The sequence below is a fragment of the Taudactylus pleione genome, unplaced genomic scaffold (genome assembly GCF_031769625.1).
Source record: "Taudactylus pleione unplaced genomic scaffold, aTauple2 ptg000949l, whole genome shotgun sequence".
In the NCBI taxonomy this organism is placed as follows: Eukaryota; Metazoa; Chordata; class Amphibia; order Anura; family Myobatrachidae; genus Taudactylus; species Taudactylus pleione.
Genome location: NW_028285350.1, coordinates 64,833 through 209,011, shown reverse-complemented (window position 1 = coordinate 209,011; position 144,179 = coordinate 64,833). Strand labels below are relative to the sequence as shown.

Genomic DNA, 144,179 nt, shown 5'->3' with positions numbered 1-144,179 from the left:
TAATGAGATAGAAGAGGTACAGTGCGGAATATATAATATGGAGATAGAAGAAGTACAGTGTGGAGTATATAATAAGGAGATAGAAGAGATACAGTGTGGAGTATATAATTAGGAGATAGAAGAGGTACAGTGTGGAGTATATAATAAGGAGATAGAAGAGGTACAGTGCGGTGTATATAATAAGGAGATAGAAGAGGTACAGTGTGGAGTATATAATAAGGAGATAGAAGAGATACAGTGCGGTGTATATAATAAGGTGATAGAAGAGGTACAGTGTGGAGTATATAATAAGGAGATAGAAGAGGTACAGTGTGGAGTATGTAATAGGGAGACAGAAGAGGTACAGTTTGGAGTATATAATAAGGAGATAGAAGAGGTACAGTGTGGAGTATATAATAAGGATATATAAGAGGTACAGTGCAGAGTATATAATGAGATATTAGAGGTACAGTGCGGAGTATATAATGAGATAGAAGAGGTACAGTGCGGAGTATATAATAAGGAGATAGAAGAGGTACAGTGCGGTGTATATAATAAGGAGATAGAAGAGGTACAGTGCGGAGTATATAATAAGGAGATAGAAGAGGTACAATGTGGAGTATATAATAAGGAGATAGAAGGGGTACAGTGTGGAGTATATAATAAGGAGATATTAGAGGTACAGTGTGGAGTATATAATAAGGAGATAGAAGAGGTAAAGTGCGGAGTATATAATAATGAGATAGAAGAGGTTCAGTGCAGAGTATATAATAATGAGATAGAAGAGGTACAGTGCGGAATATATAATAGGGAGATAGAAGAGGTACAGTGTGGAGTATATAATAAGGAGATAGAAGAGATACAGTGTGGAGTATATAATTAGGAGATAGAAGAGGTACAGTGTGGAGTATATAATAAGGAGATAGAAGAGGTACAGTGCGGTGTATATAATAAGGAGATAGAAGAGGTACAGTGTGGAGTATATAATAACTAAGGAGATAGAAGAGATACAGTGCGGTGTATATAATAAGGTGATAGAAGAGGTACAGTTTGGAGTATATAATAAGGAGATAGAAGAGGTACAGTGTGGAGTATATAATAAGGATATATAAGAGGTACAGTGCGGAGTATATATTGAGATATTAGAGGTACAGTGCGGAGTATATAATAAGGAGATAGAAGAGGTACAGTGCGGTGTATATAATAAGGAGATAGAAGAGGTACAGTGCGGAGTATATAATAAGGAGATAGAAGAGGTACAATGTGGAGTATATAATAAGGAGATAGAAGGGGTACAGTGTGGAGTATATAATAAGGAGATATTAGAGGTACAGTGTGGAGTATATAATAAGGAGATAGAAGAGGTAAAGTGCGGAGTACATAATAATGAGATAGAAGAGGTTCAGTGCAGAGTATATAATAATGAGATAGAAGAGGTACAGTGCGGAATATATAATAGGGAGATAGAAGAGGTACAGTGTGGAGTATATAATAAGGAGATAGAAGAGATACAGTGTGGAGTATATAATTAGGAGATAGAAGAGGTACAGTGTGGAGTATATAATAAGGAGATAGAAGAGGTACAGTGTGGTGTATATAATAAGGAGATAGAAGAGGTACAGTGTGGAGTATATAATAAGGAGATAGAAGAGATACAGTGCGGTGTATATAATAAGGTGATAGAAGAGGTACAGTGTGGAGTATATAAGGAGATAGAAGAGGTACAGTGCGGAGTATGTAATAGGGAGACAGAAGAGGTACAGTTTGGAGTATATAATAAGGAGATAGAAGAGGTACAGTGTGGAGTATATAATAAGGATATATAAGAGGTACAGTGCGGAGTATATATTGAGATATTAGAGGTACAGTGCGGAGTATATAATGAGATAGAAGAGGTACAGTGCGGTGTATACAATAAGGTGATAGAAGATGTACAGTGCAGAGTATAAAATAAGGTGATAGAAGATGTACACTGCAGAGTATATAATAAGGAGATATAAGAGGTATAGTGCAGAGTATATAATAATGAGATAGAAGAGGTACAGTGTGTAGTATATAATAAGGAGATAGAAGAGGTACAGTGCGGAGTATATAATAAGGAGATAGAAGAGGTACAGTGCGGAGGATATAAAAAGGAGATAGAAGAGGTACAGTGCGGAGTATATAATAAGGAGATAGAAGAGGTATAGTGCGGAGTATATAATAATGAGATAGAAGAGGTACAGTGCAGAGTATATAATAGGGAGATAGAAGAGGTACAGTGTGGAGTATATAATAATGAGATAGAAGAGGTACAGTGCGGAGTATATAATAAGGAGATAGAAGAGGTACAGTGCGGAGTCTATAATAATGAGATAGAAGAGGTACAGTGCGGAGTATATATTAATGAGATAGAAGAGGTACAGTGCGGAGTATATAATAAGGAGATAGAAGAGGTACAGTGCGGAGTATATAATAAGGAGATAGAAGAGGTACAGTGTGGAGTATATAATAAGGAAATAGAAGAGGTACAGTGTGGAGAATATAATGAGAAAGAAGAGGTACAGTGCAGAGTATATAATAAGGAGATAGAAGAGGTACAGTGCAGAGTATATAATAAGGAGATAGAAGAGGTACAGTGCAGAGTATATAATAAGGAGGTATAAGAGGTACAGTGCGGAGAATATAATAAGGAGATAGAAGAGGTACAGTGCGGTGTATATAATAAGGAGACAGAAGAGGTACAGTGCGGAGTATATAATAAGGAGATAGAAGAGGTACAGTGCGGAGTATATAATAAGGAGATAGAAGAGGTACAGTGCGGAGTATATAATAAGGAGATAGAAGAGGTACAGTGCGGAGTATATAATAAGGAGATAGAAGAGGTACAGTGCGGTGTATATAATAAGGAGATAGAAGAGGTACAGTGCGGAGTATATAATAAGGAGATAGAAGAGGTACAGTGTGGAGTATATAATAAGGAGATAGAAGAGGTACAGTGTGGAGTATATAATAATAAGATAGAAGAGGTACAGTGCGGAGTATATAATAAGGAGATAGAAGAGGTACAGTGCAGTGTATATAATAAGGAGATAGAAGAGGTACAGTGCGGAGTATATAATAAGGAGATAGAAGAGGTAAAGTGCAGAGTATATAATAGGGAGATATAAGAGGTACAGTGCAGAGTATATAATAGGGAGATAGAAGAGGTACAGTGCGGAGTATATAATGAGATAGAAGAGGTCAAGTGCAGAGTATATAATAAGGAGATAGAAGAGGTATAGTGCAGAGTATATAATAAGGAGGTATAAGAGGTACAGTGCGGAGTATATAATAAGGAGATAGAAGAGGTACAGTGCGGAGTTCATAATAAGGAGATAGAAGAGGTACAGTGTGGAGTATATAATAAGGATATAGAAGAGGTACAGTGCGGAGTATATAATAAGGAGATAGAAGAGGTATAGCGCAGAGTATATAATAATGAGATAGAAGAGGTACAGTGCAGAGTATATAATTGGGAGATAGAAGAGGTACAGTGTGGAGTATATAATAATGAGATAGAAGAGGTACAGAGCGGAGTATATAATAAGGAGATAGAAGAGGTACAGTGCGGAGTCTATAATAATGAGATAGAAGAGGTACAGTGCGGAGTATATAATAATGAGATAGAAGAGGTACAGTGCGGAGTATATAATAAGGAGATAGAAGAGGTACAGTGCGGAATATATAATAGGGAGATAGAAGAGGTACAGTGTGGAGTATATAATAAGGAGATAGAAGAGATACAGTGTGGAGTATATAATTAGGAGATAGAAGAGGTACAGTGTGGAGTATATAATAAGGAGATAGAAGAGGTACAGTGTGGTGTATATAATAAGGAGATAGAAGAGGTACAGTGTGGAGTATATAATAAGGAGATAGAAGAGATACAGTGCGGTGTATATAATAAGGTGATAGAAGAGGTACAGTGTGGAGTATATAATAAGGAGATAGAAGAGGTACAGTGCGGAGTATGTAATAGGGAGACAGAAGAGGTACAGTTTGGAGTATATAATAAGGAGATAGAAGAGGTACAGTGTGGAGTATATAATAAGGATATATAAGAGGTACAGTGCGGAGTATATATTGAGATATTAGAGGTACAGTGCGGAGTATATAATGAGATAGAAGAGGTACAGTGCGGTGTATACAATAAGGTGATAGAAGATGTACAGTGCAGAGTATAAAATAAGGTGATAGAAGATGTACACTGCAGAGTATATAATAAGGAGATATAAGAGGTATAGTGCAGAGTATATAATAATGAGATAGAAGAGGTACAGTGTGTAGTATATAATAAGGAGATAGAAGAGGTACAGTGCGGAGTATATAATAAGGAGATAGAAGAGGTACAGTGCGGAGGATATAAAAAGGAGATAGAAGAGGTACAGTGCGGAGTATATAATAAGGAGATAGAAGAGGTATAGTGCGGAGTATATAATAATGAGATAGAAGAGGTACAGTGCAGAGTATATAATAGGGAGATAGAAGAGGTACAGTGTGGAGTATATAATAATGAGATAGAAGAGGTACAGTGCGGAGTATATAATAAGGAGATAGAAGAGGTACAGTGCGGAGTCTATAATAATGAGATAGAAGAGGTACAGTGCGGAGTATATATTAATGAGATAGAAGAGGTACAGTGCGGAGTATATAATAAGGAGATAGAAGAGGTACAGTGCGGAGTATATAATAAGGAGATAGAAGAGGTACAGTGTGGAGTATATAATAAGGAAATAGAAGAGGTACAGTGTGGAGAATATAATGAGAAAGAAGAGGTACAGTGCAGAGTATATAATAAGGAGATAGAAGAGGTACAGTGCAGAGTATATAATAAGGAGATAGAAGAGGTACAGTGCAGAGTATATAATAAGGAGGTATAAGAGGTACAGTGCGGAGAATATAATAAGGAGATAGAAGAGGTACAGTGCGGTGTATATAATAAGGAGACAGAAGAGGTACAGTGCGGAGTATATAATAAGGAGATAGAAGAGGTACAGTGCGGAGTATATAATAAGGAGATAGAAGAGGTACAGTGCGGAGTATATAATAAGGAGATAGAAGAGGTACAGTGCGGAGTATATAATAAGGAGATAGAAGAGGTACAGTGCGGTGTATATAATAAGGAGATAGAAGAGGTACAGTGCGGAGTATATAATAAGGAGATAGAAGAGGTACAGTGTGGAGTATATAATAAGGAGATAGAAGAGGTACAGTGCGGAGTATATAATAATAAGATAGAAGAGGTACAGTGCGGAGTATATAATAAGGAGATAGAAGAGGTACAGTGCAGTGTATATAATAAGGAGATAGAAGAGGTACAGTGCGGAGTATATAATAAGGAGATAGAAGAGGTAAAGTGCAGAGTATATAATAGGGAGATATAAGAGGTACAGTGCAGAGTATATAATAGGGAGATAGAAGAGGTACAGTGCGGAGTATATAATGAGATAGAAGAGGTCAAGTGCAGAGTATATAATAAGGAGATAGAAGAGGTATAGTGCAGAGTATATAATAAGGAGGTATAAGAGGTACAGTGCGGAGTATATAATAAGGAGATAGAAGAGGTACAGTGCGGAGTTCATAATAAGGAGATAGAAGAGGTACAGTGTGGAGTATATAATAAGGATATAGAAGAGGTACAGTGCGGAGTATATAATAAGGAGATAGAAGAGGTATAGCGCAGAGTATATAATAATGAGATAGAAGAGGTACAGTGCAGAGTATATAATTGGGAGATAGAAGAGGTACAGTGTGGAGTATATAATAATGAGATAGAAGAGGTACAGAGCGGAGTATATAATAAGGAGATAGAAGAGGTACAGTGCGGAGTCTATAATAATGAGATAGAAGAGGTACAGTGCGGAGTATATAATAATGAGATAGAAGAGGTACAGTGCGGAGTATATAATAAGGAGATAGAAGAGGTACAGTGTGGAGAATATAATAAGGAGATAGAAGAGGTATAGTGCGGAGTATATAATAATGAGATAGAAGAGGTACAGTGCAGAGTATATAATAGGGAGATAGAAGAGGTACAGTGCAGAGTATATAATAAGGAGATAAAAGAGGTACAGTGTGGAGTATATAATAAGGTGATAGAAGAGGTACAGTGCGGAGTATATAATGAGATAGTAGAGGTACAGTGCAGAGTATATAATAAGGAGATAGAAGAGGTACAGTGCAGAGTATATAATAAGGAGATATAAGAGGTACAGTGCAGAGTATATAATAAGGAGGTATAAGAGGTACAGTGCGGAGTATATAATAAGGAGATAGAAGAGGTACAGTACGGTGTATATAATAAGGAGATAGAAGAGGTACAGTGCGGAGTATATAATAAGGAGATAGAAGAGGTACAGTGTGGAGTATATAATAAGGAGATAGAAGAGGTACAGTGCGGAGTATATAATAAGGAGATAGAAGAGGTACAGTGCGGAGTATATAATATGGAGATAGAAGAGGTACAGTGCGGAGTATATAATAAGGAGATAGAAGAGGTACAGTGTGGAGTATATAATAAGGAGGTAGAAGAGGTGCAGTGTGGAGTATATAATAAGGAGATATTAGAGGTACAGTGTGGAGTATATAATAAGGAGATAGAAGAGGTACAGTGTGGAGTATATAATAATGAGATAGAAGAGGTTCAGTGCAGAGTATATAATAATGAGATAGAAGAGGTACAGTGCGGAATATATAATAGGGAGATAGAAGAGGTACAGTGTGGAGTATATAATAAGGAGATAGAGGAGATACAGTGTGGAGTATATAATTAGGAGATAGAAGAGGTACAGTGTGGAGTATATAATAAGGAGATAGAAGAGGTACAGTGCGGTGTATATAATAAGGAGATAGAAGAGGTACAGTGTGGAGTATATAATAAGGAGATAGAAGAGATACAGTGCGGTGTATATAATAAGGTGATAGAAGAGGTACAGTGTGGAGTATATAATAAGGAGATAGAAGAGGTACAGTGCGGAGTATGTAATAGGGAGACAGAAGAGGTACAGTTTGGAGTATATAATAAGGAGATAGAAGAGGTACAGTGTGGAGTATATAATAAGGATATATAAGAGGTACAGTGCGGAGTATATAATGAGATATTAGAGGTACAGTGCAGAGTATATAATGAGATAGAAGAGGTACAGTGCGATGTATACAATAAGGTGATAGAAGATGTACAGTGCAGAGTATATAATAAGGAGATATAAGAGGTATAGTGCAGAGTATATAATAATGAGATAGAAGAGGTACAGTGTGTAGTATATAATAAGGAGATAGAAGAGGTACAGTGCGGAGTGTATAATAAGGAGATAGAAGAGGGAGGTACAGTGTGGAGTATATAATAAGGAGATAGAAGAGGTACAGTGCGGAGTATATAATAAGGAGATAGAAGAGGCATAGTGCAGAGTATATAATAATGAGATAGAAGAGGTACAGTGCAGAGTATATAATAGGGAGATAGAAGAGGTACAGTGTGGAGTATATAATAATGAGATAGAAGAGTTACAGTGCGGAGTATATAATAAGGCGATAGAAGAGGTACAGTGCGGAGTCTATAATAATGAGATAGAAGAGGTACAGTGCGGAGTATATAATAATGAGATAGAAGAGGTACAGTGCGGAGTATATAATAAGGAGATAGAAGAGGTACAGTGTGTAGTATATAATAAGGAGATAGAAGAGGTACAGTGCGGAGTATATAATAAGGAGATAGAAGAGGTACAGTGCGGAGTATATAATAAGGAGATAGAAGAGGTACAGTGCGGAGTATATAATAAGGAGATAGAAGAGGTATAGTGCAGAGTATATAATAATGAGATAGAAGAGGTACAGTGCAGAGTATATAATAGGGAGATAGAAGAGGTACAGTGTGGAGTATATAATAATGAGATAGAAGAGGTACAGTGCGGAGTATATAATAAGGAGATAGAAGAGGTACAGTGCGGAGTCTATAATAATGAGATAGAAGAGGTACAGTGCGGAGTATATAATAAGGAGATAGAAGAGGTACAGTGCGGAGTATATAATAAGGAGATAGAAGAGGTACAGTATGGAGTATATAATAAGGAGATAGAAGAGGTACAGTGTGGAGTATATATAATAAGGAGATAGAAGAGGTACAGTGTGGAGTATATAATAAGGAGATAGAATCGGTACAGTGCAGAGTATATAATAAGGAGATAGAAGAGGTACAGTGCAGAGTATATAATAAGGAGGTATAAGAGGTACAGTGCAGAGTATATAATAAGGAGGAGGTATAAGAGGTACAGTGCAGAGTATATAATAAGGAGGTATAAGAGGTACAGTGCAGAGTATATAATAAAGAGATAGAAGAGGTACAGTGCAGAGTATATAATAAGGAGGTATAAGAGGTACAGTGCAGTATATAATAAGGAGATAGAAGAGGTACAGTGCAGAGTATATAATAAGGAGGTATAAGAGGTACAGTGCAGAGTATATAATAAGGAGGAGGTATAAGAGGTACAGTGCAGAGTATATAATAAGGAGGTATAAGAGGTACAGTGCAGAGTATATAATAAAGAGATAGAAGAGGTACAGTGCAGAGTATATAATAAGGAGGTATAAGAGGTACAGTGCAGTATATAATAAGGAGATAGAAGAGGTACAGTGCAGAGTATATAATAAGGAGGTATAAGAGGTACAGTGCAGAGTATATAATAAGGAGGAGGTATAAGAGGTACAGTGCAGAGTATATAATAAGGAGATAGAAGAGGTACAGTGCGGAGTATATAATAATGAGATAGAAGAGGTACAGTGCAGAGTATATAATCAGGAGGTAGAAGATTTACAGTGCAGAGTACATAATAAGGAGATAGAAGAGGTACAGTGTGGAGAATATAATAAGGACATAGAAGAGATATAGTGTGGAGTATATAATAAGGAGATAGAAGAGGTACAGTGTGGAGTATATAATAAGGAGATAGAAGAGGTACAGTGCGGTGTATATAATAAGGAGATAGAAGAGGTTCAGTGTGGAGTATATAATAAGGAGATAGAAGAGATACAGTGCGGTGTATATAATAAGGTGATATAAGAGGTACAGTGTGGAGTATATAATAAGGAGATAGAAGAGGTACAGTGCGGAGTATGGAATAGGGAGACAGAAGAGGTACAGTTTCGAGTATATAATAAGGATATATAAGAGGTACAGTGTGGAGTATATAATAAGGATATATAAGAGGTACAGTGCGGAGTATATAATGAGATATTAGAGGTACAGTGCGGAGTATATAATGAGATAGAAGAGGTACAGTGCGGTGTATAGAATAAGGTGATAGAAGAGTTACAGTGCAGAGTATAAAATAAGTAGATAGAAGAGGTACAGTGCAGAGTATATAATATTGAGATAGAAAAGGTACAGTGCAGACTATATAATAATGAGATAGAAGAGGTACAGTGCGTAGTATATAATAAGGAGATAGAAGAGGTACAGTGCGGAGTATATAATAAGGAGATAGAAGAGGTACAGTGTGGAGTATATATTAAGGAGATAGAAGAGGTACAGTGCGGAGTATATAATAAGGAGATAGAAGAGGTATAGTGCAGAGTATATAATAATGAGATAGAAGAGGTACAGTGCAGAGTATATAATAGGGAGATAGAAGAGGTACAGTGTGGAGTATATAATAATGAGATAGAAGAGGTACAGAGCGGAGTCTATAATAAGGAGATAGAAGAGGTACAGTGCGGAGTCTATAATAATGAGATAGAAGAGGTACAGTGCGGAGTATATAATAATGAGATAGAAGAGGTACAGTGCGGAGTATATAATAAGGAGATAGAAGAGGTACAGTGTGGAGAATATAATAAGGAGATAGAAGAGGTATAGTGCGGAGTATATAATAATGAGATAGAAGAGGTACAGTGCAGAGTATATAATATTGAGATAGAAAAGGTACAGTGCAGACTATATAATAATGAGATAGAAGAGGTACAGTGCGTAGTATATAATAAGGAGATAGAAGAGGTACAGTGCGGAGTATATAATAAGGAGATAGAAGAGGTACAGTGTGGAGTATATATTAAGGAGATAGAAGAGGTACAGTGTGGAGTATATAATAAGGAGATATTAGAGGTACAGTGTGGAGTATATAATAAGGAGATAGAAGAGGTACAGTGTGGAGTATATAATAATGAGATAGAAGAGGTTCAGTGCTGAGTATATAATAATGAGATAGAAGAGGTACAGTGCGGAATATATAATAGGGAGATAGAAGAAGTACAGTGTGGAGTATATAATAAGGAGATAGAAGAGATACAGTGTGGAGTATATAATTAGGAGATAGAAGAGGTACAGTGTGGAGTATATAATAAGGAGATAGAAGAGGTACAGTGCGGTGTATATAATAAGGAGATAGAAGAGGTACAGTGTGGAGTATATAATAAGGAGATAGAAGAGATACAGTGCGGTGTATATAATAAGGTGATAGAAGAGGTACAGTGTGGAGTATATAATAAGGAGATAGAAGAGGTACAGTGTGGAGTATGTAATAGGGAGACAGAAGAGGTACAGTTTGGAGTATATAATAAGGAGATAGAAGAGGTACAGTGTGGAGTATATAATAAGGATATATAAGAGGTACAGTGCAGAGTATATAATGAGATATTAGAGGTACAGTGCGGAGTATATAATGAGATAGAAGAGGTACAGTGCGGAGTATATAATAAGGAGATAGAAGAGGTACAGTGCGGTGTATATAATAAGGAGATAGAAGAGGTACAGTGCGGAGTATATAATAAGGAGATAGAAGAGGTACAATGTGGAGTATATAATAAGGAGATAGAAGGGGTACAGTGTGGAGTATATAATAAGGAGATATTAGAGGTACAGTGTGGAGTATATAATAAGGAGATAGAAGAGGTAAAGTGCGGAGTATATAATAATGAGATAGAAGAGGTTCAGTGCAGAGTATATAATAATGAGATAGAAGAGGTACAGTGCGGAATATATAATAGGGAGATAGAAGAGGTACTGTGTGGAGTATATAATAAGGAGATAGAAGAGATACAGTGTGGAGTATATAATTAGGAGATAGAAGAGGTACAGTGTGGAGTATATAATAAGGAGATAGAAGAGGTACAGTGCGGTGTATATAATAAGGAGATAGAAGAGGTACAGTGTGGAGTATATAATAAGGAGATAGAAGAGATACAGTGCGGTGTATATAATAAGGTGATAGAAGAGGTACAGTGTGGAGTATATAATAAGGAGATAGAAGAGGTAAAGTGCGGAGTATGTAATAGGGAGACAGAAGAGGTACAGTTTGGAGTATATAATAAGGAGATAGAAGAGGTACAGTGTGGAGTATATAATAAGGATATATAAGAGGTACAGTGCGGAGTATATATTGAGATATTAGAGGTACAGTGCGGAGTATATAATAAGGAGATAGAAGAGGTACAGTGCGGTGTATATAATAAGGAGATAGAAGAGGTACAGTGCGGAGTATATAATAAGGAGATAGAAGAGGTACAATGTGGAGTATATAATAAGGAGATAGAAGGGGTACAGTGTGGAGTATATAATAAGGAGATATTAGAGGTACAGTGTGGAGTATATAATAAGGAGATAGAAGAGGTAAAGTGCGGAGTATATAATAATGAGATAGAAGAGGTTCAGTGCAGAGTATATAATAATGAGATAGAAGAGGTACAGTGCGGAATATATAATAGGGAGATAGAAGAGGTACAGTGTGGAGTATATAATAAGGAGATAGAAGAGATACAGTGTGGAGTATATAATTAGGAGATAGAAGAGGTACAGTGTGGAGTATATAATAAGGAGATAGAAGAGGTACAGTGCGGTGTATATAATAAGGAGAGAGAAGAGGTACAGTGTGGAGTATATAATAAGGAGATAGAAGAGATACAGTGCGGTGTATACAATAAGGTGATAGAAGAGGTACAGTGTGGAGTATATAATAAGGAGATAGAAGAGGTACAGTGCGGAGTATGTAATAGGGAGACAGAAGAGGTACAGTTTGGAGTATATAATAAGGAGATAGAAGAGGTACAGTGTGGAGTATATAATAAGGATATATAAGAGGTACAGTGCGGAGTATATATTGAGATATTAGAGGTACAGTGCGGAGTATATAATGAGATAGAAGAGGTACAGTGCGGTGTATACAATAAGGTGATAGAAGATGTACAGTGCAGAGTATAAAATAAGGTGATAGAAGATGTACAGTGCAGAGTATATAATAAGGAGATATAAGAGGTATAGTGCAGAGTATATAATAATGAGATAGAAGAGGTACAGTGTGTAGTATATAATAAGGAGATAGAAGAGGTACAGTGCGGAGTATATAATAAGGAGATAGAAGAGGTACAGTGCGGAGGATATAAAAAGGAGATAGAAGAGGTACAGTGCGGAGTATATAATAAGGAGATAGAAGAGGTATAGTGCGGAGTATATAATAATGAGATAGAAGAGGTACAGTGCAGAGTATATAATAGGGAGATAGAAGAGGTACATTGTGGAGTATATAATAATGAGATAGAAGAGGTACAGTGCGGAGTATATAATAAGGAGATAGAAGAGGTACAGTGCGGAGTCTATAATAATGAGATAGAAGAGGTACAGTGCGGAGTATATATTAATGAGATAGAAGAGGTACAGTGCGGAGTATATAATAAGGAGATAGAAGAGGTACAGTGCGGAGTATATAATAAGGAGATAGAAGAGGTACAGTGTGGAGTATTTAATAAGGAAATAGAAGAGGTACAGTGTGGAGAATATAATGAGAAAGAAGAGGTACAGTGCAGAGTATATAATAAGGAGATAGAAGAGGTACAGTGCAGAGTATATAATAAGGAGATAGAAGAGGTACAGTGCAGAGTATATAATAAGGAGGTATAAGAGGTACAGTGCGGAGAATATAATAAGGAGATAGAAGAGGTACAGTGCGGTGTATATAATAAGGAGACAGAAGAGGTACAGTGCGGAGTATATAATAAGGAGATAGAAGAGGTACAGTGCGGAGTATATAATAAGGAGATAGTAGAGGTACAGTGCGGAGTATATAATAAGGAGATAGAAGAGGTACAGTGCGGAGTATATAATAAGGAGATAGAAGAGGTACAGTGCGGTGTATATAATAAGGAGATAGAAGAGGTACAGTGCGGAGTATATAATAAGGAGATAGAAGAGGTACAGTGTGGAGTATATAATAAGGAGATAGAAGAGGTACAGTGTGGAGTATATAATAATAAGATAGAAGAGGTACAGTGCGGAGTATATAATAAGGAGATAGAAGAGGTACAGTGCAGTGTATATAATAAGGAGATAGAAGAGGTACAGTGCGGAGTATATAATAAGGAGATAGAAGAGGTAAAGTGCAGAGTATATAATAGGGAGATATAAGAGGTACAGTGCAGAGTATATAATAGGGAGATAGAAGAGGTACAGTGCGGAGTATATAATGAGATAGAAGAGGTCAAGTGCAGAGTATATAATAAGGAGATAGAAGAGGTATAGTGCAGAGTATATAATAAGGAGGTATAAGAGGTACAGTGCGGAGTATATAATAAGGAGATAGAAGAGGTACAGTGCGGAGTACATAATAAGGAGATAGAAGAGGTACAGTGTGGAGTATATAATAAGGATATAGAAGAGGTACAGTGCGGAGTATATAATAAGGAGATAGAAGAGGTATAGCGCAGAGTATATAATAATGAGATAGAAGAGGTACAGTGCAGAGTATATAATTGGGAGATAGAAGAGGTACAGTGTGGAGTATATACTAATGAGATAGAAGAGGTACAGAGCGGAGTATATAATAAGGAGATAGAAGAGGTACAGTGCGGAGTCTATAATAATGAGATAGAAGAGGTACAGTGCGGAGTATATAATAATGAGATAGAAGAGGTACAGTGCGGAGTATATAATAAGGAGATAGAAGAGGTACAGTGTGGAGAATATAATAAGGAGATAGAAGAGGTATAGTGCGGAGTATATAATAATGAGATAGAAGAGGTACAGTGCAGAGTATATAATAGGGAGATAGAAGAGGTACAGTGCAGAGTATATAATAAGGAGATAGAAGAGGTACAGTGTGGAGTATATAATAAGGTGATAGAAGAGGTACAGTGCGGAGTATATAATGAGATATAAGAGGTACAGTGCAGAGTATATAATAAGGAGATAGAAGAGGTACAGTGCAGAGTATATAATAAGGAGATATAAGAGGTACAGTGCAGAGTATATAATAAGGAGGTATAAGAGGTACAGTGCGGAGTATATAATAAGGAGATAGAAGAGGTACAGTACGGTGTATATAATAAGGAGATAGAAGAGGTACAGTGCGGAGTATATAATAAGGAGATAGAAGAGGTACAGTGTGGAATATATAATAAGGAGATAGAAGAGGTACAGTGCGGAGTATATAATAAGGAGATAGAAGAGGTACAGTGCGGAGTATATAATATGGAGATAGAAGAGGTACAGTGCGGAGTATATAATAAGGAGATAGAAGAGGTACAGTGTGGAGTATATAATAAGGAGGTAGAAGAGGTGCAGTGTGGAGTATATAATAAGGAGATATTAGAGGTACAGTGTGGAGTATATAATAAGGAGATAGAAGAGGTACAGTGTGGAGTATATAATAATGAGATAGAAGAGGTTCAGTGCAGAGTATATAATAATGAGATAGAAGAGGTACAGTGCGGAATATATAATAGGGAGATAGAAGAGGTACAGTGTGGAGTATATAATAAGGAGATAGAGGAGATACAGTGTGGAGTATATAATTAGGAGATAGAAGAGGTACAGTGTGGAGTATATAATAAGGAGATAGAAGAGGTACAGTGCGGTGTATATAATAAGGAGATAGAAGAGGTACAGTGTGGAGTATATAATAAGGAGATAGAAGAGATACAGTGCGGTGTATATAATAAGGTGATAGAAGAGGTACAGTGTGGAGTATATAATAAGGAGATAGAAGAGGTACAGTGCGGAGTATGTAATAGGGAGACAGAAGAGGTACAGTTTGGAGTATATAATAAGGAGATAGAAGAGGTACAGTGTGGAGTATATAATAAGGATATATAAGAGGTACAGTGCGGAGTATATAATGAGATATTAGAGGTACAGTGCAGAGTATATAATGAGATAGAAGAGGTACAGTGCGGTGTATACAATAAGGTGATAGAAGATGTACAGTGCAGAGTATATAATAAGGAGATATAAGAGGTATAGTGCAGAGTATATAATAATGAGATAGAAGAGGTACAGTGTGTAGTATATAATAAGGAGATAGAAGAGGTACAGTGCGGAGTGTATAATAAGGAGATAGAAGAGGGAGGTACAGTGTGGAGTATATAATAAGGAGATAGAAGAGGTACAGTGCGGAGTATATAATAAGGAGATAGAAGAGGTATAGTGCAGAGTATATAATAATGAGATAGAAGAGGTACAGTGCAGAGTATATAATAGGGAGATAGAAGAGGTACAGTGTGGAGTATATAATAATGAGATAGAAGAGTTACAGTGCGGAGTATATAATAAGGAGATAGAAGAGGTACAGTGCGGAGTCTATAATAATGAGATAGAAGAGGTACAGTGCGGAGTATATAATAATGAGATAGAAGAGGTACAGTGCGGAGTATATAATAAGGAGATAGAAGAGGTACAGTGTGTAGTATATAATAAGGAGATAGAAGAGGTACAGTGCGGAGTATATAATAAGGAGATAGAAGAGGTACAGTGCGGAGTATATAATAAGGAGATAGAAGAGGTACAGTGCGGAGTATATAATAAGGAGATAGAAGAGGTATAGTGCAGAGTATATAATAATGAGATAGAAGAGGTACAGTGCAGAGTATATAATAGGGAGATAGAAGAGGTACAGTGTGGAGTATATAATAATGAGATAGAAGAGGTACAGTGCGGAGTATATAATAAGGAGATAGAAGAGGTACAGTGCGGAGTCTATAATAATGAGATAGAAGAGGTACAGTGCGGAGTATATAATAAGGAGATAGAAGAGGTACAGTGCGGAGTATATAATAAGGAGATAGAAGAGGTACAGTGTGGAGTATATAATAAGGAGATAGAAGAGGTACAGTGTGGAGTATATATAATAAGGAGATAGAAGAGGTACAGTGTGGAGTATATAATAAGGAGATAGAATCGGTACAGTGCAGAGTATATAATAAGGAGATAGAAGAGGTACAGTGCAGAGTATATAATAAGGAGGTATAAGAGGTACAGTGCAGAGTATATAATAAGGAGGAGGTATAAGAGGTACAGTGCAGAGTATATAATAAGGAGGTATAAGAGGTACAGTGCAGAGTATATAATAAAGAGATAGAAGAGGTACAGTGCAGAGTATATAATAAGGAGGTATAAGAGGTACAGTGCAGTATATAATAAGGAGATAGAAGAGGTACAGTGCAGAGTATATAATAAGGAGGTATAAGAGGTACAGTGCAGAGTATATAATAAGGAGGAGGTATAAGAGGTACAGTGCAGAGTATATAATAAGGAGGTATAAGAGGTACAGTGCAGAGTATATAATAAGGAGATAGAAGAGGTACAGTGCGGAGTATATAATAATGAGATAAAAGAGGTACAGTGCAGAGTATATAATCAGGAGGTAGAAGATTTACAGTGCAGAGTACATAATAAGGAGATAGAAGAGGTACAGTGTGGAGAATATAATAAGGACATAGAAGAGATATAGTGTGGAGTATATAATAAGGAGATAGAAGAGGTACAGTGCGGTGAATATAATAAGGAGATAGAAGAGGTACAGTGTGGAGTATATAATAATGAGATAGAAGAGGTTCAGTGCGGAGTATATAATAATGAGATAGAAGAGGTACAGTGCGGAATATATAATAGGGAGATAGAAGAAGTACAGTGTGGAGTATATAATAAGGAGATAGAAGAGATACAGTGTGGAGTATATAATAAGGAGATAGAAGAGGTACAGTGCGGTGTATATAATAAGGAGATAGAAGAGGTACAGTGTGGAGTATATAATTAGGAGATAGAAGAGGTACAGTGTGGAGTATATAATAAGGAGATAGAAGAGGTACAGTGCGGTGTATATAATAAGGAGATAGAAGAGGTACAGTGTGGAGTATATAATAAGGAGATAGAAGAGATACAGTGCGGTGTATATAATAAGGTGATAGAAGAGGTACAGTGTGGAGTATATAATAAGGATATATAAGAGGTACAGTGCAGAGTATATAATGAGATATTAGAGGTACAGTGCGGAGTATATAATGAGATAGAAGAGGTACAGTGCGGAGTATATAATAAGGAGATAGAAGAGGTACAGTGCGGTGTATATAATAAGGAGATAGAAGAGGTACAGTGTGGAGTATATAATAAGGAGATAGAAGGGGTACAGTGTGGAGTATATAATAAGGAGATATTAGAGGTACAGTGTGGAGTATATAATAAGGAGATAGAAGAGGTAAAGTGCGGAGTATATAATAATGAGATAGAAGAGGTTCAGTGCAGAGTATATAATAATGAGATAGAAGAGGTACAGTGCGGAATATATAATAGGGAGATAGAAGAGGTACTGTGTGGAGTATATAATAAGGAGATAGAAGAGATACAGTGTGGAGTATATAATTAGGAGATAGAAGAGGTACAGTGTGGAGTATATAATAAGGAGATAGAAGAGGTACAGTGCGGTGTATATAATAAGGAGATAGAAGAGGTACAGTGTGGAGTATATAATAAGGAGATAGAAGAGATACAGTGCGGTGTATATAATAAGGTGATAGAAGAGGTACAGTGTGGAGTATATAATAAGGAGATAGAAGAGGTAAAGTGCGGAGTATGTAATAGGGAGACAGAAGAGGTACAGTTTGGAGTATATAATAAGGAGATAGAAGAGGTACAGTGTGGAGTATATAATAAGGATATATAAGAGGTACAGTGCGGAGTATATATTGAGATATTAGAGGTACAGTGCGGAGTATATAATAAGGAGATAGAAGAGGTACAGTGCGGTGTATATAATAAGGAGATAGAAGAGGTACAGTGCGGAGTATATAATAAGGAGATAGAAGAGGTACAATGTGGAGTATATAATAAGGAGATAGAAGGGGTACAGTGTGGAGTATATAATAAGGAGATATTAGAGGTACAGTGTGGAGTATATAATAAGGAGATAGAAGAGGTAAAGTGCGGAGTATATAATAATGAGATAGAAGAGGTTCAGTGCAGAGTATATAATAATGAGATAGAAGAGGTACAGTGCGGAATATATAATAGGGAGATAGAAGAGGTACAGTGTGGAGTATATAATAAGGAGATAGAAGAGATACAGTGTGGAGTATATAATTAGGAGATAGAAGAGGTACAGTGTGGAGTATATAATAAGGAGATAGAAGAGGTACAGTGCGGTGTATATAATAAGGAGAGAGAAGAGGTACAGTGTGGAGTATATAATAAGGAGATAGAAGAGATACAGTGCGGTGTATATAATAAGGTGATAGAAGAGGTACAGTGTGGAGTATATAATAAGGAGATAGAAGAGGTACAGTGCGGAGTATGTAATAGGGAGACAGAAGAGGTACAGTTTGGAGTATATAATAAGGAGATAGAAGAGGTACAGTGTGGAGTATATAATAAGGATATATAAGAGGTACAGTGCGGAGTATATATTGAGATATTAGAGGTACAGTGCGGAGTATATAATGAGATAGAAGAGGTACAGTGCGGTGTATACAATAAGGTGATAGAAGATGTACAGTGCAGAGTATAAAATAAGGTGATAGAAGATGTACAGTGCAGAGTATATAATAAGGAGATATAAGAGGTATAGTGCAGAGTATATAATAATGAGATAGAAGAGGTACAGTGTGTAGTATATAATAAGGAGATAGAAGAGGTACAGTGCGGAGTATATAATAAGGAGATAGAAGAGGTACAGTGCGGAGGATATAAAAAGGAGATAGAAGAGGTACAGTGCGGAGTATATAATAAGGAGATAGAAGAGGTACAGTGTGGAGTATATAATAAGGAGGTAGAAGAGGTGCAGTGTGGAGTATATAATAAGGAGATATTAGAGGTACAGTGTGGAGTATATAATAAGGAGATAGAAGAGGTACAGTGTGGAGTATATAATAATGAGATAGAAGAGGTTCAGTGCAGAGTATATAATAATGAGATAGAAGAGGTACAGTGCGGAATATATAATAGGGAGATAGAAGAGGTACAGTGTGGAGTATATAATAAGGAGATAGAGGAGATACAGTGTGGAGTATATAATTAGGAGATAGAAGAGGTACAGTGTGGAGTATATAATAAGGAGATAGAAGAGGTACAGTGCGGTGTATATAATAAGGAGATAGAAGAGGTACAGTGTGGAGTATATAATAAGGAGATAGAAGAGATACAGTGCGGTGTATATAATAAGGTGATAGAAGAGGTACAGTGTGGAGTATATAATAAGGAGATAGAAGAGGTACAGTGCGGAGTATGTAATAGGGAGACAGAAGAGGTACAGTTTGGAGTATATAATAAGGAGATAGAAGAGGTACAGTGTGGAGTATATAATAAGGATATATAAGAGGTACAGTGCGGAGTATATAATGAGATATTAGAGGTACAGTGCAGAGTATATAATGAGATAGAAGAGGTACAGTGCGGTGTATACAATAAGGTGATAGAAGATGTACAGTGCAGAGTATATAATAAGGAGATATAAGAGGTATAGTGCAGAGTATATAATAATGAGATAGAAGAGGTACAGTGTGTAGTATATAATAAGGAGATAGAAGAGGTACAGTGCGGAGTGTATAATAAGGAGATAGAAGAGGGAGGTACAGTGTGGAGTATATAATAAGGAGATAGAAGAGGTACAGTGCGGAGTATATAATAAGGAGATAGAAGAGGTATAGTGCAGAGTATATAATAATGAGATAGAAGAGGTACAGTGCAGAGTATATAATAGGGAGATAGAAGAGGTACAGTGTGGAGTATATAATAATGAGATAGAAGAGTTACAGTGCGGAGTATATAATAAGGAGATAGAAGAGGTACAGTGCGGAGTCTATAATAATGAGATAGAAGAGGTACAGTGCGGAGTATATAATAATGAGATAGAAGAGGTACAGTGCGGAGTATATAATAAGGAGATAGAAGAGGTACAGTGTGTAGTATATAATAAGGAGATAGAAGAGGTACAGTGCGGAGTATATAATAAGGAGATAGAAGAGGTACAGTGCGGAGTATATAATAAGGAGATAGAAGAGGTACAGTGCGGAGTATATAATAAGGAGATAGAAGAGGTATAGTGCAGAGTATATAATAATGAGATAGAAGAGGTACAGTGCAGAGTATATAATAGGGAGATAGAAGAGGTACAGTGTGGAGTATATAATAATGAGATAGAAGAGGTACAGTGCGGAGTATATAATAAGGAGATAGAAGAGGTACAGTGCGGAGTCTATAATAATGAGATAGAAGAGGTACAGTGCGGAGTATATAATAAGGAGATAGAAGAGGTACAGTGCGGAGTATATAATAAGGAGATAGAAGAGGTACAGTGTGGAGTATATAATAAGGAGATAGAAGAGGTACAGTGTGGAGTATATATAATAAGGAGATAGAAGAGGTACAGTGTGGAGTATATAATAAGGAGATAGAATCGGTACAGTGCAGAGTATATAATAAGGAGATAGAAGAGGTACAGTGCAGAGTATATAATAAGGAGGTATAAGAGGTACAGTGCAGAGTATATAATAAGGAGGAGGTATAAGAGGTACAGTGCAGAGTATATAATAAGGAGGTATAAGAGGTACAGTGCAGAGTATATAATAAAGAGATAGAAGAGGTACAGTGCAGAGTATATAATAAGGAGGTATAAGAGGTACAGTGCAGTATATAATAAGGAGATAGAAGAGGTACAGTGCAGAGTATATAATAAGGAGGTATAAGAGGTACAGTGCAGAGTATATAATAAGGAGGAGGTATAAGAGGTACAGTGCAGAGTATATAATAAGGAGGTATAAGAGGTACAGTGCAGAGTATATAATAAGGAGATAGAAGAGGTACAGTGCGGAGTATATAATAATGAGATAGAAGAGGTACAGTGCAGAGTATATAATCAGGAGGTAGAAGATTTACAGTGCAGAGTACATAATAAGGAGATAGAAGAGGTACAGTGTGGAGAATATAATAAGGACATAGAAGAGATATAGTGTGGAGTATATAATAAGGAGATAGAAGAGGTACAGTGCGGTGAATATAATAAGGAGATAGAAGAGGTACAGTGTGGAGTATATAATAATGAGATAGAAGAGGTTCAGTGCGGAGTATATAATAATGAGATAGAAGAGGTACAGTGCGGAATATATAATAGGGAGATAGAAGAAGTACAGTGTGGAGTATATAATAAGGAGATAGAAGAGATACAGTGTGGAGTATATAATAAGGAGATAGAAGAGGTACAGTGCGGTGTATATAATAAGGAGATAGAAGAGGTACAGTGTGGAGTATATAATTAGGAGATAGAAGAGGTACAGTGTGGAGTATATAATAAGGAGATAGAAGAGGTACAGTGCGGTGTATATAATAAGGAGATAGAAGAGGTACAGTGTGGAGTATATAATAAGGAGATAGAAGAGATACAGTGCGGTGTATATAATAAGGTGATAGAAGAGGTACAGTGTGGAGTATATAATAAGGATATATAAGAGGTACAGTGCAGAGTATATAATGAGATATTAGAGGTACAGTGCGGAGTATATAATGAGATAGAAGAGGTACAGTGCGGAGTATATAATAAGGAGATAGAAGAGGTACAGTGCGGTGTATATAATAAGGAGATAGAAGAGGTACAGTGCGGAGTATATAATAAGGAGATAGAAGAGGTACAATGTGGAGTATATAATAAGGAGATAGAAGGGGTACAGTGTGGAGTATATAATAAGGAGATATTAGAGGTACAGTGTGGAGTATATAATAAGGAGATAGAAGAGGTAAAGTGCGGAGTATATAATAATGAGATAGAAGAGGTTCAGTGCAGAGTATATAATAATGAGATAGAAGAGGTACAGTGCGGAATATATAATAGGGAGATAGAAGAGGTACTGTGTGGAGTATATAATAAGGAGATAGAAGAGATACAGTGTGGAGTATATAATTAGGAGATAGAAGAGGTACAGTGTGGAGTATATAATAAGGAGATAGAAGAGGTACAGTGCGGTGTATATAATAAGGAGATAGAAGAGGTACAGTGTGGAGTATATAATAAGGAGATAGAAGAGATACAGTGCGGTGTATATAATAAGGTGATAGAAGAGGTACAGTGTGGAGTATATAATAAGGAGATAGAAGAGGTAAAGTGCGGAGTATGTAATAGGGAGACAGAAGAGGTACAGTTTGGAGTATATAATAAGGAGATAGAAGAGGTACAGTGTGGAGTATATAATAAGGATATATAAGAGGTACAGTGCGGAGTATATATTGAGATATTAGAGGTACAGTGCGGAGTATATAATAAGGAGATAGAAGAGGTACAGTGCGGTGTATATAATAAGGAGATAGAAGAGGTACAGTGCGGAGTATATAATAAGGAGATAGAAGAGGTACAATGTGGAGTATATAATAAGGAGATAGAAGGGGTACAGTGTGGAGTATATAATAAGGAGATATTAGAGGTACAGTGTGGAGTATATAATAAGGAGATAGAAGAGGTAAAGTGCGGAGTATATAATAATGAGATAGAAGAGGTTCAGTGCAGAGTATATAATAATGAGATAGAAGAGGTACAGTGCGGAATATATAATAGGGAGATAGAAGAGGTACAGTGTGGAGTATATAATAAGGAGATAGAAGAGATACAGTGTGGAGTATATAATTAGGAGATAGAAGAGGTACAGTGTGGAGTATATAATAAGGAGATAGAAGAGGTACAGTGCGGTGTATATAATAAGGAGAGAGAAGAGGTACAGTGTGGAGTATATAATAAGGAGATAGAAGAGATACAGTGCGGTGTATATAATAAGGTGATAGAAGAGGTACAGTGTGGAGTATATAATAAGGAGATAGAAGAGGTACAGTGCGGAGTATGTAATAGGGAGACAGAAGAGGTACAGTTTGGAGTATATAATAAGGAGATAGAAGAGGTACAGTGTGGAGTATATAATAAGGATATATAAGAGGTACAGTGCGGAGTATATATTGAGATATTAGAGGTACAGTGCGGAGTATATAATGAGATAGAAGAGGTACAGTGCGGTGTATACAATAAGGTGATAGAAGATGTACAGTGCAGAGTATAAAATAAGGTGATAGAAGATGTACAGTGCAGAGTATATAATAAGGAGATATAAGAGGTATAGTGCAGAGTATATAATAATGAGATAGAAGAGGTACAGTGTGTAGTATATAATAAGGAGATAGAAGAGGTACAGTGCGGAGTATATAATAAGGAGATAGAAGAGGTACAGTGCGGAGGATATAAAAAGGAGATAGAAGAGGTACAGTGCGGAGTATATAATAAGGAGATAGAAGAGGTATAGTGCGGAGTATATAATAATGAGATAGAAGAGGTACAGTGCAGAGTATATAATAGGGAGATAGAAGAGGTACAGTGTGGAGTATATAATAATGAGATAGAAGAGGTACAGTGCGGAGTATATAATAAGGAGATAGAAGAGGTACAGTGCGGAGTCTATAATAATGAGATAGAAGAGGTACAGTGCGGAGTATATATTAATGAGATAGAAGAGGTACAGTGCGGAGTATATAATAAGGAGATAGAAGAGGTACAGTGCGGAGTATATAATAAGGAGATAGAAGAGGTACAGTGTGGAGTATATAATAAGGAAATAGAAGAGGTACAGTGTGGAGAATATAATGAGAAAGAAGAGGTACAGTGCAGAGTATATAATAAGGAGATAGAAGAGGTACAGTGCAGAGTATATAATAAGGAGATAGAAGAGGTACAGTGCAGAGTATATAATAAGGAGGTATAAGAGGTACAGTGCGGAGAATATAATAAGGAGATAGAAGAGGTACAGTGCGGTGTATATAATAAGGAGACAGAAGAGGTACAGTGCGGAGTATATAATAAGGAGATAGAAGAGGTACAGTGTGGAGTATATAATAAGGATATAGAAGAGGTACAGTGCGGAGTATATAATAAGGAGATAGAAGAGGTATAGCGCAGAGTATATAATAATGAGATAGAAGAGGTACAGTGCAGAGTATATAATTGGGAGATAGAAGAGGTACAGTGTGGAGTATATACTAATGAGATAGAAGAGGTACAGAGCGGAGTATATAATAAGGAGATAGAAGAGGTACAGTGCGGAGTCTATAATAATGAGATAGAAGAGGTACAGTGCGGAGTATATAATAATGAGATAGAAGAGGTACAGTGCGGAGTATATAATAAGGAGATAGAAGAGGTACAGTGTGGAGAATATAATAAGGAGATAGAAGAGGTATAGTGCGGAGTATATAATAATGAGATAGAAGAGGTACAGTGCAGAGTATATAATAGGGAGATAGAAGAGGTACAGTGCAGAGTATATAATAAGGAGATAGAAGAGGTACAGTGTGGAGTATATAATAAGGTGATAGAAGAGGTACAGTGCGGAGTATATAATGAGATAGAAGAGGTACAGTGCAGAGTATATAATAAGGAGATAGAAGAGGTACAGTGCAGAGTATATAATAAGGAGATATAAGAGGTACAGTGCAGAGTATATAATAAGGAGGTATAAGAGGTACAGTGCGGAGTATATAATAAGGAGATAGAAGAGGTACAGTACGGTGTATATAATAAGGAGATAGAAGAGGTACAGTGCGGAGTATATAATAAGGAGATAGAAGAGGTACAGTGTGGAGTATATAATAAGGAGATAGAAGAGGTACAGTGCGGAGTATATAATAAGGAGATAGAAGAGGTACAGTGCGGAGTATATAATATGGAGATAGAAGAGGTACAGTGCGGAGTATATAATAAGGAGATAGAAGAGGTACAGTGTGGAGTATATAATAAGGAGGTAGAAGAGGTGCAGTGTGGAGTATACAATAAGGAGATATTAGAGGTACAGTGTGGAGTATATAATAAGGAGATAGAAGAGGTACAGTGTGGAGTATATAATAATGAGATAGAAGAGGTTCAGTGCAGAGTATATAATAATGAGATAGAAGAGGTACAGTGCGGAATATATAATAGGGAGATAGAAGAGGTACAGTGTGGAGTATATAATAAGGAGATAGAGGAGATACAGTGTGGAGTATATAATTAGGAGATAGAAGAGGTACAGTGTGGAGTATATAATAAGGAGATAGAAGAGGTACAGTGCGGTGTATATAATAAGGAGATAGAAGAGGTACAGTGTGGAGTATATAATAAGGAGATAGAAGAGATACAGTGCGGTGTATATAATAAGGTGATAGAAGAGGTACAGTGTGGAGTATATAATAAGGAGATAGAAGAGGTACAGTGCGGAGTATGTAATAGGGAGACAGAAGAGGTACAGTTTGGAGTATATAATAAGGAGATAGAAGAGGTACAGTGTGGAGTATATAATAAGGATATATAAGAGGTACAGTGCGGAGTATATAATGAGATATTAGAGGTACAGTGCAGAGTATATAATGAGATAGAAGAGGTACAGTGCGGTGTATACAATAAGGTGATAGAAGATGTACAGTGCAGAGTATATAATAAGGAGATATAAGAGGTATAGTGCAGAGTATATAATAATGAGATAGAAGAGGTACAGTGTGTAGTATATAATAAGGAGATAGAAGAGGTACAGTGCGGAGTGTATAATAAGGAGATAGAAGAGGGAGGTACAGTGTGGAGTATATAATAAGGAGATAGAAGAGGTACAGTGCGGAGTATATAATAAGGAGATAGAAGAGGTATAGTGCAGAGTATATAATAATGAGATAGAAGAGGTACAGTGCAGAGTATATAATAGGGAGATAGAAGAGGTACAGTGTGGAGTATATAATAATGAGATAGAAGAGTTACAGTGCGGAGTATATAATAAGGAGATAGAAGAGGTACAGTGCGGAGTCTATAATAATGAGATAGAAGAGGTACAGTGCGGAGTATATAATAATGAGATAGAAGAGGTACAGTGCGGAGTATATAATAAGGAGATAGAAGAGGTACAGTGTGTAGTATATAATAAGGAGATAGAAGAGGTACAGTGCGGAGTATATAATAAGGAGATAGAAGAGGTACAGTGCGGAGTATATAATAAGGAGATAGAAGAGGTACAGTGCGGAGTATATAATAAGGAGATAGAAGAGGTATAGTGCAGAGTATATAATAATGAGATAGAAGAGGTACAGTGCAGAGTATATAATAGGGAGATAGAAGAGGTACAGTGTGGAGTATATAATAATGAGATAGAAGAGGTACAGTGCGGAGTATATAATAAGGAGATAGAAGAGGTACAGTGCGGAGTCTATAATAATGAGATAGAAGAGGTACAGTGCGGAGTATATAATAAGGAGATAGAAGAGGTACAGTGCGGAGTATATAATAAGGAGATAGAAGAGGTACAGTGTGGAGTATATAATAAGGAGATAGAAGAGGTACAGTGTGGAGTATATATAATAAGGAGATAGAAGAGGTACAGTGTGGAGTATATAATAAGGAGATAGAATCGGTACAGTGCAGAGTATATAATAAGGAGATAGAAGAGGTACAGTGCAGAGTATATAATAAGGAGGTATAAGAGGTACAGTGCAGAGTATATAATAAGGAGGAGGTATAAGAGGTACAGTGCAGAGTATATAATAAGGAGGTATAAGAGGTACAGTGCAGAGTATATAATAAAGAGATAGAAGAGGTACAGTGCAGAGTATATAATAAGGAGGTATAAGAGGTACAGTGCAGTATATAATAAGGAGATAGAAGAGGTACAGTGCAGAGTATATAATAAGGAGGTATAAGAGGTACAGTGCAGAGTATATAATAAGGAGGAGGTATAAGAGGTACAGTGCAGAGTATATAATAAGGAGGTATAAGAGGTACAGTGCAGAGTATATAATAAGGAGATAGAAGAGGTACAGTGCGGAGTATATAATAATGAGATAGAAGAGGTACAGTGCAGAGTATATAATCAGGAGGTAGAAGATTTACAGTGCAGAGTACATAATAAGGAGATAGAAGAGGTACAGTGTGGAGAATATAATAAGGACATAGAAGAGATATAGTGTGGAGTATATAATAAGGAGATAGAAGAGGTACAGTGCGGTGAATATAATAAGGAGATAGAAGAGGTACAGTGTGGAGTATATAATAAGGAGATAGAAGAGGTACAGTGCGGTGTATATAATAAGGAGATAGAAGAGGTTCAGTGTGGAGTATATAATAAGGAGATAGAAGAGATACAGTGCGGTGTATATAATAAGGTGATATAAGAGGTACAGTGTGGAGTATATAATAAGGAGATAGAAGAGGTACAGTGCGGAGTATGTAATAGGGAGACAGAAGAGGTACAGTTTCGAGTATATAATAAGGATATATAAGAGGTACAGTGTGGAGTATATAATAAGGATATATAAGAGGTACAGTGCGGAGTATATAATGAGATATTAGAGGTACAGTGCGGAGTATATAATGAGATAGAAGAGGTACAGTGCGGTGTATAGAATAAGGTGATAGAAGAGTTACAGTGCAGAGTATAAAATAAGTAGATAGAAGAGGTACAGTGCAGAGTATATAATATTGAGATAGAAAAGGTACAGTGCAGACTATATAATAATGAGATAGAAGAGGTACAGTGCGTAGTATATAATAAGGAGATAGAAGAGGTACAGTGCGGAGTATATAATAAGGAGATAGAAGAGGTACAGTGTGGAGTATATATTAAGGAGATAGAAGAGGTACAGTGCGGAGTATATAATAAGGAGATAGAAGAGGTATAGTGCAGAGTATATAATAATGAGATAGAAGAGGTACAGTGCAGAGTATATAATAGGGAGATAGAAGAGGTACAGTGTGGAGTATATAATAATGAGATAGAAGAGGTACAGAGCGGAGTCTATAATAAGGAGATAGAAGAGGTACAGTGCGGAGTCTATAATAATGAGATAGAAGAGGTACAGTGCGGAGTATATAATAATGAGATAGAAGAGGTACAGTGCGGAGTATATAATAAGGAGATAGAAGAGGTACAGTGCGGAGTATATAATAAGGAGATAGAAGAGGTATAGTGCGGAGTATATAATAATGAGATAGAAGAGGTACAGTGCAGAGTATATAATATTGAGATAGAAAAGGTACAGTGCAGACTATATAATAATGAGATAGAAGAGGTACAGTGCGTAGTATATAATAAGGAGATAGAAGAGGTACAGTGCGGAGTACATAATAAGGAGATAGAAGAGGTACAGTGTGGAGTATATAATAAGGATATAGAAGAGGTACAGTGCGGAGTATATAATAAGGAGATAGAAGAGGTATAGCGCAGAGTATATAATAATGAGATAGAAGAGGTACAGTGCAGAGTATATAATTGGGAGATAGAAGAGGTACAGTGTGGAGTATATAATAATGAGATAGAAGAGGTACAGAGCGGAGTATATAATAAGGAGATAGAAGAGGTACAGTGCGGAGTCTATAATAATGAGATAGAAGAGGTACAGTGCGGAGTATATAATAATGAGATAGAAGAGGTACAGTGCGGAGTATATAATAAGGAGATAGAAGAGGTACAGTGTGGAGAATATAATAAGGAGATAGAAGAGGTACAGTGCGGAGTATATAATAAGGAGATAGAAGAGGTACAGTGTGGAGTATATAATAAGGAAATAGAAGAGGTACAGTGTGGAGAATATAATGAGAAAGAAGAGGTACAGTGCAGAGTATATAATAAGGAGATAGAAGAGGTACAGTGCAGAGTATATAATAAGGAGATAGAAGAGGTACAGTGCAGAGTATATAATAAGGAGGTATAAGAGGTACAGTGCGGAGAATATAATAAGGAGATAGAAGAGGTACAGTGCGGTGTATATAATAAGGAGACAGAAGAGGTACAGTGCGGAGTATATAATAAGGAGATAGAAGAGGTACAGTGCGGAGTATATAATAAGGAGATAGAAGAGGTACAGTGCGGAGTATATAATAAGGAGATAGAAGAGGTACAGTGCGGAGTATATAATAAGGAGATAGAAGAGGTACAGTGCGGTGTATATAATAAGGAGATAGAAGAGGTACAGTGCGGAGTATATAATAAGGAGATAGAAGAGGTACAGTGTGGAGTATATAATAAGGAGATAGAAGAGGTACAGTGTGGAGTATATAATAATAAGATAGAAGAGGTACAGTGCGGAGTATATAATAAGGAGATAGAAGAGGTACAGTGCAGTGTATATAATAAGGAGATAGAAGAGGTACAGTGCGGAGTATATAATAAGGAGATAGAAGAGGTAAAGTGCAGAGTATATAATAGGGAGATATAAGAGGTACAGTGCAGAGTATATAATAGGGAGATAGAAGAGGTACAGTGCGGAGTATATAATGAGATAGAAGAGGTCAAGTGCAGAGTATATAATAAGGAGATAGAAGAGGTATAGTGCAGAGTATATAATAAGGAGGTATAAGAGGTACAGTGCGGAGTATATAATAAGGAGATAGAAGAGGTACAGTGCGGAGTACATAATAAGGAGATAGAAGAGGTACAGTGTGGAGTATATAATAAGGATATAGAAGAGGTACAGTGCGGAGTATATAATAAGGAGATAGAAGAGGTATAGCGCAGAGTATATAATAATGAGATAGAAGAGGTACAGTGCAGAGTATATAATTGGGAGATAGAAGAGGTACAGTGTGGAGTATATAATAATGAGATAGAAGAGGTACAGAGCGGAGTATATAATAAGGAGATAGAAGAGGTACAGTGCGGAGTATATAATAATGAGATAGAAGAGGTACAGTGCGGAGTATATAATAAGGAGATAGAAGAGGTACAGTGTGGAGAATATAATAAGGAGATAGAAGAGGTATAGTGCGGAGTATATAATAATGAGATAGAAGAGGTACAGTGCGGAGTATATAATAGGGAGATAGAAGAGGTACAGTGCAGAGTATATAATAAGGAGATAGAAGAGGTACAGTGCAGAGTATATAATAAGGTGATAGAAGAGGTACAGTGCGGAGTATATAATGAGATAGAAGAGGTACAGTGCAGAGTATATAATAAGGAGATAGAAGAGGTACAGTGCAGAGTATATAATAAGGAGATATAAGAGGTACAGTGCAGAGTATATAATAAGGAGGTATAATAGGTACAGTGCGGAGTATATAATAAGGAGATAGAAGAGGTACAGTACGGTGTATATAATAAGGAGATAGAAGAGGTACAGTGCGGAGTATATAATAAGGAGATAGAAGAGGTACAGTGCGGAGTATATAATAAGGAGATAGAAGAGGTACAGTGCGGAGTATATAATAAGGAGATAGAAGAGGTACAGTGCGGAGTATATAATATGGAGATAGAAGAGGTACAGTGCGGAGTATATAATAAGGAGATAGAAGAGGTACAGTGTGGAGTATATAATAAGGAGGTAGAAGAGGTGCAGTGTGGAATATATAATAGGGAGATAGAAGAGGTACAGTGCGGAATATATAATAGGGAGATAGAAGAGGTACAGTGTGGAGTATATAATAAGGAGATAGAGGAGAAACAGTGTGGAGTATATAATTAGGAGATAGAAGAGGTACAGTGTGGAGTATATAATAAGGAGATAGAAGAGGTACAGTGCGGTGTATATAATAAGGAGATAGAAGAGGTACAGTGTGGAGTATATAATAAGGAGATAGAAGAGATACAGTGCGGTGTATATAATAAGGTGATAGAAGAGGTACAGTGTGGAGTATATAATAAGGAGATAGAAGAGGTACAGTGCGGAGTATGTAATAGGGAGACAGAAGAGGTACAGTTTGGAGTATATAATAAGGAGATAGAAGAGGTACAGTGTGGAGTATATAATAAGGATATATAAGAGGTACAGTGCGGAGTATATAATGAGATATTAGAGGTACAGTGCAGAGTATATAATGAGATAGAAGAGGTACAGTGCGGTGTATACAATAAGGTGATAGAAGATGTACAGTGCAGAGTATATAATAAGGAGATATAAGAGGTATAGTGCAGAGTATATAATAATGAGATAGAAGAGGTACAGTGTGTAGTATATAATAAGGAGATAGAAGAGGTACAGTGCGGAGTGTATAATAAGGAGATAGAAGAGGGAGGTACAGTGTGGAGTATATAATAAGGAGATAGAAGAGGTACAGTGCGGAGTATATAATAAGGAGATAGAAGAGGTATAGTGCAGAGTATATAATAATGAGATAGAAGAGGTACAGTGCAGAGTATATAATAGGGAGATAGAAGAGGTACAGTGTGGAGTATATAATAATGAGATAGAAGAGTTACAGTGCGGAGTATATAATAAGGAGATAGAAGAGGTACAGTGCGGAGTCTATAATAATGAGATAGAAGAGGTACAGTGCGGAGTATATAATAATGAGATAGAAGAGGTACAGTGCGGAGTATATAATAATGAGATAGAAGAGGTACAGTGCGGAGTATATAATAAGGAGATAGAAGAGGTACAGTGCGGAGTATATAATAAGGAGATAGAAGAGGTACAGTGTGGAGTATATAATAAGGAAATAGAAGAGGTACAGTGCGGAGAATATAATGAGAAAGAAGAGGTACAGTGCAGAGTATATAATAAGGAGATAGAAGAGGTACAGTGCAGAGTATATAATAAGGAGATAGAAGAGGTACAGTGCAGAGTATATAATAAGGAGGTATAAGAGGTACAGTGCGGTGTATATAATAAGGAGACAGAAGAGGTACAGTGCGGAGTATATAATAAGGAGATAGAAGAGGTACAGTGCAGAGTATATAATAAGGAGATAGAAGAGGTACAGTGCGGAGTATATAATAAGGAGATAGAAGAGGTACAGTGCGGAGTATATAATAAGGAGATAGAAGAGGTACAGTGCGGAGTATATAATAAGGAGATAGAAGAGGTACAGTGCGGTGTATATAATAAGGAGATAGAAGAGGTACAGTGCGGAGTATATAATAAGGAGATAGAAGAGGTACAGTGTGGAGTATATAATAAGGAGATAGAAGAGGTACAGTGTGGAGTATATAATAAGGAGATAGAAGAGGTACAGTGTGGAGTATATAATAATAAGATAGAAGAGGTACAGTGCGGAGTATATAATAAGAAGATAGAAGAGGTACAGTGCAGTGTATATAATAAGGAGGTAGAAGAGGTACAGTGCGGAGTATATAATAAGGAGATAGAAGAGGTACAGTGCAGAATATATAATAGGGAGATATAAGAGGTACAGTGCAGAGTATATAATAGGGAGATAGAAGAGGTACAGTGCGGAGTATATAATGAGATAGAAGAGGTACAGTGCAGAGTATATAATAAGGAGATAGAAGAGGTATAGTGCAGAGTATATAATAAGGAGGTATGAGGTACAGTGCGGAGTATATAATAAGGAGATAGAAGAGGTACAGTGTGGAGTATATAATAAGGATATAGAAGAGGTACAGTGCAGAGTATATAATAAGGAGGTATAAGAGGTACAGTGCGGAGTATATAATAGGGAGATAGAAGAGGTACAGTGTGGAGTATATAATAAGGAGATATTAGAGATACAGTGTGGAGTATATAATGAGATAGAAGAGGTACAGTGCAGAGTATATAATAAGGAGATAGAAGAGGTACAGTGCGGATTATATAATAAGGAGATTGAAGAGGTACAGTGCAGAGTATATAATAAGGAGATATAAGAGGTACAGTGCAGAGTATATAATAAGGAGGTATAAGAGGTACAGTGCGGAGTATATAATAAGGAGATAGAAGAGGTACAGTGCGGAGTATATAATAAGGAGATAGAAGAGGTACAGTGCGGAGTATATAATAAGGAGATAGAAGAGGTACAGTGCGGAGTATATAATAAGGAGATAGAAGAGGTACAGTGCGGAGTATATAATAAGGAGATAGAAGAGGTACAGTGTGGAGTATATAATAAGGAGATAGAAGAGGTACAGTGCAGAGTATATTATAAGGAGATAGAAGAGGTACAGTGCAGAGTATATAATAAGGAGATATAATAGGTATAGTGCAGAGTATATAATAAGGAGATATAAGAGGTACAGTGCGGAGTATATAATAAGGAGATAGAAGAGGTACAGTGCGGAGTATATAATATGGAGATAGAAGAGGTACAGTGCGGAGTATATAATAATAAGATATAAGCGGAGTATATAATAAGGAGATAGAAGAGGTACAGTGCGGTGTATATAATAAGGAGATAGAAGAGGTACAGTGCGGAGTATATAATAAGGAGATAGAAGAGGTACAGTGCGGAGTATATAATAAGGAGATAGAAGAGGTACAGTGTGGAGTATATAATAAGGAGATAGAAGAGGTACAGTGCGGAGAATATAATAAGGAGATAGAAGTGGTACAGTGCAGAGTATATAATAAGGAGGTATAGGAGGTACAGTGCAGAGTATATAATAAGGAGGTATTAGAGGTACAGTGCAGAGTATATAATAATGAGATATAAGAGGTACAGTGTGGAGTATATAATAAGGAGATATAAGAAGTATAGTGCAGAGTATATAATAAGGAGATAGAAGAGGTACAGTGCAGAGTATATAATAAGGAGATAGAAAAGGTACAGTGTGGTGTATATAATAAGGAGATAGAAAAGGTACAGTGCGGAGTATATAATAAGGAGATAGAAAAGGTACAGTGTGGAGTATATAATAAGGAGGTAGAAGAGGTACAGTGCGGAGTATATAATAATGAGATAGAAGAGGTACAGTGCGGAGTATATAATAAGGACGTATAAGAGGTACAGTGCAGAGTATATAATAAGGAGGTATAAGAGGTACAGTGTGGAGTATATAATAAGGAGATATAAGAGGTACAGTGTGGAGTATATAATAAGGAGATAGAAGAGGTACAGTGCGGAGTATATAATAAGGAGATAGAAGAGGTACAGTGAAGAGTATATAATAAGGAGATAGAAGAAGTACAGTGTGGAGTATATAATAAGGAGATAGAAGAGGTACAGTGCAGAGTATATAATAAGGAGATAGAAGAGGTACAGTGTGGAGTATATAATAAGGAGGTATAAGAGGTACAGTGTGGAGTATATAATAAGGAGGTATAAGAAGTACAGTGCGGAGTATATAATAAGGAGGTATAAGAGGTACAGTGCAGAGTATATAATAAGGAGGTATAAGAGGTACAGTGCAGAGTATATAATAAGGAGGTATAAGAGGTACAGTGCAGAGTATATAATAAGGAGGTATAAGAGGTACAGTGCAGAGTATATTATAAGGAGGTATAAGAGGTACAGTGCAGAGTATATATTAAGGAGATAGAAGAGGTACAGTGCAGAGTATACAATAAGGTGATAGAAGAGGTACAGTGCAGAGTATATAATAAGGATATAGAAAAGGTACAGTGCAGAGTATATAATAAGGAGATAGAAGAGGTACAGTGCAGAGTATATAATAATGAGATAGAAGAGGTACAGTGCAGAGTATATAATAAGGAGGTATAAGAGGTACAGTGCAGAGTATATAATAAGGAGATATAAGAGGTACAGTGCAGAGTATATAATAAGGAGGTATAAGAGGTATAGTGCAGAGTATATAATAAGGTGATAGAAGAGGTACAGTGCAGAGTATATAATAAGGAGATAGAAGAGGTACAGTGCATAGTATATAATAAGTGATAGAAGAGGTACAGTGCAGAGTATATAATAAGGAGATAGAAGAGGTATAGTGCAGAGTATATAATAATGAGATAGAAGAGGTACAGTGCAGAGTATATAATAGGGAGATAGAAGAGGTACAGTGCAGAGTATATAATAAGGAGATAGAAGAGGTACAGTGTGGAGTATATAATAAGGTGATAGAAGAGGTACAGTGCGGAGTATATAATGAGATAGAAGAGGTACAGTGCAGAGTATATAATAAGGAGATAGAAGAGGTACAGTGCGGAGTATATAATAAGGAGATAGAAGAGGTACAGTGTGGAGTATATAATAAGGAGATAGAAGAGGTACAGTGTGGAGTATATAATAATAAGATAGAAGAGGTACAGTGCGGAGTATATAATAAGGAGATAGAAGAGGTACAGTGCAGTGTATATAATAAGGAGATAGAAGAGGTACAGTGCGGAGTATATAATAAGGAGATAGAAGAGGTAAAGTGCAGAGTATATAATAGGGAGATATAAGAGGTACAGTGCAGAGTATATAATAGGGAGATAGAAGAGGTACAGTGCGGAGTATATAATGAGATAGAAGAGGTCAAGTGCAGAGTATATAATAAGGAGATAGAAGAGGTATAGTGCAGAGTATATAATAAGGAGGTATAAGAGGTACAGTGCGGAGTATATAATAAGGAGATAGAAGAGGTACAGTGCGGAGTACATAATAAGGAGATAGAAGAGGTACAGTGTGGAGTATATAATAAGGATATAGAAGAGGTACAGTGCGGAGTATATAATAAGGAGATAGAAGAGGTATAGCGCAGAGTATATAATAATGAGATAGAAGAGGTACAGTGCAGAGTATATAATTGGGAGATAGAAGAGGTACAGTGTGGAGTATATAATAATGAGATAGAAGAGGTACAGAGCGGAGTATATAATAAGGAGATAGAAGAGGTACAGTGCGGAGTCTATAATAATGAGATAGAAGAGGTACAGTGCGGAGTATATAATAATGAGATAGAAGAGGTACAGTGCGGAGTATATAATAAGGAGATAGAAGAGGTACAGTGTGGAGAATATAATAAGGAGATAGAAGAGGTACAGTGCGGAGTATATAATAAGGAGATAGAAGAGGTACAGTGCAGAGTATATAATAAGGAAATAGAAGAGGTACAGTGTGGAGAATATAATGAGAAAGAAGAGGTACAGTGCAGAGTATATAATAAGGAGATAGAAGAGGTACAGTGCAGAGTATATAATAAGGAGATAGAAGAGGTACAGTGCAGAGTATATAATAAGGAGGTATAAGAGGTACAGTGCGGAGAATATAATAAGGAGATAGAAGAGGTACAGTGCGGTGTATATAATAAGGAGACAGAAGAGGTACAGTGCGGAGTATATAATAAGGAGATAGAAGAGGTACAGTGCGGAGTATATAATAAGGAGATAGAAGAGGTACAGTGCGGAGTATATAATAAGGAGATAGAAGAGGTACAGTGCGGAGTATATAATAAGGAGATAGAAGAGGTACAGTGCGGTGTATATAATAAGGAGATAGAAGAGGTACAGTGCGGAGTATATAATAAGGAGATAGAAGAGGTACAGTGTGGAGTATATAATAAGGAGATAGAAGAGGTACAGTGTGGAGTATATAATAATAAGATAGAAGAGGTACAGTGCGGAGTATATAATAAGGAGATAGAAGAGGTACAGTGCAGTGTATATAATAAGGAGATAGAAGAGGTACAGTGCGGAGTATATAATAAGGAGATAGAAGAGGTAAAGTGCAGAGTATATAATAGGGAGATATAAGAGGTACAGTGCAGAGTATATAATAGGGAGATAGAAGAGGTACAGTGCGGAGTATATAATGAGATAGAAGAGGTCAAGTGCAGAGTATATAATAAGGAGATAGAAGAGGTATAGTGCAGAGTATATAATAAGGAGGTATAAGAGGTACAGTGCGGAGTATATAATAAGGAGATAGAAGAGGTACAGTGCGGAGTACATAATAAGGAGATAGAAGAGGTACAGTGTGGAGTATATAATAAGGATATAGAAGAGGTACAGTGCGGAGTATACAATAAGGAGATAGAAGAGGTATAGCGCAGAGTATATAATAATGAGATAGAAGAGGTACAGTGCAGAGTATATAATTGGGAGATAGAAGAGGTACAGTGTGGAGTATATAATAATGAGATAGAAGAGGTACAGAGCGGAGTATATAATAAGGAGATAGAAGAGGTACAGTGCGGAGTCTATAATAATGAGATAGAAGAGGTACAGTGCGGAGTATATAATAATGAGATAGAAGAGGTACAGTGCGGAGTATATAATAAGGAGATAGAAGAGGTACAGTGTGGAGAATATAATAAGGAGATAGAAGAGGTATAGTGCGGAGTATATAATAATGAGATAGAAGAGGTACAGTGCAGAGTATATAATAGGGAGATAGAAGAGGTACAGTGCAGAGTATATAATAAGGAGATAGAAGAGGTACAGTGTGGAGTATATAATAAGGTGATAGAAGAGGTACAGTGCGGAGTATATAATGAGATAGAAGAGGTACAGTGCAGAGTATATAATAAGGAGATAGAAGAGGTACAGTGCAGAGTATATAATAAGGAGATATAAGAGGTACAGTGCAGAGTATATAATAAGGAGGTATAAGAGGTACAGTGCGGAGTATATAATAAGGAGATAGAAGAGGTACAGTACGGTGTATATAATAAGGAGATAGAAGAGGTACAGTGCGGAGTATATAATAAGGAGATAGAAGAGGTACAGTGTGGAGTATATAATAAGGAGATAGAAGAGGTACAGTGCGGAGTATATAATAAGGAGATAGAAGAGGTACAGTGCGGAGTATATAATATGGAGATAGAAGAGGTACAGTGCGGAGTATATAATAAGGAGATAGAAGAGGTACAGTGTGGAGTATATAATAAGGAGGTAGAAGAGGTGCAGTGTGGAGTATATAATAAGGAGATATTAGAGGTACAGTGTGGAGTATATAATAAGGAGATAGAAGAGGTACAGTGTGGAGTATATAATAATCAGATAGAAGAGGTTCAGTGCAGAGTATATAATAATGAGATAGAAGAGGTACAGTGCGGAATATATAATAGGGAGATAGAAGAGGTACAGTGTGGAGTATATAATAAGGAGATAGAGGAGATACAGTGTGGAGTATATAATTAGGAGATAGAAGAGGTACAGTGTGGAGTATATAATAAGGAGATAGAAGAGGTACAGTGCGGTGTATATAATAAGGAGATAGAAGAGGTACAGTGTGGAGTATATAATAAGGAGATAGAAGAGATACAGTGCGGTGTATATAATAAGGTGATAGAAGAGGTACAGTGTGGAGTATATAATAAGGAGATAGAAGAGGTACAGTGCGGAGTATGTAATAGGGAGACAGAAGAGGTACAGTTTGGAGTATATAATAAGGAGATAGAAGAGGTACAGTGTGGAGTATATAATAAGGATATATAAGAGGTACAGTGCGGAGTATATAATGAGATATTAGAGGTACAGTGCAGAGTATATAATGAGATAGAAGAGGTACAGTGCGGTGTATACAATAAGGTGATAGAAGATGTACAGTGCAGAGTATATAATAAGGAGATATAAGAGGTATAGTGCAGAGTATATAATAATGATATAGAAGAGGTACAGTGTGTAGTATATAATAAGGAGATAGAAGAGGTACAGTGCGGAGTGTATAATAAGGAGATAGAAGAGGGAGGTACAGTGTGGAGTATATAATAAGGAGATAGAAGAGGTACAGTGCGGAGTATATAATAAGGAGATAGAAGAGGTATAGTGCAGAGTATATAATAATGAGATAGAAGAGGTACAGTGCAGAGTATATAATAGGGAGATAGAAGAGGTACAGTGTGGAGTATATAATAATGAGATAGAAGAGTTACAGTGCGGAGTATATAATAAGGAGATAGAAGAGGTACAGTGCGGAGTCTATAATAATGAGATAGAAGAGGTACAGTGCGGAGTATATAATAATGAGATAGAAGAGGTACAGTGCGGAGTATATAATAATGAGATAGAAGAGGAACAGTGCGGAGTATATAATAAGGAGATAGAAGAGGTACAGTGCGGAGTATATAATAAGGAGATAGAAGAGGTACAGTGTGGAGTATATAATAAGGAAATAGAAGAGGTACAGTGCGGAGAATATAATGAGAAAGAAGAGGTACAGTGCAGAGTATATAATAAGGAGATAGAAGAGGTACAGTGCAGAGTATATAATAAGGAGATAGAAGAGGTACAGTGCAGAGTATATAATAAGGAGGTATAAGAGGTACAGTGCGGTGTATATAATAAGGAGACAGAAGAGGTACAGTGCGGAGTATATAATAAGGAGATAGAAGAGGTACAGTGTGGAGTATATAATAATAAGATAGAAGAGGTACAGTGCGGAGTATATAATAAGGAGATAGAAGAGGTACAGTGCAGTGTATATAATAAGGAGATAGAAGAGGTACAGTGCGGAGTATATAATAAGGAGATAGAAGAGGTAAAGTGCAGAGTATATAATAGGGAGATATAAGAGGTACAGTGCAGAGTATATAATAGGGAGATAGAAGAGGTACAGTGCGGAGTATATAATGAGATAGAAGAGGTCAAGTGCAGAGTATATAATAAGGAGATAGAAGAGGTATAGTGCAGAGTATATAATAAGGAGGTATAAGAGGTACAGTGCGGAGTATATAATAAGGAGATAGAAGAGGTACAGTGCGGAGTACATAATAAGGAGATAGAAGAGGTACAGTGTGGAGTATATAATAAGGATATAGAAGAGGTACAGTGCGGAGTATATAATAAGGAGATAGAAGAGGTATAGCGCAGAGTATATAATAATGAGATAGAAGAGGTACAGTGCAGAGTATATAATTGGGAGATAGAAGAGGTACAGTGTGGAGTATATAATAATGAGATAGAAGAGGTACAGAGCGGAGTATATAATAAGGAGATAGAAGAGGTACAGTGCGGAGTCTATAATAATGAGATAGAAGAGGTACAGTGCGGAGTATATAATAATGAGATAGAAGAGGTACAGTGCGGAGTATATAATAAGGAGATAGAAGAGGTACAGTGTGGAGAATATAATAAGGAGATAGAAGAGGTATAGTGCGGAGTATATAATAATGAGATAGAAGAGGTACAGTGCAGAGTATATAATAGGGAGATAGAAGAGGTACAGTGCAGAGTATATAATAAGGAGATAGAAGAGGTACAGTGTGGAGTATATAATAAGGTGATAGAAGAGGTACAGTGCGGAGTATATAATGAGATAGAAGAGGTACAGTGCAGAGTATATAATAAGGAGATAGAAGAGGTACAGTGCAGAGTATATAATAAGGAGATATAAGAGGTACAGTGCAGAGTATATAATAAGGAGGTATAAGAGGTACAGTGCGGAGTATATAATAAGGAGATAGAAGAGGTACAGTACGGTGTATATAATAAGGAGATAGAAGAGGTACAGTGCGGAGTATATAATAAGGAGATAGAAGAGGTACAGTGTGGAGTATATAATAAGGAGATAGAAGAGGTACAGTGCGTAGTATATAATAAGGAGATAGAAGAGGTACAGTGCGGAGTATATAATATGGAGATAGAAGAGGTACAGTGCGGAGTATATAATAAGGAGATAGAAGAGGTACAGTGTGGAGTATATAATAAGGAGGTAGAAGAGGTGCAGTGTGGAGTATATAATAAGGAGATATTAGAGGTACAGTGTGGAGTATATAATAAGGAGATAGAAGAGGTTCAGTGCAGAGTATATAATAATGAGATAGAAGAGGTACAGTGCGGAATATATAATAGGGAGATAGAAGAGGTACAGTGTGGAGTATATAATAAGGAGATAGAGGAGATACAGTGTGGAGTATATAATTAGGAGATAGAAGAGGTACAGTGTGGAGTATATAATAAGGAGATAGAAGAGGTACAGTGCGGTGTATATAATAAGGAGATAGAAGAGGTACAGTGTGGAGTATATAATAAGGAGATAGAAGAGATACAGTGCGGTGTATATAATAAGGTGATAGAAGAGGTACAGTGTGGAGTATATAATAAGGAGATAGAAGAGGTACAGTGCGGAGTATGTAATAGGGAGACAGAAGAGGTACAGTTTGGAGTATATAATAAGGAGATAGAAGAGGTACAGTGTGGAGTATATAATAAGGATATATAAGAGGTACAGTGCGGAGTATATAATGAGATATTAGAGGTACAGTGCAGAGTATATAATGAGATAGAAGAGGTACAGTGCGGTGTATACAATAAGGTGATAGAAGATGTACAGTGCAGAGTATATAATAAGGAGATATAAGAGGTATAGTGCAGAGTATATAATAATGAGATAGAAGAGGTACAGTGTGTAGTATATAATAAGGAGATAGAAGAGGTACAGTGCGGAGTGTATAATAAGGAGATAGAAGAGGGAGGTACAGTGTGGAGTATATAATAAGGAGATAGAAGAGGTACAGTGCGGAGTATATAATAAGGAGATAGAAGAGGTATAGTGCAGAGTATATAATAATGAGATAGAAGAGGTACAGTGCAGAGTATATAATAGGGAGATAGAAGAGGTACAGTGTGGAGTATATAATAATGAGATAGAAGAGTTACAGTGCGGAGTATATAATAAGGAGATAGAAGAGGTACAGTGCGGAGTCTATAATAATGAGATAGAAGAGGTACAGTGCGGAGTATATAATAATGAGATAGAAGAGGTACAGTGCGGAGTATATAATAATGAGATAGAAGAGGTACAGTGCGGAGTATATAATAAGGAGATAGAAGAGGTACAGTGCGGAGTATATAATAAGGAGATAGAAGAGGTACAGTGTGGAGTATATAATAAGGAAATAGAAGAGGTACAGTGCGGAGAATATAATGAGAAAGAAGAGGTACAGTGCAGAGTATATAATAAGGAGATAGAAGAGGTACAGTGCAGAGTATATAATAAGGAGATAGAAGAGGTACAGTGCAGAGTATATAATAAGGAGGTATAAGAGGTACAGTGCGGTGTATATAATAAGGAGACAGAAGAGGTACAGTGCGGAGTATATAATAAGGAGATAGAAGAGGTACAGTGCAGAGTATATAATAAGGAGATAGAAGAGGTACAGTGCGGAGTATATAATAAGGAGATAGAAGAGGTACAGTGCGGAGTATATAATAAGGAGATAGAAGAGTTACAGTGCGGAGTATATAATAAGGAGATAGAAGAGGTACAGTGCGGTGTATATAATAAGGAGATAGAAGAGGTACAGTGCGGAGTATATAATAAGGAGATAGAAGAGGTACAGTGTGGAGTATATAATAAGGAGATAGAAGAGGTACAGTGTGGAGTATATAATAAGGAGATAGAAGAGGTACAGTGTGGAGTATATAATAATAAGATAGAAGAGGTACAGTGCGGAGTATATAATAAGAAGATAGAAGAGGTACAGTGCAGTGTATATAATAAGGAGGTAGAAGAGGTACAGTGCGGAGTATATAATAAGGAGATAGAAGAGGTACAGTGCAGAATATATAATAGGGAGATATAAGAGGTACAGTGCAGAGTATATAATAGGGAGATAGAAGAGGTACAGTGCGGAGTATATAATGAGATAGAAGAGGTACAGTGCAGAGTATATAATAAGGAGATAGAAGAGGTATAGTGCAGAGTATATAATAAGGAGGTATGAGGTACAGTGCGGAGTATATAATAAGGAGATAGAAGAGGTACAGTGTGGAGTATATAATAAGGATATAGAAGAGGTACAGTGCAGAGTATATAATAAGGAGGTATAAGAGGTACAGTGCGGAGTATATAATAGGGAGATAGAAGAGGTACAGTGTGGAGTATATAATAAGGAGATATTAGAGATACAGTGTGGAGTATATAATGAGATAGAAGAGGTACAGTGCAGAGTATATAATAAGGAGATAGAAGAGGTACAGTGCGGATTATATAATAAGGAGATTGAAGAGGTACAGTGCAGAGTATATAATAAGGAGATATAAGAGGTACAGTGCAGAGTATATAATAAGGAGGTATAAGAGGTACAGTGCGGAGTATATAATAAGGAGATAGAAGAGGTACAGTGCGGTGTATATAATAAGGAGATAGAAGAGGTACAGTGCGGAGTATATAATAAGGAGATAGAAGAGGTACAGTGCGGAGTATATAATAAGGAGATAGAAGAGGTACAGTGCGGAGTATATAATAAGGAGATAGAAGAGGTACAGTGTGGAGTATATAATAAGGAGATAGAAGAGGTACAGTGCAGAGTATATAATAAGGAGATAGAAGAGGTACAGTGCAGAGTATATAATAAGGAGATATAATAGGTATAGTGCAGAGTATATAATAAGGAGATATAAGAGGTACAGTGCGGAGTATATAATAAGGAGATAGAAGAGGTACAGTGCGGAGTATATAATAATAAGATATAAGCGGAGTATATAATAAGGAGATAGAAGAGGTACAGTGCGGTGTATATAATAAGGAGATATAATAGGTATAGTGCAGAGTATATAATAAGGAGATATAAGAGGTACAGTGCGGAGTATATAATATGGAGATAGAAGAGGTACAGTGCGGAGTATATAATAATAAGATATAAGCGGAGTATATAATAAGGAGATAGAAGAGGTACAGTGCGGTGTATATAATAAGGAGATAGAAGAGGTACAGTGCGGAGTATATAATAAGGAGATAGAAGAGGTACAGTGCGGAGTATATAATAAGGAGATAGAAGAGGTACAGTGTGGAGTATATAATAAGGAGATATAAGAGGTACAGTGCGGAGTATATAATAAGGAGATAGAAGTGGTACAGTGCAGAGTATATAATAAGGAGGTATAGGAGGTACAGTGCAGAGTATATAATAAGGAGGTATTAGAGGTACAGTGCAGAGTATATAATAATGAGATATAAGAGGTACAGTGTGGAGTATATAATAAGGAGATATAAGAAGTATAGTGCAGAGTATATAATAAGGAGATAGAAGAGGTACAGTGCAGAGTATATAATAAGGAGATAGAAAAGGTACAGTGTGGTGTATATAATAAGGAGATAGAAAAGGTACAGTGCGGAGTATATAATAAGGAGATAGAAAAGGTACAGTGTGGAGTATATAATAAGGAGGTAGAAGAGGTACAGTGCGGAGTATATAATAAGGAGATAGAAGAGGTACAGTGAAGAGTATATAATAAGGAGATATAAGAAGTACAGTGTGGAGTATATAATAAGGAGATAGAAGAGGTACAGTGCAGAGTATATAATAAGGAGATAGAAGAGGTACAGTGTGGAGTATATAATAAGGAGGTATAAGAGGTACAGTGTGGAGTATATAATAAGGAGGTATAAGAAGTACAGTGCGGAGTATATAATAAGGAGGTATAAGAGGTACAGTGCAGAGTATATAATAAGGAGGTATAAGAGGTACAGTGCAGAGTATATAATAAGGAGGTATAAGAGGTACAGTGCAGAGTATATAATAAGGAGGTATAAGAGGTACAGTGCAGAGTATATTATAAGGAGGTATAAGAGGTACAGTGGAGAGTATATAATAATGAGATAGAAGAGGTACAGTGCAGAGTATATAATAATGAGATAGAAGAGGTACAGTGCAGAGTATATAATAAGGAGATAGAAGAGGTACAGTGCAGAGTATATAATAATGAGGTATAAGAGGTACAGTGCAGAGTATATAATAGGGAGATAGAAGAGGTACAGTGCAGAGTATATAATAGGGAGATAGAAGAGGTACAGTGCAGAGTATATAATAAGGAGATATAAGAGGTACAATGCGGAGTATATAATAAGGAGATAGAAGAGGTATAGTGCAGAGTATATAATAATGAAATAGAAGAGGTACAGTGTGGAGTATATAATAAGGAGATATTAGAGGTACAGTGTGGAGTATATAATAAGGAGATAGAAGAGGTACAGTGTGGAGTATATAATAATGAGATAGAAGAGGTACAGTGCAGAGTATATAATAAGGATATAGAAAAGGTACAGTGCAGAGTATATAATAAGGAGATAGAAGAGGTACAGTGCAGAGTATATAATAATGAGATAGAAGAGGTACAGTGCAGAGTATATAATAAGGAGGTATAAGAGGTACAGTGCAGAGTATATAATAAGGAGATATAAGAGGTACAGTGCAGAGTATATAATAAGGAGGTATAAGAGGTATAGTGCAGAGTATATAATAAGGTGATAGAAGAGGTACAGTGCAGAGTATATAATAAGGAGATAGAAGAGGTACAGTGCATAGTATATAATAAGGAGGTATAAGAGGTACAGTGCAGAGTATATAATAAGGAGGTATAAGAGGTACAGTGCAGAGTATATAATAAGGAGATATAAGAGGTACAGTGCAGAGTATATAATAAGGAGATAAGAGGTACAGTGCAGAGTATATAATAAGGAGATAGAAGAGGTACAGTGCAGAGTATATAATAAGGAGATAGAAGAGGTACAGTGCGGAGTATATAATAAGGAGGTATAAGAGGTACAGTGTGGAGTATATAATAATGAGATAGAAGAGGTGCAGTGGAGAGTATATAATAATGAGATAGAAGAGGTACAGTGCAGAGTATATAATAATGAGATAGAAGAGGTACAGTGCAGAGTATATAATAAGGAGATAGAAGAGGTACAGTGCAGAGTATATAATAATGAGGTATAAGAGGTACAGTGCAGAGTATATAATAGGGAGATAGAAGAGGTACAGTGCAGAGTATATAATAGGGAGATAGAAGAGGTACAGTGCAGAGTATATAATAAGGAGATATAAGAGGTACAATGCGGAGTATATAATAAGGAGATAGAAGAGGTATAGTGCAGAGTATATAATAATGAAATAGAAGAGGTACAGTGTGGAGTATATAATAAGGAGATATTAGAGGTACAGTGTGGAGTATATAATAAGGAGATAGAAGAGGTACAGTGTGGAGTATATAATAATGAGATAGAAGAGGTTCAGTGCAGAGTATATAATAATGAGATAGAAGAGGTACAGTGCGGAATATATAATAGGGAGATAGAAGAGGTACAGTGTGGAGTATATAATAAGGAGATAGAAGAGGTACAGTGTGGAGTATATAATTAGGAGATAGAAGAGGTACAGTGTGGAGTATATAATAAGGAGATAGAAGAGGTACAGTGCGGTGTATATAATAAGGAGATAGAAGAGGTACAGTGTGGAGTATATAATAAGGAGATAGAAGAGATACAGTGCGGTGTATATAATAAGGAGATAGAAGAGGTACAGTGTGGAGTATATAATAAGGAGATAGAAGAGATACAGTGTGGAGTATATAATAAGGAGATAGAAGAGGTACAGTGCGGAGTATGAAATAGGGAGACAGAAGAGGTACAGTTTGGAGTATATAATAAGGAGATAGAAGAGGTACAGTGTGGAGTATATAATAAGGATATATAAGAGGTACAGTGCGGAGTATATAATGAGATATTAGAGGTACAGTGCGGAGTATATAATGAGATAGAAGAGGTACAGTGCGGTGTATACAATAAGGTGATAGAAGATGTACAGTGCAGAGTATAAAATAAGGTGATAGAAGATGTACAGTGCAGAGTATATAATAAGGAGATATAAGAGGTATAGTGCAGAGTATATAATAATGAGATAGAAGAGGTACAGTGTGGAGTATATAATAAGGAGATAGAAGAGGTACAGTGCGGAGTCTATAATAAGGAGATAGAAGAGGTACAGTGCGGAGTCTATAATAATGAGGTATAAGAGGTACAGTGCAGAGTATATAATAATGAGGTATAAGAGGTACAGTGCAGAGTATATAATAGGGAGATAGAAGAGGTACAGTGCAGAGTATATAATAGGGAGATAGAAGAGGTACAGTGCAGAGTATATAATAAGGAGGTATAGGAGGTACAGTGCAGAGTATATAATAAGGAGATAGAAGAGGTACAGTGCAGAGTATATAATAAGGAGATATAAGAGGTACAGTGCAGAGTATATAATAATGAGATAGAAGAGGTACAGTGCAGAGTATATAATAAGGAGATATAAGAGGTACAGTGCAGAGTATATAATAATGAGATAGAAGAGGTACAGTGCAGAGTATATAATAAGGAGGTATATGAGGTACAGTGCAGAGTATATAATAAGGAGATAGAAGAGGTACAGTGCAGAGTATATAGTATATAGTGTTATGTGTAGGGAGAGCTGCTGCTGGGCTGTGTGAGAACAATAGACAGCCCCTCCCCCCGCACAGGCCCCGCCCTCCCCTGTGTGAGTGCTGCAGTCCCCGGCTCAGGCTGTCTCAGGATTACACCCAGCAGCAGCTTCCTGCCCGCACTGCACACAGGTAACATTGTATCATTCATCATAGGTGTGTGTCACTGTATATATGTATCATGTACATGTGTGTGTCTGTGTATCTCATGTACATGTGTGTGTGTAACTCTGTATGTGTCTGTGTATCATGTACATGTGTGTGTCACTGTGTCTCCCATTGTGTCTGTACATCACACCGTGTGCTGCTCTCTCTCTGTGCCCCGTTATATGTGTAGTCCATGTAGTACATACACTGCCTGCTGCCTGTAACATCTGCATTGTGTGTGTGTATATATCTGGTTATAGTACTGGGGGGGAGACATCCAGTATACCATGACATCACATGACAGGGACTGTGGGGGGCAGACATCCAGTATACCATGACATCACATGACAGGGGCTGGCCCCCTGTAATGACATCAGAGAGTGGAGTGTGACCCCTGTTACTGATGTCATCACCGTGATGTGGGGAAGGTCATTCACCCCTCAGCCTTACAGCACTGACCCCTCATACATGATGTGGACCACAGACCGGATTCAGGGATATTTGGGCTGCAGACACAGATCCACGAACCTGGAGCGAGATAGGGCGGCAAGAGTGGCGAGTTCAGTTACTGTGTTAACATGCCAGCGCAACGACAGCTCGCCCCCATATGTACTGTATCCACCCTGTATTATAGTGTCTGCTCTGAAGGCCACACAGCTCTCTATGCTGTATCTGTAGACGCCCTTCCCTCCATACACTATATCCTGCTGTCACTCTCTGTATATACTGTATCTGTATATTAGAGTGTCAGCTCTGCAGGTCACGCTCCTCTCTATGCTGTATCTGTAGACGCCCTTCCCTCCATACACTATATCCTGCTGTCACTCTCTGTATATACTGTATCTGTATATTAGAGTGTCTGCTTTGAAGGCCACACAGCTCTCTATGCTGTATCTGTAGACGCCCTCCCCTCCATACACTATATCCTGCTGTCACTCTCTGTATATACTGTATCTGTATATTAGAGTGTCAGCTCTGCAGGTCACGCTCCTCTCTATGCTGTATCTGTAGACGCCCTCCCCTCCATACACTATATCCTACTGTCACTCTCTGTATATACTGTATCTGTATATTAGAGTGTCAGCTCTGCAGGTCATACACCTCTCTGTCCTGTATCTGTAGACCCCCTCCCCTCCATACATTATATCATGCTGTCACTCTCTGTATATATTGTATCTGTATATTAGAGTGTCAGCTCTGCAGGTCACAAACCTGTATCTGTAGACGTTCTCCACTCCATACAATGTATCCTGCTGTCACTCCCTGTACATATCTCTATATATGTATCTTTATATTATAGTGTCAGCTCTGCAAGCTACACACCTCTCTATATACTGTATCTGTATATATATATGAGTGTCAGCTCTGCAGGCCACGCTCCTCTCTCTGCTGTATCTTAGACGTCCTCCCCTCCCTACACACTGATCCCACCATTGCTCCCTGTACGGATCTGCAGGCTGAGGTTGGGATAGTTTCCTGAACAATGTCAGGAGGAGGTGCAGCCTTTCCTGTCTCCGCTGCCGAGGGTCCATGGGGGTCATTCCCAGGGCAGCCTGTAAGTGCATATACGTGTTTCTGCTCACTGTAATGTAAGTGTACATACGTGGTTCTGCTCACTGTAATGTAAGTGTACATACGTGCTTCTGCTCACTGTAATGTAAGTGTACATACGTGCTTCTGCTCACTGTAATGTAAGTGTACATACTGCTCACTGTAATGTAAGTGTACATACGTGGTTCTGCTCACTGTAATATAAGTGTACATACGTGGTTCTGCTCACTGTAATGTAAGTGTACATACTGCTCACTGTAATGTAAGTGTACATACGTGGTTCTGCTCGCTGTAATGTAAGTGTACATACGTGGTTCTGCTCAGTGTAATGTAAGTGTACATACTGCTCACTGTAATGTAAGTGTACATACGTGGTTCTGCTCAGTGTAATGTAAGTGTACATACGTGTTTCTGCTCACTGTAATGTGTTCATGTAACATGTGAGGCCCCAGCTAATCTCTGCTCTGCCCCCCTCTCACTCATCCCAGGGGTTACTGAGCTGTCTCAGAGTGTATAATTGTAATTTGGGGTGTGTGGGGGAATTGGGGGGGGGACCTCTCCGTTAAACAAAGTTTTTATTGCACTAAGCCCCCTACCTCCACCTGTGCTGCCATCTCTTTTATAACGCGCTGCAATGTACCTCAAACGAATAAATGCCTGCAAACGTAGCACTGTACATGTACCTGATGGATATTTTATCGCCCTGAGATATTTTCCCATAAATAAAAGTTTTCGCTCCCAACACACTCCGACACTAGCGGCGCAGTGAGCCTATACTTCACAATGGGTCGCCATTTTGTATTACGTGAAAGATAAGTCTCGTTTCCTTTCTATCTTCTACCCCAGGGAAGTGGAGCGACAGTGTGAAATCGCCTCACCCCTGCGAATCGTATTAATCCAGATCCAACAGGGGTCGTGCCGGCCGCAAGGGCTGCAATCTGGTCTCTCGGCCCAAGTGCCGATCTGCATAACCAGAGAGAGGTTACATGGGTGACGATCTGGCAGTTTGGCGCTGAGGGCGAATTGCCCGTTCAGCATCACAGGGACCTGCCAGTGGGATTGGAAGAGGACCCTACGTACGGGTCGATTCTAAATTTGCAGACTTTTTGCATATTGATCCTGGTAGTAACTTTTGGAGCTTGTCTTCAGTGAAAATAGGCCAGTGTCCCTGCAGACCCTCTGCTCTGTGACACTGTGGGTTTCCGGGAAGCCACACACCCAGCTCCTAGCTGTGGGGGGGTTACACAACAATAGCAATTTACATATCAATAAGATGATGCCTCAGGGTGAGACTCACTGGCTCTGTCTGGCCAGGTTGTTACAGGAAGTGTCGGTGAGCTGACAGGTGACAAATCTTCCTTGCGCTCAGTAATTGACGGCTTTCCAGATTTCCCTGTGTGTTTCCATTTCCCCGTGTTATGTTCTTTTGGGTTAAGTAAGGATATCGGGGGATCTCAGCGCCACTCTGAGGGGAGGGGGGGGGGGGGGGGCAAAAAGGCATATACCCTTTACACCAGAGTTTGGCAACTAGTGTCTGCCCTGCTGGTGTGGAACTACAAGTTCCAGCATGCTCCACCAGACATACACCCTTTACAACAGAAGTTGTCAGCTAGTGGCTGCCCAGCTGCCGTAGAACTACAAGACCCAGCATGCTCCATTAGACATTTACTCTCACACAAGAGGTTGGCAACTAGCGGTTGCCCAGCTGGTTGAAACTACAGGTCCCAGCAACGGTGTTTGGCTGATAGGGCATGCTTGAACTTGTAGTTCCACACCAGCTGGAGAGTTACTGTTTGCATAAGCTGAGCATAGTACGCTAACTAAAACCATTTATCTCCACTGTAAAATAATGAGATCTGCTGTATAAATAATGATCCGTCCAGTAAGCGGCTGTCTGCAGGCTTCAGGCCGACGCTGGGGGTGCGGTGCTCTCTGCAGACCTCACTTTGGGGGCTCAGGGGCCGTGCTGTCCCCAGGCACTGTGTTTGCTGCTTCTTAGGAGTGAAGGACTTTATTTCTTACTGACTGACTGCTCCCATAATTATACCTAATTTATTATATTACTATAGCACTCAAACATCAAAAGAAAGCATCTTTCTCATAGCAAAGTCCGCTACAGAGGGGACCCTGGACATAAGCAGGTACTATCTATATTTGGGGCGAGCTGGTGAGGCTGTGTGTAGGGGAAACTGGACTGGTTTCACGGGTCATAATGTGCAGCGTCTGGAAGGGAAAAACTGGTTATTTGTGTAATAACCAAAATATTATCTGAGAGAGCCCAGGACAGATAAATATTACATCTGTTATTATCAGGAGGAAACTCACTTCCTGACACTGTAGGAAAGTAAATATTTGGTACATGGAGTAACAGGAACATCCTGAGAGTATTCCACAGCATCCTCCCTGCAGGTCTGTATCAGAGAAGGCAAGTGTCCTGCTACTTCATTCTGTGCCACCCTGCAGAGGGAGGGACAAGCTCATAGCACCCATCTGTCTGTGTCACCCTGCAGGGGGAGGGACAAGCTCATAGCTACTTTCATTCTGTGCCACCATGCAGAGGGAGGGACAAGCTCATAGCACCCATCTGTCTGTGTCACCCTGCAGGGGGAGGGACAAGCTCATAGCACCTGTCTGTGTCACCCTGCAGAGGGAGGGACAAGCTCATAGCACCCATCTGTCTGTGTCACCCTGCAGGGCGAGGGACAAGCTCATAGCACCCATCTGTCTGTGTCACCCTGCAGGGGGAGGGACAGACTCATAGCTCCCTTCTGTCTGTGTCACCCTGCAGGGGGAGGGACAGGCTCATAGCACCCATCTGTCTGTGTCACCCTGCAGGGGGAGGGACAGGCTCATAGCTCCCTTCTGTCTGTGTCACCCTGCAGGGGGAGGGACAGGCTCATAGCACCCATCTGTCTGTGTCACCCTGCAGGGGGAGGGACAGGCTCATAGCTCCCTTCTGTCTGTGTCACCCTGCAGGGGGAGGTACAGGCTCATAGCTCCCTTCTGTCTGTGTCACCCTGCAGGGGGAGGGACAGGCTCATAGCTCCCTTCTGTCTGTGTCACCCTGCAGGGGGAGGGACATGCTCATAGCTCCCTTCTGTCTGTGTCACCCTGCAGGGGGAGGGACTGACTCATAGCTCCCTTCTGTCTGTCTCACTGTGTCACCCTGCAGGGGGAGGGACAGACACACAGCTCCCTTCTGTCTGTGTCACAATGTGGAAGGATAGGCTCATCCCTTTCTATACATTGGTATTATCTGTATTGCAGTGTGTATGTTATTATTGTCCTGTGTGTGTAAGGGTCACAGTACATATTGGTAAACTGCTTGCCTTTAATTGTTTTAATGCTTCCTTTTTCAGCTTTCTCCGTGATGCCTTAATCTGTGTGACAACACCGGAGCCATGTCAGCCACTGATACACTGCCCCCTCCCATTCCCCTATCCCAGAAGCCTGTCCGTATTATTAAAGCTAAGCCGCCAAATCGCCCCCCACCTCACCTGCCTCCGAAGCCGCCGCAGAAGCCTCCTCCGTGTCTGCCGAGTATTTCTCTGACCCCCGTTGTCCACTCTGAGCACCAGGAGTCCGTCGCTGAGCAAACTACGTCTGGGGTGTCCGTGAAGAAGATAGCTGGCCTGTTTCAGAAGGATCCCGAAGGAGGAACTGGCGATGAAACTCAGCCCCGACTACCCCCAAAGCCGTCAGCTCTCCAGGCAAGGGAGGAAAAGGTACCATCAGGGAAAAAGGAAGAGCCACCAAGTGTGAAAGGGAAGTCAGAAGAGGAGAGGGAACATGGCAGGTCTTGTCCACCTCGTAAGTATCTCTTCTATGCTCTCTTCCAAGCTATAAAATGACATTTAATGTGTGTCTGACTACAATGTCCCAGTGTCCTCGATCACTTTTATGCTGTGACATCTGAACTCAGAAATGGATGTATTATACTGAGCGTGCCCTATGGAATTGTATCTTGTTCTCCTCCCTGGAGATTTGATCATTAGTGAACACATGGCTGTAGGTGAGATATCTGTGGTGGTACCAGAACCCATCCTTTCTTCTCTGGTGATTTGGTCTCATCATTATCAGACAGATATCTAGTTTTGGCGTTGGTGCCCCGCGATCTATTGCTGGAAGTGGAATTTTTTGCCTGTTATCTGTGTCAGTTCCCTGGTGTCACATTATGGCCAGATTCTGGCCTGTAGAGTTTTTTGTTCCATACTTGAGTATGAATGAAAAAAGGTATTTATAGCAGGTCTGACAGTGGTACTCCAGTAGGTTATTGGGACTCCAGTAAGTTATTGGGACAGTTCTGACATTGGGACTCCAGTAGGTTACTGGGACAGGTCTGACATTGGGACTCCAGTAGGTTACTGGGACAGGTCTGACATTGGGACTCCAGTAGGTTATGGGGACAGGTTTGACATTGGGACTCCAGTAGGTTACTGGGACAGGTCTGACATTGGGACTCCAGTAGGTTACTGGGACAGGTCTGACATTGGGACTCCAGTAGGTTACTGGGACAGGTCTGACATTGGGACTCCAGTAGGTTATTGGGACAGGTCTGACATTGGGACTCCAGTATGTTACTGGGACAGGTCTGACATTGGGACTCCAGTAGGTTACTGGGACAGGTCTGACATTGGGACTCCAGTAGGTTACTGGGATAGGTCTGACATTGGAACTCCAGTAGGTTATTGGGGCAGGTCTGACATTGGGATTCCAGTAGGTTATTGGGGCAGGTCTGACATTGGGACTCCAGTAGGTTACTGGGACAGGTCTGACATTGGGACTCCAGTATGTTACTGGGACAGGTCTGATTAAGACTCTTAAATATGTATTCTGTTCATGTCTCATGTATTGGGTGTAAATGGATGCGCCCATCCTCCGTGTCTTGCTCGCGGTGTACCACGTTTTATGCTGGCACCAGCCGCTGTTGTCTATTCTCTCTTCCATAAATGATTGGCTGCTGGAATGTAAATAATCGTCTTGTTCCCTATTATGACCCGTGGTATGTCACCAATACCGATGGCAAAGGTACAGCTCTCTTATATGCAGTTTGTTTTCACCCACTCCCTGAGGCTTAGATAATTAGTCCTTTCTTTCCTCCATTGTCCTTGTTACTTTGTAGCACTTTCCACTTATGTTAAATGCATGTAACAATTTCAGCTCATTGCTGGATGTGCCTGTAATGGGACGACTATTACTACACACATTGTGGGCAGAATTTCCGAAGCCGCTGCTTCCCGGCGAGTTGCAGGTACATATTTAAAACGGCGCCTGACGAGCTTTACACTGACTCCGAGTTCCCTTTAAAATATTCATCTGCAACCCACCCGGGAAGCAGCCGCTTACAGAGGCCGCTGCTACCTACATGCTGCCCTGAGCCTGTTTCCCTGTTTTTATGGTCATTATACTCCCGGTCAGGCACCACTGACACGTTACCTGCGGCCAGCGCTCTGTGAGAGATGGTTATAGACCCTTATTATGCACATCTGTTGTTATAATGTCCTGTGTCTTGTACTGAAATGTCAGTTCAGCATGGCGGACACTGCTCGCCTGTCACATGACCACATTACGTATAGTACACAAACATTACTGTGCATTCTTCTTACACGTTTCATCAGTGCCATGTGATGCTGTCATGTTACCTGTATACATGCTGAGTCATCGGTATACATAACTGCGCTGGAATGGAGTTCCTTGGCATGCTATGTGTTTATGGAAACAGGTCTGTGTATTAGATTAGATGTTTGGAAGCTCAATCTGACATTTATTGTTGTGTATATAATTTTGTAATCTTTCTTTACATTGTTCTTACCGGTGGTTGGTGACTGGCAGTGTATTAGGGACCCCAGTGTGGTCTGGCCTCCTGAAGCTTGAGCAAATGTAACGGGGGTCTGCTTTAAGTGTGCTTACCTCGTGGGATCACTACTGTTCGAGCATTGGTCCTCCTGGGGGTCTGCCCTGTGCAGGCCTGCCTGGTGGTGGGGGTGGTGGAAAATCTGCCCTGCATTGTGGTGGAGTGTCTTCCCTGTTCGGGCCTGTCTGAGGGGGGATACATAGGGGGAAGGGCCCTAGATTGCACACCCTAAGCACAATGTGAGGTGCTACTTGCTGAGACTTGTAGTGCTTTAGTATTATAAGTTGATCATGTAGATAGAGAGCCCATGTGAGATCTCTGACAGACAGGGGTCTATTTACGAAGCCTCGGATGGAGATAAAGTACCAACCAATCAGCTCCTAACTGTCTTTTTTTTTTTAATTTATTTTTTAAACCCAGCCTGTGACATGGCACTTAGGAGCTGATTTGTTGGTAAATGGATCCCAGAGCCGCTGTCAGTCTATAGCTGGGCCGAGGGCATTGGAGGGGAAGAATCTGTGAGAGAATGCTAATTCCTGTCCTGTATATACTGTATGAGTCAGGACGTACAGTCCTCCTCCCCGGGCTGCTCGATAATATTACACACTGCTAGGTGTGGTCTCTCCTCTCCCATGGATTGTAAACAGAGGCTTCACACTGGAGAATCACTGTATATAATACTGATTTTGTGGATTTGGAAGCTCATTCAGACCCGCTCGCAAGTTGCGGCAACTCGTTGGCAAAAATGGTCCGGATATCTAAATGAAGTGCTCGCACTGCTTCGCCCACTATGTTTTAGCGAGCTACGGCAAAGTGTTTATAGATGCCCCCTTGCCACTCGCAACACAAGTCATCTCCGGGAACTGTAGGATTAATTGGGACCATCGAGAGCCATCGGAGCTGCTCGAAGCCCTTGAGGTTGCCTTAACCCGCCGAAAGCACAGCGTTCAGTGCGGCCTGAACTACATGCAGGTGACGTGACCAATGACGCTACTTTGCTAATTATGCACGCCCTTTAAACTGCGTTTTGGCGGCCTGACACGCCTGCGTCCACAACAACACTCCCCCGTTTACAAGCACCTACCCCTGTTACCACCCACAAACGGCGCTATCTGTCACTCAAAGCAGCGACCTGATAGTGGCTTACGAGCAACCAAAATCAGATCGCAAAGACTGCCTTGCGCACGGGCACTGCGAATTATATGCTTGCACAGACGGGCGAAAATCGCTCAGAGCGAGCGAGCGAAACTTAGCGACCGGGTCTGAATCAGGTCCTTGGTCCATTACTGAAAATAAGAGCGTAAAATAAATAAACCATAGTGGCGTTCTTGGTAGGAACATTCATCTATTACTCTAGGTTCTGGATTTCTTCTGTATAAAAATTTCGGGAGTTGCCTTCTCTTTTGTGTGTCCTCACTTCCTGCGCAGTTCCAGGAACAGCTTATGGCTCAGGAAGTGGCGAGTGCAAGGTACATGGACATTCTCCCAAAGAGACTGGAAACACATTATACACGCTCCTATATATTAAAATAACAAGTCTGTGTAAGAGACGTTATGAGATGTCTGGCGGTGCAGTAACTTGTATACAGGTTTAATAGCAGAATTAGCGGCGTTTTATTGCGCTTCCCTTTGCGTCGCATCCACTCCCGGCGCACCATTGAGCTGTAATGGAAGCAGGGATTGAATCTCAGCAGAAATGTATAGAAACTCACATTAGGGACTGGAATAAAATCTCGATTTGACTGTCGGGCGGTACCTTTATATAGTGTGCAGCTGCCGGGGTGTGCCGGTCGTGCGTCCTGAGGGTTGGCGTGCCTAAATGAATGTGCACAGGCTGGCATTGGTACCGTGTGGCTACATGCCAATAAGGAAATGTTGGTTTAACTATTTACGGGTAAGTAAAATGAGACTGACTTCCCTGTCTGTGGTAGGTTTATACACGGCCAGTCTGACACACCTAGTAAGAAAGAAAAATCCCCCAAGGCCACAAGTACATATGTTATGTTCTAAATTTCTGGCATTTTTTTTATATATTCTTGTGAATGTGCTTAGCAGCTCTTTTCTAGCTCGTATTTCAGGTTTAGCAAATAATTTCAGCTCCTGGAACGGCTGTATCGCAGAGCTCCAGGTCTCTGTGTGTATTGCAGAGCTTTCAGGTTTGTCTGTGTATTGCAGAGATCCAGGAACGGCTGTATTGCAGAGCTCCTGGTCTCTGTGTGTATTGCAGAGCTCCTGGAACGGCTATATTGCAGAGCTCCAGGTCTCTGTGTGTATTGCAGAGCTCCTGGAACGGCTATATTGCAGAGCTCCTGCTCTCTCCCTGTATTGCAGAGCTCCAGGAACGGCTGTATTGCAGAGCTCCAGGAACGGCTATATTGCAGAGCTCCAGGAACGGCTGTATTGCAGAGCTCCTGCTCTCTCCCTGTATTGCAGAGCTCCAGGAACGGCTGTATTGCAGAGCTCCAGGAACGGCTGTATTGCAGAGCTCCAGGAACGGCTGTATTGCAGAGCTCCAGGAACGGCTGTATTGCAGTCGGCGCATAGCTTGGAATGATACTTACAACCCCCAGGGGGGGGGGGGGAAGATGTCTTGGTTATGACGTCGGATACAGTATGGAGGTTTTCGGGCTCTCTGTATACTGGTAAAGTACGGGGAGATGCACTGGGATCCAGCGTATGTCTGAGGACCCTACAGTACTGATTGGAGCACATCATCAGGGAGCCATGACCCTACTGTCTGCTCAGCACTGTACCTGGGCAGGTAACGCTGCTGGCATGAGGAAGTGATCTGACGGTGAATAGTTTGGAAGAGACGGAATCCTTGGAGGTGAATTTCTGCAGAAATAAGGGCCGGTTACAGGGTATTAAGGACATGACCGAGGATTTGGGTAAGTAAAGTTAATTGCTCATTGCATTCCCATTGTGTGCATGGAACTAAATATGGATATTCGCCAGTAATCATCCGTAGTCCCTGGATTAGTTTGTCGCCGCTATAAGCGTGCAAGAGATCCGCATGAAAACAGATGCGTCCACGTGTACTGTAAGCTAAAGATGGCTCTGTGATCCCTGCCCATCACACATGGCGATTCCAATTCGCCTACACATACCGACCAATGTCGCCTGTCCTTTCACTCCTTTCCAAGCCGCGTTCCCCACATAAATGACATAGCTCCCAGCACAGGATACATTTGCAGGGAAGGGACAAAATCACATGGCCTTTATTGCTGCAGTCACACCAAACATCCCTCCTGTGTGTGCCAGGTCCTGTACCATTCGGCCTGCGCCGAGCGTCTTTTTCTGAAAAAAAAAATGCGTTTTTGCAGTCGGATGTGAGAAATCGCTTCATGAGACTGCGCTGATTCATTTGATATGCGACACTTGTATATCTGAGTGCCACTGAGTCTGAGTGGTCTATTTACCAAGCCTTGGGTGGAGACAAAGTGTACGGAGGTAAGGTACCGGGCAACCAGCTCCTAACTGTCATTTTTCAAACACAGCCTGTGACATGGCAGTTAGGAGCTGATTGGCTGGTACTTTATCTCCGTCCACTTTATCTCCATCCAAGGTTTAGTAAATAGACCCCCGAATCTGTATACAAAGTGCTACGATGTGGTGGCTTCGGAATATTTCCACTCTCAAGTTCCGTTGCGCACACACACACACACACACACACACACACACACACACACACACACACACACACACACACACACACACACACACACACACTCAGAGGGGGCCATGTGGGGGTCACAGCTATATCTTAGATGATGTGGGGGATGTTTGAGGGAAGGGGCTGACTCTGGGATGAGGGCAGATAAGTTCTGTTGAGCTCTAGGTGGCTTTGGAACATCCATGAGGGGAGAGCAGGGAGATTACTGGTTACATGATAGGAGGAGAGGAGAGGTCAGGGGAGATTTCAGCGTCTCGGGCAATAGATGTGTTACCAGAGGTGGATCTAATAAGACGAATGAAGCTGAAGCTTCAGGGCCCCTGAAGCAGTTTTTTTTTTTTTTTTTTTTTGTAATGAGTGAATTTTTCAGCGAAATCAATGGATGTGTATGATATTAAAATAAGGTTATTTTAGTGATAGAATCATAAGCCAATGGGTTGAAGTAATTAATATTGACCTTAGAATACTCTACAGTAGTGCTTAAGGGGGGGGGGGGGTTCTGAGTACACAGACACGCCCCATCCTAATCAGTACTGGCCGGCAGACACTGTATCAATAGCTCTGACCAGAGGATGGCTCTCATGAGCCGGCCGGACGCAGAATAGAGAGCTGCTGTCAGTGTCACTGCTGAGTGCAGTACTGCCAGCTGCCACTAGATGCTCCCATCTCCATTTGTGCTGTCCCATCTGCCAGAAGTCGGCCCTGCAGTGCTGACCACAAACTGAAAGCTGAGCTGACTGAGGCATGGCATGCTGCTCAGAGGCGGGAGCTAGCAGCTTGGGGGAGGGACCTGACTCAGGGGATTCCAGAGATCCCACTCAGGAGGATCAATAGCTGGGGTCCTACAGAGGAAGTAAGTTTTGGTTTGGTATGTGATCTATTTACAGTCTCAGTCTCTCTCTCATAGAAACATAGAAATTGACGGCAGATAAGAACCACTTGGCCCATCTAGTCTGCCCCTTTTCATGTACCCTCTCGTCTCTGTCTTGTCTCTCTCGTCTCTCACTCTCTGGGGGTGTTTCCACATCTCTACCATTTGGGCCTCAATGTCCTTGCATGGCCAGCAGGGCCCTTTTGGACCTTGTTTGATGTTGCCTTATTGATGCTGGTTGCAAAGGGGCCCCCATATCCGTTAAAGCTTCAGGACCCCAAAAATGTAGATCCGCCACTGCGTGGTATTAGAGGCCACATGAGTGTGTTAGTTCGCCATAGTAAAAAAGTGTATAGTGGGCCCAGAACAGAGCCTTAGGGAAACCCAATGGAGAGTGAGAATGGAGACACAGAAGGAGAGGTAGGAGGTACAGGAGAGGTCAAAGGTCGATAGACTGAAGGGTGTGCAGGAGGACCGTTAACAGCTGTGTCGCAAGGCAGGGGGAAAGGCATCGAGACGTGAATCTTAAGCTGCATACACACACAAAGATTTTCTGTCCAACCATCCAACTAGCTGATTGGTTGGAATGAGAATCTGGTAACGTATGGGAGTAACTGATGATCAGCAATTTGCTCCTAAATGCCAGAAAACAGATGAAAATCGTCGGTCAGACAAGTTTGTTAAATGTTTGATCTAAACAATTTGTTCAAATAACAGTTTTTGTCCGTTTTCCTGCGTTTGGGAGCAAATTGCTGATTGTCATTTGCTTTCATCCCTTACCAGATTTTCATTCCAACCAATCAACTAGTTGGATGGTTGGACAGAAAATCTTTACGTGTGTGTGCACCTATAGACTTTGCTGTGATTACATCGCTGGTCACTTTCATGAGCGCAGTCTCTGTAGAACGTTCCCGTAAGATGTCGGATGATCATGTTAAGAGTAGAGTTGTGCAGGCTCCGATCGGTTTGCGGCTATACACAAGCCGGCCGTGGTATCCGGATGGTACATCTACAATATAAAACGTCGACGCCAGAAGATTGACAGGGATGTTAGGTAGCCGGTGACTTAAGTTGACAGTGTTGAAAGGTTGACATTCAAAAAAAAATAATGTCGACCTAATGTCCCTGTCGACATATTGACTGTCAACCCTTTTATTGTAGACCTAAAACAGACCTATCAATCCACCGCCGCTGGCCATGTACTTGTGGAGGCAAAGGGAGGAGAGCGAGCGCTCTCTAAAACGGGGTGGGAATGTGAAAGTGGAGAGAGCCGGGGTAATAAAGGAAAGGCAGAGTTGGGTATACAGTGTAGGAGAGAGAATAGGGTTCAGGGGACAAGTTGTGGGGTGAAAGGATAAAGAGGTGCAGAGACAGGAGCTGTACTAAGTCGTATTTTTCAAACACAGCCTGTAACATGACAGTTGGGAGCTGGTTGGTTGGTACTTTATTTCTCTCTACTTTTAACTATTTCCAAAGCTTGAGTACATCTCCCCCAATATCATCCTATTGTGGGCAAAGATGACCTGAGGGTGGCTGGGTCACCGCAGAGAAATTAGAAGTGGAGTGGGCTGGGTCCAGCATGGTGAGATCGGGGGATGGGGAGGAAGTCGGCGGCAATTGCGCTCGCATTATGTGCATTGAAATAATTGTGTATATGTGCCCGTGCGCTGAGGTGCCCTCATCTGCGTGACTGCGCCGTCCCTATCCGCACGCTGGGTTTCATAGCGTCATGTTTTTCTCGTTGCGCACTCGCGCCAACCCTTTCTTTGCTGCAAGCGGAAGTGTCTGAAAACAGGCGCAGTTACGTGTATGCGCAACTCTGCTAAGCCCACAGTTCCAGCAGCGTGGCCTCACTAAACACGGCCTACGTGCAAATACTCCCGCTGCTGCCCAGTTATGCTCCGGTGGGTATGATTCAGCATCGCCCGTAGACGCATACACTTGGCTAATGGAGGATGCGCAGTGCGAAGAGACGCAAGATCCCTCCGCAAACTGACTTGCGTCCAGTCCTGCGGTGGCAAAAGCTTCGATGTAGCAGGTTAGGCGACCTGAAGGCGGCAAAGCGAGATTGCCTCCGGCTACGCTGGGCAGAGCATTAGGGTTGAGGTTTGAGTCACCGGAGACTGCGTTTGGCGAACGGGACAGGACAGGACAGGGTGTAGGAGAAGGGAGCAGTTCTGGTGAAATGCATTGAGGGAATTTAGGTGTACCAACGTGTCTGTGTGTGCATTTGGAGGCGGGGGATGGTGCGGGACATTAGGCGAGGCTGAAGGAATGGAGGCTGTGGTTAGAGGATGGGACGGGAAGGCTGAGTTGGTGTAAATAGATAAGGGGCAGATGTGAGAGAAGATGAGGTCAAGGGAGTGTCCATCACACTGGGTGGGAAATGAGGCCCGCTGGCAGAGACCGCACGGGGAAGAAACCGAGCGTTGCGTCGGCGAATGTTGGCAGGAGAGCAGGCGGATGAAAGGGCAGGAGATGGGTCATCCAGGAAGAGAAGTCTTCAAGCAATTAATAACATGAGTGTTCCACATCTGTGGCACGTGCCTCACCCTACTACTGTTATGTCTAGGTCCGCGGTCCCAGGCTCGGCAGACGCTACTACACCTGCATGCCAGGCAGACCGTGCCACGAGCTGGTCTGACCAGATATGCAAAGCAGAGAACGTGTCGGCTATGAGGAAGGTATTATGTGTGAGCACAGCTGTGAGTAATAACCCGGCACAACTGTCCTCTCCTCGCCCCTGGCTATATATAGCCTTGTGTGCCGCAGCTGTTCCGGAGGACCCGGGTGTTGATATCAGCTGTGCGAAGAAGTAATCTATAGAAGCGTATATCTATACGTTTTATACATCATGCACATACTGTGTGTTCCACCAGGGCTGCAAGTGGTTAAGCCCCCGGCAGTATTTGGGAGTTGAAACCTTATCCCCGCCACCCCACCCTGGGTCCATCTGCGTCACTCAGCCCCCTCTCCTCCCTGCTCTCTGACCAGTACGCCCAATGTGACCGGGAGCCTCCGAGCAGGCCCCAGGCCAGGAAGAGGTACATGGGAGGGGGGGCTTATAAATGTTAGAGGTGGGGGGCTCTGTATTATTCTGCATTGCATGATTGTCCCTCATTGTGTGTTTCTGGCTTGTGTATAAGCAGGTACTTCTCACATCTTATTTTATATATATATATATATATATATATATATATATATATATAATATATTCCAGATACAGCGAATCGCTGTTTCACCGTGCTGCACTGATAGGTGCTAATCAGATCAGGCCAAACTGCTTCCTTCCTACACACACAGACTGTGCTGCCGATATCCCTAAATGACTCCCAGATGTTGCTGAGACGTACGAATTACTGGAACTGAGGGGAACTGAGGGCCTGATTCAGAGCCGCTCGTAAGCGGCCGCTCGTTCGCTCCGAGCGATGTTCGCACATATGCGTATGGGTCGTAATGCACATGCGCGAACCAGTCATTGCGGTCAGAAATCGTGTGCTCGCAAAATAGCGAATGTCTGCTAATTTGAGTGACAGAATGAGGCGTTTGTGGGTGGTAACAAGGGAAGGTGCTTGAAAACGGGGAGTGGAGATCCGAACGCAGGCGTGCCAAACGGTCAAAACGGGCGTTTTAAGGGTGTGCATAATTAACAAAGCAGCGCCATCGATCCACGTCACTTGGTTGTCTTTTAGCCTGAACTGCTCGCAGTGATAGCGGGAAGTAAATCCTACCACAAGCACTGCGAGCAATTCATATGCCTTTCGAGGTACTCGATTAATCTAATAAATAGCGGAGATGACGTATGATGCGAGCGGCCAGGGGGCGTCTTTACAAAATAGCGAGCGCATGTTTCGGACGCTCGCTCAGACATAGAGGCGTCAACAGATCGCAAAGAGCGAGCGCTCAATTTAAATATCCGGCCCCTTTTTCTGAACGAGCGTACGCAAATAGCGTCCGGCTCTGAATGAGGTCCTGAGTCATGCAGGACAGGGGACAGCGATTTCCCTGTTTGGTGAATAGCAGGTGGGGCTGCGTTTCAACGTGAACCATAACCTGCACTTTGACGTGAACCCTATAGAATAGGAACCTATGGTCCTAGTGCAGTGTTGATGGCAGATTCCCGATGGTTGGGAATCTGCCATCAACATGAACTTATTGCCGTCGTATAGGACGCCGTGATACTCTGTGGGGGCAGTAACCGCGTTCTGGTTTGCTTTGCGTTTTTTCAGTAGCGGCTTTGCTGTATTTTTCTTTTGTTTTTAGCTGCACCTGTTCTGAGGACGGCGACTTAGGATATAGGCAAGATGTGTAACAACAAGGGAAATGACTGGGTACAACCCCTGACACTGTATCCTGACCCGTCGATGACGAGACTATTCGCCATCCACTACTACAGGAGGCCATTGAGAGAGAAAAAAAAAACATTAGCCTGTTCCCCAATACCTGAATAGTACATACGAATACTTATGTAGTAGGGGTGAGGGAATACCTCCACCAGCCTGGCTTCCAATAATTAAGGGACACTCACACGTGAAAGGGGGGGCATACTCTCCCGCAATAGTTGGGAGGCTTCCGGACTGGCCGACGCCCCCCGCACCCTCTTCCGCACTTACCTGTTGAAAGTGGGAGGTCCGGAGGGGTAAATCTCTGCATTGAATAGCGGGAGGCGGGACCGCGGTAATGCAATTGCGCTGCCACGCCCCTGCACCGGCCACCATTGCCATCGCCACACTCCCTGCAGTGCCCGACCGAAAGTCGGCAAGCCTGAGGGGGGATCCCTATCTTCCTCATTCTATCCCGAGCACACGTGGGGACCCTTGTTTAAAAGGGGCGAGCCCCCACTTTCCAACGCTGTGCCTCTTTAGTCATTATTGTCTGGTGATCAGACGGTGCCTAAGGCCGGGATGGACTAAAGGAAAAATGTGGTAAAAACCCCGTTTTTGGAGTTTGTACCGCATCTCAATATGTACTAAGCCCCGGCCGCCCTTTTATTGGTGCAGAGGCGTTACCCTATAGAAGCTTATGGGCTTCTTACCGCATCCCGCACCCGACAATTCGCCGCCACCCCGCAGTCGCCCAGCACTGGCCTTCCCTCACCTGAGTGCCCTGGTCGCCGGCCCGTGCTGCTCCTGGTTCCTCCACCAGGAGGAGGAACCCGGGGATTCCTGCACAAGTCACCAGCAGGAAGTTCCGGGTGGGGTACCACGGAGACCCCTTCACCCGGCGTCGGCTGCTTCGCAAAGGGCAGCTCTTATCGTACATATGCGATTAGTAAGCTTGCGGTAAGTACACCGCAACCTTAGTACATCCCGCCCTCTAACATTATACACAGAAATAAAATTTTCAACAGATGAGGGGAACCTAAAGCCCAGATCTCGCCCATTTTGTACAAATTTTAAAAAAAAAGGGGGTCCCCTCATTTAACGCGATTGGTTTCCTACCTTAAAAATTTGTAAGCCGTGTCGGGCTGCACTAATATATCTACACACTCTGGGCCTGAGTCAGAGCCGCTCGTTCGCTCTGAGCGATGTTCACACAACTGCGCATGCGCAAACCAGTCATTGCAGTCGGAAATTGAGCGCTCGCAAAACAGCGAGGGGCTGCTAATTTGATTGACAGAATGAGGCGTATGTGGGTGGTAACGGGAAGGTGCTTGAAAACGGGGGAGTGGAGATCCGAACGCAGGCGTGCCCAACGGTCAAAAGGGCGTTTAATGGGTGTGCATAATTAGTAAAGGAGCGTCATCGACGACGTCACTTGGTTGTCTTTTAGCCTGAACTGCTCGCAGTGATAGCGGTAAGAAAATCCTACCACAAGCACTGCGAGCAGTTCAGATGCCTTTCGATGTACCCGATTAATCTAATAAATACCGGAGATGACGTATGATGCGAACGGCAAAGGGGGCGTCTTTACAAAACAGCGAGCGCATTTTTCGTTCGCTCGCTCGCTCGCTCAGACATAGAGGCATCAACAAACCGCAATGAGCGAGCGCTCAATTTAAATAGCCGGCCCCTTTTTTTGGAACGACCGTCCGCAAATAGCGTCCGGGTCTGAATCAGGCCCTCTAAGCATTGAAATCTAAGACTGCAAAAATCTGCAAAAACAAAAACAATTGACAGTCTGGTCATGAAAGCCTAGGGAGAGACAATCCTGTTTGGTTACTATTTTGAAAAGGTGGGTTTATGTCGAAGCAAGAACCAGAAGATATTTCCTTGTGTTATTTGTAAACAACAGAAAAACATTTGCTTTTAGTTTACTTTTCTTTTTTTTGCTCCTTTTTTTTTTTACAAAACATTTTGACCTGTTAGATTGAGTTTGATGGTATATTCTGAAAATACAACATCTAAAAAACAAAACAAAAAACACGGAGTGATTAGTACGAGTACGGCATAAAAGAAAAAGGTTTGAGGTATTGATGTTTGAATGTGACCAGCGCAAACCTCAAAAATAGGCTCAGAGCAGGAGTTTGCAAACCCCCAGCTGCGAACGGGTTAAAAGATGCAGCGAACTGTTTTTTTATTTTATTTTTGTTTTTGGATTGCCGAGGCTTTCAGGAGCGCAGATAACCATCTAGCCTTCATTTTCCGGACCGAAAGCGTAAAGCGTTTCGTTGTTTCCTTTAGAACCCCAATCGCTTAGCCGGAGACGCGGTTTAAGTTCGTACTGGGAGTGAGGGCCGAATGGCTTAGAATGCTTTTGAAAGAGACTGTCCGGATAGGTGCAGCCTGGGAATGTCAGGTTCATGTCGAGCGTCTTGTTTAGCTATTACCAAATAACCCAGCATATTGCTAACACCAGGGCATAATTATCATGTTATCCGTGTATATAAATCGTACCCTGACGCTCCCTGGGCTTACTGATTATATAATTAATGAATAATGAATTCCCTAAAGCTCCTTATTGGAAAAATTGGCCGGGTGACGGAGTATATTTAAGTGCAATAAAATAATAAATCTCTCTGCAGTCTGTCTGTTGCAGGAAACGATTGGCAATAGGGATGCAATAAGTAATCCGAGCCGAGGCAGTATTTTTGTAAATCATTCTTTAACCGCTCCCCATGCGTCCTCCCACAGTCTCTTCGGCCCTGATAATAACATTTGTTAACATTTAGAAACGCCAATCGCCATATAACGATTTAGTTTATATAGGGCGTGAAGTTGCTGGCATATCGCCAGGACCTAGCGCAGAGATTTTTCGCCCCAGGGCTTTCAGCCGCTCTCTCTCTCTCTCTCGTAACCACAGTTATGCAGAGTTTAATTTTCACCTTCGTTTTCGTCTCCATAAAACATAACCGAAAGTTGACCATAGGTCAGAGTGCTGGATTTTTCTGCGTCTGCTCAAGTTTTAAGGGGCGAGCTCGGCAGATGAGATAACATCTAGATACTCTGGTGGGATTGCGCCCCCTAGTGGCGCACAACATGGCGGCTACATCCGTATATTTACATTGTTCATCTTCTGTGGTTTCAATTCCGCTTTGCCATAATTTTTACTTATATTTCTGGTGAACACTGGGTCTGATTCAGAGCCGGACGCTATTTGTGCTCGCTCGTTCATAAAAAGGGGCTGGCTATTTAAATTGACCGTTCGCTCTTTGCGGTCTGTTGACGCCTCCATGTCTGAACGAGCGAACAAAACATGCGGTCGTTATTTCGAAAAAAACGCCCCCTGGCCGCTCGCATCATGCGTCATCTCCGCTATTTATTTGATTAATCGAGTACATCGAAAGGCGTATGAACTGCTCGCAGTGCTTGTGGTAGCATTTTCCTACCGCAATCATGCGAGCAGTTCTGGCTAAAAGACAACCAAGTGATGTGGTCGATGACGCTGCTTTCGGCACGCCTGCGTTCGGAATTCCACTCCCCGTTTTCAAGCACCTTCCCCTGTTACCACCCGCAAACGCCTCATCCTGTCACTCAAATTAGCAGGCATTCGCTATTTTGCGAGCACACGATTTTCGACCGCACTGACTGATTCGAGCATGCGTATTACAAACCATACGCATGCGCAGATGTGCGAACATCGCTCGGAACGATGAGCGGCCACTTATGAGCGGCTCTGAATCAGGCCCACTGCTCCCCACCAATCAGACCTTTTGCGTTTATCCGTCCCGCACAAGTTAGGCCATGAGGCTGCGTTACGCTCTTTTGTGATCCAGGCCGTGGAATATATATTTTTTTTTTCGGTAGGGGCAGATGAGGGGGGTGCTTTTCTTATGTCGGTTTACTCAGGCAACGTACGGATAGGTTAATGAGTTAGTTGGCTCCTGACAAATTATCCCTAGTGTGCGATAGAGAATTCGACTGTAGGCTCCAATGTCGCAGGCTGTAATTTTCTGTGTAGTGCCATATAAATAAACAATGATCATATCGGTGATGTCATGATGCAATTTATGTCATGGAGCGACTCAATGGTGATGTTTGTGCTGTCGCACAATGTGGGCGGGGCCATGATGAATGATTTACATAACCAGGCCCCATTCTCTGCTGTCTGATGGTGGGAATGGCATGGTGGGTGGGGCCCAGTGATGGGAATTGTGTTTCGTTTGGTAATAGTTGAGCAGCGCTGTGTAAGAGAGCAGACGGCCATCTTTAGTGCTGCCAGTCTAGAGCGCCACACCTATGTGAGTTTATCCTGAAACAAATATGACTGCCTCGCGCACTTGTCATGTTCGCAGAGTACACGTCCTCTAGTTCGGCAACTACATGTAGCAGGCAGACCGCATGGGTGAGAGTATAATTGCTAATTATATGGTGCTAACATTACTTGTTGCACATAAAGAGTAATTAGATGTTGTAGTGCAGCACATTTCTGCAGAACGTGGCCGATCAGCTGTTCTGCAACCGTTAATTATTGTGGGACCCCAGCTGTAAACTTAAAAGCTAAAACATATGTGTACGCTCTAACTATCTCTCTCTCTCTCTCTCTCTCTCTCTCTCTCTCTCTCTCTCTCTCTCTCTCTCTCTGCCTTTCTCGTAACTGTCTTTGGTTTTCTTTGTTTCTCTCTTGCTCGCTGTCCCTCTCAATCTCTCTCTGCCCCTCCCTTGCTCGCTCTCTGCCCCTCCCTCCCTCGCTCTCTGCCCCTTCCTCCCTCGCTCTCTGCCCCTCCCTCGCTCGCTCTCTGCCCCTCCCTCGCTCGCTCTCTGCCCCTCCCTCGCTCGCTCTCTGCCCCTCCCTCGCTCACTCTCTGCCCCTCCCTCGCTCACTCTCTGCCCCTCCCTCGCTCACTCTCTGCCCCTCCCTCGCTCACTCTCTGCCCCTCCGACCCTGACCAGAAATGGCAGCAGACTGTCATTCACTGACTTTCTGCTGATGGACTGCATGTTGGATCGCAGGCCCGTGCTACCCATACGCAGTATGATGATCAGGAATCTGCGGGATCCCTGTCACTGAGTCACCTTCTGAAATCACTCTGCATGTCAACATTGAAGACCATGTCTAGCAGGGCTGTCACCATGGGCATTGCCGAGACTGGAGTCCCACTCCCGGACAGAAGGGGGCCAGGTCCACTGTGGCACTGTTTGGTTGCAATCAATCTCCCCTGCTGTTTATAATCTCCATATGCTAAGCTTTGCCAGGATCAAAGATTGTGGATTGATTATGCTGTCTGCCACAGTCTGAATGGCAGGCTCATGAGAATACATTCCACTTGATACAGAGTGTTGTGTATGAAGCCAGCCCCTCAGCCCCAGTGCCTGTGTAATTCAAGAGTGTCTAGTTTTTAGGGGATTGTGTGACAGTGTGTGGCCCTGACGAAGTTCAACCCTAGGCAAAAACCTAATCCTGGTCAAACTACACCACCATGCTAAATTTGGTGGCGCTAGGCCCAAAACTGTGTTCGTGCATGAAGCACAATATTATATATATATATATATATATATATATATATATATATATATATAATGCGGGTGATACACTGCTGTGACTGAACATACAATACACAACCCAAAATGAAAATGCAGGTGCACACTTCAGACGCAGAGACAGTCATTCAATATCTGGTGAACTCTGCTACAATATATAGATTTTATAAACTGGCTTTTAGAATACACACAAGGTTCTTGGTGCACATTGTGATCACACCGTGGATCCCCATCTACCACGACACGGTGACCTCTTTTATATGGAGACCAATACTGATACTTTACCGTCTTGCTGTGGCAGATGGCCATCCACTGCTAAAATGGTGGCACAGTGGTTAGCATTGCCACTTTACAGTGCTGTGGTCATGGCTTCTATTCACACAGGACTCGGTCTGTGTGCACTTGGTGCATTCGCTTCCCGTGGCTGGAGACAGGGACTGAGATGAATAATTAGATATATAGGTTTGATAAACCTGTCGGGGGAATATCGCTGGATCACGCAGTTGAACAGAAAAATAAATGTTAGCAGTGCGTTGCTGTGGGTAGTACGGGGCCCGGATAAACCTTCCTGTGGCCCCCCAGCTCCGTGCCCTAAAGCATTGAATAAGACTGAATAAGGGCAGTAAGCTCCTGCGTCACTCCTTGCGTGATGCATGGCGGTCGCGCAGCACCTCTAATCATACTTTGCAGTCTGCGGCCGCCGGGCTGCGCAAAAAGTGGGATCTCTGAGCGCCATTTGGGAGCAGCTGTTATGTTGATTTGACAGTGTCCTACTCCTCTTTGGGTAAAAGTGTCTTTGTGAACCGTCATGTACTATTGGCTAGTTCTCAGCAAGCAGCATGGTCCCACAGAACCAGAGGATCTAGACTTCTTCCTTGTATGAGGATAATCCTCCCCCCCTGGCCAATTTAACATCTCTCACTTAATGTATATATTGGCAAACACACTGAGCCATAAATAGAGAGCTCATTAGTGCAAGTCGGGGACAAGTGGCTTGTGTCGCATGGTCCTGGTTGTCAGAAATGGCCCAGACAGATAAAATGCTGTAATTCCTTATTATCCATGGAATGCATTACTCATTACCTGTGCAAGTATATAACGCCAGCGGCAGGACCGCAGCAATAGACGTATATAGCACAGAGAGCCTGTACACATGTTTGGGGACGACTAGAAGTGTTGCAGGAAGGGGAGGGCAAAGTAGTGTTTCAGCGCAAGGACTCTGCGAGTTTCCTATCCACCATCAAGCAGGCAACCACCCTCCGAAGGCCTCTGCTATAATATGTGTCATTATACTAATAACCGTAATGGAAGCTCATTTTGTGTTATTATTATTCATCAAAAAGGAACGAGAAATTGCAATTTACGAAGACGTTGGTAGACTGTTCAGGGAGTAGATACTTCAGACGACTCCATTGTCTTCTAAGCCAATGAACTATTTATGGCAATTATTGATTATCAGATGGTAACACAAGACGGCGTCTAAATTGTACAAAGAATTATGTCATCAATCTTGTGACATTTATGACATAGAAGATTGATTTTATTTTATAAACTTCAAGGATTTATTTAGAGCAGAGATAGACAGCCTGTAGCTCTACGGCTGTTGTCCGCACATCCCAGAAAGCTGGTTGTGCTTGCTGGAACTTGTAGTCCAGCGCTGCCGAAGAGCCACAGTTTGTCTGAGTCTGTCGTATGAATAGAAAGCATATTAGGGCTGAGGTAAAGTCTTGTACAGGAGATAAAACGTGTTATGATGTACTAGTTTACTACAAATGGTTAATGGGATATATAGCCCCCACATTTTTAATAGCTTTCCAACGTATTATTTTCAGCTGTCCTCTCAAATAAGAGCTCCTCTCCTTGTACTCAAGACATGTTTTTTCTCTTCTTCACCCACAGCGCTGCCGCCGAAACTTTTCCAGGACGCAGATGATCGGTTGTCCAAGATGGCATCTTGTCCCCCCCGGCCGGCTTGCCCGATGCGATGCTGTTGTGCCTGTCACCAGCAAAGGCCGGGCATGGTGTTGGTTTGGGTCCCAGAGTCTTGCGTTTCTCGGGGTGTCTACGTCAACGAAGCATCAGACTCTTCCGACGACAGTGGCACGTTTCAGAGAGTTTTATCTTTGAATGACGATGACGACGAAGGTGGAGGGAAATGGGGCCAGTGGCTTCTGAAGGACAGGATGACGGCGGCCACCAGCTACCCAGTAAGACGCAGGTCAATAAAACATGGGGAGTGCTCTAAGCAGGACTCGGGTGTCGGGGATGAAAAAGCAAGGAACAGTGTTGTTCTTACCTCTTACAAATGTACGGGAGACTTTAATGGGGATTTGCCAAACCCTGCCCATGAAGAGGTAGCTGCCCAGAGGACGTGTAGGTTGGGCAATGTACCAGATGTTCCAAAGCATAAATCACCGCCTCTCTTGAAATCAAAGGCCAGCGAAGATGTAGACTCCGCTGTAGACACTGCCCATTCGGTGGCCCTTCTCACTCACTCTCTGCCTAATGGAACTTCCCGTGAACATTTTGAATCTGAAGCTCTTACCGGAAAGAGCTCTAAATTAAAGAGCATCTCCTTTGCTGATAAAGTGGTGTCTGTGACGGGCAAAATGGATCGCTCAGATGTTGACTCCATTGATGCTAAAGAAATGTTAAAGAGCTCTTCCTCCAATGACTTGAGTTCTGCCCAGGAGCTCACTAAGGCAGAGCACCCTTCCATAAGAGACGACCAGGCAGCAGAACAGCGCTGTAAGATCCGTAAGCCCGCTCGTCGGAGCAAGGTACCTCCTCAGTTCTCGTTAGAAGCTCCAGACCCCCCACCAATGATGCCTCCTAAAGTGCCCAGCAAACCACCTCGGGGGGCAGCTCCCCCACCTCCGCCAGCTCCACCTCCATTTTTGAGGAAAGGGTCTTTGAAGAGGTATTCGGTGGGCAACGCGGAAGAGGTGGCGGATAAAGATAAGAAGGCGTCCTCGTGTAGTCTCCCGCTTGACATCGCGTATAAGGGGAGAGACCGTTGTTCATCCTCAGAGGACACAAATGGTAAGAGATTATAACCATTCAGATTCGGCTACCAATAACTTCCATTTTGTGTTTGATCGCTGGCTTTGAAAGGCCGTTGTTTAGAAAATCTACCAGTAAGGGGTTCCCATGTTACGGAGCTGGCAGGATTTTAGCGGGATTGCTGCTGAATTTAAAGAGACAATCAGTTATTAGGCTGGTTCAGCCTTATAATTGATTGCTGCCTTAAACTGAGCGGTTCTCTCACTGAAATCCTGCTGCTTCCGTAAAATCGGAAACTATTACATAACTCCCTTAAGTGTCACCGTAATGTTTTTAAGATTATCCTGTCACATACTTTGCAGGGTTTAATAAAAATTGCAATATCACACAAGAGCTTTGATCAGTGATGCCCGGTGCTGTGCGGATTGTTCTGCTAATGGTGTTGTGTGTTGTCTTGTGTACAGATGCATCAGATTTCTGTCCGGAGAGCTCGCTGCTCAGGTTAGTGCACAGCGGTGCCTCCGTATCCAATCACAATGCTGTTATGAGCAACCCGCTGCCCTTTTTCTTCTGTCTCTCTTCCCGTTCTCTGCATCCCTCCACCACCAACAGTCCGTCTTCCGTCTTACATTTTTACTTCAACCCCTGAAATTATTTCTCTTATTTCCAGGATTCCGACCGTCAAGAGCCCTAAATCCATAGACTGGGAATCGCACCTGCGGGACGGTAAGGATCTGGCAAGTGACCGACCCACGCTCGCATCCACCATGTCACTCTGGCTCTATTTGACTTAGGTTAAAATAGTTTGTCCACTTTTACGGACATTTTATATTTTTATTTATTCTAAATCTATACATTATGCCCGTTTTATGCACTTTACAGCATTATTTTTCAATATGATCCTGTTTTTTATTTTTTAATAAGCGTCACACACTTGCTGTTGGGGGACAGTGAGGTCACATGCTGTATTTGCAAATCCCGATTGGTCCTCAGAATGGGCACGCTGCAGTAAATGACCCTCACATGCAGTGCATTATTGTGGGTGTAGTTTGCTACCTAGAGCTCTGTAGGTACAGAACTACACATGTAACTTGTTTAGAGGCCTCCGTCTTCTGAGAAGTCTCACTGGCTCTGTTACTGCCTTGTCCGCCATGTTTCTGTGCTGGAGCCCCAATTGCTAGAAGCCTCTAGACAAGCGCCTCTTCTATAAATTGTAATCACATGTGCGTGCGTGTCTCGTGGACAGAGCCACTGTACCAGACGTACCGCCAGACAGTCATCAGTAAGGAGATCAGGAGGCAGACAGTCGCCCGCAACAGCAGCTTCACTAGCTATGACTCCTCGCAGGAAAGTCCCCTCTCTGCCGGAGGGTCCCCGAAACAGGGGCGGAGGTCGATCGTCCCTCATAACACACTGTGGCAAGAATTACCTTCTGTAACAGAGAGCGGAGTCCTGGAGAGTATGACAAATGAGCAGAAGAAAATGCAGGAGGTAAGCGCAGTGATGTCCACCCCGTTATACAGACTCGAAACAGTCACCATGTCGTCCACCGTTACATATAGTACTGATGGTCGCCATGTTGTCCTCCGGTATATAGTACTGATAGTCGCCATGTTGTCCTCTGGTGTATATAGTAGTAATAGTCACCATGTTATCCCCCGGTATATAGTAGTATTAGTCACCATGTTGTCCTCCGTTATATAGTATAATAGTCACCATGTTATCCCCTGGTGTATATATATGAGTAATAGTCACCATGTTATCCCCCCCGGTATATAGTAGTAATAGTCACCATGTTATCCCCCGGTATATAGTAGTAATAGTCACCATGTTATCCCCTGGTATATAGTAGTAATAGTCACCATGTTATCCCCTGGTATATAGTAGTAATAGTCACCATGTTGTCCCCTGGTATATAGTAGTAATAGTCACCATGTTGCCCCCCCCGGTATATAGTAGTAATAGTCACCATGTTATCCCCCCTGGTATATAGTAGTAATAGTCACCATGTTGTCCCCCCTGGTGTATAGTAGTAATAGTCACCATGTTGTCCCCCGGTATATAGTAGTAATAGTCACCATGTTGTCCCCTGGTATATAGTAGTAATAGTCACCATGTTGTCCCCCCTGGTATATAGTAGTAATAGTCACCATGTTGTCCCCTGGTATATAGTAGTAATAGTCACCATGTTATCCCCCCTGGTATATAGTAGTAATAGTCACCATGTTGTCCCCTGGTATATAGTAGTAATAGTCACCATGTTGTCCCCCGGTATATAGTAGTAATAGTCACCATGTTGTCCCCCCTGGTATATAGTAGTAATAATCACCATGTTATCCCCCCTGGTATATAGTAGTAATAGTCACCATGTTGTCCCCCTGGTATATAGTAGTAATAGTCACCATGTTATCCCCCGGTATATAGTAGTAATAGTCACCATGTTATCCCCCGGTATATTGTAGTAATAGTCACCATGTTGTCCCCTGGTATATAGTAGTAATAGTCACCATGTTGTCCCCCCTGGTATATAGTAGTAATAGTCACCATGTTGTCCCCTGGTATATAGTAGTAATAGTCACCATGTTATCCCCTGGTATATAGTAGTAATAGTCACCATGTTGTCCCCCGGTATATAGTAGTAATAGTCACCATGTTGTCCCCCCTGGTATATAGTAGTAATAGTCACCATGTTATCCCCCCTGGTATATAGTAGTAATAGTCACCATGTTGTCCCCTGGTATATAGTAGTAATAGTCACCATGTTATCCCCCGGTATATAGTAGTAATAGTCACCATGTTGTCCCCTGGTATATAGTAGTAATAGTCACCATGTTGTCCCCCGGTATATAGTAGTAATAGTCACCATGTTGTCCCCCGGTATATAGTAGTAATAGTCACCATGTTGTCCCCCCTGGTATATAGTAGTAATAGTCACCATGTTGTCCCCTGGTATATAGTAGTAATAGTCACCATGTTATCCCCTGGTATATAGTAGTAATAGTCACCATGTTGTCCCCCGGTATATAGTAGTAATAGTCACCATGTTGTCCCCCCTGGTATATAGTAGTAATAGTCACCATGTTATCCCCCCTGGTATATAGTAGTAATAGTCACCATGTTGTCCCCTGGTATATAGTAGTAATAGTCACCATGTTATCCCCCGGTATATAGTAGTAATAGTCACCATGTTATCCCCCGGTATATTGTAGTAATAGTCACCATGTTGTCCCCCCCGGTATATAGTAGTAATAGTCACCATGTTATCCCCTGGTATATAGTAGTAATAGTCACCATGTTGTCCCCCGGTATATTGTAGTAATAGTCACCATGTTATCCCCCCCGGTATATAGTAGTAATAGTCACCATGTTGTCCCCCCGGTATATAGTAGTAATAGTCACCATGTTGTCCCCCGGTATATAGTAGTAATAGTCACCATGTTGTCCTCCGGTATATAGTAGTAATAGTCACCATGTTATCCCCTGGTATATAGTAGTAATAGTCACCATGTTGTCCCCCGGTATATAGTAGTAATAGTCACCATGTTGTCCTCCGGTATATAGTAGTAATAGTCACCATGTTATCCCCTGGTATATAGTAGTAATAGTCACCATGTTATCCCCCGGTATATAGTAGTAATAGTCACCATGTTATCCCCTGGTATATAGTAGTAATAGTCACCATGTTGTCCCCTGGTATATAGTAGTAATAGTCACCATGTTATCCCCCGGTATATAGTAGTAATAGTCACCATGTTATCCCCCCTGGTATATAGTAGTAATAGTCACCATGTTATCCCCCCCGGTATATAGTAATAATAGTCACCATGTTGTCCCCCCCGGTATATAGTAGTAATAGTCACCATGTTGTCCCCTGGTATATAGTAGTAATAGTCACCATGTTGTCCCCTGGTGTATAGTAGTAATAGTCACCATGTTGTCCCCCCCGGTATATAGTAGTAATAGTCACCATGTTGTCCCCTGGTATATAGTAGTAATAGTCACCATGTTCCCCGGTATATAGTAGTAATAGTCACCATGTTGTCCCCTGGTATATAGTAGTAATAGTCACCATGTTGTCCCCTGGTGTATAGTAGTAATAGTCACCATGTTGTCCCCCGGTATATAGTAGTAATAGTCACCATGTTGTCCCCTGGTGTATAGTAGTAATAGTCACCATGTTGTCCCCCCCGGTATATAGTAGTAATAGTCACCATGTTGTCCCCTGGTATATAGTAGTAATAGTCACCATGTTGTCCCCTGGTATATAGTAGTAATAGTCACCATGTTGTCCCCCGGTGTATAGTAGTAATAGTCACCATGTTGTCCCCTGGTATATTGTAGTAATAGTCACCATGTTATCCCCTGGTATATAGTAGTAATAGTCACCATGTTGTCCCCCGGTATATAGTAATAATAGTCACCATGTTGTCCCCTGGTATATAGTAGTAATAGTCACCATGTTGTCCCCCGGTATATAGTAGTAATAGTCACCATGTTATCCCCCCCGGTATATAGTAGTAATAGTCACCATGTTGTCCCCTCTGGTGTATAGTAATAATAGTCACCATGTTGTCCCCTGGTATATAGTAGTAATAGTCACCATGTTATCCCCCCCGGTATATAGTAGTAATAGTCACCATGTTGTCCCCCCTGGTATATAGTAGTAATAGTCACCATGTTATCCCCCCTGGTATATAGTAGTAATAGTCACCATGTTGTCCCCCGGTATATAGTAGTAATAGTCACCATGTTGTCCCCCGGTGTATAGTAGTAATAGTCACCATGTTGTCCCCCGGTATATAGTAATAATAGTCACCATGTTGTCCCCTGGTATATAGTAGTAATAGTCACCATGTTGTCCCCCGGTATATAGTAATAATAGTCACCATGTTGTCCCCTGGTATATAGTAATAATAGTCACCATGTTATCCCCCGGTATATAGTAGTAATAGTCACCATGTTATCCCCCCTGGTATATAGTAGTAATAGTCACCATGTTGTCCCCCCCGGTATATAGTAGTAATAGTCACCATGTTGTCCCCCCCGGTATATAGTAGTAATAGTCACCATGTTGTCCCCCCCGGTATATAGTAATAATAGTCACCATGTTGTCCCCTGGTATATAGTAATAATAGTCACCATGTTATCCCCCGGTATATAGTAGTAATAGTCACCATGTTATCCCCCCTGGTATATAGTAATAATAGTCACCATGTTATCCCCCGGTATATAGTATTAATAGTCACCATGTTGTCCCCCCCGGTGTATAGTAGTAATAGTCACCATGTTCCCCGGTATATAGTAGTAATAGTCACCATGTTATCCCCCCCGGTATATAGTAGTAATAGTCACCATGTTGTCCCCTGGTGTATAGTAGTAATAGTCACCATGTTGTCCCCCCCGGTATATAGTAGTAATAGTCACCATGTTCCCCGGTATATAGTAGTAATAGTCACCATGTTGTCCCCCGGTATATAGTAGTAATAGTCACCATGTTGTCCCCCCCGGTATATAGTAGTAATAGTCACCATGTTATCCCCCGGTATATAGTAGTAATAGTCACCATGTTATCCCCCCTGGTATATAGTAGTAATAGTCACCATGTTGTCCCCCGGTATATAGTAGTAATAGTCACCATGTTGCCCCCTGGTATATAGTAGTAATAGTCACCATGTTATCCCCTGGTATATAGTAGTAATAGTCACCATGTTGTCCCCTGGTATATAGTAGTAATAGTCACCATGTTGTCCCCCCTGGTATATAGTAGTAATAGTCACCATGTTATCCCCCCTGGTATATAGTAGTAATAGTCACCATGTTGTCCCCCCTGGTATATAGTAGTAATAGTCACCATGTTGTCCCCCGGTATATAGTAGTAATAGTCACCATGTTATCCCCCCCGGTATATAGTAGTAATAGTCACCATGTTGTCCCCCCCGGTATATAGTAGTAATAGTCACCATGTTGTCCCCCCCGGTGTATAGTAGTAATAGTCACCATGTTATCCCCCGGTATATAGTAGTAATAGTCACCATGTTATCCCCCCTGGTATATAGTAGTAATAGTCACCATGTTGCCCCCTGGTATATAGTAGTAATAGTCACCATGTTATCCCCCCTGGTATAGTAGTAATAGTCACCATGTTATCCCCTGGTATATAGTAGTAATAGTCACCATGTTATCCCCTGGTATATAGTAGTAATAGTCACCATGCTGTCCCCTGGTATATAGTAGTAATAGTCACCATGTTGTCCCCCGGTATATAGTAGTAATAGTCACCATGTTGTCCCCCCTGGTATATAGTAGTAATAGTCACCATGTTGTCCCCTGGTATATAGTAGTAATAGTCACCATGTTATCCCCCGGTATATAGTAGTAATAGTCACCATGTTGTCCCCCCCGGTATATAGTAGTAATAGTCACCATGTTATCCCCCCCGGTATATAGTAGTAATAGTCACCATGTTGTCCCCCCCGGTATATAGTAATAATAGTCACCATGTTATCCCCCGGTATATAGTAGTAATAGTCACCATGTTGCCCCCTGGTATATAGTAGTAATAGTCACCATGTTGTCCCCTGGTATATAGTAGTAATAGTCACCATGTTGTCCCCTGGTATATAGTAGTAATAGTCACCATGTTGTCCCCTGGTATATAGTAGTAATAGTCACCATGTTGTCCCCCCCGGTATATAGTAGTAATAGTCACCATGTTATCCCCCGGTATATAGTAGTAATAGTCACCATGTTATCCCCCCCGGTATATAGTAGTAATAGTCACCATGTTGCCCCTTGGTATATAGTAGTAATAGTCACCATGTTGTCCCCTGGTATATAGTAGTAATAGTCACCATGTTGTCCCCTGGTATATAGTAGTAATAGTCACCATGTTGTCCCCTGGTATATAGTAGTAATAGTCACCATGTTGTCCCCTGGTATATAGTAGTAATAGTCACCATGTTGTCCCCTGGTATATAGTAGTAATAGTCACCATGTTGCCCCGCCGGTATATAGTAGTAATAGTCACCATGTTGCCCCCCGGTATATAGTAGTAATAGTCACCATGTTATCCCCCGGTATATAGTAGTAATAGTCACCATGTTGTCCCCTGGTATATAGTAGTAATAGTCACCATGTTGTCCCCCCCGGTATATAGTAGTAATAGTCACCATGTTATCCCCCGGTATATAGTAGTAATAGTCACCATGTTATCCCCCCCGGTATATAGTAGTAATAGTCACCATGTTGCCCCCTGGTATATAGTAGTAATAGTCACCATGTTGTCCCCTGGTATATAGTAGTAATAGTCACCATGTTGTCCCCCGGTATATAGTAGTAATAGTCACCATGTTATCCCCCCCGGTATATAGTAGTAATAGTCACCATGTTGTCCCCTGGTATATAGTAGTAATAGTCACCATGTTATCCCCCCCGGTATATAGTAGTAATAGTCACCATGTTGTCCCCCGGTATATAGTAGTAATAGTCACCATGTTATCCCCCCCGGTATATAGTAGTAATAGTCACCATGTTATCCCCCCCTGGTATATAGTAGTAATAGTCACCATGTTGTCCCCCGGTATATAGTAGTAATAGTCACCATGTTGTCCCCTGGTATATAGTAGTAATAGTCACCATGTTATCCCCCGGTATATAGTAGTAATAGTCACCATGTTATCCCCTGGTATATAGTAGTAATAGTCACCATGTTGTCCCCCCCGGTATATAGTAGTAATAGTCACCATGTTGTCCCCTGGTATATAGTAGTAATAGTCACCATGTTGCCCCCCGGTATATAGTAGTAATAGTCACCATGTTATCCCCCCTGGTATATAGTAGTAATAGTCACCATGTTATCCCCCCCGGTATATAGTAGTAATAGTCACCATGTTATCCCCTGGTATATAGTAGTAATAGTCACCATGTTATCCCCTGGTATATAGTAGTAATAGTCACCATGTTGTCCCCCGGTATATAGTAGTAATAGTCACCATGTTGTCCCCCGGTATATAGTAGTAATAGTCACCATGTTGTCCCCCGGTATATAGTAGTAATAGTCACCATGTTGTCCCCTGGTATATAGTAGTAATAGTCACCATGTTATCCCCCGGTATATAGTAGTAATAGTCACCATGTTATCCCCTGGTATATAGTAGTAATAGTCACCATGTTATCCCTCCCGGTATATAGTAGTAATAGTCACCATGTTGTCCCCTGGTATATAGTAGTAATAGTCACCATGTTGCCCCCCGGTATATAGTAGTAATAGTCACCATGTTATCCCCCCTGGTATATAGTAGTAATAGTCACCATGTTATCCCCCCCGGTATATAGTAGTAATAGTCACCATGTTATCCCCTGGTATATAGTAGTAATAGTCACCATGTTATCCCCTGGTATATAGTAGTAATAGTCACCATGTTGTCCCCCGGTATATAGTAGTAATAGTCACCATGTTGTCCCCCGGTATATAGTAGTAATAGTCACCATGTTGTCCCCCGGTATATAGTAGTAATAGTCACCATGTTGTCCCCCCTGGTATATAGTAATAATAGTCACCATGTTGTCCCCTGGTATATAGTAGTAATAGTCACCATGTTGTCCCCTGGTATATAGTAGTAATAGTCACCATGTTGTCCCCTGGTATATAGTAGTAATAGTCACCATGTTGTCCCCCAGGTATATAGTAGTAATAGTCACCATGTTATCCCCCCTGGTATATAGTAGTAATAGTCACCATGTTATCCCCCCTGGTATATAGTAGTAATAGTCACCATGTTATCCCCCCCGGTATATAGTAGTAATAGTCACCATGTTATCCCCCCTGGTATATAGTAGTAATAGTCACCATGTTATCCCCCCTGGTATATAGTAGTAATAGTCACCATGTTATCCCCCCTGGTATATAGTAGTAATAGTCACCATGTTATCCCCCCCGGTATATAGTAGTAATAGTCACCATGTTGTCCCCCCTGGTATATAGTAGTAATAGTCACCATGTTATCCCCCCTGGTATATAGTAGTAATAGTCACCATGTTATCCCCCCTGGTATATAGTAGTAATAGTCACCATGTTGTCCCCCGGTATATAGTAGTAATAGTCACCATGTTGTCCCCCGGTATATAGTAGTAATAGTCACCATGTTGTCCCCCCCGGTATATAGTAGTAATAGTCACCATGTTGTCCCCCCCGGTATATAGTAATAATAGTCACCATGTTATCCCCCCCGGTATATAGTAATAATAGTCACCATGTTATCCCCCCCGGTATATAGTAGTAATAGTCACCATGTTGTCCCCCCCGGTATATAGTAGTAATAGTCACCATGTTATCCCCTGGTATATAGTAGTAATAGTCACCATGTTGTCCCCCCCGGTATATAGTAGTAATAGTCACCATGTTGTCCCCCCCGGTATATAGTAGTAATAGTCACCATGTTGTCCCCTGGTATATAGTAGTAATAGTCACCATGTTGTCCCCCCCGGTATATAGTAGTAATAGTCACCATGTTGTCCCCCCCGGTATATAGTAGTAATAGTCTCCATGTTGTCCCCTGGTATATAGTAATAATAGTCACCATGTTGTCCCCTGGTATATAGTAATAATAGTCACCATGTTGTCCCCTGGTATATAGTAATAATAGTCACCATGTTGTCCCCTGGTATATAGTAATAATAGTCACCATGTTGTCCCCCCCGGTATATAGTAGTAATAGTCACCATGTTGTCCCCCGGTATATAGTAGTAATAGTCACCATGTTGTCCCCTGGTATATAGTAGTAATAGTCACCATGTTGTCCCCTGGTATATAGTAGTAATAGTCACCATGTTATCCCCCCCGGTATATAGTAGTAATAGTCACCATGTTGTCCCCTGGTATATAGTAATAATAGTCACCATGTTGTCCCCTGGTATATAGTAGTAATAGTCACCATGTTATCCCCTGGTGTATAGTAGTAATAGTCACCATGTTGTCCCCCGGTATATAGTAGTAATAGTCTCCATTTTGTTCCGTTGTCCTCAGAGTATGTTCGAGGTTCTGACTTCGGAGGTCTCGTACCTTCGTTCGCTGAACGTGCTGACTGAACATTTCCTGGAATCGCGGGAATTACAGGAGTCGCTTATTATCCGGGAGAAGAAAATCCTGTTCTCCAATATCCTCAAAGTGAAGGAGGTCAGCGAGAGGTATGAGGCACAGTATTATTTAGGGAAGTCGAGTAAGTACACCATTATTTAATATTTACACTATAACCTAGGGGTAAATTTTCTAAAGTTAGAGTTTTTAGTAGCGGAGATGTTGCCCCTACACACCAATCAGATTCTAGCTATTATCTTCTAGAAATTGCTAGTTAAATGTTAAGTAGAATCTGATTGGTTGCTATGGGCAACATCTCCACTTCTAAAAACTCTCACTTTAGTAAATTTACCCCCTAGTGACCTCACAACATATACATTACATATACATATACATTATATACACTGACTGATAGTGACTGCACAGTATTATATACACTGACTGAGTGACCGCACAGCATTATACACACAGACCTATAATGACTGCACAGCATTATATACACTGACTGAGTGACTGCACACCATTATATACACTGACTGATAATGACTGCACCGCATTATATACACTGACTGATAATGACTGCACAGCATTATATACACTGACTGATAGTGACTGCACAGTATTATATACACTGACTGAGAGTGACTGCACAGCATTATATACACTGACCAAAAATGACCGCACAGCATTATATACACTGACTGAGAGTGACTGCACAGCATTATATACACTGACAGAGTGACTGCACAGCATTATATACACTGACTGAGAGTGACTTCACAGCATTATATACACTGACTGATAGTGACTGCACCGCATTATATACACTGAGTGACTGCACAGCATTATATACACTGACTGATAGTGACTGCACAGCATTATATACACTGACTGATAGTGACTGCACCGCATTATATACACTGATAGTGACTGCACAGCATTATATACACTGACTGATAGTGACTTCACAGCATTATATACACTGACTGAGAGTGACTGCACAGCATTATATACACTGACTGATAGTGATTGCACACCATTATATACACTGACTGATAGTGACTGCACAGTATTATATACACTGACTGAGTGACCGCACAGCATTATATATACCGTCTGAGAGTGACTGCACAGCATCATATACACTGACTGAGAGTGACTGCACCGCATTATATACACTGACTGATAGTGACTTCACCGCATTATATACACTGACTGATAGTGACTGCACCGCATTATATACACTGAGTGACTGCACAGCATTATATACACTGACTGATAGTGACTGCACAGCATTATATACACTGACTGATAGTGACTGCACCGCATTATATACACTGATAGTGACTGCACAGCATTATATACACTGACTGATAGTGACTTCACAGCATTATATACACTGACCTATAATGACTGCACAGCATTATATACACTGACTGAGTGACTGCACAGCATTATATACACTGACTGATAGTGACTGCACAGCATTATATACACTGAGTGACTGCACAGCATTATATACACTGACTGATAGTGACTGCACAGCATTATATACACTGACTGATAGTGACTGCACCGCATTATATACACTGATAGTGACTGCACAGCATTATATACACTGACTGATAGTGACTTCACAGCATTATATACACTGACTGAGAGTGACTGCACAGCATTATATACACTGACTGATAGTGATTGCACACCATTATATACACTGACTGATAGTGACTGCACAGTATCATATACACTGACTGAGTGACCGCACAGCATTATATACACTGACTGAGAGTGACTGCACAGCATCATATACACTGACTGAGAGTGACTGCACCGCATTATATACACTGACTGCACAGCATTATATACACTGACTGATAGTGACTGCACAGCATTATATACACTGACTGATAGTGACTGCACCGCATTATATACACTGACTGCACAGCATTATATACACTGACTGATAGTGACTGCACAGCATTATATACACTGACTGATAGTGACTGCACAGCATTATATACACTGACTGATAGTGACTGCACCGCATTATATACACTGACTGCACAGCATTATATACACTGACTGATAGTGACTGCACAGCATTATATACACTGACTGATAGTGACTGCACAGCATCATATACACTGACATAGTGACTGCACAGCATTATATACACAGACTGAGTGACTGCACAGCATTATATACACAGACCAATAATGACTGCACAGCATTATATACACTGACTGAGTGACTGCACAGCATTATATACACTGACTGATAGTGACTGCACAGCATTATATACACTGACTGATAGTGACTGCACAGCATCATATACACTGATAGTGACTGCACAGCATTATATACACTGACTGATAATGACTGCACAGTATTATATACACTGACCTATAATGACTGCACAGTATTATATACACAGACCTATAATGACTGCACAGCATTATATACACTGACTGAGTGACTGCACAGCATTATATACACTGACTGAGAGTGACTGCACAGCATTGTATACACTGACTGAGAGTGACTGCACGGCATTATATACACTGAATGATAGTGACTGCACAGTATTATATATACTGACTGTGTGACCACACAGCATTATATACACTGACTGAGAGTGACTGCACAGCATCATATACACTGACTGAGAGTGACTGCACCGCATTATATACACTGACTGATAGTGACTTCTCAGCATTATATACACTGACTGATAGTGACTGCACCGCATTATATACACTGACTGCACAGCATTATATACACTGACTGATAGTGACTGCACAGCATTATATACACTGACTGATAGTGACTGCACCGCATTATATACACTGACTGCACAGCATTATATACACTGACTGATAGTGACTGCACAGCATTATATACACTGACTGATAGTGACTGGACCGCATTATATACACTGACTGAGTGACTGCACAGCATTATATACACAGACCAATAATGACTGCACAGCATTATATACACTGACTGAGTGACTGCACAGCATTATATACACTGACTGATAGTGACTGCACAGCATTATATACACTGACTGATAGTGACTGCACAGCATCATATACACTGATAGTGACTGCACAGCATTATATACACTGACTGATAATGACTGCACAGCATTATATACACTGACCTATAATGACTGCACAGTATTATATACACTGACTGATAGTGACTGCACAGCATTATATACACTGACTGAGTGACTGCACAGCATTATATACACAGACCTATAATGACTGCACAGCATTATATACACTGACTGAGTGACTGCACAGCATTATATACACTGACTGAGAGTGACTGCACAGCATTGTATACACTGACTGAGAGTGACTGCACGGCATTATATACACTGACTGATAGTGACTGCACTGTATTATATACACTGTCTGAGAGTGACTGCACAGCATTATATACACTGACTGATAGTGATTGCACACCATTATATACACTGACTGATAGTGACTGCACAGTATTATATACACTGACTGAGTGACCGCACAGCATTATATACACTGACTGAAAGTGACTGCACAGCATCATATACACTGACTGAGAGTGACTGCACAGCATTATATACACTGACTGAGAGTGACTGCACCGCATTATATACACTGACTGATAGTGACTTCACAGCATTATATACACTGACTGATAGTGACTGCACCGCATTATATACACTGACTCAGTGACTGCACACCATTATATACACTGACTGATAGTGACTGCACCGCATTATATACACTGACTGATAGTGACTGCACAGCATTATATACACTGACTGATAGTGACTTCACAGCATTATATACACTGACTGATAGTGACTGCACCGCATTATATACACTGACTGTTTGACTGCACAGCATTATATACACAGACCTATAATAACTGCACAGCATTATATACACTGACTGAGTGACTGCACAGCATTATATACACTGACTGATAGTGACTGCACAGCATTATATACACTGACTGATTGTGACTGCACAGCATCATATACACTGATAGTGACTGCACAGCATTATATACCCTGACTGATAATGACTGCACAGCATTATATACACTGACCTATAATGACTGCACAGTATTATATACACTGACTGATAGTGACTGCACAGCATTATATACACTGACTGAGTGACTGCACAGCATTATATACACAGACCTATAATGACTGCACAGCATTATATACACTGACTGAGTGACTGCACAGCATTATATACACTGACTGAGAGTGACTGCACAGCATTGTATACACTGACTGAGAGTGACTGCACGGCATTATATACACTGACTGATAATGACTGCACAGCATTGTATACACTGACCTATAATGACTGCACAGTATTATATACACAGACCTATAATGACTGCACAGCATTATATACACTGACTGAGTGACTGCACAGCATTATATACACTGACTGAGAGTGACTGCACAGCATTGTATACACTGACTGAGTGACTGCACAGCATTATATACACTGACTGAGAGTGACTGCACCGCATTATATACACTGACTGATAATGACTGCACAGCATTATATACACTGACTGAGAGTGACTGCACGGCATTATATACACTGACTGCGAGTGACTGCACGGCATTATATACACTGACTGATAATGACTGCACAGCATTGTATACACTGACTGAGAGTGACTGCACGGCATTATATACACTGACTGATAGTGACTGCACAGTATTATATACACTGACTGAGTGACCACACAGCATTATATACACTGACTGAGAGTGACTGCACAGCATTATATACACTGACTGAGAGTGACTGCACAGCATTATATACACTGACTGAGAGTGACTGCACAGCATTATATACACTGACTGATAGTGATTGCACACCATTATATACACTGACTGATAGTGACTGCACAGTATTATATACACTGACTGAGTGACCGCACAGCATTATATACACTGACTGATAGTGATTGCACACCATTATATACACTGACTGATAGTGACTGCACAGTATTATATACACTGACTGAGTGACCGCACAGCATTATAAACACTGACTGAGAGTGACTGCACAGCATCATATACACTGACTGAGAGTGACTGCACCGCATTATATACACTGACTGATAGTGACTGCACAGCATTATATACACTGACTGATAGTGACTGCACCGCATTATATACACTGACTGAGAGTGACTTCACAGCATTATATACACTGACTGATAGTGACTGCACCGCATCATATACACTGACTGAGAGTGACTTCACAGCATTATATACACTGACTGATAGTGACTGCACCGCATTATATACACTGAGTGACTGCACAGCATTATATACACTGACTGATAGTGACTGCACAGCATTATATACACTGACTGATAGTGACTGCACTGCATTATATACACTGATAGTGACTGCACAGCATTATATACACTGACTGATAGTGACTGCACAGCATTATATACACAGACCTATAATGACTGCACAGCATTATTTCTACTTCAGGGTCCATAGGGGGTCCACAGGGTTGACCTTGGGGTATAGGTTGGGAACCAAATCCGGGCACCACGCAGTTAAAGCTTTTAGCTCCCAGGATGCACTGGGTCCACTCTCCCTATAACCCCACCCCCAAGCCAGAGGCACCTCAGTTTAAGTTGGTGCCCGGCCGGAGTCGGGTCACCGTTAGCGCAGGGGGCGCTGATTAGCAGCCCCTAAGCTTATTTTATTTTTTTTTAGGGACAAAGTTTTTTCATGGACTTTGGACTCTTCAGAGCGGCAGCGTCGGACTGTCCATAGGACGTCTAAGCTGCCGCTCCGTCACCCCGCTGGCGCTGAGACGCCAGTACAGATCTGGGGATCTCAGCGGGACCCCAGAGTCTGTACTAGCCGGACTCTGCGGGCGCCCAGGACTGCTGCCGGATCCACGGGGAGCAGGTAAGGTCGCGGATCACCGCTTGCGGTGATCCGCACATTTCAAATGCAGTCCTGTGCCTCCGGTCTCAGGGGACAGACCGGAGGCGCCGGCAGTGGCGGCGGGCCCCCCATACCCCGTGTGTCCACTAGACCACCAGGGACTTAACGATCGGTGCAGGGAGCCGGCGTCCCGGGGGTTAATAGCCGACCAGGGGAGGCAGCCTTCCCTGTTACAGCGGCTCCTCCCCTCAGCTCAGCGCGCCTTTCAGTATCCATAGTCTGGCGTCGCTGAGCTGCTTCCTCCGCGGGCCACGCTTCCTCTGAGGTCTCCAGCGGCCATTTTATCTCTGTGGTGCAGCAGAAATCTCTCAGGATGGCAGTGAGTCCAGTCCCCCTGCGTACCTCACCATCAGGTCAGTGTACACAGCGCTGTAGCCTTCCCAGACACTGAATCTGGGCAGTTGAATGCAGTGTAATAGTGCAGTATATTATATGACATGTTTATGTATATATGTATATATCTGCATTGTATGTGACTTATGCTAGTGCTGACTGTACTTTATTCTCTCACCTGTCAGTGTATATCTATCCCTTTTCTTTATCTGCCCTAATACAGCTGTACTTAGGGTGGTTCTGAGACCTCACATTTATATACTTGTTAATATTTGTGTGGTTTGTCACATACTGTTGCGTGCTGCACGTTGCCATATTTTAGATGGAACTGTGTGTTGCATACGCTGAAAATGGGTCCCTGCAGCTAATTTTTGGCATCAGTCAGGACCAGTATAGTGCTGCTTAATATTTCCGCCAAGATTGGTCAGATATGTCTGACCAGGAGATAGAGCGTTATACTGCACCCATTTTTACTATCCTGCAAGTCATGTGCTGCAGGTGTTAGTGCGGAGGATTTGACTCATAAAGGGTTCTGTATGTGGCGTCATCTGGTGCCGGCCTCTTTCACGACCCCCTTGGGCGGTTTGTTTTCTCGGGATCCTCTCAATTGCGGATCGCCGGGCGGGCCCCATTGTTGTACCTCACTTGGGGTTACTTCACCATACTGCCCTTTTCATCTCAGGGTATCTCGCAGCTTCTTGCACTCTTCCCCTGTGACACAGACTACCGCTCCCTGCAGGGGTTTTTCGCAGTATATGAATTCCCCCTGGTGCCACAATAGTCTGTCATTCCCCTTGCAGGGATTACCACAACAGCCACCCTGGGTGGATGTTGTTTTCTACGAAACGCTAATTGGCGTGGTTGACGCCCTGTGGTTACTTCCCAGTTGGCTCTGCCGTGAACTGGGTACTGTTCGGGGCTCTTTCCCTCTTACACGGGGGGAAGCCTATTTCAGGTATTATTATCCCTGCTTTAGGGCTGGTAGCAGGTCCATTCTGGTTAGAGTGAATGTTGACCTGCACCTGTATCATACACCCTCAGTATTGCGTGCCTTCGGGTTACCTGTTGCTGACTAGCGGGTGGATCGCATAGCGGGACTCTGGCTGTTGCCAGATAGGAGGTGTTACAACAGTGTTTGGCCTCCTGTCCCAAATTCCCTGAGGGTCATCACGAGCCCCTCCTGGGGTGATGGGCGTGTTGCTCGTCTGATTACAGACGTTACTACGCCTCCCATTCCTGCGTGGTCGGATTCTTCGGATCCGTAGGTGGTAACTCTGCCTGAAATCAGTATACTTGCTTTCAGGAGTTGTTACCCATCCTACCATGGCTATAGCATGGTTGGTTAATACTATTGCATATTGGGTTGATGCATTTGTAACGTTTTTTCCCCTCCAACACGTCGGGGGTTCAAATGTATTTGGTCGCTCACGTAATATATGCTGTTGTCATAGGTGGAAATGCCTATATTGGATACCAGTCTCCTAACTTTCAGAGTTCCGGCTGCGACTGTATCCTCCGTAATACCCTATGGCTGCGCTCTGGGAATGCAGAGGTGCAGATACCATCTTTAGGGTTGATATTGTTTGGTCCTGACCTTGACAAGATTGTAGTAACATTGGCAGTATTACTAACGACAAGTTTACCGCTTTCAGCTATGCCCACTACAAGGCCTCAGACTAAGTCTGTTAAGTCTTTTTTGTCCTCTGGGTCAGCCTAAAGGTCTGTTTCTTCGTAGACTGTCGGCATCTACAAGGGCCGACATATCCAGTACCGAGCAGGCCTGGACTGCCAGCTGATCCTGCTTCTGAACCTACGGATATCTCTTCAGTCTGACGGGACAGGCCTACAACTGGGAGATACCGATTTTCTCAGTTCGCCCGGTATTAGTGTCAAGTTGCCGCGGCTACGTGGGTAGGAGGGTACGCCCTCTTTACAAGGGCCTTACAGATCCAGAAAGCTATGCAGTTGTTGCGGTAAGCGGAGCTAATTAGGCCATCCCTACTATCTCAGTGAGGGACTGGTTGTTCTGTTTTCTTTCTGGTGCGGTGGCTGAATGGTCCTCTTTGGCCTATTCTCTGTCTCAATTCCCTGAACCAGTTCCTAAAGCTACCTGGGCTCAGGAGGAAATCCCTATGCTCCATCATACGATGTTTGGAACCTGGGGACTTTAGGGTATCACTGGATATACAGGACGCGTGCCTACGGGTACTTACAGAGACCTTTCCTCAGCATGGGCTGAGGTTTGCTGTATCACAGCAACACTTACAATTTTTCGGGCTCTGCCTGTTGGGACTGTCCTCAGCCCCACAGGGGTTTACCAGCGTTTTGGATTTTCTGACAGTTCTTCTGTTCAGTATATCCCAATGCTCCTGTACCTGGACGGCCTCCTGCTCTTAGCGGGATCACCAGGGTACTTTACGGCCAGGTCAGGATGACTGTGGCTTCTTCAGGGTGCAGACGTTTAATCAACGGGGAAAAAGTCCTCCCTGCATCCCTCTCTGGGTATTCTTCATCTAGGATCCCTGCTGGATTCTCAGAATCTGAGAATTCTTCTGGCGTAAGACGGAATCTCCTCTCTTCCATTAGGAGTACATGGTTGTCTGCGCAGTCGACAGATGTCTTTACACTCTGGGATGCATGGTGGAATGGGCTCAGTTCCATTCCAGGCCTTTCCATAATTGGCTCATCTCCAGATGGAATGAGTTTTTTCTGTCGGATAACTGTTCAAACGATGATGCTCTCTCCGGAGGCAAGTCGGTCCCTGTCCGGGTGGCTATGGCCATCTCGTCCAGGGTTTTCTTTGCTAGGGACAGTGTCTGGATCGAATCCTTTTCAGTGCAGTTGGACGTCTGTCGATTCCACCCTGTCAATTAACTTACTCTGGCATAACTCTTGTTTCCCGGTGAACCTGAAAAGGTTCAGTCCGACAGGGTCAGGACAGTGGCTTCCTTTTTAGCAACACTGTTCGTTGGGTGGCAATGACAGGTATGTCACATATTCGGACATAGTCCGAGGGTCTCCTCCCGACCATCTCGGCAGCGTTCATTTCAGGAGCTCTCCATTGGGAAGCGGGAGTCCTCAGCCGTCACGACGTGCATCCCGGGGACTAGTCTCTTCCCCAAGAGAGGTTTCATCTCCTGGTGAGCAGGGGGGGCCCCCCTGAGGTGACCCTCATGGCCTTCTGACTTTATCACACTATGGTGTTACAGTTCAGCTCTGGGGATTCTGAAGCAAACTTCAGCGACTCTTTGTCGGTGAAGTGGTCCTTCCACTTTGTGTACCTGTGTTCTCCGGTCTCCCTTCTTCCTCGAGGTCTTTGGAAGTGTTTTCAATCGAGACGGAGATGCTTTTCTGCTGGTGGCTCCTGATTGCCCCAGATGTCAGGGGTACTTGGATCTTCGGAGTCTCTACATCGATACTCCATCCCTGATGCTTCACTGCCCGGACCTGTAGTCTCAGGGTCCTTGGTTTTGCCTTGGACCTGGGTCGTTTGTCTTTGACTGTGTCCTTACAGTGGTCTTACGGCTTCCCTGGCTTTGTCATCGTTGGAATGATTAGAGCACATGGATCAGCTCTTGCTGGGACCTACCACAAACTGTGGCAGCCATAAATCTTATGGTATTGTACCTGTCGATACAATCCTCCGGTGTCCAGGATTTCCAGATATTCTGGCATTCCTTCCGGCTGGCTTGGGTTTCACACTTGGCCTGGTCTTCCTGACAGTGCGGATCTCTACACTGTCAGTATGGTTAAGATATGGAATGGCTTCACTCTGGTATCCAGTTCATCCTTTGGAGTGTTTTCTTGATTATGCCTCCATTTGTCCTCCCTAGGGACTCCTTGGGAGTAAGTAGTGGTTCTTCGTTACCTCCGGGGACAGTCAATGGAACCGCTGGTTGTGATAGCCATTACATGGTCTATTGCTTAGGCTCTCTCTTTCTCTCAGGGTGTTTATATCAACCAGGAGAGTGTCTGAATTGGGAGCGTTCTCATGTGGCTCCCTCTTCTGGAGGGCATCATGTCAGGGTGGGAGTTGCTCTCGCCCTGTGTTTCTTCTTAGTGGTTTTCAGGTTCCATATTATTCTGGAACTTATGGTACGGCCATTCTGTCCCCAGTCCTCTCGGCTGGTGTGGCCTCATTGACTGTGGTCTGGCCTCTTTGGATTTATGTGATCCGTTCAGGTTCCTTACGGAAATCGGACTCCTTATTGGTGGTCTGAGATTTCTGGTTTTCACAGGAAAGGATGGCCGGCCTATAACCAAATGTTGGCTTGGATGGCCTCGTAGGTCTTCCTCAGGGGCCTACCCATGGGTAGGCCTTCCTGTTGTTGATGCTTGTTTTTTCTCGGGCCATGTGACCCTCGTGTGCGGCTCGCTGTGGCGCCTCGGCTGTTTTGCCTTACTAGGTGGCCACGTGGTCTTCTGTCCACACCTTTTTAAGGTTCTAGGCATTGGTTTCCTTTGTCTCTCAGGATGCTTCCTTTTTGGCGACGGATTCTCCTCTCAGCACAGGAGCGTCCCCACCCTTGGTTGAACTGCTTTGGGACATCCCCAAGGTCAACCCTGTGGACCCCCTATGGACCGTGAAGTAGAAAACAAGAGATATGGTAAGAACTTACCTTTGTTATCTCTGTTTCTACGAAGTCCATAGGGTCCACAGGGCGCCCGCCCTGACGCACCTGGCTTCATATGGGCTGTGTGGCTGGTCACCGGTTTTCCGTCTCCCATTTCGGTGAGTATGGTTATTGAGTGATCCAGTTTTCTCTCTCTTTTTCTCTCCTCCTCCGGCCTTTGGCTACTTACAAACTGAGGTGCCTCTGGCTTGGGGGTGGGGTTATAGGGAGAGTGGACCCAGTGCATCCTGGGAGCTAAAAAGCTTTAACTGCGTGGTGCCCGGATTTGGTTCCCAACCTATACCCCAAGGTCAACCCTGTGGACCCTATGGACTTCGTAGAAACAGAGATAACAAAGGTAAGTTCTTACCATATCTCTTGTTATACACTGACTGAGTGACTGCACAGCATTATATACACTGACTGATAGTGACTGCACAGCATTATATACACTGACTGACTGCACAGCATTATATACACTGACTGAGAGTGACTGCTCAGCATTATATACACTGACTGATAGTGATTGCACACCATTATATACACTGACTGATAGTGACTGCACAGTATTATATACACTGACTGAGTGACCGCACAGCATTATATACACTGACTGAGAGTGACTGCACAGCATCATATACACTGACTGAGAGTGACTGCACCGCATTATATACACTGACTGATAGTGACTTCACAGCATTATATACACTGACTGCACAGCATTATATACCCTGACTGATAGTGACTGCACAGCATTATATACACTCTGATAGTGACTGCACCGCATTATATACACTGACTGAGTGACTGCACAGCATTATATACACAGACCAATAATGACTGCACAGCATTATATACACTGACTGAGTGACTGCACAGCATTATATACACTGACTGATAGTGACTGCACAGCATTATATACACTGACTGATAGTGACTGCACAGCATCATATACACTGATAGTGACTGCACAGCATTATATACACTGACTGATAATGACTGCACAGCATTATATACACTGACCTATAATGACTGCACAGTATTATATACACTGACTGATAGTGACTGCACAGCATTATATACACAGACCTATAATGACTGCACAGCATTATATACACTGACTGAGTGACTGCACAGCATTATATACACTGACTGAGAGTGACTGCACAGCATTGTATACACTGACTGAGAGTGACTGCACGGCATTATATACACTGACTGATAGTGACTGCACAGTATTATATACACTGACTGAGTGACCGCACAGCATTATATACACTGACTGAGAGTGACCGCACAGCATTATATACACTGACTGAGAGTGACTGCACAGCATTATATACACTGACTGAGAGTGACTGCACAGCATTATATACACTGACTGATAGTGATTGCACACCATTATATACACTGACTGATAGTGACTGCACAGTATTATATACACTGACTGAGTGACCGCACAGCATTATATACACTGACTGAGAGTGACTGCACAGCATCATATACACTGACTGAGAGTGACTGCACCGCATTATATACACTGACTGATAGTGACTTCACAGCATTATATACACTGACTGATAGTGACTGCACCGCATTATATACACTGACTGAGTGACTACACACCATTATATACACTGACTGATAGTGACAGCACCGCATTATATACACTGACTGATAGTGACTGCACAGCATTATATACACTGACTGATAGTGACTGCACAGCATTATATACACAGACCTATAATGACTGCACAGCATTATATACACTGACTGAGAGTGACTGCACAGCATTATATACACTGAGAGTGACTGCACAGCATTATATACACAGACCTATAATGACTGCACAGCATTATATACACTGACTGAGAGTGACTGCACAGCATTATATACACTGACTGAGAGTGACTGCACAGCATTATATACACTGACTGATGGTGACTGCACAGCATTATATACACTGACTGATAATGACTGCACAGCATTATATACACTGACCTATAATGACTGCACAGTATTATATACACTGACCTATAATGACTGCACAGTATTATATACACTGACTGATAGTGACTGCACAGCATTATATACACTGACTGAGAGTGACTGCACCGCATTATATACACTGACTGATAATGACTGCACAGCATTATATACACTGACTGAGTGACTGCACCGCATTATATACACTGATAGTGACTGCACAGCATTATATACACTGACTGATAATGACTGCACAGCATTATATACACTGACCTATAATGACTGCACAGTATTATATACACTGACTGATAGTGACTGCACAGCATTATATACACTGACTGAGTGACTGCACAGCATTATATACACAGACCTATAATGACTGCACAGCATTATATACACTGACTATGTGACTGCACAGCATTATATACACTGACTGAGAGTGACTGCACAGCATTATATACACTGACTGAGTGACTGCACAGCATTATATACACTGACTGAGAGTGACTGCACAGCATTGTATACACTGACTGAGAGTGACTGCACCGCATTATATACACTGACTGATAGTGACTGCACAGCATTATATATACTGACTGAGAGTGACTGCACAGCATTATATACACTGACTGATAGTGACTGCACCGCATTATATACACTGATAGTGACTGCACAGCATTATATACACTGACTGATAGTGACTTCACAGCATTATATACACTGACTGAGAGTGACTTCACAGCATTATATACACTGACTGATAATGACTGCACAGCATTATATACAATGACCTATAATGACTGCACAGTATTATATACACTGACTGATAGTGACTGCACAGCATTATATACACTGACTGAGAGTGACTGCACCGCATTATATACACTGACTGATAGTGACTGCACAGCATTATATACAATGACCTATAATGACTGCACAGTATTATATACACTGACTGATAGTGACTGCACAGCATTATATACACTGACTGAGAGTGACTGCACCGCATTATATACACTGACTGATAATGACTGCACAGCATTATATACACTGACTGAGTGACTACACCGCATTATATACACTGATAGTGACTGCACAGCATTATATACACTGACTGATAATGACTGCACAGCATTATATACACAGACCTATAATGACTGCACAGCATTATATACACTAACTGAGTGACTGCACAGCATTATATACACTGACTGATAGTGACTGCACAGCATTATATACACTGACTGATAATGACTTCACAGCATTATATACACTGACTGAGTGACTGCACAGCATTATATACACTGACTGAGTGACTGCACAGTATTATATACACTGACTGATAGTGACTGCACAGCATTATATACACAGACCTATAATGACTGCACAGCATTATATACACTGACTATGTGACTGTACAGCATTATATACACTGACTGAGAGTGACTGCACAGCATTATATACACTGACTGAGTGACTGCACAGCATTATATACACTGACTGAGAGTGACTGCACAGCATTGTATACACTGACTGAGAGTGACTGCACCGCATTATATACACTGACTGATAGTGACTGCACAGCATTATATATACTGACTGATAGTGACTGCACAGCATTATATACACTGACCTATAATGACTGCACAGTATTATATGCACTGACTGATAGTGACTGCACCGCATTATATACACTGACTGATAATGACTGCACAGCATTATATACACTGACTGAGAGTGATTGCACAGCATTATATACACTGACTGATAATGACTGCACAGCATTATATACACTGACTGAGAGTGACTGCACAGCATTATATACACTGACTGATAATGACTGCACACCATTATATACACTGACTGATAATGACTGCACAGCATTATATACACTGACTGAGAGTGACTGCACAGCATTATATACACTGACTGAGAGTGACTGCACACCATTATATACACTGACTGAGTGACTGCACAGCATTATATACACTGACTGAGAGTGACTGCACAGCATTATATACACTGACTGAGTGACTGCACAGCATTATATACACTGACTGATAGTGACTGCACAGCATTATATACACTGACTGATAATGACTTCACAGCATTATATACACTGACTGAGTGACTGCACAGCATTATATACACTGACTGAGTGACTGCACAGTATTATATACACTGACTGATAGTGACTGCACAGCATTATATATACTGACTGAGTGACTGCACAGCATTATATACACAGACCTATAATGACTGCACAGCATTATATACACTGACTATGTGACTGTACAGCATTATATACACTGACTGAGAGTGACTGCACAGCATTATATACACTGACTGAGTGACTGCACAGCATTATATACACTGACTGAGAGTGACTGCACAGCATTATATACACTGACTGAGTGACCGCACAGCATTATATACACTGACTGATAGTGACTGCACAGCATTATATACACTGACTGATAGTGACTGCACCGCATTATATACACTGACTGATAGTGACTGCACAGCATTATATACACTGACTGAGAGTGACTGCACAGCATTATATACACTGACTGAGAGTGACTGCACACCATTATATACACTGACTGATAGTGACTGCACAGCATTATATACACTGACTGATAGTGACCGCACCACATTATATACACTGACTGATAGTGACCGCACAGCATTATATACACTGACTGATAATGACTGCACAGCATTATATACACTGACTGAGAGTGATTGCACAGCATTATATACACTGACTGATAATGACTGCACAGCATTATATACACTGACTGAGAGTGACTGCACAGCATTATATACACTGACTGATAGTGATTGCACACCATTATATACACTGACTGATAGTGACTGCACAGTATTATATACACTGACTGAGTGACCGCACAGCATTATATACACTGACTGAGAGTGACTGCACAGCATCATATACACTGACTGAGAGTGACTGCACAGCATCATATACACTGACTGATGGTGACTGCACAGCATTATATACACTGACTGATAATGACTGCACCGCATTATATACACTGACTGAGAGTGAATGCACAGCATTATATACACCGACCTATAATGACTGCACAGCATTATATACACTGACTGAGTGACTGCACAGCATTATATACACTGACTGATAGTGACTGCACAGCATTATATACACTGACTGATAGTGACTGCACAGCATTATATACACTGACTGATAGTGACTTCACAGCATTATATACACTGACTGATAATGACGGCACAGCATTATATACACGGACTGATAGTGACTGCACAGCATTATATACACTGACTGATAGTGACTGCACAGCATTATATACACTGAGTGACTGCACAGCATTATATACACTGACTGATAATGACCGCACACCATTATATACACTGACTGATAGTGACTGCACAGCATTATATACACAGACCTATAATGACTGCACAGCATTATATACACTAACTGATAATGACTGCACCGCATTATATACACTGACTGAGAGTGACTGCACAGCATTATATACACCGACCTATAATGACTGCACAGCATTATATACACTGACTGAGTGACTGCACAGCATTATATACACTGACTGATAGTGACTGCACAGCATTATATACACTGACTGATAATGACTGCACAGCATTATATACACTGACTGAGTGACTGCACAGCATTATATACACTGACTGAGTGACTGCACAGCATTGTATACACTGACTGAGAGTGACTGCACGGCATTGTATACACTGACTGATAGTGACTGCACGGCATTATATACACTGACCGATAGTGACTGCACAGCATTATATACACTGACCTATAATGACTGCACAGCATTATATACACAGACTTATAATGACTGCACAGCATTATATACACTGACTGAGTGACTGCACAGCATTATATACACTAACTGAGTGACTGCACAGCATTATATACACTGACTGATAGTGACTGCACAGCATTGTATGCACGACTGAGAGTGACTGCACGGCCTTGTATACACTGACTGAGAGTGACTGCACAGCATTGTATACACTGACTGATAGTGACTGCACAGCATTACATACACTGACTGATAGTGACTTCACCGCATTATATACACTGATTGATAGTGACTGCACAGCATTATATACACTGACTGAGAGTGACTGCACCGCATTATATACACTGACTGATAATGACTGCAGAGCATTATATACACTGACTGAGTGACTGCACTGCATTATATACACTGACTGAGTGACTGCACACCATTATATACACTGACTGATAGTGACTGCACCGCATTATATACACTGACTGATAGTGACTGCACAGCATTATATACACTGAGTGACTGCACAGCATTATATACACTGACTGATAATGACCGCACACCATTATATACACTGACCTATAATGACTGCACAGCATTATATACACTGACTGAGAGTGACTGCACAGCATTATATACACTGAGAGTGACTGCACAGCATTATATACACAGACCTATAATGACTGCACAGCATTATATACACTGACTGAGAGTGACTGCACAGCATTATATACACTGACTGAGAGTGACTGCACAGCATCATATACACTGACTGATGGTGACTGCACAGCATTATATACACTGACCTATAATGACTGCACAGTATTATATACACTGACTGATAGTGACTGCACAGCATTATATACACTGACAGAGTGACTGCACCGCATTATATACACTGACTGATAATGACTGCACAGCATTATATACACTGACTGAGTGACTGCACCGCATTATATACACTGATAGTGACTGCACAGCATTATATACACTGACTGATAATGACTGCACAGCATTATATATACTGACCTATAATGACTGCACAGTATTATATACACTGACTGATAGTGACTGCACAGCATTATATACACTGACCTATAATGACTGCACAGCATTATATACACTGACTATGTGACTGCACAGCATTATATACACTGACTGAGAGTGACTGCACAGCATTATATACACTGACTGAGTGACTGCACAGCATTATATACACTGACTGAGAGTGACTGCACAGCATTGTATACACTGACTGAGAGTGACTGCACCGCATTATATACACTGACTGATAGTGACTGCACAGCATTATATATACTGACTGATAGTGACTGCACAGCATTGTATACACTGACTGATAATGACTGCACAGCATTATATACACTGACTGAGAGTGACTGCACAGCATTATATACACTGACTGATAATGACTGCACACCATTATATACACTGACTGAGAGTGACTGCAGACCATTATATACACTGACTGAGAGTGACTGCACACCATTATATACACTGACTGAGAGTGACTGCACACCATTATATACACTGACTGAGAGTGACTGCACAGCATTATATACACTGACTGAGAGTGACTGCACAGCATTATATACACTGACTGAGTGACCGCACAGCATTATATACACTGACTGAGAGTGACCGCACAGCATTATATACACTGACTGAGAGTGACCGCACAGCATTATATACACTGACTGATAGTGATTGCACACCATTATATACACTGACTGATAGTGACTGCACAGTATTATATACACTGACTGAGTGACCGCACAGCATTATATACACTGACTGAGAGTGACCGCACAGCATTATATACACTGACTGAGAGTGACCGCACAGCATTATATACACTGACTGATAGTGATTGCACACCATTATATACACTGACTGATAGTGACTGCACAGTATTATATACACTGACTGAGTGACCGCACAGCATTATATACACTGACTGAGAGTGACTGCACAGCATCATATACACTGACTGAGAGTGACTGCACAGCATTATATACACTGACTGATAGTGACTTCACAGCATTATATACACTGACTGATAGTGACTGCACCGCATTATATACACTGATAATGACTGCACACCATTATATACACTGACTGATAATGACTGCACAGCATTATATACACTGACTGAGAGTGACTGCACAGCATTATATACACTGACTGAGAGTGACTGCACACCATTATATACACTGACTGAGTGACTGCACAGCATTATATACACTGACTGAGAGTGACTGCACAGCATTATATACACTGACTGAGTGACTGCACAGCATTATATACACTGACTGAGTGACTGCACAGCATTATATACACTGACTGAGTGACTGCACAGCATTATATACACTGACTGATAGTGACTGCACAGCATTATATACACTGACTGATAGTGACTTCACAGCATTATATACACTGACTGATATTGACTGCACCGCATTATATACACTGACTGAGAGTGACTGCACAGCATTATATACACCGACCTATAATGACTGCACAGCATTATATACACTGACTGATAATGACTGCACAGCATTATATACACTGACTGATAGTGACTGCACAGCATTATATACACTGACTGATAGTGACTGCACAGCATTATATACACTGAGTGACTGCACAGCATTATATACACTGACTGATAATGACCGCACACCATTATATACACTGACTGATAGTGACTGCACAGCATTATATACACTGACTGAGTGACTGCACAGCATTATATACACAGACCTATAATGACTGCACAGCATTATATACACTAACTGAGTGACTGCACAGCATTATATACACTGACTGATAGTGACTTCACAGCATTATATACACTGACTGATAGTGACTGCACCGCATTATATACACTGATAATGACTGCACACCATTATATACACTGACTGATAATGACTGCACAGCATTATATACACTGACTGAGAGTGACTGCACAGCATTATATACACTGACTGAGAGTGACTGCACACCATTATATACACTGACTGAGTGACTGCACAGCATTATATACACTGACTGAGAGTGACTGCACAGCATTATATACACTGACTGAGTGACTGCACAGCATTATATACACTGACTGAGTGACTGCACAGCATTATATACACTGACTGAGTGACTGCACAGCATTATATACACTGACTGAGTGACTGCACAGCATTATATACACTGACTGATAGTGACTGCACAGCATTATATACTCTGACTGATAGTGACTGCACAGCATTATATACACTGACTGATATTGACTGCACCGCATTATATACACTGACTGAGAGTGACTGCACAGCATTATATACACCGACCTATAATGACTGCACAGCATTATATACACTGACTGAGTGACTGCACAGCATTATATACACTGACATAGTGACTGCACAGCATTATATACACTGACTGATAGTGACTGCACAGCATTATATACACTGACTGATAGTGACTTCACAGCATTATATACACTGACTGATAATGACTGCACAGCATTATATACACTGACTGATAGTGACTGCACAGCATTATATACACTGACTGATAGTGACTGCACAGCATTATATACACTGAGTGACTGCACAGCATTATATACACTGACTGATAATGACCGCACACCATTATATACACTGACTGATAGTGACTGCACAGCATTATATACACTGACTGAGTGACTGCACAGCATTATATACACAGACCTATAATGACTGCACAGCATTATATACACTAACTGAGTGACTGCACAGCATTCTATACACTGACTGATAGTGACTGCACAGCATTATATACACTGACTGATAATGACTGCACAGCATTATATACACTGACTGATAATGACTGCACAGCATTATATACACTGACCTATAATGACTGCACAGCATTATATACACAGACCTATAATGACTGCACAGCATTATATACACTGACTGAGTGACTGCACAGCATTATATACACTAACTGAGTGACTGCACAGCATTATATACACTGACTGATAGTGACTGCACAGCATTATATACACTGACTGAGAGTGACTGCACAGCATTATATACACTGACTGAGAGTGACTGCACAGCATTATATACACTGATTGATAGTGACTGCACAGCATTATATACACTGACTGAGAGTGACTGCACAGCATTACATACACTGACTGAGAGTGACTGCACAGCATTATATACACTGACTGATAGTGACTGCACAGCATCATATACACTGACTGATAATGACTGCACAGTATTATATACATTGACTGATAGTGACTGCACCGCATTATAAACACTGACTGATAGTGACTGCACAGTATTATATACATTGACTGATAGTGACTGCACAGCATTATATACACTGACTGATAGTGACTGCACAGCATTATATACACTGACTGATAGTGACTTCACAGCATTATATACACTGACTGATAATGACTGCACAGCATTATATACACTGACTGATAGTGACTGCACAGCATTATATACACTGACTGATAGTGACTGCACAGCATTATATACACTGAGTGACTGCACAGCATTATATACACTGACTGATAATGACCGCACACCATTATATACACTGACTGATAGTGACTGCACAGCATTATATACACTGACTGAGTGACTGCACAGCATTATATACACAGACCTATAATGACTGCACAGCATTATATACACTAACTGAGTGACTGCACAGCATTATATACACTGACTGATAATGACTGCACAGCATTATATACACTGAGTGACTGCACAGCATTGTATACACTGACTGAGAGTGACTGCACGGCATTGTATACACTGACTGATAGTGACTGCACAGCATTATATACACTGACTGATAATGACTGCACAGCATTATATACACTGACCTATAATGACTGCACAGCATTATATACACAGACCTATAATGACTGCACAGCATTATATTCACTGACTGAGTGACTGCACAGCATTATATACACTAACTGAGTGACTGCACAGCATTGTATACACTGACTGAGAGTGACTGCACAGCATTATATACACTGACTGATAATGACTGCACAGCATTGTATACACTGACTGAGAGTGACTGCACAGTAATATATACATTGACTGATAGTGACTGCACAGCATTATATACACTGAGTGACTGCACAGCATTATATACACTGACTGAGAGTGACTGCACAGCATTGTATACACTGACTGAGAGTGACTGCACCGCATTATAAACACTGACTGATAGTGACTGCACAGTATTATATACATTGACTGATAGTGACTGCACAGCATTATATACACTGACTGATAGTGACTGCACAGCATTATATACACTGACTGATAGTGACTGCACACCATTATATACACTGACTGATAGTGACTGCACAGCATTATATACACTGACTGATAGTGACTGCACAGCATTATATATACTGACTGATAGTGACTGCACAGCATTATATACACTGCCCTATAATGACTGCACACCATTATATACACTGACTGATAGTGACTGCACAGCATTATATACACTGACTGATAGCACACCATAATATATACTGACTGATAGTGACTGCACAGCATTATATACACTGACCTATAATGACTGCACAGTATTATATACATTGACTGATAATGACTGCACAGCATTATATACACTGACTGCACACCATTATACAGTGTTATTGAGCATCTGTTGACTGAAGTGTGTGATATTTGGGAGTATTCTTACTCTGAGTCATCAGTTATGATGCCGAGTATCTGTGCAGGTTTCTCATGGACTTGGAGTCCCGTGTAGATGAAGATGTCCTTATATCCGATGTCTGTGATGTCATATATTACCACGCCGTGCACCACTTCTCTGTCTACATAGATTATGTGAGGAACCAGATCTACCAGGAGAAGACATACAGCGAACTCATGTGAGGACCATATGGCTGCTGCCTGTGCTGTCTACACCCTCTCTCCCTTCACACACACACTCACACACACTATACCCTCACTGCCTGCACTCACACACACTACACCCTATCTACCTTCACTCACTCACACACTACACCCTCACTGCCTGCACTCACTCACACACACTACACCCTCACTGCCTGCACACACACACACACACACACACACTACACCCTCACTGCCTGCACGCACACACACTACACCCTCACTGCCTGCACTCATACACCCTCACTACACCCTCACTGCCTGCACTCACACACACACATTACACCCTCACTGCCTGCACTCACACACACACACATACACATACACACACTACACCCTCACTGCCTGCACTCATACACCCTCACTACACCCTCACTGCCTGCACTCACACACACACATTACACCCTCACTGCCTGCACTCATACACACACTACACCCTCACTGCCTGCACTCATACACACACTACACCCTCACTGCCTGCACTCACTCACACACACACACACACTACACCCTCACTGCCTGCACTCACTCACTCACACACACACTACACCCTCACTGCCTGCACTCACACACACACACACACTACACCCTCACTGCCTGTACTCACACACACACTACACCCTCACTGCCTGTACTCACACACACACTACACCCTCACTGCCTGCACTCACACACACTACACCCTCACTGCCTGCACTCACACACACACTACACCCACATTGCCTGCACACACACACACACACAAACACTACACCCTCACTGCCTGCACTCACACACACACACACTACACCCTCACTGCCTGCACTCACACACACACTACACCCTCACTGCCTGCACACACACACACACTACACCCTCACTGCCTGCACACACACACACTACACCCTCACTGCCTGCACACACATACTACACCCTCACTGCCTGCACTCACACACACACACTACTCCCTCACTGCCTGCACTCACACACACACTACACCCTCACTGCCTGCTCACACACACACTACACCCTCACTGCCTGCACACACACTACACCCTCACTGCCTGCACTCACACGCACACACACTACACCCTCACTGCCTGCACTCTTATACACACTACACCCTCACTGCCTGCACTCACACACACACTACACCCTCACTGCCTGCACTCACACACACACTACACCCTCACTGCCTGCACACACACACACACACACACTACACCCTCACTGCCTGCACTCACACACACACTACACCCTCACTGCCTGCACACACACACACACACTACACCCTCACTGCCTGCACTCACACACACACACTACACCCTCACTGCCTGCACTCACACACACACACTACACCCTCTCTATACTGTCTATATATACATAGCGCACAGTTCCTGTTCTCTTTTTTTACTCACTTTGTTTCCTTCTGCTCTCAGGGAGAAGAGCCCCCAGTTTCAGGCCGTGCTCTGCAGGTTACAGGAGCTGCCACAGTGTCAGCGGCTGCCATTCATGTCCTTCCTGCTCCTGCCTTTCCAGAGGATCACCCGAATAAAGATGCTGATAGAGGTGTGACTCCCGGTATTCTACCCCCACCTCCTGTACTCCTCTATTACACTGCTACTCTGCCCCCACCTCCTGTACTGCTCTATTACACTGCTACTCTGTCCTCACCTCCTGTACTGCTCTATTACACTGCTACTCTGTCCTCACCTCCTGTACTGCTCTATTACACTGCTAATATGTCCCCACCTTCTGTACTACTCTATTACACTACTACTCGGTCCTCACCTCCTGTACTGCTCTATTACACTGCTACTCTGTCCTCACCTCCTGTACTGCTCTGTTACACTGCTACTCTGTCCTCACCTCCTGTACTGCTCTATTACACTGCTACTCTGTCCTCACCTCCTGTACTGCTCTTTCTACTTCAGGGTCCATAGGGTATCCACAGGATACCTTGGGGTATAGGTGTGACGTCAGTCGCAGGGCACCAAAGAGTTAAGCTTTCAGCCTCCCAGGATGCACTAGGTCCCCCTCCTATACCCCGCCCCCGGGCCAAGGCACCTCAGTTTAGTTTGGTGCCCGGCCGGAGTCGGGTGCACCTGTTGGAGTGGGGGCTAGAAGAGCCCCTGAAGCTTTTTCTTCATGCAGCTGTGGCTGCACATCTGGATGAACAGCATGGACAGTCAGTCCTGACGTCCATGCTGTCTTCCCTACACCCCGCCGGTACCAGAACGCCGGTACTGATCCGGGGATGCTGGTGGGCGTCTGGGGTCACAGCTAGCGGTGACCCCAGATGCTCCGGACCATGGCCGGATTCAAGGGGGACAGAGGTAAGCAGCGGGGTCCCGCGGTGGGTCCCCGCTGATCACATGGTCCTAAGTCCCCAGGCAGGGGGCTCCCTGGGGACTGGCTGCAGCGTGGAGCCAGGCGACCAACCTGCGCTTCCACTACCCCCTGGGACAGCGGACCGCAGCAGAGCGGTAGCGCTGCGGCGTCCCAGGGGTTAAATGCATGCCAGGGGAGCGCGCCTTCCCTGTCTCACAGCCGGCGCCTCCCCCGCTGCACACAGCCCTCTCTGCACTGTGCTGACTGGTCCTGTGTCAGCGCTCCTCCCCCAGGCCAGCTTCTCTCTGCTCCTCGGCGGCCATCTTCTCTGCAACGCATGGTGAACGCTGCTGGAAGTCTGGAAGGAAGCATCGTGGTCTGGGTCCCCCCGCATACCTCTCCTCCGCTGTGGCTCAGGTCTGTGTATGCAGCGCTGTGTCCTACCAGGCCCTGTGTCTGTGTAGTTGAGTGATCAGCGCTGTTAGTGCAGGAATTGTTATTTCTCTGCATTGTATGTGACTGTGCTAGCGCTGCCTGTAACTTTTCTTCTCTAAACTGTCAGCTTTATTACTGTCCCTGTTCTTTCTGCTAAAGCCCTTGCGGTGCGGTGCTGCAGGGTGGTCTCTCGCCTATTTAATACTTAATTGGTGAGAGAGGTCACATACGTGGTGCCATCATGTCTGAAAGTGATTTTCCCCTCCGGCTACAGTGTACCACGTGCAAAGTACCGTTAGCGGAGGGGGAGGGTAGCGCGGAGGGCCTTTGCCGGCAGTGTTTGTCCATGGCGCGGCCTATTACGGTTACAGCACCGGTACAGGAACCGCCCTGGGCTTGTTTCGCTCAGGCGTTAACAGCTTTAGTGGGCCAGTTAGCTCCGCAGCCCGCGTTTACTCCGATGGGTTTGTCCCAGCAGTCTGTGGTGTCGTCACCCATGCAGGGGTTCCCACGACAATTGGTGGTACCCCACAGTCTCCCTATTTCCCCGCTCCCGGGTTCTCAGGAGCCAGCGTGGGTTAACTCCCTGACGAGTTCTGTACAGCACTTGTCGGATGTGTTGCAAGGGGAGTCTGTGATGCGGCCTCATAAAAGGCCGGTGGCGTCTCTGTCCGCTCCTTATGAGGATGACGAAGGGACGTCTGATGATGGGGAGATTCTGGATCCTTACGATCAGGAACCTTTCCATACTAAGGACGCTGATGCTAAGTCCAAAGTATATATTCCTGGACTTATTCGGGCGGTCCGCACAGCCTTGGTGATTGAGGACGAAGTTCCCCCAGCGGCTAAATCTAAGTATGCCTTTTTCAAAGATGTGAAGGGCGATGCCACAGTCTTTCCTCTTTCGGGTCAGTTGGTGGACCATTTAGAGGAGGCGTGGAAACAACCTGGCAAAAGATACCAGCCGCAGAGACGCCTGGCGGTGGCTTATCCGTTCGCGGATAATTATTTTGCTAAGTGTGAATCCCCTCCACAGGTGGATTCTCACGTGACCCGTTTTGTCCGTAGTGCCACATTGCCGATGCCATCCATGTCCTCCCTTAAGGATGCTACGGACCGCAAGGTAGAAATCTGCCTGAAGTCCGCTTATTCCCTTGCAGGGGGGGCAGCACGGCCGGCTATGGCCATTTGCTGGGTTGCCAGAGCGATGGAGCGCTGGGCGGATTCATTAGAGGCTTCTTTTGAATCCGACTGTCCGGCCGAACAGGCGGAGTTGATTGGCAATCTCCGTGATTCGGCCACCTACATCAACGAGGCGGCTCTAGACATTAGTACTCTGGTGTCTAGAATTTCTTCAGCAGCGGTAGCTGCTCGTCGCACCTTGTGGCTGCGATCCTGGAAGGCGGACGCAGATCCAAGAAAGGTCTGGAAGCGTTGCCGTTTACCGGAGAAGTTCTCTTCGGTCCGGATCTGGATAAGATTGTGGCCACGCTGGCGGCAGCCAAATCTGCTTGTCTCCCGTCGGCCGCTGCTCCTTCTGGTTCTGGACCATCGTCCTTTCGGTCATCTAGGGCCCAGGGCAGGCCCAAACCACAGTCGTTTCCTCGACAGGCTGGCCCTAAGAAATCGGTCAAGCCCCGGAAACAGGCATGGAGTACCAGACGTCCGGCCCCCAAGCCAGATGACAAGCCTGCGGCCTGACGGTCCGGGTCTCCCCTTGGGGGATCCCAGGGTGGGAGGCCGCCTGCTGCAGTTCTCCCGGTGTTGGTCGTTCACTACGACAGACACTTGGGTTCTGGAGGTGGTCTCTCACGGGTACGCCCTCTCCTTCCGGCACAGACCCCCGGCTCGATTCTTCACCACGGGTCTACCATCAGACCGGAACAAGGCTACGGAGCTGCGGAAGGTATTGCACACTATGCTCCAGGCTGGAGTTATAGTGCCTGTTCCATTCTCCCAGAGGGGCCAGGGTTTCTATTCAAATCTTTTTTTGGTACAGAAACCCAATGGGTCATATCTCAAAGCACTCAACAAGTCTTTGCGGGTCCCGAAGTTTCGGATGGAGACCCTACGGTCCATCATTCTGGCGCTGGAACCTGGGGACTACATGGTGTCATTGGACATACAGGACGCTATGGCGGTCATGGCGGCTTCTCTGCGGCTGCAAGGAGTCCGCATGTTGCCGTACTTGGACGACCTGTTATTGGTGGCGGGATCTCCAGAGCTCCTGTTACACCACTTGGACCTGACCATTGCACTGCTGCAACGGCACGGCTGGCTAATCAACTGGCAGAAGTCCACTCTAATCCCGTCTCGGAGGATTCTGCATCTTGGAGCCTTATTGGACTCGGGACAGCAAAGGATCTTCGTGACGGAGGACAAGATCTCTGCTTTACAGTCAAGGGTGCGCAGTTGTCTGCACAGCCGCCGGGTGTCCTTACACTCGGCGATGAGGTTACTGGGCTCCATGGTGTCGGTGTTCGACATGGTGGAATACGCCCAGTTTCACTCCAGACCTCTGCAGCACCTGATCCTGTCCAGGTGGAACGGGCTGCCTCAGTCTCTGAAGTTCCAGACGATTGTGCTCACCCCGGAGGTTCGCCTGTCCCTTGCGTGGTGGTTAAAGACGACCCACCTCAACAAGGGACGTCCGTTCTGGGTTCCAAATTGGGTCCTGTTGACAACGGACGCCAGTCTTCGGGGCTGGGGAGCAGTTTCGGGTCCACACTTGTTCCAGGGCAGGTGGACACCGACAGAAGCGGAGCTTCCAATAAATATCTTGGAACTCCGTGCGGTCTTCAATGCTCTCCTGCAGGCACAGCGGTTTCTCCAGGGTCACCCGGTGCAGGTCCAGTCGGACAATGCTACCACCGTGGCCTACATAAACAGGCAAGGAGGAACTCGCAGTCGGGCGGCTCTCGTAGAGGTCTCTCGGATCCTGGTTTGGGCGGAGCGCAATCTTCCGGCCATATCAGCGGTCTTCATCCCGGGAGTGCTAAATTGGGAGGCGGACTTTCTAAGTCGCCAGGACGTTCATCCAGGGGAATGGTCCCTGCACCCGGACGTTTTTCAACTACTGGTGGACAGGTGGGGTCTTCCAGAAATCGACCTCATGGCGTCCCGGCACAACAACAAGTTGCCGGTGTACGGGTCTCGCACAAGAGACGAAGGGGCGTCTCTGGTGGATGCTCTGTCCGTCCGGTGGACGTTCAGGTTCGCATACCTGTTCCCTCCGGTCTCCCTTCTTCCACGGGTAATCCGGAAATTCAAACAGGAAGGAGGGACGCTCCTGTTGATCTCTCCCGTGTGGCCCAGACGGCACTGGTTCTCAGACCTTCAGGGTCTGTCCGTGGACAGTCCTCTGCGGTTGCCGCTACGACCGGACCTTCTGTCTCAGGGTCCTTGTCTTCACCCGGACCTGACTCGGCTGTCTTTGGCGGCGTGGCTGTTGAGACGGCCATGCTGAGGTCCTGGGGGTTTTCCAGCTCTGTGGTGCGTACCATGTTACGAGCTCGGAAACCGTCTTCCGCGAGGATATACCATCGCGTGTGGCATACGTTCTTCCAGTGGTGTCGACCGAGAGGTTATGCACCGCGGGAGTTTCGTCTGTCTCGGATTCTCGCCTTCCTGCAAGCGGGACTAGATCATGGGCTTCGCCTTGCTTCTTTGAAGGTACAGGTTTCGGCCCTATCTGTCTGGTTTCACCGTAGGATTGCTACAATCCCGGATGTGCGCACCTTTATGCAAGGTGTTCTCCGTATTCAGCCGCCCTTTGTTCCACCTGTGGCGCCTTGGGATTTGGCTGTGGTCCTGAGGGCTCTCCAAGGACCGCCGTTTGAACCACTGGGCTCAGTGGATATTAAATGGCTAACAGCTAAGACTGTTTTCCTTCTGGCCGTTGCTTCAGCCAGACGTGTTTCTGAGTTAGGGGCTCTTTCTTGTAGACCCCCTTTCTTGGTTTTTCATGGGAACAGGGCAGTGCTCCGCACTCGGCCCGAGTTTCTTCCCAAAGTTGTTTCCCAGTTTCATGTTAACGAGGAAATAGTTGTTCCGGCCTTTAACTCACCGGGTCTTTCCGTGGGTGAGGCCTCTTTGGATGTTGTGCGGGCCTTAAGGACTTATGTTGACCGCACTTCTTTGTTTAGGAAGTCGGACGCTTTGTTGTCCTCTATGGCTTCTGTAAAAAGGGTTGGCCTGCTTCAAAGCAAACTTTGGCAGCCTGGATCCGTATGGCTATTTCTGAAGCTTATCTTCATGAAGGCCTACCGGTCCCTCCTTCTCTGAAGGCTCATTCCACTAGGTCTGTGGGTCCTTCGTGGGCAGCTCGACGTGGTGCCTCGGCAGTTCAGATCTGCAAGGCTGCTACGTGGTCTTCTGTCCATACCTTCGTGAGGTATTACAGGTTTGACACCTTCGCCTCTCAGGATGCTTCCTTCGGGCGGCGGATTCTCCTTTCTGCACAGGAGCGTCCCCACCCTTAAAGGATACTGCTTTGGGACATCCCCAAGGTATCCTGTGGATACCCTATGGACCCTGAAGTAGAAAATATGAGATATGGTAAGAACTTACCCTTGTTATCTCTATTTCTACGAAGTCCATAGGGTTCCACAGGACTCCCGCCCTGTCGCACCTGTGCTGCAGATGGGCTTTGCTCTGGTCACCGGTTTTCCGTCTCCCTCTGGTGAGAATGTGATTCTTGTATGTGTCCAGATCTTTGTTCTCTCTCTTCCTTCTCCTCCTCCGGCCTATGGCTTGGTAACTAACTGAGGTGCCTTGGCCCGGGGGCGGGGTATAGGAGGGGGACCTAGTGCATCCTGGGAGGCTGAAAGCTTAACTCTTTGGTGCCCTGCGACTGACGTCACACCTATACCCCAAGGTATCCTGTGGAACCCTATGGACTTCGTAGAAATAGAGATAACAAGGGTAAGTTCTTACCATATCTCATATTATTACACTGCTACTCTGTCCTCACCTCCTGTACTGCTCTCTTACACTGCTACTATGTCCTCACCTCCTGTACTGCTCTATTACACTGCTACTCTGTCCTCACCTCCTGTACTGCTCTATTACACTGCTAATCTGTCCTCACCTCCTGTACTGCTCTATTACACTGCTACTCTGTCCTCACCTCCTGTACTGCTCTATTACACTGCTACTCTGTCCTCACCTCCTGTACTGCTCTATTACACTGCTACTCTGTCCTCACCTCCTGTACTGCTCTATTACACTGCTACTCTGTCCTCACCTCCTGTACTGCTCTATTACACTGCTACTCTGTCCTCACCTCCTGTACTGCTCTATTACACTGCTACTCTGTCCTCACCTCCTGTACTACTCTATTACACTGCTACTTTGTCCTCACCTCCTGTACTACTCTATTACACTGCTACTCTGTCCTCACCTCCTGTACTGCTCTATTACACTGCTACTCTGTCCTCACCTCCTGTACTGCTCTATTACACTGCTACTCTGTCCTCACCTCCTGTACTGCTCTATTACACTGCTACTCTGTCCCCACCTCGTGTACTGCTCTATTACACTGCTACTCTGTCCTCACCTCCTGTACTGCTCTCTTACACTGCTACTCTGTCCCCAACCACTTGTACTGCTCTATTACACTGCTACTCTGTCCCCACCTCCTGTACTGCTCTATTACACTGCTAATCTGTCCTCACCTCCTGTACTGCTCTATTACACTACTACTCTGTCCTCACCTCCTGTACTGCTCTATTACACTACTACTCTGTCCTCACCTCCTGTACTGCTCTATTACACTGCTACTCTGTCCTCACCTCCTGTACTGCTCTCTTACACTGCTACTCTGTCCTCACCTCCTGTACTGCTCTATTACACTGCTACTCTGTCCTCACCTCCTGTACTGCTCTATTACACTACTACTCTGTCCTCACCTCCTGTACTGCTCTATTACACTGCTAATATATCCCCACCTCCTGTACTGCTCTATTACACTGCTAATATATCCCCACCTCCTGTACTGCTCTATTACACTGCTACTCTGTCCTCACCTCCTGTACTGCTCTATTACACTGCTAATCTGTCCTCACCTCCTGTACTGCTCTATTACACTGCTACTCTGTCCTCACCTCCTGTACTGCTCTATTACACTGCTACTCTGTCCTCACCTCCTGTACTGCTCTATTACACTGCTACTCTGTCCTCACCTCCTGTACTACTCTATTACACTGCTACTTTGTCCTCACCTCCTGTACTACTCTATTACACTGCTACTCTGTCCTCACCTCCTGTACTGCTCTATTACACTGCTACTCTGTCCTCACCTCCTGTACTGCTCTATTACACTGCTACTCTGTCCTCACCTCCTGTACTGCTCTATTACACTGCTACTCTGTCCTCACCTCCTGTACTGCTCTATTACACTGCTAATATGTCCTCACCTCCTGTACTGCTCTATTACACTGCTACTCTATCCTCACCTCCTGTACTGCTCTATTACACTGCTACTCTGTCCCCACCTCGTGTACTGCTCTATTACACTGCTACTCTGTCCTCACCTCCTGTACTGCTCTCTTACACTGCTACTCTTTCCCCAACCACTTGTACTGCTCTATTACACTGCTACTCTGTCCCCACCTCCTGTACTGCTCTATTACACTGCTACTCTGTCCTCACCTCCTGTACTGCTCTATTACACTGCTACTCTGTCCTCACCTCCCTCTACTGCTCTATTACACTGCTACTCTGTCCTCACCTCCTGCACTGCTCTATTACACTGCTACTCTGTCCTAACCTCCTGTACTGCTCTATTACACTGCTACTCTGTCCTAACCTCCTGTACTGCTCTATTACATTGTATAAATTAACCCACCTATCCATGTACACCTTGGTCACTGACTACCGTCTTTCTCTGCCTCTTGTTTCCCATGTACACAATGGCCCAGGGTCACTATTCCTTTTTCTTTCGCAGAATATTTTAAAGAGGACGGAGGAGGGTTCCGAGAGTGAGCAAACCGCAAGCAAAGCCCTGGATGTTGTGTCAAAGGTCTGTATAATAAACCACAGTGCTCCAGAGAGTCCATGTTATACGATTACAGACATAGGATCACACTTTGTGCGCACAAAAAATGCTTCCATTATGGGACCCCAGCTACAGTCAGGTGCATAAATATTGGGACATTGACAGAATTTTCATATTTTGGCCTCTATTCACCACCACAATGGCTTTGAAATGAAACAAACAAGATGTGCTTTACCTGCAGACTTTCAGATTTAATTTGAGGGTAATTACATCCAAATCGGGTGAACGGTGTAGAAATTACAATGGTTTCTATATGTGCCTCCCACTTTTTAAGGGGCCAAAAGTAATGGGACTATCAACTCAAAAGCTATTTCATGGACAGGTGTGGGCTATTCCCTCGTTATTTCATTATCAATTAAGCAGGTAAAATGTCTGGAGTTGATTCTAGGTGTGACATTTGCATTTGGAATCAGTTGCTGTCGACTCTCAATAAATATGAGATCCAAAGAGCTGTCACTATCAGTGAAGCAAGCCATCATTAGGCTGAGAAATCAAAACAAACCCATCAGAGAGATATCAAAAACATTAGGTGTGGCCAAATCAACTGTTTGGAACATTCTTAAAAAGAAAGAATGCACCGGAGAGCTCAGCAACACCAAAAGACCCGGAAGACCACGGAAAACAACTGTGGTGGATGACAGAAGAATTATTTCCCTGGTGAAGAAAAACCCCTTCACAACAGTTGGCCAAATCAAGAACACTCTCCAGGAGGTAGGTGTATATGTGTCAAAGTCAACAATCAAGAGAAGACTTCACAAGAGTGAATATAGAGGGTTCACCACAAGATGTAAACCATTGGTGAGCCTCAAAAACAGGAAGACCAGATTAGAGTTTGCCAAACAACATCTAAAAAAGCCATTACAGTTCTGGAACAACATCCTATGGATAGATGAGACAAAGATCAACTTGTACCAGAGTGATGGGAAGAGAAGAGTATGGAGAAGGAAAGGAACTGCTCATGATCCAAAACATACCACCTCATCAGTGAAGCATGGTGGTGGTAGTGTCATGGCGTGGGCATGTATGGCTGCCAATGGAATTGGTTCCCTTGTATTTATTGATGATATGACTGCTGACAAAAGCAGCAGAATGAATTCTGAAGTGTTTCGGGCAATATTATATGCTCATATTCATTGGACGGCTCTTCACAGTGCAGATGGACAATTACCTGAAGCATACTGCAAAAGCAACCAAAGAGTTTTTTTAAGGCTAAAAAGTGGAATGTTATGCAATGGCCAAGTCAATCCCCTGACCTGAATCCGATTGAGCATGCATTTCACTTGATGAAGACAAAACTGAAGGGAAAATGCCCCAAGAACAAGCAGGAACTGAAGACATTTGCAGTAGAGGCCTGGCAGAGCATCACCAGGGATGAAACCCAGCGTCTGGTGATGTCTATGCGTTCCAGACTTCAGGCTGTAATTGCCTGCAAAGGATTTGCAACAAAGTATTAAAAAGTGAAAGTTAGATTTAGGATTGTTTAGTTTGTCCCATTACTTTTGGCCCCTTAAAAAGTGGGAGGCACATATAGAAACCGTTGTAATTCCTACACCATTCACCTGATTTGGATGTAATTACCCTCAAATTAAATCTGAAAGTCTGCAGGTAAAGCACATCTTGTTTGTTTCATTTCACAGCCATTGTGGTGGTGAATAGAGGCCAAAATATGAAAATTCTGTCAATGTCCCAATATTTATGCACCTTACTGTATATAGTAATCATACTGTCGCTAGGGTTGTTCTCGCCCGTCCTGAGCCTATTTTGGGTTGGTCACGTTCCAAAGTCAATTGATATTGGATGAAAGTGAGCTTATCACTGACGTGTGTATTTGAACTTCTTTGCGGCTCCTAATTCTCCGTTAATCCACCTCTTTTCAAAACCGTAATAAGCCGGATTCTACACATCGGTTTTCATCATAGATTCTGCGTTATATTATAAGGCAATTTTTTTTTTTTTTTCTATGCCATCTGGAATGAAATGCGTCAAAGGGCTGATTCGGACCCAAAGTGACTGTTTTTGCGTGAAGCCGCAAAAGCCAGATTTACTACCTTGTGCTAATGCGAGAATCAGTGCACCGCCCACTGATTTTACATAAACCGCAGTAACCGTCTAAGTGCAATAGATCCCTCATAAACAGGCTTTCCCTTTCCGTACGCACGTGCTCACGACACTCCGATGAAACTCCCACCAGACACACATCTTGCCTGCCGCCGCCCAGTTTAAGTCCATTTCACGCGAAGCGAGGTCCGGCAGAGGTCAGTCTGATTTGGAATCTACCGAAGTTTATTATAAGGTGAACAAATTTATCAAAAGTCAATAACATTTAAGAGGGAACATGGTTTTAAAGGACATGCCCCTAAACCTGTAGGTGCAAGGATTGGGGAGATTAGGAACTTTCACCTTTGGAATGACGTTATCAAAGAGCGACCCTCTACTCTGCTCCCCCCACCTTTAGTAATTACTGGTGGGGGTCTGGTATTTAAGGTTTTATACTTGCCTACAGTGCTGTAGTAATTAGGACAAACTGTATCCTCCTTTTGACATTTTTAAGTGTATGCTGAGAACGAGTCAGACTCGTCCTTAGCACTGCAGTGGTTACATAGTGATGATTTTAAAAAATACTTAATTGAAGTATTAAATGTAGTTTTTGTTATTATATGATCATTTACATAAGTATATGGTTGTGCTGAAGTAAAAAATATATCTAGCCTAGAAAGAAGTGGGCAAACCAGTAAACATATATAAGATTAGGACAAATCTGTCACTGACAGAGAACCATTTGAAATCTGCACATATTTCATGATTAATTATGGAGGCACTTTACATAGGGCAAGAGTTTGTAGGCATCACAAGAACGTTGAGACCAGGTCCACTGTGTCTCCGTGTTACATATTGGACAGAGTAACAGACCTGTTCCCACCCGACAGATTATTCAAGAATGTAACCGGGAAGTGGGTCGTATGAAGCAGACGGAGGAATTAATCCACATCTCCTCCAAGATTGAGTTTGACAAGATAAAGGTGAGAATACGCACAGGACATGAATGCCGACTGGTCCTACAATCACATTGTGGACATGTTGGTGACTCCTTAGAGCTATTCTACTGGCGGGACACTTGCAGTTGTGCATGATGTCTCTTATTGGCCAATCTTGTTACAGGCCATCCCGATCATATCTCAGAACCGGTTCCTGGAGAAACAGGGAGAGCTGAGTGAAGTGCAGCAGAAGGGGAGTCTGTTCGGGATCAAGCCGACAAAGCTCACTCCCGTCTATTTCTTCCTGTTCAATGACTTCCTGCTGATAACCCAGAAGAAAAGGTGCAAATCTTCCCTGATCAGTCACTTCCTCAGTCTCCTTCTCTGTCCTCACCCATAATCTCCTCCATCACTATCACTGTATCTTCTCTGCTGTATCCAAGTTTTAGATAGGTCTCTACTCACCAACACAGAGTACAAATGATAGAGATCAATGTCACTTCTCCTTACTCCTCCTTCTATCCATCACTGGTCTCTTCTCTATCACCTCACCTCTTTGATATTCCTCTGTAATTATGCCTTATTCCTACTCCATCCATCACCTGTCTCCTCTTCTCTATCACCCCACCACTCTTCTCTTCCTCCCTCATTATGCCTTATTCCTACTCCATCCATCACCTGTCTCCTCTTCTCTATCACCCCACCACTCTTCTCTTCCTCCCTCATTATGCCTTATTCCTACTCCATCCATCACCTGTCTCCTCTTCTTTATCACCCCACCACTCTTCTCTTTCTCCCTCATTATGCCTTACTCTTTATATGCTCCATCCATCACCTGTCTCCTCTTCTCTATCACCCCAACACTCTTCTCTTCCTCCCTCATTATGCCTTACTCCTCCTATACTCCATCACCTGTCTCCTCTTCTCTATCACCCCCACTCTTCTCTTCCTCCCTCATTATGCCATACTCCTCCTATACTCTATCCATCACCTGTCTCCTCTTCTCTATCACCTCACCACTCTTCTCTTCCTCCCTCATTGTGCCTTACTCCTCCTATACTCCATCCATCACCTGTCTCCTCTTCTCTATCACCCCACCACTCTTCTCTTCCTCCCTCATTATGCCTTACTCCTCCTATACTCCATCCATCACCTGTCTCCTCTTCTCTATCACCCCACCACTCTTCTCTTCCTCCCTCATTATGCCTTACTCCTCCTATACTCTATCCATCACCTGTCTCCTCTTCTCTATCACACCAACACTCTTCTCTTCCTCCCTCATTGTGCCTTACTCCTCCTATACTCCATCCATCACCTGTCTCCTCTTCTCCATCACCTCACCACTCTTCTCTTCCCCTGACCCTGCTCTCTTCTCCCCTGATCCCGCTCTTTTTTCCTCCCCTGTCCCCTGTATTTATCTGCCTTATTGCTCTGTCATTATTCAGCTCGGACCGTCATGTTGTTCTGGATTATGTACATCGCTCTCTGGTTCAGCTCCAGTCCTGTCCTACAATGGAGAACAGCTTCTTCCTGACCTTACTGGAGAATCATCAGGGAAAGACGTGCGACCGTCTATTCAAAGCACCCACTCAGTAAGTGTATCCCTCCCCCTGCAGGGCGACACAGACAGAAGGGAGCTATGAGCCTGTCCCTCCCCCTGCAGGGTGACACAGACAGAAGGGAGCTATGAACCTGTCCCTCCCCCTGCAGGGTGACTCAGACAGAAGGGAGCTATGAGCCTGTCCTTCCCCCTGCAGGGTGACACAGACAGAAGGGAGCTATGAGCCTGTCCCTCCCCCTGCAGGGTGACACAGACAGAAGGGAGCTATGAGCCTGTCCCTCCCCCTGCAGGGTGACACAGACAGAAGGGAGCTATGAGCCTGTCCCTCCCCCTGCAGGGTGACACAGACAGAAGGGAGCTATGAGCCTGTCCCTCCCCCTGCAGGGTGACACAGACAGAAGGGAGCTATGAGCCTGTCCCTCCCCCTGCAGGGTGACACAGACAGAAGGAAGCTACAGTATGAGCCTTGTCCCTCCCCCTGCAGGGTGACACAGACAGAAGGGAGCTATGAGCCTGTCCCTCCCCCTGCAGGGTGACACAGACAGAAGGGAGCTATGAGCCTGTCCCTCCCCCTGCAGGGTGACTCAGACAGAAGGGAGCTATGAGCCTGTCCCTCCCCCTGCAGGGTGACACAGACTGAAGGGAGCTATGAGCCTGTTCCTCCCCCTGCAGGGTGACACAGACAGAAGGGAGCTATGAGCCTGTCCCTCCCCCTGCAGGGTGACACAGACAGAAGGAAGCTACAGTATGAGCCTTGTCCCTCCCCCTGCAGGGTGACACAGACAGAAGGGAGCTATGAGCCTGTCCCTCCCCCTGCAGGGTGACACAGACAGAAGGGAGCTATGAGCCTGTCCCTCCCCCTGCAGGGTGACACTCACCTTTATGTACTTCTATATGTTTGTGCAGATCTGACTTACATCGGTGGGTGGCAGCTTTTCCCAGTAAGAATGACGACACGTTGTCCGGCTGTGACACAATATATGAGGACTGGGGTGAGTTTCCTCCATGTGACAATGACTATGTGCTGCAATTGTTGTCTGTAGCTTAGAGTCTGCGGGGTAAATTTACTAAGATTCGTGTTGGTGCCGATTTGCATTCTCGGGTGAAAATATTACTTTTTTGCAAATCGGGAATTTACGATCATTAAAGTGATTTTTTCATCTTTTTTGGTTGAAATCAGGTGGTTTAATGCCACAAATTCGGCCGTTTTGAACAATAGAAATGATATCGCCATCGGCTCAATTCGGATGTACTTTTAATTCATTTCTGCCTAAATCGGGAATTTACCATTATTCGTTTGCTAAAGTAGCCCGTTTTACGCTCAAATCGGGGACTCAATAGAAGTTTTAAATGCACCACCTCCAGAGCTGTGAGTTGCAATCCAACATACACAAATCAGTGTATGTGTTCATGGAAAGTGTTCAAAGGGTTAATTTTTGGAAAATAAATTACGTCGGGTTCCCCCCCAAAAGCATAACCAGCCCCGGACTAGTCAGCCAGTCCTGGTTCCTTAAATTACGGGGAAACAAAATGAGTAGGGTTCCACCATAATTTAAGAACCAGCACCAGGCTGCCGGGCCAGTCCTGGTTTTAAATATAGGGGGAAAAAAATGCATAGGGCTCCCCCTATATTTCAAACCAGCACCGGACCTAAAACGACTGGGGTGTAATGCCACAGCCCGGAGACCCTATTACTGGGTCTCCAGGGCCAAAGCATTATCAGCCCAAGTCGGTCAGGCCAAGCCCGGAGATCTCAGGGGAGGTGGGGTCCCCCCTCTCCCGAACCCCAGGCTTGGTCTGAAGCCGGGGCTCTTCCCCGCACATCTGGAGCGGTGGGTACGGGGGTAATAAAGTTAAGAATAGAAGAAAACTATTGTATCTTACAGTGGGACTACAGGTGCTTGCATGCCTGCCCTTTGGCACTTGTGGAACTACAAGTGCCAGCAGGTGGCTGGCACCCGTACCCCCACTGTAAAATAAATAGTTAAAGACATAACACACACCTTAGATAGTACAAGTTTATTACATACATCCATGAATCACACATACTTACCTGTACTAGCCGGTCTGTCCTCTTCTCCAATGTAGATAAACGTGTGGAATGACCTGCAAAAAAGATCGTATAGTGACATCCACCCTCGCTGCTGGTCTCCATAGCATCCAGGGCGGTCTTTGCAAAAAACGAAACCGAGTACCTGATCCATATACTTACCATTAGCGGTGTATGTGTGTCACCACATACCCCTCTAATCGGCTCCTGGTTCAACAGTGAGAACAGTCAGGAGCCGCCAGCCAATCAGTGCCCGCTAACTGTAGAGTGGCCGCTGATTGGCTTCGGCTCCTGACAGTTCCCACGTGGGCTGTTCATTGAGTCAGGAGCCGGAGCCAATCAGCGGCCGCTCTACAGTTAGCGGCTGCTGATTGGCTGGCGGCTCCTGAGTCGGGAGCTGGTTAGCGGGGTATGTGGTGACACACATACACCGCTAATGGTAATTATATGGATCGGGTACTCGGTTTATTTTTATTTTTTGCAAAGACCGTCCTGGATGCTACAGAGACCAGCGCGAGGATGGAATTGACTATACGATCTGTTTTGCAGGTCATTTACATTGGAGAAGAGGACAGACCGGCTAGTACAGGTAAGTATATGTGATTCATAGATGTATGTAATAAACTTGTACTATCTAAGGTGTGTGTGTGTTATGTCTTTATTTAACTATTTATTTTACAGTGGGGGTACGGGTGCCGGCCGCCTGCTGGCACTTGTAGTTCCACAAGTGCCAAAGTGCAGGCATGCTGTGACCTGTAGTCCCACTGTAAAATACAATGGTGTTCTACTATTCTCCACTTTATTACCCCTGTACCCACCGCTCCAGGGGTGCGGGGAAGAGCCCCCGGCTCCAGACCAAGCCTGGGGTTCGGGAGATGAGGTACCCCTTTTTTATGGGCTCCCCACCTCCCGTGAGAGCCTGGGCTTGGCCTGACCAACGGGGTGAGAATGCTTTGGCCCTGGAGACTCGGTAATAGGGTCTCCAGGCTGTGGCATTACACCCCAGTTGTTTTGGGTCCGGTGCTGGTTTTAAAAATAGGGGGATTATGCATTTTTTTCCCCCTATATTTAAAACCAGGACTAGCCATACAGCCTGGTGCTGATTCCTAAATTATGGTGGAACCCTACTCGTTTTATTCCCAGTAAATTTTGGAACCAGGACTATCTGACACGTCCGGGGCTAGTTATGCTTTTTGGGGGGGGGACCCCACGTCAATTTTTATCTTAATATTAACCCTTAAAATATTTAAAAAAATACACAAGCAGGCTGCACATATTTCACTGATGTGTGCAGCCTGCCTGTTAGGGAGAGAAATTCGGACGGTGAAATCGGGACTTCAAAACGGACAGGATCGACCAAATGCACCATCCCGGGAGCTTGGTATATTCCCGATTTTTAAAGTGAAAAAAATGGCCGTTTTTGATCGATCCTATCCGAGTTGGAAAACTGACTTATCGGGACCAACATGAACCTTCATAAAGTTACCCCTGCATCTCTGAGCGAGGGGAAGAAAGGCCATCACCAGCTGAGACTGACTGCTGTGCGGCACTCTCAGGGAGACACAGTGAGCCTGCACACAGCCAATTTCAAATCAATAAAACAGAAAAATAGTGACTTGCGATTTTACATTTTGTAACTGAAATGCTGACAGCAGATCACTAGTTACATTAAAATCATCAAAAACAATAATAATTTATTTCTCATCCCTGTCTCCCGGTGATTTCATACAAGTGTCTCTCTCCCCAGACTGCCCCCAGGTGCACTGCGTGGAGCAGTATACCGCCGTACAGACCGATGAGCTCAACCTGGAGCCTGCTGACATCATCAACGTGCTGCGGAAAACATCTGAGGGTAAGCGCAGGGGGCGGAGCTTAGATAAGAATACGTTACATGTAAACATCTGACATGAGACCACATCTATTGTACAGAGAGATGTGCAGCCTGCAGAGCTGACACTCTAATATACAGAGAGGATAGAGCATATAGGGGGAGATGCAGTAAACCTTGGACAGTGATAAAGTACCAACCAATCAGCTCCTTACTCAATTATCAAACACAGCCTGTAACATGACAGGAGCTGATTGGTTGGTACTTTATCACTCTCCAAGGCTTCCCCCATAGAGAGATGTGCAGCCTGCAGAGCTGACACTCTAATATACAGAGAGGATTAAGATATATTTTATGTCTGGGTTCCTCCAGTCCTGTTAACAGGACAGGTTTCTTTGCAATATTACTTGTTTTTTTCCAATCCGTTAAGTTCTTTTTACTGTCTCACCTTGGAATAAATGACCTGTGTCTTGAAGGCATGGCTGCTTGACATAAAGAAAAGACTGTTCTCCTGCAGAGCTGACTCTCTATTTTCTCTGACCAGGTTGGTATGAGGGCATACGGCTGTCCGATGGGAAGAAGGGCTGGTTTTCCTCTCGCTATGTCCAGGAGATCACGAACGAGCACGTCAGGAGGAGGAACCTGCGAGAGCGTTACCGGGTGCTCCAGGCCGCGCGGCAGATCGTCACCCTGTCCGGTGACACCAGGAAGAAAGCCAGTTCAGCCTGAGCTGCCTGGAGGCGAACCGCGTCAGCGTTGGGGTCTCCGCCTGGTTAGCCAAGTGCCTGCACTTACTGGACATAGGCCGGGGTTTGGCTGCCTGCTTCATACACAAATAGGAGATAACCTTATGCAGGCCGGTTATTGGAAACCATTGAAAGACCACTCGAGACAAAGCCATGAATATGCTGCTATCTTCTGGGTTAATGCTTAGTGTTTCCTAGCAGCACTGGGAAGAGCCTCCAAGGAATCTATGGATAAGCACAAACGTCCCCCAGAAAGGGACCAATTTCGCATTCTGCACAGGAACTGTTGATTACAATGAGCTCAATGTACTGTAGGTTCCCGTTGGTTTTTGGCCTACCCTCAAATGGTTCCCCAACTGTTCTAAGCTTGAAGACCATCATCTGCTCTAGAGGAACCTGGAAACCATGAGTGACATTAGGCCCAAGTGGTCAAACCTTAGACAGCCCTCCTGGTAGAGCGGTTAGGATGGGCCCATCTCATCCTGTGCCAAAACCGTACTGCCAAGATTTACTGCGTTGTGATGTTTTTGGAACACTAAGACGACCAGGGTACATGGACAAAAGGGAAATCCGTCACGTTAGACCAATGTTCACCTCGGGACTGGAAAAGAAAATTGCACAAAACACCAGTGTCCGTAGTGAGAGGACATGAAGACACTGCCAGCTGGAGAGGCCGCGATGGGGCGGTCATCTCTACACACAGGGGGCAGTGCACGGATTTTATTCCTGGCTCGTACTATTATTTATCTCTGTCTGTGATGGTTGTGATGAAGTTCACAGGATCAAGTGTTTTATGTATCTTATACAGGGAAAATAATGTGTTGTATATTTTGAAGCCAATATGTTATTTCAAGTCGCGTGAAGTAAAACCTTTTTCTCTGGTATGTGTCGTGTCATGGCAAATGCATGAAACCAGACTTTCTACACAAATGGTCCCTCTGACTGCGCCTAGCGAAGGAAGACATTATGTGGGCTGAAACAATATTCAGGAGACTAGAACATTACGGTTCACTAGGAACCAGTGACATCACTGAGAATGCAGCCTACCCATTCACTAGTGATATCACAGAGAATGCAACCTATCCAGTCATTAGTGACCAGTGACATCACTGAGAATGCAGCCTACCCATTCACTAGTGACATCACTGAGAATGCAGCCTACCCATTCACTAGTGATATCACAGAAAATGCAGCCTACCCATTCACTAGTGAACAGTGACAGCACTGAGAATGCAGCCTACCCATTCACTAGTGACCAGTGACATCACTGAGAATGCAGCCTACCCATTCACTAGTGACCAGTGACAGCACTGAGAATGCAGCCTATCCAGTCACTAGTGACCAGTGACAGCACTGAGAATGCAGCCTACCCATTCACTAGTGACCAGTGACAGCACTGAGAATGCAGCCTACCCATTCACTAGTGATATCACAGAAAATGCAGCCTACCCATTCACTAGTGAACAGTGACAGCACTGAGAATGCAGCCTACCCATTCACTAGTGACCAGTGACATCACTGAGAATGCAGCCTACCCATTCACTAGTGACCAGTGACAGCACTGAGAATGCAGCCTATCCAGTCACTAGTAACCAGTGACAGCACTGAGAATGCAGCCTACCCAGTCACTAGTGACCAGTGACAGCACTGAGAATGCAGCCTACCCATTCACTAGTGACCAGTGACATCACTGAGAATGCAGCCTACCCATTCACTAGTGACCAGTGACATCACTGAGAATGCAGCCTACCCATTCACTAGTGATATCACAGAAAATGCAGCCTACCCATTCACTAGTGAACAGTGACAGCACTGAGAATGCAGCCTACCCATTCACTAGTGACCAGTGACATCACTGAGAATGCAGCCTACCCATTCACTAGTGACCAGTGACAGCACTGAGAATGCAGCCTATCCAGTCACTAGTGACCAGTGACAGCACTGAGAATGCAGCCTACCCATTCACTAGTGACCAGTGACATCACTGAGAATGCAGTGACCAGTGACAGCACTGAGAATGCAGCCTACCCATTCACTAGTGACCAGTGACATCACTGAGAATGCAGCCTACCCATTCACTAGTGACCAGTGACATCACTGAGACTGCAGCCTACCCATTCACTAGTGACCAGTGACATCACAGAGTGCAGCCTACCCATTCACTAGTGACCAGTGACAGCACTGAGAATGCAGCCTACCCATTCACTAGTGACCAGTGACATCACTGAGAATGCAGCCTATCCATTCACTAGTGACCAGTGACATCACTGAGAATGCAGCCTACCCATTCACTAGTGACCAGTGACATCACTGAGAATGCAGCCTATCCATTCACTAGTGATATCACAGAAAATGCAACCTATCCATTCACTAGTGAACAGTGACAGCACTGAGAATGCAGCCTACCCATTCACTAGTGACATCACTGAGAATGCAGCCTATCCATTCACTAGTGACCAGTGACATCACTGAGAATGCAGCCTACCCATTCACTAGTGACATCACAGAGAATGCAGACTATCTAGTCACTAGTGACCAGTGACATCACTGAGAATGCAGCCTACCCATTCACTAGTGACATCACAGAGAATGCAGACTATCCAGTCACTAGTGAACATTGACATCACAGAGAATAGCGTCTCTAGCTATTCACTAGGAACCAGTGATGTCACCGGGGAATGCAACCTATCCAGTCACTAGGAACCAGTGACATCACTGAGAATGCAGCCTATCCATTCACTAGTGATATCACAGAGAATGCAACCTATCCAGTCATTAGTGACCAGTGACAGCACTGAGAATGCAGCCTATCCATTCACTAGTGAACAGTGACAGCACTGAGAATGCAGCCTATCCAGGCACTAGTGAACAGTGACATCACAGAGAATAGCATCTCTAGCTATTCACTAGGAACCAGTGATATCAACGGGGAATGCAGCCTATCCATTCACTAGGAACCAGTGACATCACTGACAGGCTGTACTATCTGTTAACTAGGAACCAATGAGATCACAGAGTGCAGTCTATTCTTTCACTAGGATGCAGTGACATCACTGAGAGTGCAGCCTATCCATTCAATAGTGAACAGTGACATCACTAAGAGTGCAGCCTATCCATTCACTAGTGACATCACAGAGAATGCAGCCTATCCAGTCACTAGTGACCAGTGACATCACTGAGAATGCAGCCTATCCAGTCACTAGTGAACAGTGACATCATAGAGAATAGCATCTCTAGCTATTCACTAGGAACCTGTGATGTCACTGGGGAATGCAACCTATCCAGACACTAGGAACCAGTGACATCACTGAGAATGCAGCCTACCCATTCACTAGTGACCAGTGACATCACTGAGAATGCAGCCTATCCATTCACTAGTGATATCACAGAGAATGCAACCTATCCAGTCACTAGTGACCAGTGACAGCACTGAGAGTGCAACCTACCCATTCACTAGTGAACAGTGACAGCACTGAGAATACAGCCTACCCATTCACTAGTGACCAGTGACATCACTGAGAATGCAGCCTACCCATTCACTAGTGACCAGTGACATCACTGAGAATGCAGCCTATCCATTCACTAGTGACATCACTGAGAATGCAGCCTATCCATTCACTAGTGACCAGTGACATCACTTAGAATGCAGCCTATCCAGTCACTAGTGAACAGTGACAGCACTGAGAATGCAGCCTATCCAGTCACTAGTGAACAGTGACATCACAGAGAATAGCGTCTCTAGCTATTCACTAGGAAACAGTGATGTCACCGGGGAATGCAGCCTATCCATTCACTAGGAACCAGTGACATCACTGATAGGCTGTACTATCTGTTAACTAGGAACCAATGAGATCACAGAGTGCAGTCTATTCTTTCACTAGGATGCAGTGCCATCACTGAGAGTGCAGCCTATCCATTCAATAGTGACCAGTGACATCACTGAGAGTGCAGCCTATCCATTCACTAGTGACCAGTGACAGCACTGAGAATGCAGCCTATTCAGTCACTAGTGAACAGTGACATCACAGAGAATAGCATTTCTAGCTATTCATTAGGAACCAGTGATGTCACTTGGGAATGCAACCTATCCAGTCACTAGGAACCAGTGACATCACTGAGAATGCAGCCTTCCCATTCACTAGTGATATCACAGAGAATACAACCTATCCAGTCACTAGTGACCAGTTACAGCACTGAGAGTGCAACCTACCCATTCACTAGTGACCAGTGACATCACTGAGAATACAGCCTACCCATTCACTAGTGACCAGTGACATCACTGAGAATGCAGCCTACCCATTCACTAGTGACCAGTGACATCACTGAGAATGCAGCCTACCCATTCACTAGTGACCAGTGACATCACTGAGAAGGCAGCCTACCCATTCACTAGTGATCACAGAAAATGCAGCCTACCCATTCACTAGTGAACAGTCACAGCACTGAGAATGCAGCCTACTCATTCACTAGTGACCAGTGACATCACTGAGAATGCAGCCTACCCATTCACTAGTGACCAGTGACAGCACTGAGAATGCAGCCTATCCTGTCACTAGTGACCAGTGCCTTCACTGAGAATGCAGCCTACCCATTCACTAGTGACCAGTGACATCACTGAGAATGCAGCCTACCCATTCACTAGTGACCAGTGACATCACTGAGAGTGCAGCCTACCCATTCACTAGTGACCAGTGACAGCACTGAGAATGCAGCCTACCCATTCACTTGTGATATCACAGAGAATGCAACCTATCCATTCACTAGTGACCAGTGACAGCACTGAGAATGGAGCCTACCCATTCACTAGTGACCAGTGACATCACTGAGAATGCAGCCTATCCATTCACTAGTGACCAGTGACATCACTGAGAATGCAGCCTATCCATTCACTAGTGATATCACAGAAAATGCAACCTATCCATTCACTAGTGACCAGTGACATCACTGAGAATGCAGCCTACCCATTCACTAGTGACATCACAGAGAATGCAGACTATCCAGTCACTAGTGACCAGTGACATCATTGAGAATGCAGCCTATCCAGTCACTAGTGAACATTGACATCACAGAGAATAGCGTCTCTAGCTATTCACTAGGAACCAGTGATGTCACCGGGGAATGCAACCTATCCAGTCACTAGGAACCAGTGACATCACTGAGAATGCAGCCAATCCATTCACTAGTGATATCACAGAATGCAACCTATCCAGTCATTAGTGACCAGTGACAGCACTGAGAATGCAGCCTATCCATTCACTAGTGAACAGTGACAGCACTGAGAATGCAGCCTATCCAGTCACTAGTGAACAGTGACATCACAGAGAATAGCATCTCTAGCTATTCTCTAGGAACCAGTGATGTCACTGGGGAATGAAACCTATCCAGTCACTAGGAACCAGTGACATCACTGAGAGTGCAACCTACCCATTCACTAGTGACCAGTGACATCACTGATAATGCAGCCTACCCATTCACTAGTGACCAGTGACATCACTGAGAATGCAGCCTACCCATTCACTAGTGACCAGTGACATCACTGAGAATGGAGCCTATCCATTAACTAGTGATATCACAGAGAATGCAACCTATCCAGTCACTAGTTACCAGTGACAGCACTGAGAGTGCAACCTACCCATTCACTAGTGACCAGTGACAGCACTGAGAATGCAGCCTACCCATTCACTAGTGACCAGTGACATCACTGAGAATGCAGCCTATCCATTCACTAGTGACCAGTGACATCACTGAGAATGCAGCCTATCCATTCACTAGTGACCAGTGACATCACTGAGAATGCAGCCTATCCATGCACTAGTGATATCACAGAAAATGCAACCTATCCATTCACTAGTGAACAGTGACAGCACTGAGAATGCAGCCTACCCATTCACTAGTGACATCACTGAGAATGCAGCCTATCCATTCACTAGTGACCAGTGACATCACTTAGAATGCAGCCCACCCATTCACTAGTGACATCACAGAGAATGCAGACTATCCAGTCACTAGTGACCAGTGACATCATTGAGAATGCAGCCTATCCAGTCACTAGTGAACAGTGACAGCACTGAGAATGCAGCCTATCCAGTCACTAGTGAACAGTGACATCACAGAGAATAGCGTCTCTAGCTATTCACTAGGAAACAGTGATGTCACCGGGGAATGCAGCCTATCCATTCACTAGGAACCAGTGACATCACTGATAGGCTGTACTATCTGTTAACTAGGAACCAATGAGATCACAGAGTGCAGTCTATTCTTTCACTAGGATGCAGTGACATCACTGAGAATGCAGCCTATCCATTCACTAGTGATATCACAGAGAATGCAACCTATTAAGTCACTAGTGACCAGTGACAGCACTGAGAGTGCAACCTACCCATTCACTAGTGACCAGTGTCATCACTGAGAATGCAGCCTACCCATTCACTAGTGACCAGTGACATCACTGAGAATGCAGCCTATCCATTCACTAGTGATATCACAGAGAATGCAACCTATCCATTCACTAGTGAACAGTGACCACTGAGAATGCAGCCTACCCATTCACTAGTGACCAGTGACATCAATGAGAATGCAGCCTATCCATTCACTAGTGACTAGTGACATCACAGAGAATGCAGACTATCCAGTCACTAGTGACCAGTGACATCATTGAGAATGCAGCCTATCCAGTCACTAGTGAACAGTGACAGCACTGATAATGCAGCCTATCCAGTCACTAGTGAACAGTGACATCACAGAGAATAGCGTCTCTAGCTATTCACTAGGAAACAGTGATGTCACCGGGAATGCAGCCTATCCATTCACTAGGAACCAGTGACATCACTGATAGGCTGTACTATCTGTTAACTAGGAACCAATGAGATCACAGAGTGCAGTCTATTCTTTCAATAGGATGCAGTGACATCACTGAGAGTGCAGCCTATCCATTCAATAGTGAACAGTGACATCACTGAGAGTGCAGCCTATCCTTTCACTAGTGACTAGTGACATCACAGAGAATGCAGCCTATCCAGTCACTAGTGACCAGTGACATCACTGAGAATGCAGCCTATCCAGTCACTAGTGAACAGTGACATCGCAGAGAATAGCATCTCTAGCTATTCACTAGGAACCTGTGATGTCACTGGGGAATGCAACCTATCCAGTCATTAGGAACCAGTGACATCACTGAGAATGCAGCCTACCCATTCACTAGTGACCAGTGACATCACTGAGAATGCAGCCTACCCATTCACTAGTGATATCACAGAGAATGCAACCTATCCAGTCACTAGTGACCAGTGACAGCACTGAGAGTGCAACCTACCCATTCACTAGTGAACAGTGACAGCACTGAGAATACAGCCTACCCATTCACTAGTGACCAGTGATATCACTGAGAATGCAGCCTACCCATTCACTAGTGACCAGTGACATCACTGAGAATGCAGCCTATCCATTCACTAGTGATATCACAGAGAATGCAACCTATCCATTCACTAGTGAACAGTGACAGCACTGAGAATGCAGCCTACCCATTCACTAGTGACCAGTGACATCAATGAGAATGCAGCCTATCCATTCACTAGTGACATCACAGAGAATGCAGACTATCCAGTCACTAGTGACGAGTGACATCAATGAGAATGCAGCCTATCCAGTCACTAGTGAACAGTGACATCACAGAGAATAGCGTCTCTAGCTATTCACTAGGAAACAGTGATGTCACCGGGGAATGTAGCCTATCCATTCACTAGGAACCAGTGACATCACTGATAGGCTGTACTATCTGTTAACTAGGAACCAATGAGATCACAGAGTGCAGTCTATTCTTTCACTAGGATGCAGTGACATCACTGAGAGTGCAGCCTATCCATTCAATAGTGACCAGTGACATCACTGAGAGGGCAGCTTATCCATTCACTAGTGACCAGTGACAGCACTGAGAATGCAGCCTATCCATTCACTAGTGACTAGTGACATCACAGAGAATGCAGCCTATCCAGTCACTAGTGACCAGTGACATCACTGAGAATGCAGCCTATCCATTCACTAGTGACCAGTGACATCAATGAGAATGCAGCCTATCCATTCACTAGTGACTAGTGACATCACAGAGAATGCAGACTATCCAGTCACTAGTGACCAGTGACATCATTGAGAATGCAGCCCACCCATTCACTAGTGACATCACAGAGAATGCAGACTATCCAGTCACTAGTGACCAGTGACATCATTGAGAATGCAGCCTATCCAGTCACTAGTGAACAGTGACAGCACTGAGAATGCAGCCTACCCATTCACTAGTGACATCACTGAGAATGCAGCCTATCCATTCACTAGTGACCAGTGACATCACTTAGAATGCAGCCCACCCATTCACTAGTGACATCACAGAGAATGCAGACTATCCAGTCACTAGTGACTAGTGATATCACAGAGAATGCAGCCTATCCAGTCACTAGTGACCAGTGACATCACTGAGAATGCAGCCTATTCAGTCACTAGTGAACAGTGACATCACAGAGAATAGCATCTCTAGCTATTCATTAGGAACCAGTGATGTCACTTGGGAATGCAACCTATCCAGTCACTAGGAACCAGTGACATCACTGAGAATGCAGCCTTCCCATTCACTAGTGATATCACAGAGAATGCAACCTATCCAGTCACTAGTGACCAGTTACAGCACTGAGAGTGCAACCTACCCATTCACTAGTGACCAGTGACATCACTGAGAATACAGCCTACCCATTCACTAGTGACCAGTGACATCACTGAGAATGCAGCCTACCCATTCACTAGTGACCAGTGAGATCACTGAGAATGCTGCCTACCCATTCACTAGTGACCAGTGACATCACTGAGAAGGCAGCCTACCCATTCACTAGTGATCACAGAAAATGCAGCCTACCCATTCACTAGTGAACAGTCACAGCACTGAGAATGCAGCCTACTCATTCACTAGTGACCAGTGACATCACTGAGAATGCAGCCTACCCATTCACTAGTGACCAGTGACAGCACTGAGAATGCAGCCTATCCAGTCACTAGTGACCAGTGACTTCACTGAGAATGCAGCCTACCCATTCACTAGTGACCAGTGACATCACTGAGAATGCAGCCTACCCATTCACTAGTGACCAGTGACATCACTGAGAGTGCAGCCTACCCATTCACTAGTGACCAGTGACAGCACTGAGAATGCAGCCTACCCATTCACTTGTGATATCACAGAGAATGCAACCTATCCATTCACTAGTGACCAGTGACAGCACTGAGAATGGAGCCTACCCATTCACTAGTGACCAGTGACATCACTGAGAATGCAGCCTATCCATTCACTAGTGACCAGTGACATCACTGAGAATGCAGCCTATCCATTCACTAGTGATATCACAGAAAATGCAACCTATCCATTCACTAGTGACCAGTGACATCACTGAGAATGCAGCCTACCCATTCACTAGTGACATCACAGAGAATGCAGACTATCCAGTCACTAGTGACCAGTGACATCATTGAGAATGCAGCCTATCCAGTCACTAGTGAACATTGACATCACAGAGAATAGCGTCTCTAGCTATTCACTAGGAACCAGTGATGTCACCGGGGAATGCAACCTATCCAGTCACTAGGAACCAGTGACATCACTGAGAATGCAGCCAATCCATTCACTAGTGATATCACAGAGAATGCAACCTATCCAGTCATTAGTGACCAGTGACAGCACTGAGAATGCAGCCTATCCATTCACTAGTGAACAGTGACAGCACTGAGAATGCAGCCTATCCAGTCACTAGTGAACAGTGACATCACAGAGAATAGCATCTCTAGCTATTCACTAGGAACCAGTGATGTCAACGGGGAATGCAGCCTATCCATTCACTAGGAACCAGTGACATCACTGACAGGCTGTACTATCTGTTAACTAGGAACCAATGAGATCACAGAGTGCAGTCTATTCTTTCACTAGGATGCAGTGACATCACTGAGAGTGCAGCCTATCCATTCAATAGTGAACAGTGACATCACTGAGAGTGCAGCCTATCCATTCACTAGTGACATCACAGAGAATGCAGCATATCCAGTCACTAGTGACCAGTGACATCACTGAGAATGCAGCCTATCCAGTCACTAGTGAACAGTGACATCACAGAGAATAGCATCTCTAGCTATTCACTAGGAACCTGTGATGTCACTGGAGAATGCAGCCTACCCATTCACTAGTGACCAGTGACATCACTGAGAATGCAGCCTATCCATTCACTAGTGATATCACAGAGAATGCAACCTATCCAGTCACTAGTTACCAGTGACAGCACTGAGAGTGCAACCTACCCATTTACTAGTGAACAGTGTCAGCACTGAGAATACAGCCTACCCATTCACTAGTGACCAGTGACATCACTGAGAATGCAGCCTACCCATTCACTAGTGACCAGTGACATCACTGAGAATGCAGCCTATCCATTAACTAGTGATATCACAGAGAATGCAACCTATCCAGTCACTAGTTACCAGTGACAGCACTGAGAGTGCAACCTACCCATTCACTAGTGACCAGTGACAGCACTGAGAATGCAGCCTACCCATTCACTAGTGACCAGTGACATCACTGAGAATGCAGCCTATCCATTCACTAGTGACCAGTGACATCAGTGAGAATGCAGCCTATCCATTCACTAGTGACCAGTGACATCACTGAGAATGCAGCCTATCCATGCACTAGTGATATCACAGAAAATGCAACCTATCCATTCACTAGTGAACAGTGACAGCACTGAGAATGCAGCCTACCCATTCACTAGTGACATCACTGAGAATGCAGCCTATCCATTCACTAGTGAACAGTGACATCACTTAGAATGCAGCCCACCCATTCACTAGTGACATCACAGAGAATGCAGACTATCCAGTCACTAGTGACCAGTGACATCACTGAGAATGCAGCCTACCCATTCACTAGTGACCAGTGACATCACTGAGAATGCAGCCTATCCATTAACTAGTGATATCACAGAGAATGCAACCTATCCAGTCACTAGTTACCAGTGACAGCACTGAGAGTGCAACCTACCCATTCACTAGTGACCAGTGACAGCACTGAGAATGCAGCCTACCCATTCACTAGTGACCAGTGACATCACTGAGAATGCAGCCTATCCATTCACTAGTGACCAGTGACATCACTGAGAATGCAGCCTATCCATTCACTAGTGACCAGTGACATCACTGTGAATGCAGCCTATCCATGCACTAGTGATATCACAGAAAATGCAACCTATCCATTCACTAGTGAACAGTGACAGCACTGAGAATGCAGCCTACCCATTCACTAGTGACATCACTGAGAATGCAGCCTATCCATTCACTAGTGAACAGTGACATCACTTAGAATGCAGCCCACCCATTCACTAGTGACATCACAGAGAATGCAGACTATCCAGTCACTAGTGACCAGTGACATCATTGAGAATGCAGCCTATCCAGTCACTAGTGAACAGTGACAGCACTGAGAATGCAGCCTATCCAGTCACTAGTGAACAGTGACATCACAGAGAATAGCGTCTCTAGCTATTCACTAGGAAACAGTGATATCACCGGGGAATGCAGCCTATCCATTCACTAGGAACCAGTGACATCACTGATAGGCTGTACTATCTGTTAACTAGGAACCAATGAGATCACAGAGTGTAGTCTATTCTTTCACTAGGATGCAGTGACATCACTGAGAGTGCAGCCTATCCATTCACTAGTGACCAGTGACAGCACTGAGAATGCAGCCTGTCCATTCACTAGTGACTAGTGATATCACAGAGAATGCAGCCTATCCAGTCACTAGTGACCAGTGACATCACTGAGAATGCAGCCTATTCAGTCACTAGTGAACAGTGACATCACAGAGAAAAGCATCTCTAGCTATTCATTAGGAACCAGGGATGTCACTGGGGAATGCAACCTATCCAGTCACTAGGAACCAGTGACATCACTGAGAATGCAGCTTACCCACTAACTAGTGATATCACAGAGAATGCAACCTATCCAGTCACTAGTGACCAGTGACAGCACTGAGAGTGCAACCTACCCATTCACTAGTGAACAGTGACAGCACTGAGAATGCAGCCTACCCATTCACTAGTGACCAGTGACATCACTGAGAATGCAGCCTACCCATTCACTAGTGACCAGTGACATCACTGAGAATGCAGTCTACCCATTCACTAGTGATATCACAGAAAATGCAGCCTACCCATTCACTAGTGACCAGTGACATCACTGAGAATGCAGCCTATCCATTCACTAGTGATATCACAGAGAATGCAACCTATTAAGTCACTAGTGACCAGTGACAGCACTGAGAGTGCAACCTACCCATTCACTAGTGACCAGTGTCATCACTGAGAATGCAGCCTACCCATTCACTAGTGACCAGTGACATCACTGAGAATGCAGCCTATCCATTCACTAGTGATATCACAGAGAATGCAACCTATCCATTCACTAGTGAACAGTGACCACTGAGAATGCAGCCTACCCATTCACTAGTGACCAGTGACATCAATGAGAATGCAGCCTATCCAGTCACTAGTGACCAGTGACATCACTGAGAATGCAGCCTATCCAGTCACTAGTGAACAGTGACATCGCAGAGAATAGCATCTCTAGCTATTCACTAGGAACCTGTGATGTCACTGGGGAATGCAACCTATCCAGTCATTAGGAACCAGTGACATCACTGAGAATGCAGCCTACCCATTCACTAGTGACCAGTGACATCACTGAGAATGCAGCCTACCCATTCACTAGTGATATCACAGAGAATGCAACCTATCCAGTCACTAGTGACCAGTGACAGCACTGAGAGTGCAACCTACCCATTCACTAGTGAACAGTGACAGCACTGAGAATACAGCCTACCCATTCACTAGTGACCAGTGATATCACTGAGAATGCAGCCTACCCATTCACTAGTGACCAGTGACATCACTGAGAATGCAGCCTATCCATTCACTAGTGATATCACAGACAATGCAACCTATCCATTCACTAGTGAACAGTGACAGCACTGAGAATGCAGCCTACCCATTCACTAGTGACGAGTGACATCAATGAGAATGCAGCCTATCCATTCACTAGTGACATCACAGAGAATGCAGACTATCCAGTCACTGGTGACGAGTGACATCAATGAGAATGCAGCCTATCCAGTCACTAGTGAACAGTGACATCACAGAGAATAGCGTCTCTAGCTATTCACTAGGAAACAGTGATGTCACCGGGAATGCAGCCTATCCATTCACTAGGAACCAGTGACATCACTGATAGGCTGTACTATCTGTTAACTAGGAACCAATGAGATCACAGAGTGCAGTCTATTCTTTCACTAGGATGCAGTGACATCACTGAGAGTGCAGCCTATCCATTCAATAGTGAACAGTGACATCACTGAGAGTGCAGCCTATCCTTTCACTAGTGACTAGTGACATCACAGAGAATGCAGCCTATCCAGTCACTAGTGACCAGTGACATCACTGAGAATGCAGCCTATCCAGTCACTAGTGAACAGTGACATCGCAGAGAATAGCATCTCTAGCTATTCACTAGGAACCTGTGATGTCACTGGGGAATGCAACCTATCCAGTCATTAGGAACCAGTGACATCACTGAGAATGCAGCCTACCCATTCACTAGTGACCAGTGACATCACTGAGAATGCAGCCTACCCATTCACTAGTGATATCACAGAGAATGCAACCTATCCAGTCACTAGTGACCAGTGACAGCACTGAGAGTGCAACCTACCCATTTACTAGTGAACAGTGACAGCACTGAGAATACAGCCTACCCATTCATTAGTGACCAGTGATATCACTGAGAATGCAGCCTACCCATTCACTAGTGACCAGTGACATCACTGAGAATGCAGCCTATCCATTCACTAGTGATATCACAGAGAATGCAACCTATCCATTCACTAGTGAACAGTGACAGCACTGAGAATGCAGCCTACCCATTCACTAGTGACCAGTGACATCAATGAGAATGCAGCCTATCCATTCACTAGTGACATCACAGAGAATGCAGACTATCCAGTCACTAGTGACGAGTGACATCAATGAGAATGCAGCCTATCCAGTCACTAGTGAACAGTGACATCACAGAGAATAGCGTCTCTAGCTATTCACTAGGAAACAGTGATGTCACCGGGGAATGCAGCCTATCCATTCACTAGGAACCAGTGACATCACTGATAGGCTGTACTATCTGTTAACTAGGAACCAATGAGATCACAGAGTGCAGTCTATTCTTTCACTAGGATGCAGTGACATCACTGAGAGTGCAGCCTATCCATTCAATAGTGACCAGTGACATCACTGAGAGGGCAGCCTATCCATTCACTAGTGACCAGTGACAGCACTGAGATTGCAGCCTATCCATTCACTAGTGACTAGTGACATCACAGAGAATGCAGCCTATCCAGTCACTAGTGACCAGTGACATCACTGAGAATGCAGCCTATCCATTCACTAGTGATATCACAGAGAATGCAACCTATCCATTCACTAGTGAACAGTGACCACTGAGAATGCAGCCTACCCATTCACTAGTGACCAGTGACATCAATGAGAATGCAGCCTATCCATTCACTAGTGACTAGTGACATCACAGAGAATGCAGACTATCCAGTCACTAGTGACCAGTGACATCATTGAGAATGCAGCCCACCCATTCACTAGTGACATCACAGAGAATGCAGACTATCCAGTCACTAGTGACCAGTGACATCATTGAGAATGCAGCCTATCCAGTCACTAGTGAACAGTGACAGCACTGAGAATGCAGCCTACCCATTCACTAGTGACATCACTGAGAATGCAGCCTATCCATTCACTAGTGACCAGTGACATCACTTAGAATGCAGCCCACCCATTCACTAGTGACATCACAGAGAATGCAGACTATCCAGTCACTAGTGACCAGTGACATCATTGAGAATGCAGCCTATCCAGTCACTAGTGAACAGTGACAGCACTGAGAATGCAGCCTATCCAGTCACTAGTGAACAGTGACATCACAGAGAATAGCGTCTCTAGCTATTCACTAGGAAACAGTGATGTCACCGGGGAATGCAGCCTATCCATTCACTAGGAACCAGTGACATCACTGATAGGCTGTACTATCTGTTAACTAGGAACCAATGAGATCACAGAGTGCAGTCTATTCTTTCACTAGGATGCAGTGCCATCACTGAGAGTGCAGCCTATCCATTCAATAGTGACCAGTGACATCACTGAGAGTGCAGCCTATCCATTCACTAGTGACCAGTGACAGCACTGAGAATGCAGCCTGTCCATTCACTAGTGACTAGTGATATCACAGAGAATGCAGCCTATCCAGTCACTAGTGACCAGTGACATCACTGAGAATGCAGCCTATTCAGTCACTAGTGAACAGTGACATCACAGAGAATAGCATCTCTAGCTATTCATTAGGAACCAGTGATGTCACTTGGGAATGCAACCTATCCAGTCACTAGGAACCAGTGACATCACTGAGAATGCAGCCTTCCCATTCACTAGTGATATCACAGAGAATGCAACCTATCCAGTCACTAGTGACCAGTTACAGCACTGAGAGTGCAACCTACCCATTCACTAGTGACCAGTGACATCACTGAGAATACAGCCTACCCATTCACTAGTGACCAGTGACATCACTGAGAGGGCAGCCTATCCATTCACTAGTGACCAGTGACAGCACTGAGATTGCAGCCTATCCATTCACTAGTGACTAGTGACATCACAGAGAATGCAGCCTATCCAGTCACTAGTGACCAGTGACATCACTGAGAATGCAGCCTATCCATTCACTAGTGATATCACAGAGAATGCAACCTATCCATTCACTAGTGAACAGTGACCACTGAGAATGCAGCCTACCCATTCACTAGTGACCAGTGACATCAATGAGAATGCAGCCTATCCATTCACTAGTGACTAGTGACATCACAGAGAATGCAGACTATCCAGTCACTAGTGACCAGTGACATCATTGAGAATGCAGCCCACCCATTCACTAGTGACATCACAGAGAATGCAGACTATCCATTCACTAGTGACCAGTGACATCATTGAGAATGCAGCCTATCCAGTCACTAGTGAACAGTGACAGCACTGAGAATGCAGCCTACCCATTCACTAGTGACATCACTGAGAATGCAGCCTATCCATTCACTAGTGACCAGTGACATCACTTAGAATGCAGCCCACCCATTCACTAGTGACATCACAGAGAATGCAGACTATCCAGTCACTAGTGACCAGTGACATCATTGAGAATGCAGCCTATCCAGTCACTAGTGAACAGTGACAGCACTGAGAATGCAGCCTATCCAGTCACTAGTGAACAGTGACATCACAGAGAATAGCGTCTCTAGCTATTCACTAGGAAACAGTGATGTCACCGGGGAATGCAGCCTATCCATTCACTAGGAACCAGTGACATCACTGATAGGCTGTACTATCTGTTAACTAGGAACCAATGAGATCACAGAGTGCAGTCTATTCTTTCACTAGGATGCAGTGCCATCACTGAGAGTGCAGCCTATCCATTCAATAGTGACCAGTGACATCACTGAGAGTGCAGCCTATCCATTCACTAGTGACCAGTGACAGCACTGAGAATGCAGCCTGTCCATTCACTAGTGACTAGTGATATCACAGAGAATGCAGCCTATCCAGTCACTAGTGACCAGTGACATCACTGAGAATGCAGCCTATTCAGTCACTAGTGAACAGTGACATCACAGAGAATAGCATCTCTAGCTATTCATTAGGAACCAGTGATGTCACTTGGGAATGCAACCTATCCAGTCACTAGGAACCAGTGACATCACTGAGAATGCAGCCTTCCCATTCACTAGTGATATCACAGAGAATGCAACCTATCCAGTCACTAGTGACCAGTTACAGCACTGAGAGTGCAACCTACCCATTCACTAGTGACCAGTGACATCACTGAGAATACAGCCTACCCATTCACTAGTGACCAGTGACATCACTGAGAATGCAGCCTACCCATTCACTAGTGACCAGTGACATCACTGAGAATGCAGCCTACCCATTCACTAGTGACCAGTGACATCACTGAGAAGGCAGCCTACCCATTCACTAGTGATCACAGAAAATGCAGCCTACCCATTCACTAGTGAACAGTCACAGCACTGAGAATGCAGCCTACTCATTCTCTAGTGACCAGTGACATCACTGAGAATGCAGCCTACCCATTCACTAGTGACCAGTGACAGCACTGAGAATGCAGCCTATCCAGTCACTAGTGACCAGTGACTTCACTGAGAATGCAGCCTACCCATTCACTAGTGACCAGTGACATCACTGAGAATGCAGCCTACCCATTCACTAGTGACCAGTGACATCACTGAGAGTGCAGCCTACCCATTCACTAGTGACCAGTGACAGCACTGAGAATGCAGCCTACCCATTCACTTGTGATATCACAGAGAATGCAACCTATCCATTCACTAGTGACCAGTGACAGCACTGAGAATGGAGCCTACCCATTCACTAGTGACCAGTGACATCACTGAGAATGCAGCCTATCCATTCACTAGTGACCAGTGACATCACTGGGAATGCAGCCTATCCATTCACTAGTGATATCACAGAAAATGCAACCTATCCATTCACTAGTGACCAGTGACATCACTGAGAATGCAGCCTACCCATTCACTAGTGACATCACAGAGAATGCAGACTATCCAGTCACTAGTGACCAGTGACATCATTGAGAATGCAGCCTATCCAGTCACTAGTGAACATTGACATCACAGAGAATAGCATCTCTAGCTATTCACTAGGAACCAGTGATGTCACCGGGGAATGCAACCTATCCAGTCACTAGGAACCAGTGACATCACTGAGAATGCAGCCAATCCATTCACTAGTGATATCACAGAGAATGCAACCTATCCAGTCATTAGTGACCAGTGACAGCACTGAGAATGCAGCCTATCCATTCACTAGTGAACAGTGACAGCACTGAGAATGCAGCCTATCCAGTCACTAGTGAACAGTGACATCACAGAGAATAGCATCTCTAGCTATTCACTAGGAACCAGTGATGTCAACGGGGAATGCAGCCTATCCATTCACTAGGAACCAGTGACATCACTGACAGGCTGTACTATCTGTTAACTAGGAACCAATGAGATCACAGAGTGCAGTCTATTCTTTCACTAGGATGCAGTGACATCACTGAGAGTGCAGCCTATCCATTCAATAGTGAACAGTGACATCACTGAGAGTGCAGCCTATCCATTCACTAGTGACATCACAGAGAATGCAGCATATCCAGTCACTAGTGACCAGTGACATCACTGAGAATGCAGCCTATCCAGTCACTAGTGAACAGTGACATCACAGAGAATAGCATCTCTAGCTATTCACTAGGAACCTGTGATGTCACTGGGGAATGCAGCCTACCCATTCACTAGTGACCAGTGACATCACTGAGAATGCAGCCTATCCATTCACTAGTGATATCACAGAGAATGCAACCTATCCAGTCACTAGTTACCAGTGACAGCACTGAGAGTGCAACCTACCCATTTACTAGTGAACAGTGTCAGCACTGAGAATACAGCCTACCCATTAACTAGTGACCAGTGACATCACTGAGAATGCAGCCTACCCATTCACTAGTGACCAGTGACATCACTGAGAATGCAGCCTATCCATTAACTAGTGATATCACAGAGAATGCAACCTATCCAGTCACTAGTTACCAGTGACAGCACTGAGAGTGCAACCTACCCATTCACTAGTGACCAGTGACAGCACTGAGAATGCAGCCTACCCATTCACTAGTGACCAGTGACATCACTGAGAATGCAGCCTATCCATTCACTAGTGACCAGTGACATCACTGAGAATGCAGCCTATCCATTCACTAGTGACCAGTGACATCACTGAGAATGCAGCCTATCCATGCACTAGTGATATCACAGAAAATGCAACCTATCCATTCACTAGTGAACAGTGACAGCACTGAGAATGCAGCCTACCCATTCACTAGTGACATCACTGAGAATGCAGCCTATCCATTCACTAGTGACCAGTGACATCACTTAGAATGCAGCCCACCCATTCACTAGTGACATCACAGAGAATGCAGACTATCCAGTCACTAGTGACCAGTGACATCATTGAGAATGCAGCCTATCCAGTCACTAGTGAACAGTGACAGCACTGAGAATGCAGCCTATCCAGTCACTAGTGAACAGTGACATCACAGAAAATAGCGTCTCTAGCTATTCACTAGGAAACAGTGATGTCACCGGGGAATGCAGCCTATCCATTCACTAGGAACCAGTGACATCACTGATAGGCTGTACTATCTGTTAACTAGGAACCAATGAGATCACAGAGTGCAGTCTATTCTTTCACTAGGATGCAGTGACATCACTGAGAGTGCAGCCTATCCATTCAATAGTGACCAGTGACATCACTGAGAGTGCAGCCTATCCATTCACTAGTGACCAGTGACAGCACTGAGAATGCAGCCTGTCCATTCACTAGTGACTAGTGATATCACAGAGAATGCAGCCTATCCAGTCACTAGTGACCAGTGACATCACTGAGAATGCAGCCTATTCAGTCACTAGTGAACAGTGACATCACAGAGAAAAGCATCTCTAGCTATTCATTAGGAACCAGGGATGTCACTGGGGAATGCAACCTATCCAGTCACTAGGAACCAGTGACATCACTGAGAATGCAGCCTACCCACTAACTAGTGATATCACAGAGAATGCAACCTATCCAGTCACTAGTGACCAGTGACAGCACTGAGAGTGCAACCTACCCATTCACTAGTGAACAGTGACAGCACTGAGAATGCAGCCTACCCATTCACTAGTGACCAGTGACATCACTGAGAATGCAGCCTACCCATTCACTAGTGACCAGTGACATCACTGAGAATGCAGCCTACCCATTCACTAGTGATATCACAGAAAATGCAGCCTACCCATTCACTAGTGACCAGTGACATCACTGAGAATGCAGCCTATCCATTCACTAGTGATATCACAGAGAATGCAACCTATTAAGTCACTAGTGACCAGTGACAGCACTGAGAGTGCAACCTACCCATTCACTAGTGACCAGTGACATCACTGAGAATGCAGCCTACCCATTCACTAGTGACCAGTGACATCACTGAGAATGCAGCCTATCCATTCACTAGTGATATCACAGAGAATGCAACCTATCCATTCACTAGTGAACAGTGACCACTGAGAATGCAGCCTACCCATTCACTAGTGACCAGTGACATCAATGAGAATGCAGCCTATCCATTCACTAGTGACTAGTGACATCACAGAGAATGCAGACTATCCAGTCACTAGTGACCAGTG

At 43.2% G+C, this 144,179-nt stretch overlaps 1 protein-coding gene across 3 annotated transcripts; it reads left to right on the top strand.

Moving 5' to 3' along the window:
- Positions 1-47,031: 47,031 nt before the first annotated feature.
- Positions 47,032-124,635, top strand: LOC148473243 (rho guanine nucleotide exchange factor 15-like). 3 transcript variants are annotated; one of them, XM_088459915.1, is made up of 16 exons: positions 47,032-47,137; positions 52,063-52,513; positions 70,861-72,003; positions 72,429-72,465; positions 72,635-72,690; positions 73,211-73,455; positions 81,989-82,149; positions 104,612-104,764; positions 106,208-106,337; positions 114,481-114,555; positions 117,519-117,611; positions 117,751-117,908; positions 119,012-119,158; positions 120,034-120,119; positions 122,925-123,029; positions 123,550-124,635. In XM_088459915.1, the coding sequence occupies exons 2-16, from the start codon at positions 52,105-52,107 to the stop codon at positions 123,732-123,734; spliced, it is 3,183 nt and encodes a 1,060-aa protein (XP_088316041.1). In that variant the 5' UTR covers positions 47,032-47,137; positions 52,063-52,104; the 3' UTR covers positions 123,735-124,635. The 3 variants fall into 3 exon arrangements, with proteins under 3 accessions (XP_088316041.1, XP_088316042.1, XP_088316043.1); XM_088459916.1 differs by having other exon boundaries at positions 47,063-47,161; XM_088459917.1 differs by lacking the exons at positions 47,032-47,137; positions 52,063-52,513 and adding an exon at positions 56,988-57,445.
- The last annotated feature ends 19,544 nt before the right edge of the window (positions 124,636-144,179 follow it).

What these genes read in the sequence shown, in the direction of transcription:
- LOC148473243 (XM_088459915.1), top strand. Translation starts at nt 52,105, where the DNA reads ATGTCAGCCACTGATACACTGCCCCCTCCCATTCCCCTATCCCAGAAG. An exon ending in CTATTCAAAGCACCCACTCA is followed by an intron (nt 119,159 to 120,033) that starts GTAAGTGTATCC and finishes ATGTTTGTGCAG; the next exon opens with ATCTGACTTACATCGGTGGG. An exon ending in CACAATATATGAGGACTGGG is followed by an intron (nt 120,120 to 122,924) that starts GTGAGTTTCCTC and finishes CTCTCTCCCCAG; the next exon opens with ACTGCCCCCAGGTGCACTGC.